Here is a 144,179-nt window from a genome sequence, read left to right on the forward strand (position 1 = left end):
ATTTTTCTTATATAGTCAACTTGTTCACCCAAAACTTTTCCCTTTGCTTTTTGAGTTCATGAAGATGATACTGTACCTGCATGCTCAACAGTTGTATTTCTTGGGATCTTCAGCCCTACTTGAAAGTCAGCGTTGGCCCAAGGTCTTGTTCTGAATTACTTGGAGAGTCTAAAGATCTGTGATGTACCTTTGGAGTTTTGGAACTCCCTCTGAAGTTCTAGATACTCTCCCTGTCTAGCTGTACTTCATTCTTACATTGCTGAAGATCCCCCCAAAATGAAAGGGAAGTGGTGCTGGGAAGCTTCCCTGACTTTCTATGATCCATGATGTAATCTAATATCTCTCTTCCATAACTAGTCTTGCCCATTCCACTTTCTCCCACTTGGCATCTTTACGGTCTTCTCTCCCTTCACATCCATTTCTACTTAGTGTCATTCCTGTAAACCACAAATACATTAGAGTAGCCTTAATTGCCTGTCTCCCACTTTGTCAAATCAATCTTTTGTACACATTTTTTTGTTTTCTTTCCTTAATTCTACATTTCTCTCCAGTTGTATTTTCCAGAAATAAAATGCAAAATGGATTTTAGCAAGGCACCAACAGCTGTTCTCTGATAATGTTTTTTCTTTTTCCTCAAAGACGTGTAAAATGCATAGAGTTGAAACATGTGCTGCCATTATAAGAAACCATTAGCCAAAAGAATTTTTGAAATATGTTTCCAAACTGTCTCTCTGAGGGACTGTACGAACTGAGGTGCATTGGGAAGGAGGCAGACAGAGCCAATGGGCTTTTAAAAAGAGTAAAAACATCAGAATTTATTAACTATTTTATATACACGTATTAAAATTCTGGATTATGTTTATTCACATACATGCACATATTCGTATGTATAAATATATAGAAAATAAGTATGTATATACTATACAGTATGTATCTTTCACTTTTGGGAGGACTTTGCTTCAGGAGCCCTTATCCTAAATTCTAATTCAACCCTGTCAGTCATCCAGACTGCAAAATACCTCCAAAGGTTTGCAGAAGACAGAAATTCTTCAGCCTAACTATAGGAAGTCTAGTTCTCCACTGTACTACTATGTAAAATTAATCACAAAACACTGCTTTTGCCATAGTGACATTGCCAGTATTGAAAAAGGGACTTTTAAAAGGAAGGATGAAAGCAAAGGGCTCTCTACATCCATCTGTAGTTTAGGAGGTTCACAGAAGTGTGAAGTGGCCAATTCGTCTCCATGAAATGTTCCCAGCTGAATGAGAAAACGGCATGGAGATGAATTTAGTCTCAAGCAGCAGCTTTTAAATGTTTGAACTGCTTCAGTCACCTGAGCTGGTTCTATTATTGCTGCCACAGAAACATCAATGCTTCTGTTCCTGTGATGTGTACCTTGCATATGCCCCCTTTGCTCTGCCCTGGTCTGAATGCAGGATCCTTGATGGGTGAAGTTTCAGGCTTTTCTCCTCTACCTGGGAGACAGTATATGGAGAAAACAGGAGGGCTCAGACCTCTTTCAGAGGGGAAAGATGCCCCAAAGCCAGTTGGAATTCGATATTATGGGGGAGTGGGGACACTAGGGAAATTAGATGCTTTCAAAGAAGGAGGAATTCCCAAATTCATGGTTCATGCAAGAGTTGAAACCAACAAGGATCATGCCTACAGTGACAGATTCATATTAATGCCCCTAAAATGCTTAATTTAGAGCTCATTATCACACTTCCCTCTTTTTCCTTTTCCTATCCCTGCTCCTTCCTCCAACCTGAGGCTGCAAATCCTTTTGTTTCTCCCAAATCCTTTCTTCTTTTATACTCCTGCTCACCTGGCACACTTCCATAGCAATATGCGGAGTTTCTGCAGACCTACCTGCAATACTCCTAATATATCTCACCACAGACACATAAACTACCCAGAAGCAGTCACCCTAATAAGTCACTCTTCTAGCATTTATGCTAGAGTTAGACATTGAAATTATCACCCGTGACCATACAGCAGTAATAAATGTCCAGACCAGGTCCCCTTATGCCAGAAATGTCAATTGAAACTGAGTGGTTCTTAGCCAGAAATTCTACTTTTGGGAACTTCATTCTGTTCATTATATTGAATATCTGAGACAAACCTACCAAAAAACCAGCTTTTCTTTTAAACAATATTTCCAAGGTTCCCTCCAGAATTGAATGCTTGTTTCTGCACTCTGACTTGGTTAAAAGTTGAGTATGTAAAACAATCAGAGCATTGTTTTAAGCTCCAAGGTAATTTAGAAAAAATCTTACAATTTGCTAAAATAAAAAGAAATGCTATATTCATAGAGGTGAGAGGTGTCTTAGGAACTTCTTGCTCACGTGACTATGAATCTGAACCACAAGTCATTCTTTACCACCATAAAGGAACACAAAACTTCAAAAGTGTATGAGCAGTCTTTTCTATCGTAAAGATCAGAGAACAGACAACCTTAAAAAATAGCTTTTCAGCCTCAGTCCCAGCAGGGTTAGTCTACCTCGATATCATCTCTTGTTTGGAGGTATCCAAGACTGGGAACAAAGGCAAAGTTAACAAGAGAGGGCAAGCACATCCACTTTGGGACACTGAATTTCAAAAGAAATGTTGAACAGCTGAAGGGAGTCAAGAGAAAAACAAGCACAATTTCAGAAAACATTTGCTAGGAGAAAAGACGGAACAGCTTGCAGTTATTTTGTTGGGAGAGTAACAGCAGAAAGAAGTGATACAATCTTCAGCTAACAGAGAGAGTGCTGAAAAAATGAAAGAAATTTTTTATTCATGGTGTCAGAGATCATAATAAGGTAATATTTTTGAAACCTTGTGTCCTGGTTTTGGCTGGGATAGAGTTAATTTTCTTCATAGTAGCTGGTGTAGTACAATGTTTTGGATTGAGGATGATAATAATGTTGATAACACACTGATGTTTTAGTTGTTGCTGAGCAGTGCTTACACTAAGTCAAGGAATTTTCAGCTTCTCATGCTGCCCTGCCAGTGAGGAGGCTGGAGGGGCACTAGAAGTTGGGAGGGGACACAGCCGGGACAGCTGACCCCAACTGGCCAAAGGGATATTCCAGACCATGTAACGTCATGCTCAGCATATAAACTAGGGGGAAATCTGGTCAGGGGGCCGCTGCTCGGGAACAGGCTGGGCATCGGTCGATTGGTGGTGAGCAATTGGTTTTCATTTGCATCACTTGTTTTTCTTGGGGTTTATTTCTCTCTCTTTTTGTTATTTTCCTTTTCATTACAATTTATTATTATTTTATTTTATTTTATTTTATTTCAGTTATTAAACTGTTCTTATCTCAACCCCTGAGTTTTCTTACTTGACCATTCTGATTCTCTCCCCATCCTGCTGGTGGTGGGGGGGAGTGAGCGAGCAGCTGTGTGGTGCTTAGTTGCTGGCTGGGGTTTTGCTGGAAAAGCAAACTTCAGTCAAGTGAAAGGCTGCATAAAAGCAGAAAGGATAATCAAAATATGTGCAGTTCATCCATTTCCAAATTTAAAGCCACAAAGTAGGAGTAGGAATAGAGTCATGACTCTGAGATGTTGTGAGAGAGGAAAATTTGGGAACCGCTGTTGCATGCACCGCTGTTTGTGTCCTGAAAAAGTGAAAAAGCATGTACTACATGCAGTTGCGGGAAATGCAAAGGAATGATAGCTGCAGCATAATCTTGGCAGATCCAGAGAATTTCCATGTAACCCTCTTGCAAAAGAAAGCTGCCAGTCACTCAGAAATTTTCATGTGCTCCATGGGGCCAACATCCCTTTGCACTCCGCTTGAATTGTGTTGCCAGCCACACTGTCAAGCAGCAATATTAGAATGGCAAAATGTAAAAAACCATTGTGCTGTTCCTGAGATCCTATTTTTTCCTCTCGTGCTTTGAATCATATTCCTGTACATCAGTGCAAGATACTGCTGAGTTTTTCATTTGATACTGACAGTCAATACCTGAATATCCTCAACAAGAGAGAGGAGAAAGAATTAATTGTGGACTCTTTTCAGCATTCAAACAGAATATGAGAACATACTTCATGAAGATTAACCTCTAGAGAGAAAGCTGAAGGTAGGAGTAGACTTAACTTGAAAACAGAGCTAATGGGGAACAGCTACTATAGACAATACACTGTAGTGATGCTGGTCACCTTGTGATTGGATGGAGGATTCAGTCACCTTGTCTGTACTTGGGCCAACCATAAGTTTGACATTGGCTTTGAAATACAGAGCTAAAGTAGTCCCAGTGTATTCACTGAAAGAGAACTTGCCAAACACAAGGGGAAAAATGGCAACTGCAATCAACAAAGAAAGCTCAGACGTAAATTCAAGGCAATAAAGCAGTAACTAAACTGAGAATTGGCATTAACCTGAAATGGAACTCTGAGAATATAAACATCCTCTATCCAAGATCAAAAACTATCCTGGAGTAGATGGATCTGTCTCTCAGTACAGTAGAATTTTTATCCTGGATTTGAGAACTTTTCCTCTTATAGCATATGTTCCTGTGAAAACTTTTACTCCCCTTTTGAAAAAGTTTTATTTGAAAGCATCTAGTTGGGAGTTCTGACTGCAAGCTCCAGGTTACACTTTATACCTACAGAGACCAGGCTCAAAACTTTATAAAATGAACCTTGAGCTGTCTATTTGACTAATGTGGAAGTGTTGGAAGAACTCTGAGCAGCAGTAAAAGGCCAGAGGACAAAATAAGGATGGAACATCAGGGAAACAAATTTCTGACCAAGAAGCATGAAGTTGAGACAGCTGGTTTGAAAAGCAGCATTTTGGTAATCACAGATGTGTTTACACTGGGTGTTAGTACACTTAGGTCCAGAGAGGTACTAGAGTCTAAAAAAAGGCACTGGAGTTAAGAGATCATTTCACCTGACTTTGGCATCTGAAGTTAGGTGCTTAGTCTAAGCCATCTGTTTAGTCCCTAGAGAAATACTTTTAGGACGTATATCACGCTGTTGGTCAGAGACCCTAGAAAGGAACACTTTGCCCTCTGTAACAGAATCCTTTTCTCTGCCTACTGTGCTGGGAAGCCCAATAATGACTAATTTACATTGAACACCTCCCTTTTGGACAGCTAAAATTAAATGAGAGGAATCACACATAAGCAACTTCATCATCACCAGGAAAAAATTCTGTGCATAATGAGGGATCAACACTTAGAACCCCAAAGTCCCAAGCTCAGGTCCTCACTGTTTCGTTTGGCAGGCTAGATGGTCACCCAGTTTTAATCCCAGAAACTTTAAAAAAAACCAAGAAGAAAATAAAAAAAAAAAGTCTGTTAGAGTCTAAATTAAATTACTTAGCTACTTAAGTAACTAGCAGACTTGAAAAGTCTAACAGCGATAGCAAAGAGGTAGCAGAAGAGGTGACTGAAAGGTCTAATAAGAGATCCTGGCTACAAAGTCTCTCCTCTGTCACAGAAAAAGTCTTTTACCATAAGAGGAAAGACAGAAGGGTTTTCACTGGAGAAGAATAATTCAAAACTATGGAATGGCTCTTCAAGGAGCAGTGTTAGTAGTTAGTCAGGATGTAGTTTCACGATACTCTTGTTTAAGTGACAATAACTACTTAAAAAGAATTATTTCATATCTCAAACCCCTACAAGAAAAAATGATTTTTTCTCCCTGATAATTTCAAAGATCCAGTTAATATAAACTACCCAACAATCATTGCAGTTGGTACATCTGTGCACAATAGTGAATAGCTAAGGGACCAATGGCTGAGGGACATTGGAAAAGTGACTGCCAAAATGAGTATCCACAGAGTTATACCCTTGGGTAATCTGGGATTTCAACCAAACGTGAGTTTAATAAGGTAATTTTTATATTTAGACACCTAAAATGTAGCTGAAGTATTAACTCTTTTGTAGATGTACTTTTATAGCCTAAGTAGGCAATAAACACCCATGGATTCTGGATCTCATTTAGTATCTGTATTGAACAAGAAAATTTTATGTATCTAATTTTCAGAAGAGACCTGTAACTTTGGATGATGGCACAGACACTCAGTGTCAAAAGAAATTTTCCTCCATGTAGTTTTCTGAGTGTCACACACAAGATATCTGGGGTTTGAGAACTCGCAGTCCTATACCATAGATACAAATAAAAATAAAATTATTGAAGTCATCTTCTCTGAAAGGGAGGAAACAAAACTCCACAGAGCTCCTAAATTATAAAAGACCCCCTCCCTGCATGCACACCCTGATGCAAGCACACCTTTAATATACGTACCTGTTATAATATACAGACATTTAGAAAAATCTTAGTTAGTCCAAAACAGCAGGTGCTAAATCAGTCAGCTTTGCAAGCAGGCTGTGCAGGGAAAGTAGGAATAAATCGTTTACAAGTGACACAGACTATCACCTTTTGCAACACTGGCATTACCATTTAAATGGTCCTTGACAAGGATCTTACTTTGCTCCATTTTACATTCATGCTTAGCAAACACATGCTGAACATTCATTAAGCAAACCTGTTATAACAAATGAAAAAGAGACTTCAGGAATGTTATCACACTCTATGTTCTGAGTGTGATAAATAATTAAAAACCTGTTGGCACACTGGTGTGTGTTTTTATGTTTTATGTATGTATAAGACTTGATATCTGCAGCAGGCAGGGAAACTATCTTTTCCTACAAGAGCCTATCACTCTTGGATTTGGAAACCAAATAGAACTCCACTGATTTCAATAGAACAATGTTAATTTACACCACTGGAATAAATGTTCCCAACTATTTAATTCCAAAGGAAAGGATGTGATGACTGACTTGTAATTGAAATGAATATTTTTACATATGATTGAGAAATAGACACCTATTTAATTTTTGTTTTAAATGTATATGCCTTTTCACAAATGCAGGTGAAAAAAAGTGCAGTAAGCTTCAAACCAGAAAACTTGATCACATTTTGCATTAGGTAAGATTAAAGTGACATTTGCATTACTTTATATGGTTCGTAGAAGTAGCATGAAAAGGAAATGAAACATCCAGAAAAAACTTTTGCACTCAAATACCAGTTTTCCCAGTCCTCGGTTAGAAAGAGAATGCAAGTACACAAACCCAAACATACACAATAGGAAAATTATTAGAAGAACTACCCTAAAAATCTTTGAGAATTTCCTTATTTAAGTATGAGTTACATCTGTAATTATACAGTATTCTAAGTTGAAAAAGATTATTGTTTTTTTCCATTGGGAAATGTCAGTGAAGAGCTATTCTTATTTTTTCCTCCGATTCAGACAATTAGCTGAAATTGTCTTGAATTCACAAATTGTTTCAGTTGATCTGAATGTACAGGTTGATAAGACAAGTTTCAACTGATAAATGAGACACAGCTTTACTTAGAAATTAAATCTCATTTAAAGCCCATAGAAGCTTCAGCTCCTAAATCGTTTGTGTTCTTCTGAAACTTGTATCCTGTCAAGCTAATAATGTATTCTCATTTTTGATTATGTACAGAAGATAGGATTTCTTTGTATTATTAACCACTTACTCTCAGACATTGTGTGGTGTATAGGACTTTGCGCTTGCTTTCTCTGGCCTTCAGTTGAAGAAGAAATGCCACTTGCCAAATTATAGGCAGTGTAATTATTAGAAGCCTGAGGGCAAGTTGTTCACAGTAGAACAAACCAAGGAACAGTTGGTTTGGTTGGATTTGTTGTTCACTTGGCTGCTTTGTTCTATCCTTTTATTCAGTAGAGGGTTGTATAGCCTTTTCTCTGTCTGTATAGACTTACTTTTTGCTTTTAAACTATTTAATGACAGTCAAAAATGTCTTTTCTGTCTAGAAGTTATATGAAGATAAGGTCTCTTAAAAAGCATCATATATAAAATGCATACGTATTATTCAAGTGTGTGCCTAGTGTACAGCTACATGTATCTTTAAACAAGGTACTACTTTGCTTGCTTTTCTACTCGAATAGTCAGGGGATTTGAGTTTCAGGGAGTCTTAAAGCTTACCTGGAGGAGCTTAAATTTAAACTGAACTGAACAAAATTTACATCTCTGTATCAGGGAAAGGCAGCCATTCTGCTTTCAAGTGCTATGTCTTAACTCCACTGTGGTGCACTAGCCTTCGCAAACAGCCAGAAGCCCACCCAGCTGCTCCCTCCCTCCCTCTCCTCAGTGGGATGCAGGGAAAAATAGAATAAAAAAGCTCATGGGTTGAGATGTAGGCAGGGAGACTACTTACCACTTACTGTCATGGCAAAGCAAACTCTACTTGGGGAAAATTTACTTTATTGCCAATTAAAATAGATTTGGGTAGGGAGAAACCTCAACTTATTCTCAAATAGGCCACCCTTGCAGCCCCCCACCTCCCAAACCTGAACGTGGACACCTGATACAGACACTTAAACAGAAACAGGCAAAAAAATCTGAGAAGGCACAGACTGTTGTATTATTCAAAGTCACCAGAAGGCACCATTACAGTTAATCTGACAGTCTGTTGAACTGTATGAATAGGCGGTTAGATCTGGAATAAATGTCTGTTTGTTGTGTAATTGCATATTGTCAAATCACGGCAATATGAAAGGATCTGGAAACATAAAAGCAGGTGAAGAAAAATGGACAAGTGACCAAACCTATGGGCTTTGCTGGAGTTCAGGTACTTAGGAAAACTGGAAAATATGAACTCTCCACAACCCTGAAGGTATTCAAGCAGCTTTTCAAATTACCTTTCAAGGATGCTCAAATTAAACAGGGAGAAAGAAAAACACCCTCTGTGTCAGATTAAAGGGTATTTAAATGTATAACCCTCAGGATGACAATCTCTGTTAAGAGTGGGAAGAAGAGGGATGAGGGCTTCACCCAGGTCTGGTTAACATTACCTGAAAATGCTAAACATTTTTAAAGCCCCCTGATACCAAGTAAGGGCAGTGCCCCTGACTGAGACTTGAGTGACAGATGAGATTCTTGCTAATTTTTCCAGCAAAATCTCTTTAATGCCTGTTTTTCCAAATTAATGTTTCTGTACCCATGGATCTACTGGTGAAAATCCTCATGTTTATGCTTCAGTGATGTAAATAAAAAATTGTTACCACACCAGCCTGGTTTTAGCCTGTGCCAGTTAGTGCTTTTCCAGCCAGTGCTCAAGCACAGTTTGCAAAATAGAAAGGGACAGGGACTTTTGCCAGTAGTTACCATGGATGAGGCTTTTCTTTTTGGGGATAAGGCATTTGGAAAAGAGAGTTTAGCCATATGAATGCAATCTGGGCAGCTTCATAAAGTCCTTGGTTCATTTCATTTCCCAGTATTGACACAGTTAATGGGCAAGGACAGGAGAACAAGTGCCAAGGCTAGCAGAAAGGGTTGTGGGGAAAAATCTTACTCATTTCTCACCTCAACCTTATGCTTAAACACTAACTGACACAACTAAGGAACCTTATTTTTTTATATATCAGATACTGTAATTCACCATTTACAGCAGCCTGAAGTGAGCAATTAGGGGGAAGCTTACCATGCCGATTGTAACCACTTTACAACGTTAGAATACTGTGTGAAATTTGGTTAGTGATCTAATCCGTATTGTAACAACTTCAGAGTTTTTAAAAATGATAGGTAATTGTTCTGGTTTTGACCTGTGCTGAAATAATTCCTGCCCTCAAAAACTGTGGTTGTCAGATGACTAGTGATTTTAGGCAGACAAAGATAATTCTAACCTTTAACTATAGTGGAGACTGAGAACTTCTTTCTACTAAATTCACCAAAATCAAAATGCTTGTTTGAGTTGTTATAGAAAGGGGATTAGAGTGTGGATAATACTCCAGATCCCAAGATTTTAACCTCTCCCAGAAAGAGTGTCTAAAAAAATTGACAAACTACTGTTTGCCCAGATCTGATTCACACTTCAAATTGTTATACAGCTCATTATTACTGCTGACTATTACTATTACATCCAATGTGTGTATTTCCTATCCTTTGGGGGAAGTAAAAATAAAAATAAGGAGTTTGATTGTATACAAGGAGTGTGTAAGTACTTTCTGAGGATATGAGTTTCTATTCAAGACAGACAGGAGAAGGGTTATGTAGTAGCTCTCAGCCTTCAATGTTTAGCTGAAGCCAGGTCAAGTTTGACTCCTGGAAGTCTGTATCATTTGTTTGTGGCATACTACAATTTGCCTCTGTCAGAGGACTCCTATTTTGGGGAACTGTAATCTGAGCACACCAGCAAATCAACACGACTGGAGTATTAAAACACAAAAATAAGTATAAATAAATGAGAGAGTGGACTGTGAAGACACAAACACTGTGTCAGAGGGGAAGGAGCATCTGTCACAACCCGGGCTGGACAGACCAGGGAGGAGTGTGGTGAGTTCGGAATGCCCTCGGACTAAATTAAGGTGAAACGACACCAAATGACCAGTTGAACATTTTATTTATGGCAGAAGCAAACTGAAGTTGGATGGTGTAACAGTAGGTGGTGGGGTGTCTTACAACAGGAATTGGCATGGAACTACCTCAGTAACCCGTGTAACCCGCGGTAACCACATATACTTCTGTTCAGGGAAGAAAATAAGGAGATCCTTCCCGTTGTGCCAGGGGTTTCAGAGCGGACCCCCTCGCTTTCTAGGCTCCTTCTCAGAGAGGAGCCCGGGGGCGGCTGGATCCACTCCTAGTCCCAGACTTGGTCAGCGGGTTTGTGTCTAAAGGGATGAGGTGTGGGGGTTATGGGAAAGGAAAGAGAGGAAGAGGAAGAGAAAAGAGGAAGCTTCCACCAGCCCTGGGTCCGGCGCTGGTCCCGCCAGCCGAGGGGTCCAGTTCTGGAGGGGAGCACGCGTGGGGCTTCCGTTCGTGCCCTTTTCTCACCTCCTCGCCCCTCCTTCGGGCGGGCACTCGACCTCCTGAGGCTAACGAGGCGTCACGAGGGGTTTGTGCCTTCGGAACCTTCGGGAAAGGGGTCGCCTGGGGAGTCGCTTCTCCCTCCCCGCAGCCGTGAGCCCTGTTCGAGCTCTGGCCGTCCGGGCTGAGCAGCCCCGCTCCGCCGACCCGAAGAGGGAACCGGCCGCCGTGGCCTCTCGCTGGTGTCCTGGGCTGGTCGGGGCTGAGCGGTCCTTCTTGTGCAGGTTTGTCCTCATGTAGAAGTTGCCCCGCCACAATGTTGGAGATATGTTAACTCTTTCAGTCCCTCCTGACGCGTGGTGTTGCTGTGCAGCCTCGCAAGCAAGGTCCGTTCTTTCCCTCAGGCCAGGCCCTGTCTCTGTCCATCACGATGGGTGTTTTGAGGTATTCACTCTGTCCGGTCTCTCACAGCATCGTAGCATGTTGGGGAGAATAAATACAAGGAAGTGAGAAGCAAGGCTGGACCCTGGGAATGGCATTTGGGTATGGATGACAGGTTGAGTGAAAACAGAATTTGACAGGGCTTTCTGGACCACATTCTTTTCTCTGCTCAGTATGCTTGGATCTAGAGTGAGTAGCACTGCTCTTGCCAGGACAGCCGTCTTCTCTCTGCACCAATCAGCCATCCTTTCTCTTACATAAATTACCATGACTTAGGGTGACAGAAAGCAGGTTCATGAGAAGTCCAAGAGGTGAAAATGGAGACAGCAGCAACATGAACAGACAACATGCAGCAAGGAGAAGGATACAATCAGAATGACCTGGGTAAAACAAAGCCCTACAGTCCAGCCGAGCAGGCGTGAAAGAAGTACAGGGTTGTTGCAGATGGTCTATGCCAAAAACCAAACTTTGTAACAGAGAACCCACTGAACCAGCTAAAGCAAGTGGTATATAAGTGCAACAATCTGGCTGTCAAACACAGTGGAAAACACAACTTTGTTAATGGATTCGAACATAGCAAGGGATTAATGACATGAAAACAGAAGGATGGTGACGCAGGAAGCTCTCTTTGCAGCAAACAGTGAAGGAGAGTGGAGAAAGAGTCTTACTTATTTTCTTTCATATGCTGAAACAGTGACCTTGCATAGCCTCATGCATGGTCTGTGAACAGCTACGCATTCCAGGCATTTGAAAATACAATCATAATCCCCAGTCTACTATAACAAAAGGTGGTTAATATACACCTTACTGGGGTAAATCAGGGTATGAATTTGTGATGCGGTTGTTGTTATAGTAACCGCTTATTTACGCAGTGTTTCCATTTAACAAACATGAGATAAATTATCCTTTCAAGAGGAGACAATTACAAGAGCTTTTAGTGATGAACTGTGCATTTATAGATTCTGAGTTTAGATGCCATCTAATGTGTTGAAGTTTTACATCTGTATTTCCTCATCATAATTTGAACAAGTTCCCTGACTAAAATTATACAGAAATGGGAGAAACACTTGCAAGTCTTATGGCGTGCCCTTCCTAAGTCTGATGGCATCAGGATGTCTATTATTACTTCCTGATTACTGCTACAAATAGTTTCTCTCCCTGTGAAGAAGTAACACAGACCAATTATGAAAGGAAAAAATAGTGACCTCAAGTTGTTCACAAAAATGTCACTTCCCAGTTAAGCATTTGCAAGACTTGGCAAAAATATTCAGAAATCAGAATATTCCACTGGACAACCAAAACTTTGTGATTATTATGTTATTTACCATTGAATGAATATACACACAAACATAAACATGAAGATTCCATCTGAAATTGATGGCAAGAAAAGGTACAGAAAGAAAAGTATTAAAGTGATATTTAGAAAACATGGAGCTCACTATCAAGAAAATTATAACCCTCATTACAGAACCATTCTGATTCAATGAAGGTGGAAAATAGAACTCAAAACCATGAAATAAAAATAGAAATCCCAAGAAATGACAAAATAACTATTAGTTTGTTCAACATCATCACTGAAGAGAATGAGATCACATGAGGCTGATTATCACCTTCATAGTCTATCTGGAACAAAAACATTGAAACTCTGCATACTAAAATAAATTGCATGCAGGAATATTTAACTAGGTGACTGAAATAAATAATTAAGAAATAAATAGCCACTTTTAAGAAAACTTTAAATTCTAGGAAAACCTGGAGTTCTGAAAGAGTGCTACTGTGGTACTGATATTCATAAAGGATGAGCTGAATAGTCCTAGTAATTATAGGCCAGTTACCCAGCCATCAAGCTCAGACAATATAATGGAAAAGTCAATATGATTTTCCATTAATAGAGAATCAGAAAGAGTGCACTGTAATTCATACCAGCCAATGTGGTTTTATGGAAAATAGGTTTTGTCAAATAGTTTAGATTTCATTATTTGATAAGATTACAAATTTGGTTGATAAAGGCAGTTGTGTATATGTAATACATGTAGACTTTGGTGTGGCATTTGACTTGTACCAGATGAAGAGGTGATTTTAAAAAAAATTACAAATAACTATAGGTCACATGTTAAATGGGTTGTGAATTTGCTAATCAAAAACTTCTAAGTGTTTGTTAATGGAAAATCATCACTGTATGCGCCAACATTCAATACACTCATTTCATGTTCCTTGCTTGAAAATGGAATTGTTGCAGAAAAAAACTCGTAATAAAGGTGGAATGGCACATAAGGAGGGGAGACCTTATCGCTCTCTACAACTACCTGAAAGGAGGTTGTAGTGAGGTGGGGGTTGGTCTCTTCTCCCAAGTAACAAGCGATAGCATGAGAGGAAACGGCCTCAAGTTACGCCAGGGCAGGGTTACATTGGATATTAGGAAATATTTCTTCACTGAAAGGGTTGTCAAGCATTGGAACAGGCTGCCCAGTGAAGTGCTTGGGTCACCATCCCTGGAGGTATTTAAAAGATGTGTAGATGTGACGCTTAGGGGCACAGTTTGGTGGTGGACGTGACAGTGTTAGGTTAATGATTGGACTCGCTGATCTGAAAGGTCTTTTCCAACCTAAACAATTCTATGATTTTATGATAAGGGCCAGGCTAGCTAGCAGAGTGATCAGAGTTGGTTAATTAGTGAGGTGCATTTGAGTTAGATACCACTAGGAACAGTGAAAACCAAAATTCTGTCTCTTGCTTCACCTGCTAGCTTGTGGCAAAAATTGTTAACAATAACAAAGTAGAGTAATAAGCAGATAACTGGTAATTATACAACCGCATGTGGCAGTATTGAAACAGGTAATGGCATATTGCATGGAGTTCTTGTGCTTACACCTTACAGAGGAAGTTATAAACTGGTGATGAAATAAAAAAGGAACAAACCACTTTGAGATCTACGAAATGTAGCTTACAATGGAAAGCGTAAGAGTTTAGATGAACTACTTTATCAAAATAAGATTGATAAAGTTGACATCTACAATTTGTAAGCCTGTCAAGAGACCATAGTGCATAACAGGAGACTCTTTTGCTTAGTCACAGCCACAGCAAGAAACAGGGACTAGATGACAAAAGTGGGGAATTTCACTTTAAAAATTGTGGCTAATTTCCATCTTGAAGGGTAACGATGATCAAGGATCATCAGTGATCAATGATGAAGGGTAATGTGATTGACACAGAATGAATAGGTCAGAGATATACAGAAAGTCAAATGAAATGATCCATAGTTAAACATTGAAGGATTTGGCTTGGTTTGAACTACAATTTGTCATAGCATTTCATTATTTGAACATCACAGAAATAGCATGCTATAAAAAGCTCAAAATACATCTTAAAACCAGCATGCCTCTTGCAACTGCATTTTATTTGTAATACTGACTCTTTTCTGAATCATATGGCAAGAAATTGTACTTCCTGTTGTACTTTGCATATGGCTGTTTGTCTCTGGCTAAATCATATCCATTAGTTCCTTTGCAAGATTTATCAAATATGACATAAAAGGAAAAATGTAGAATCAAAGGTTAATTTAATGTTACAGAGATTTTTAATTGTGATTTAGTATTAATGATGGCAGTTTATGAACCATGTTTAATTAAATGAATGTGGGAGATAAAAATCACCCTTGTATTTAGCTTTACTTAAGAATATAGCCTCTAAAGCTCAGAAGACATTATGAATAAATGTTATTTTGGTCTCTAATAAGGGCTGTATTTAACTAACATTGAAGGTAGATTCTATAGGGCCTATCAGCAGATTAAACCTGATCTTCAGATAGCATAAAAGTGGTGTAGCTTCACTGAAATATTTTTTATTGAAGGAACTACAGTCAATGATGTCAGCTTCAGATCTGGTCCATTTGTTTCTGTGTGGGGTCTGGAGAGCAGGTAACCTTTATTGACCTGTGCCACACGTTGCACACAAAGATGATGCTCAGGCCATTGGAACAACAAGGTCCCTTAGTTCCTTGAGAGGAAATGCTAAAAACACGTTTGGAATATTACATCTCCTGCTGCTCCAGTAACATTGGAGTGGTTGCTTCCAAAGAGTTGCATTTGGAAGCTGGTCTGACAGGGACAGTGATTTAAATACTGCATTTTAGCACTGTACGATATATCTTTGTAAAATTGCACCATTCCAAGATCACAATACAGAAAACCGCTGCAATAAAAATGGTATACAACATATACACTAAAGCAATAATTAACCAAAATAAAAAAGGTTGAGCTGAAAAGAAAGATTAAGGCTATGCTTTCTTCATCTTTTACCTACCTGGTTAACCAGGAAGGAATTACCATTGTGAGATGTATTCTGTGAATATGCATCACCATCTTGTATTTCTTCTTTTTTGATTTTATGTCACTGCTACCATACACAGTTTCTTAATTCTGCAATCAATTTGGTGGCATTAAACTATACATATACGTAAGAAAGGTATATGTCTGTTACCACAGTCCTGTACTGCTGTTTGTCTGCTCCCAACAACTCTAATGTCACAGTGTCTCTGTTTCTGAACAATTCTTTTTCAACTATAGGTCCACTGTAAGGAATATGAACACTTATCTTGTATAGAAATATGTCTGCTTAATGATATCGGCTACCTGGGCTGCTCTGTTCCCCAGACTCCCATTTGTTCCTGAGCTCCAGACAGTCTGTATCATCTTGTATCTCTGTTTGCAGCTGGGTACATATGTATTTCCATATGGCTATTTTAAAGGCTCTTCTCTGTCACCTTCCCTCCAGATCTCATTTTAAGCATGATAGAGAATTTAAATAGAATACAAAGTATCCAGAATACTTCAAAATGAATCATTGGAAACAGACATTGTAGTGGAAATTAGAAGGTAACTTATATAGTGAGATTATTGCTGGTTTACTTCAAAATAAGTAACTTAGAACATTTATTCCACAGAGCTTGTCCAAATTTTTAATTTCTTATTTTAAATTTTTCATTACATATATCTGAAAAAGAAATTAAATTATCCATTTTATATATACATATATATTCATACAAAGAGTAACATTTGTAGGATTCTACAATCTAGTGTGCTCCTGGTAGTTTAATTAAAAATTGTTACAACTTAGAGGTCGCACAATTCTACTGACACCATCATCATATACCTTCTGTTTCAGACGGTTGGATAAAGAGGAGTTGTTGCTCTTGCAAGTAACAATTCTTAATTTAGTAAGAATTTAGTTAATTTGCTGGCAGGCCTTAAACAATTCCTTTGAAGGCTCTGCTTCTGCTTGCCTTGTGACAAAATTGATGTGACTGATACTTCCCTGCACAACAGAGGTGTTGTGATCTTACATTTATGCTTTGAGGCCCTATAGGAAAAGAATCAGGTATAATTTAAGCATCTAAGGGAAAAAAACCACCAACAAAGAAACAAAAGGAATACTGCAGCACACAGATTAAAGCACAGAAATGATATGTGATCTAATCACAATAGAGTCTTTACATATTGTTTTATTTATTTAAATTCAGTTACTGAATATTGATTTTTTTATTTTTAAGCAACTGAGATTTCCCTCTCCATCTCTACTGCCTGCTATGTTATCTCCATAGAGGGACTAATAAAGAAGAAGTTTTTGTTGGTGTCATATTTGCCGGTGTAAACATGTAATCTGGGAGACAATATAATACCTTCTGGAAATAAAGCTTGTATATATGCTAAAGAATGCAGGTGATTTGCAGTCTCTCATAATTGATTTCCAGCCTGCTTACATTGCAGTACACGTGGCACCCTGGGAAGTTTCTCCTCCAACAAGACAGACCCAAGAGCTCCATCTACAAGAGAACATCCATCTGTCCTGTCAGACTGAGGATGTCACAGCTCGACAGTGCCCAAAGGACAACTGTAGTCAGAACTCAAGGAGAGTAACCACCCTATAATCGCATAGATTTTTATACCAGTCTTGCCAACTTTGGTGGGGGTCTTCCCAGTGAATGGCCTGCATGTTGTAGAGCTGAGGGGTGGATGCTTGTTGGCTCAACACCAGAAATGCTAATGCTTACTGACACACCAGCCCTGAGGAGTCTGTGCACTCTGCTAGCTCCAGGGCTGGATTTAGCCATATTTCACGCCTGAGGAGACCATACAACAGACTGTTCTATTTTCCCCTTCAACAATAATGGTCCTCTCTTTCATTTTCATATATATATACATAGTGGAAAGTGTTCAGCTCCTCAAATCTGGTATCTTTTTGATAGAACAGAGAAATGAGAGGAAATTGTTGAAGTTATGGATGAAAATTTCACCACGATGTATGAACACAGAGAAAAAGGAGCTCCTTGAACCTCAACTCCAGCTCCTAGCTCAGTCACTAGCCTAGTTGTCATTAGCCTACATGGATGTTTCCTGAAATACATTTTCTTATGAAACATCAAGAGCATCAGCAGAGAGATTCTTAGGACTGGCATTAAAAAAGGAGGTTTCTAACCTCGACATCTATGGTCATTTGTTGACACAGTTCTGTTTCTTCTAGATGGATTCATCCTTACACAGAAAACCTCATTGGGACAAACTGAAACAGCAATCTGAATAAATGGGAAAGGTGGTGTAACTTGTACCATCTTTTAGGTTGTCAGCCTAACGTTAACCAACGTATGCAAATTCTGACTCAGACACTCACCAATACCATGAGATATTGAAAATAAAATTTGTTATGAGTCACATCGCTGTTACCTTTTCCAGTGTTGCTTGTGCTCTGCATAAGAGTTTGTAAAGACTTAAAGCCCTTAAATAGCACTTCCAGGTTTAGCCTAGGATGTTATTTATATTCCTAGACAAAGATGCTAATTTAAGACGGTGAGTGAAGAATTAACTGAAAATAGATTATGAGATTTCTGATGATGTACTTTCTGTTTTCTGTTCTTACTTATTTTACGTTTTTCTACCATGAGTGCTTTATAATACTTCTCCCTTTATGTAGCTAAATGTCTGCTCATTTTTATTATCTCCTCTGAAATGATCTTTGCACTTTTTCTGAGGTGTGACTATAATTGAAGATAATTGTTCCAGGGAGGGAGTCAGAACTATTACATTGATTTAGACAGTAGCCTTGGTGGATTGGAACAAACACAAATCAGTAGAGGGTTGATGAAAGAATCTGGGCAAAGTTCAGCAAATATATGCAATTTCCCATATTTTTTTAGCTTTGGCCACTTTTAAAAAGAGACTAGAAACTGAGTGCACATGACTATTCTTTTCATAGCTGCAAAATCCAAAGTAATTCAGTCCGCTGTGGTCACTGTAAAGCAGCAGTGGGGAGGTTGCCCCAGCGCTGAAGTGCTCCCTCCAGAGACAAGAGTAAGAAGCAGAGACACATCCCTCTGGGAAGACAGTATCGCTTTTGCCTCTTCCTTCACTCCAGCTCTTCTCTGGATTAAACTAAAAGCTTCTCCTTTCCAGTACTGTCAATCTGACACCTTTCATGAGTGTTAAGTTCACTTCTCTGTAATAAAAATATCACAGTAGTTACAAACTCTAATAAAATAGAAACGTTTTCTGAAGTTGAGCTGTACTTTAAAATCAGCTGGAGGGCTTCAAGCACTATATCTCTACTCTAGATGCTGTGTTTATTAGTTAGCTAATAAACGTGGTCAGTTTGTAATACACCTTTTGACAGAACTGGGGCATTTTTCAGAAGTTATTTACGTGCTACCAAGCTTGGTGGTCTCCTGTGAAAAGAAGTTTCTTTATATTCTGTTGGAAATAAGGGGGGTGGTGGTAGAAGATTGTTAATAATCCCTGGTCCTCTGAAAAGCCCTGGGTGCTTTGTGCAGACGACTTTGGCAGATCACAAATCTTAAGAGGTAGGCATAAATCAGATTGTTAAAAGAACTCATATCACGACAGACAAATATTGCAGCCTGCAACTCATACTTCCACAAATCCATAAAAAGAGCTCCTTTATACAGGAAATTTCCACTAATGTAATCAAGGGTCTGATTATAAACCAATATGGCTATATTGATCCAAGTTTTTCCATTCATTTTGGCAGAACCAGTTTTTTATTTGTTTTTCTGTTCCAGTTAGAAACAGATTAACAATATAAATAACTTCTAAATCAAATGACAGGACTAAACGGAGGTTGATGCCAATTTAACAGTATTAACATAAAAACTAACTTAAGGAATATGATTTAATGCATGTATTTTTGTATTGTCTAGCTCTACTGAGGTTATGTCATTCTCCTTTATTTATTAAATGAACTTGTTAAAAAAAGAAACAAAAATTTCATCGCTTTAATGTTTCCATGTACATCACTGACAAACTGATTAAGATTAAATAAAAAAGTAGTAGAATATTTAATATACAATGATACTTTTATTTCAATAACTACTTCACTGAAACATTTTTATTTAGTTTGCAAATACAAAAGCATTTCTTTTCATATTTCCTAATGAATGAATTAGTTACTCTATTTAACTCTTACCTTTGCCCAAAAGTTATTTGGCAGTTCAATTTCCAAAGTGTATTGCAAAGAGCTGACTGAGTTAAGAACCAAACTTGCATTCCTAGATATTTATTTTGCAGTTTAGCCGTACATCCAGGCTCTCTAAACAGAGAGAAATGCTTCTGCTAGATCAAACCTGGTACTCATCTAAATAGCTAAATTCTCTGAAGGTGACCCAAGTGAGCTGGTTGCAATTTAAATGTAATTCTCTACTGCACCACTTTTTGCTTGATAGTATTTTGAACTCTCGGGTTCATTTCTAGTCAAAATAAGAGGCAAGGAACTTCACAGAGAGATGATAAACATAACCTTAAAAATACTGACATATCAGTTTTGAACTACATTTAAAGATCAGCTTCTTTGAAAAGCTCTTGGTTTTGCTTAATGAAATGGAGTCAACACTCCGGTCCAGGGTGCATTACTAACCTTTGTTAAATTTTATATCATGATTCATTTCTCGCTAAAGAAGTCCTAATGGCATGAACAGACCTGGTAGACATTAATTTTCTCTATACTTTTTGGAATTTAACATGGTATTTTGCCCACTGATGTACCATCAGTTTACACAATGACTGTATATAACTTTCAAATTTTTTCACATCATTCCTTATGTAGCCTAACATTTCATGTATTTTTTTCTTTAAAAATAAGAAAAATAAGTTTATGTTGAAACAGGTGATTTAATGAAGTATGCACTGTGCGAATGAGACTTTTTGTGGGTGATATCTTTTTTTCAATTCTCTTCCTTAACAGTTATAGCTGTTGCAGAAACCAGTATGAAAATTGTTCTTTCCATCCCGTATTATCTTGTCCAATTGTGTGTGTCTGCATCAGTGACTATATCAGCAATATTATCATTGCCTTTGAATTTTGTCCTTATTAACTTCATAGGAACATGATTTTGTGGAGAAGAGTAATTGAAAGACTCCTTTCCCGTAAATGTTTAGTCATTAGTGTATTTCAGTGATTTAACCACTAAGAGGGAGTATCAGGATGTCTGATTTTCTTAAGATTAAAATTTCTGATAACAATGACATAAGAGTCTTTGGTACGCATGTAAGAAAATGAACATCATATTAGTATTTCGTGACTTGATAATTATTGGTGGTTAAGTTGTAATTTTGGGTCATCTTGTATCCATAACCAAAAAGGGTGACCACAAGCTAGCGATGCATATTGTTCAGTTATTAATTTTATCACTTCAGATATACTGAGGAGTTTCACTGGATCATGCCTTGCTATCTTCAGTGTGTCTGTCTAAGCAGACATGAGAAGTGTCTTCAACAGTTGCTGCATGTGCACCTGAAGAGTAGTAACAGTTAATGACTCCAGAGTTTTGTAATTGATACAAAAGTAGTTTTAATGCCTGATTTGCATTAAATATCAGTAGATTGACAGAAGCATCTCATACAGAGCACATTGGGACTGTGAGAATTTGATCTGGCAACAACATTTCTTTTCATTCAAGGTGATTTAATGTACGCTAATTCCCAACTCCCTGCATGTTCAACAAAGATGATTCAGCAGATATCTTTGACTATATCTATGCTAGCAAATAAAACTAATCAGTACCTTTTTTGTGTTCTGAAACCAAGGTGCATGCCTGTCTTTCATCCCTATATCTAGCTAGGATCTCTTACCTGCTTTCTTCAGCACAGAGTGAGCTGGTCCAGACTGTCTCAAGTGACTCCAGTAATAAAGGAGCAAATCACTCTACACAGAGGAAGCTGGTCTAGGTATCTTTCAATTATAATGTTCCATCTGTAAGCAGGCAGAATTTGAGAATTTTTAGCCTGCTCATCTTAAGAGGACAGACCCACCAGATCCACTTACTTTGGTCATGTCATTAAAGGTATTGCTTTATCTATGGGTAACAGGTGTCTTTTTCCAGAGGTCCACCCTACAGACAGAGATAGACTGCTGAAGGTTTATTGCTAGTGACTGAAGGAGAGAGACAACACAGGTGTTCTCATGCTGAACACCATTTGATTAGAAAGTGAGGACAATCCATAGATATTTGGGACGCAAATGGTATGTACATTGAAAAACTTAGTGGTAATAGGAGATTTAAAAAACTTAGACCTATTGGGAAAGATTACAGCTGGACATGAGGTAGGATAGGAAAGAAAAAGAACAGGAAAATAATAATAACAACTAAAAAAAAAGACAGACTTTAATAAACTTTGTAGATAGGATTATGGAGAGGCTGAGAAGATGGGCACAAGGTGTTAAAGTAAGGTGATAATTCTGTAAAGAATAGTAAAGATGTACATAGAAATTATTGTGGAATTGAGGACTAATTCAGAAAAATTAAGCTACATTTGGCTCATTGGTAATCTTAAACATAAGAATAAACAAAATATGTAGGAAATGGAAACTAGGTCAAGACAAACATGGAAGTATTTCATGACCATGTGGAGATAAACACAAACAAAGCACAAACAAGCAAAGATCATGAAAGCAAAAGAAATCTGTTTATTATTACTGAGCTAAAAAGAATATATGAAGGAGAAGTCTTCTGTCAGAAAGGGAAAGAAATTATTGACAGATATAGACAGCCTGGATGCATAATGCCATTTTTGAAAAAAGATTCACTGAAAAAGGCTTCACTGAAAAAATCTTTCAGTCATTTGATTAAATGATAGGAAGCTGTAACATTTCATAAGAACATCAATGGAATAATATCCGAGGGACAGAAAAAGTTAGACTACTCAATCAAATCAAATGTATCTAAGCCAGTATGTAAGAAATCTTTCTGTCATTGGGTTTGAGAATGTCTGCAAATATAAATACATACATCTATTTATTTATTTAAGAAAATATTTTTTCTTATATGTATAAGAAAAAATGGGTAAACTGGGCATTGTGGGTCAGTCACTGTAATTTCAGTTCTAAGAAAATGATGGACCACATAACCAGTGACATATAAAAATGTAAAGGAATAAGATGATCAGCATCCATCATGAATTTGTCAAAAACAAGCGAGTCAAAGCAATGTACATTACTTCGGAAAATTTCTTTGAGGCTGCCTCTGGGTCCAGAAAGCTTAAATGCTTGATGGATCTGAGAGAGTTTGCATAATAAAAGTAATGACCACACTAAGCTAAAAAGTCAGTATGTCAGAAGGGAATATCAGAATTCAGCTATCAAACTGAGGCAAAACCCACCATGCTGTTCAGCAAAGATTGGTGGGAAGAAGACACTACATGCAGTAGACACATGGATCACGACTGACTAAGACAGCAGTTCTATAGAAAATGCTCTGGAGTCTAGAGTATCTGTAGTGGAGAGAAGTAGTAGCAGGCTTAAATTACAACAAGGATGAGTCTGCTTCAATACTAAGTGCAACTTTTTAAATTAGAGAGATTATGAAGTATTGAAATGGATTGCACAAGATGGCTAGGTTCCTCCAACATCAGAGGTCTTTGAGAACAAATTGGACAAACATCCATCAGAAATGACATAGAAATAGTTGATCTTGCCTTAGGGAAGGGGAATGCATTGAAGAGACCTATGATACCAATAAATTCTGTCCTTCAAGCATTGATACTTGCATGTGTATCTGATCGTGTTGATTTCCACTCCTGATGAACACAAAAAGAGATGTGTTGAAATATTGCTGTTGCAGTTAGTCTAACCTGCCAAAAGACATAAGCTCTTATAAGACTTCATTCTTTCAAGATCAAGGACTGGAAAATGCAGATTTAGACCCAGGTTCTAGAGAAAACTTAATTTTTTTCTCTTTCTGTCATATGGCACGTGCATCAAACTTTTACATTCCTAAAAAATTATATATACTAGCCACAGTTAAACAGTCTACTATAAACTGTTTACACAATAGGACATCATAGAGAAATAATGTGGGGCTGGTAAGATGGTAATAGTGCTTTTGCCTATATGAAATAGGTGTGGATTAGAGCTCTTTTTCAAAAACTTGGATGCCAAATCCATTTTTCTGTCAGTAGATCACATGAATGAATGGTAGCTGCTATTCCACTCAATGTGAGAGAAGGTTCCATAACAATCTGCAACATAATGTTGAATTACAATTTGAGCTTACATGCCTTTAATGGGTGTGTTGATGTGATGATAATAATAATAACAGTAATAATAAGAATAACACTTTGCAATTCTGTAATTGCACTCTGATAATACCAACATGATTTACAAACACTAATTATGTGAGCTTTGAAAAGCTCTTGTAACAAACATAATAGGCCCAGATACAGCAATTACAATCATACTTCTCTTTCAGCGAGAATTTCCTTAAGACTTGTACATAATCTATAACAAAGAAAATACAGGAATACGAGCGTTTTGGCAAAAACTGGTGTGCTGAAGATATAGATATTATTTTTATTCTTATTAAGCCTCTTCTTTTTCTTACATGTCATTGTGTCACCACACAATGAACACTTTAAATTTTTCTTTCTTCATTTGCAAAACAAAAGTTAGTTTGCAAATTGCAAACTTTGCAACTCATTCATAATCAATGTAAGTAGCTTATTAAATATTAATTTGTTGAAAAAAGCTCAGTATCTTTACTTTCCTCTTCACTTTGTTCATTGTTTTATGTAACCTGTATGCTATTGTTTCTCTCCTTGACGGTTTGATTTCTATAGCATATTAATATGTTTAAAGTAGTCATTATGCAAATAGTAAAGCTGAAATTTACTTCGTATAGGTATTTTATTTCAAAGCATGTTTTACTCTTCACACAATTGCTCAAACATAAAAAATGAATAAAAAATAATTCTCAAAAGTGTAGTTGAATATGCATAGGCACTACGAACTAACTTTCTGTTTTAAATCTGAAACATTGACCTACAAGCTCCTCCAGGGCCACACTGCCTCATGACATTCCATCATCCATTTAATTTCCTTCAGTACAGTGTTATTCTTCTACAGAAACATTTTCTCCCTCCCTGCTGCCCTTTGTCTCTACTTTGCCGTTTTGGAGTTAGACCTTTAGATTTGGCAGAGATAAGACACATTGCTTGAAAGTGAACATTTTACAGCTCAATGCTGCTTTTGTATATTTTTAATATTAGTTTTTATGCTCAAGGAAATTGTATGCCATCCAAGACAGGGTGTCTGCATTAATATCAGAGCAGAGCTCTTTGTGATATCTTGGACCAATGAGTAAACTTTGTGGTAAGACAACATGTGTCATGGCCCTTCAGCTTCTGCCTTTTGTGGGAAAGCAGAATCTGCTTGGCCACAGTCATGGACCAAATTCTACATTCCTCTAGTATCATCAATGATAACTGAAGCAAACAGTGGTATTATTGGAAATTTTGCAAGACACTAAGTTCAGTTGATATAGTCCATCCTACTTTATCCTTTTCTATGCCTTTACACCACTGCAGCATAAATTTCTGCAGAATTTGATTCAATTAATTAAAATGAAGAATATCTTAAAATTACATTTCCTTCATCAAAAAAAATTAATATCTTAAAGGTTTTTCCTCTCAACTTTATTTTTAGTAAGGAGAAGTTAGCAGACATATTTTACTTTACTTCTACTTCATTTAACTTTTTTGTATTAGATAATTATAAAAAAATCTTCCTGTAACTATAAAATTGCTCAGTATTTCTAGAACTTACATATAGCTTAAAATAAACATACAGACTACACACACACACACACAGAGAAAACACCGTTCGTTCTTTGCTGATTTAAAAATTATCTATGTTTTATTTCTGATCTGTTGAAATCAATCCCATGGGTAAACAGTAACACAAAACTTCTAATACCAACAGCTGTATTAGATAATTTCTTACTTGTTGTATGTATGTCTTTATATAGTGTGCATTAGAGTAGAAATAATGCTAATAAATATTGATTTGAAACAAAGTAGAACTGAGACATATCCCACATAACATTTTGTAAAACAAGCAGTTTAAACTCAATGTAAGAAACAAACTCCAGTGAAACAAAAAACCAAGAATGTTTTTCTGTATTGTGATAAAACCTATATACTTTGCTAGTAGACAATGTATTTGACTATCTTAATAGGACTTTGAAAAGAAACAGTTCACTACATTTAGTCAATACTTAAATCCTGGTTCACCAGAATTCACAAAAACCCTTCCAGTATTAAAATGGACAATGCATAGACATTTAAAATTAGGTATTGAATGGTAATTATCAGTATAATTTGAAGTGACTGGAGGTCTTGGACTCACTGTATATCTGCTGTGAATAGATATAAAAGCATGGGGTATTTCAAGTGATTCTGATTTTTACAAGAATACCAATTCCCGCTATGTGTTGTTTGCCGAGTCCATTTAAACAAAAGCAGATTGGAGCAGACTGAAAACTCTTTGAACTGGTTGAGAATGGAAGAATAGGCTCTGAGTTGAGGATTACTGAAGTTTTGTTGCCAATTATGGAAAAGACTTGCTACAGAAACGAACATTATAGCAAAGGAAAAAAAGGCATAGCATGATGGCTGTATAACAGGGTGTCAGGAAAACTGCAAATGACAGAATGTTTATTTGAAGATGATGAAAATAAAATGCAGCCAGGGAGCAATCATCAAGAATTTTACAACATGCTTGTGAGTTACTCAAGGGTTTGCTTTCAAAATAATTTAGCAAAGCACCTGCTAGAAGGAGTTCATTAGAAAAAAATGCAGTCTAAAACTATAAAAATAGTAAAGACTGCATCTGTAAAGAGTCATCGGTGTCCATGGAAAGTGCAGGTGCTGTGGCTAGAAAATATGAAGGGAGAACTTGCAGTGGGTCAATTATTTATCATACATAGGATATTAGGAAAAAAAATATTTTTCTTTCAGAAAATGGAACTTCCTGATCTTGGCAGCTGAAGGAGAGGCTAAATCACAACATTTTTGTGTCCATCTCCCAATTTATTCTCTCAGACCCCTGTCATAGATGGACCAGTAAAGCAGGAGAACATCCTTGCTGCTAGCACACTTTGCTCCACCCATGAGCACCTGTGGTTTTGGAGGTGACAGCAGAAATGAGTCCAGACCTCTCTCTCCATGCCTGAAGGGCAGGACTACTTCATAGTTTGCTAGAAAGAGAGTACATAAAGATGGTTTTGTTCTCAAACTGTCACATTAGGCCACTGCTGCTGCTGCTATCTGAGTGCTCACCAGCAGCTGCAGTCAAAAAGCGAGCACTGGAGGACACGCAACCATTTCTAGACAAATTATGTGGCTGAATGAACCTTAGAAAAAAAGAAAAAGAAACAGATGAGTGGGTGCGTGGAATGAAAACAGAAATGAAAGGCTTCTACAGGCTGCTTTCGTGGAGAGGGTCCTTGCACACACACCTGCCTCCTTGGGTTTTGTGTCTTACCGCTTGGAACTAAAAAAACAGAATCACAGGGAAAGGATTAGCTCAGCTATTAGTGACTGTACTAGTCATACTACTAGAGGACATTCATGTTGGCTTTACAAAATGGTCCAGTATCAAACATTCTTAAAATACATCTTATTATGTGTATTACAACCACTACTACAAGAGCTGGTATTTCTGCTACTCTTACTGGTTTTTAAGAAGACACAAGTTTCTTTTATTTCTTAACGTGTAGATACAAAACTATCTACAATTCACTTCTGCTGTAACAAGTCACATGTTTGCAAATAACCACAGGGCCGTATAATCCTGTAAGCTCTTTAGACTGACGAGTATTCCTTTTTATATTTACAGTGTGCTCAGCAGCCTGTAACAGGATGCCTTCTAAGTGTTTTCACCATGCAGAATTAATAATAAAGAATAACAATTGGTACCCATCTTTTGGTCCTGAAACCAGTATCCTCTAAAGCTGATGAACAGATTACCTTTGATTTACAGAGGCAGAGTGGGGATCATGATGCAGGGAGCATAACTGAGTAATTGTGAATAGAAGTATTTTACAATGGACAGATAATGTAAGCCTGGTCATAAACCACAGGCCTCTGTGGTAAACCTCTCTGGCAAATTCTCCTGTTGCTCTGTCTGATATTTTCTCACTGTCCTGAGTTCATTTTAACTTTTTCTAAAAGACTACTCCTACTCCTCTGGAGCAGTCTATTTTGTCTGCTTTCAGTCATTGAGCTCCAGTGAAAGTCTTACTCAGCAAGAAACAGAATATGAAATAAGTCTGTAAGGGTAAGGGCAGAGTAATGAATCTTCTCACAAATTGTTTATATCCTTTCATTTTTGTTGGGCAAAAGCAATAGTTTCTTGTATTATCTAGACTTCCTCCTCAGAAAGTCTGAAACCCTACAGTTCTGCAGTATTTTATTCCAATTTCTATCTACTAACAGAGCCTGGTGAGTTAAGCGTACATTTTAAGCAGAAGAAAATCCCTTCTGCTTTCCAAGATGCTGTCAATTAAAGTTTTTCCTCCATCCTTTTAAGTGTTGTGCTGTCCCTTCTTTATTTGCCAGAGGAAGAGAGCGAAGAAGAAATCTACATGCATTTCCTGCAGCATAATCCACAGCACTGCTGGCAGGACATCGAGCTAAATCCTGCACCCTGTGAGTGTGCAATTATCATGCCCTCAGAAAAAGCACTTCACTTTTTAGAGGGACACAGCAAGTTAGGATGATGTATAATATCTGCCTCATTGGCTGGTTTAAATTCTCTACTAAATTGCAGACCCAAAATGCTTCTTTTTTTCTAAAAAAAAAAAAAAGGCGATCTTTCCAAACAGCACTACTGTTCTATACCTAAATCTATCACAATGTTTATTTTAGAGACCTCAAATTTGTAGAATCGATTGGATGGCTTATTTTGTGATCATCTCTCCCTCTTGTGGCTGATTTCAGCAAGGAAAAGGACTGTTATTTACAATTTAATTGAAATCAGGTAACCCTGAGTATTATCTGTTTCTAACATCAGAATGTTGCTAGGTATATTTAAATTATAGAGTGTTATGAATTGTTAAGGACATAATTTGATGCCCCCCACTTAACAGTGCACATTTACACTTACATAGCACAGAAATATTATTGTCTCATTAGACCTTATCCACCTTAACTCTCACCTGTTAAATGACTGTGTAGGTTATGCTGCTAAATGGATAAGTGTAAATTAAACATTTTTTTAAGAAAGCTTTTAAACGTGGGAATTTTTTTTTTATTTGCATAGATGTTGTCAAATTAACACTAGTTTCTTTCCAGGGAAAAAAAAAAGGTATACTAAATATCATTGCATAGTAAATCTTATTATAACAGAAAGCTGTGTAGAACGACATACTGCCTCATTGCTTAAAGGAGCTGCAAGGGTTATGCATTTCTCCCAACGAGCAAAACGTATTTTCAAAAAGCTATTTCTTCAGGTTCTTCCCCTCACATATTTGTCATCCTTCTGTACAGACTGAGTTATACGGTTTTCCTGTCAGTCTAATTTGTTGTTGAGCCTTTCACATGGCATTCAGAAAAATAAAACATGCAAGGAAACAAACAGCTGCTCTTGAAAAAAAAACCCCAACCAACAAAAAAACCAAAATTTGATAGTATAACCATAAAACTGAGTGAGGAGGGGACTAAATTTATGTGTGGGTGGGTTTGGAGGTAGGGTGGGGGATCTACATGTGTGAAAAGAGCCAGATCTTCACCAATAATTTTCCTTTGGTCTATGTGTAGGCTAACAACCAGTTGTTTAAAGAGGTTTGCAGAGAGGTGGTGGCAAAGCACATAATCTTCTGATGACTTGGACTGGATCTTCTTTCTGGACTCTGACTGACAGTGGATTCCAGTTGTTCCAATGTGAGTGGACACCGCTCAGCACACTGGGAGCCAAACAGCTCCAGCAGCAACGACCTCTGCATCCCTTCTTCATGCACCATAGCTTATAGACAGTAGGGCATCTGGCTACCAGACCACGAAGAGATTTCTAAATGTTTTTTAAATTGTCCAGGGTGTCTAAGACATTCACATAGAACTGAGATGTCTAACAGAACCTACTTATCTCCTTCTGGAGGAATCGCAGAAATTTGCTGGGTTACTTTGTTCTCAAAGCACACTGGAAGTCTATGCAGGGACTGCTAAATCAAACTCCAGTGATGGGATTAACCTTGGAATTACAACACATTTATGTGTGCATTAACAATATCTCCACTAACTCAGTGGGACCTAAGACTGACTCTCAAGAAGATGACTACCTTTACCTCCTAATCTAGCTCTGAATCCTACCCTGACATATCTTAAACATGTCAGCTTAATGATCAGTTTAAGTTTGCAAAAGCTATGGACATGAATTGCATTCTAACAGCTATGAAAAGGGCAGGCTACCACTCCTCCTGAAAAGAAAGCTCAAAGGGCAAACAAGTGTCTTCTGCAAGTCTGATCTAAAAAAAAAAAATATATCTTTTTTTCAGGAAAGTCTTTAAAGAAATCAGGATTTCCCATGAAATCATTCTACTTTCAATGATGAATACTGGAACACAAACATTCCTGATAATGCCATTAGCATCCTTTTAGCAATTTTCAACTTTTTCACTTGAGATTTGCTGCCTGAAATGGCTTGTTCATCTGCTTAGGTCATCTGTTCCTCACCATGGCAACTGGGAAATTACTGTACGTCAGTGGTCTGAAGTATAAATGCATTTATTGTCCTTGCTGTGTTCGCTAGGGTGAGGAAATGAGGGTTGTCTTGCATCATGGAAACAGCAAGGTCTGTAGCCAACCTTCTTTCTGTGTGAATAGAAGTTTCCCAATCATACTTCATCATTCAAAATAGCATTTGTGTCCCTTTCCTCATAGTGTCCCTCTTGCTGCTAGTTTCCTCATTTCTAAAAGGCATTAGTCTGGGCCAGAAGGAAAGCTTTTCCTTGAGCTACTAGCCTGCTTTGTTGAGAGATTAAAAGACTAAAATCTTGACCTTCTTGGTTTTGATCCATCTTAACGTAGTGGAGGGAATTTTGGTCTCAGGGTCAGTGATTTTATTCCTACAAGGAATAAAATAAGCCCTCTTAGAGATTGCAGCATATGTGTTTGCTTGACCAAATCAAACCATGGTGGTATATAGTAAGCGTTTGCAGTTGTTTAGGTAAGAAGATGTAAGCTAACTGAAATAAATTGCTCACTTGGAATTGCTCAAATGGCCTGACACCCACATTTATCTGCTGTGATGCTATAGCTCAGAGACTGGAGGAGATTTAAAGGCTGCAGAGAATTGAGTTAATTTTATGGACCTTGTTTTGATTTAAAGAGCCAATACAAATATTATTGTACCTTCTTTATGCTTACTATAAGCTCTTTTTAAAATGTATGAAAGCAAAGCTCCATTCTGCCATAACGAGACATAACACACTCTGGCTATATAAAAATGATACATTGAAATACTTTCTTCAGAAAATAGCTTCTGAAAGATGTAGACTTTAGGACCATTGCTATCATGTACTTCTCATAAAAGTTCCAATTAACCATTAAATTACTTTTTTTTTTTTATTTGAAGCAAACAGACCTTTCAAACTTTCTTTTTACTTTGAGATTTTCTAGCTACTGGGATAAGCCTATTTTATTAGAGCTTATTTTACAATGAGCTCTTTATCAGATCTCCAGCTAGCTTGTAAACCCTAGGGGTTCAAAGACAAGTGGACAAATCTCTTCAAGGTTTGCTTGAAACGTGTTAAAAGCTTACTATTATTTTCCTGTTAGACTCAGGTCAGAACTAATTTTGAGAAGACCTTTTAAACCTCTGATACAGTAACACCCCAGGTAAGAAGTGAAGTGGAAGTGGAGGAAATATGATAATTTGAGCTGAGGGAGACAAGCTAGAAATACAATTCTTTGAGCAAGGGAAGAAAAAAAAAAGCTGCACAAAACATTTTTTTGGTAACATTTTCAGTAATATTTTCTGTTTCTTCAACAATATCTTTTAGTACTTGGAGCATATTTTTTAAAATCTTACTAACACTTATTTCAGTCTGCAGGCAGAACAGAAGGTCACAAGAATCTTTTGATTGCTTTTCGTCTAATACATTTGGCAGGTTGATGCTGCAGATCATCACTACACAACTCTTTCTTGCTTTGGGTATAGTATTGACATGACAATTCCTGATTCCTTGTCCTACTGAGTCTCAGGTAACATGGTCCACAGGTCCCTGTCTTGCCTCCCAAATAACACAATAAGAATCAGTTCTCAACTTACAGCACTAGCCTTGAGCTCAGCAGCAGGGCCAGTGGCATCTGGGTAGTGCAAAATTGGTATAAATCAGGGCATTTCGGGTTGAAGCGTGTCCTTAGAATGCTGCTGCCATCCGAAGACACAAGCTGGTATTGCTGTACTGCTGTGTATGCAGGAATTTGCTGCCAGTAGTTTTTGGAAAGAAATAGGAAGGCAGATATGTCACTGTTCCTCAAGTTCCACTTTTCCTGCTAAGGTTCTAAAATGAGAAACATTTCTTTTTTTTTTAATTTTAAAAAACCCACCCCACTTTCATGAGAAATAACTGGTTTCAAAATTATGAAATATAGCATTCCCTCTATTATCTCACGAAAACATCTATTTTCTATGATGTGAACATCAGGCTGTATTACAGAGCAGAGTCTTTGTTCCTTTCCCTTCCCGTGTCTTCCTGCAAAGGATCTCTCCAATTTTTCATGTCAAACACCTCAGCAAATTCTTCTTTGTTTGGAGTACTTAAATGGCACTTAGGTATTTTTCTAAATCTGCTCTAGATCAGCAGATTAGGTAGGGCCCAATTAACACTTCTTACCTTTCCTGGCATGATCATTCACACTGAAGAGAGAAATTCCTAGGCTTCACTGAGGAAAAATCAAGAGACAAAGTTATACTGCTGTGATTATAGCAATGTTTACTTTAGCATAGACTTGTAGGGGCAGGATGAGTCATTATCCAAACTGAGGAAATATCCTATAAACATGGATGTCTTGTTTAATCTACTTTACATATTAATTTTCTAAATATCTCTGGTCAATGCATTAGAATACAATACTTCTGAGCGCTTAAAATCCCTTTTTTCATACTTCTGGCACTTATTAGTATATAACCATAGTTACATTATTGTTACACTTCATTGTACATTTCACAGTTAACCAAAACTAGGTCTTACAAACAGTCTAGTGCTACAATTTATAAAAAATGGCATGCCTTTATTTTTCTTTTTAACCTCAACACCTTGATTACCGCAAAGAAAGTTCCTAGACCTAAATTTGCCCCACTGTTAAGTAAAACCCATCCAACCATTTTAGTGAGGTCTACAAAGCTGTTTAGAAGTAGTTTATCTTTCTGTAAGAAGGGTCGCATTAATTTCTTTGCCTTTGTTAAGTTCTTTAGAGCAGTCTCTCTCACATTAACATCTAGCCAGTTGTTCTGTCATATTAAGAAATTCCTTCATTATCCCACATAGTGGCTACTGAGTGCTTCAACCTATTTGTGATTTTCATCTACATGTTTGTTCTTCTGTGAAATTATGCAGGCTATTACTGTTTGGACATAATTAATCCTACTTCTACTCTTTGGTGGGGAGTTCCACAGGTTAATTGTGCTATTATACAATTATGCTTCAATACTTGTGAAATACTGCTTGTTTCAGCTGTAATTTAGCGTATGTTATCACCCCTCTTTCTATATTAACCTTCTTGTCACCACCTCCACTTTTCCATGGCTTAAAATTCACTCTTGTGTATGATCTGACAATATTTGAATGTGGGAGCTTTGCCAGCACTGAACAGACAACTCCAGTGTGCTCCGCTGCTTTTTGATCCTCACTCATCACCACCAGAACTGGTACTAAAAGACGAACACAGAGACTTCCCTTGTTTCTTGACCCTCAGTCTCATAACCATACTACTTCATTTTATTGTATTAACCTTAATGATGTCACTAGCTTACATTATTTTTACTATTGTTGCAGGATTTGTAATTTAATATAACCTAGATGACATTTATTTTGGTTATCAGACTAGGAATAAAAACTTTCTCTGCACAGAGTTTATATTAGGTACCAGTGTTGGGAACCAAATGGGGCTATATGTTCACCTAGTCTGAGACATAGTTTGAGGCCACTTTCTTTTGGAGCAGAAAGCAAGGGAATTGCTTTGCTTGGAGAATTGCTGGACACCTGACAGTTATAAAGCTTCTTCTGGTTAATTTACCCATAAATCTAAAAGTATCGTAAAGCTTAAATCCATAAAGGAAGATGGACAATGTTGGTGAAATACCTGGGAAGTCTGTATGGAGAGAGCTGATGAAAGTGATGCTGGATGCTGGCATGTTCTGAATAATAATGAAATTGAGAGTGTTACAAAGTCAAACCTCGTACTTCTGAATCACCTGAGCATCCTGACTAACTTAAGGACACTGCCCTGGCCAAAATCCTCCTATGAATGGATGCCATAGTTTTCAGTTCTGGACACTTCACTCAGACTTTGGTCCTCCTGCTTTGCAGGGAATTAAATTACTTCACTCTACTCTATACAAGTCCTGTAGCAAAACCAGGAGGAAACAGTTCCATTTTCAAATAAGTCAATGAATGAGAAAAACATTAATGGCTGCAGCTTCCATGCCTTCTAGGGATTTAGTCACACAGCTGCCATCAGCTTCAGGATTGAAATGTCTTGTACTCTCTTTGAAAAAATGCCTCAAAGATTTTTACTGCAAAGGCAAAACACAAAGGCAGCAAAGAAATTCAGAGTGAAAGTGGAAAATCCCTTCCTCGTGCGTATTGCTGGAGTCTTCAAAACGCAGCTAATCTTATACATCATAACATGTAATAACCAGATAGGACAGGTGATTTTAAAAGGAGGAAGAAGACAACAGATGAACTTGTCATTTGCAGCGTGCTGCTGCTTAGAGATGTATACTCTGACATTAAACCAAAAACTCCTCAGATGAGGAGTGCCACAGCCCCGTTGATATCAGCAGTGCCCCAGCGATGAAGCTTGCTGGGAATGCGCTCCATGACTGAGCAAGTGCTAGGGCAGCATAGGGAGCACAAATTAGAGGCATCAGACCAGATGCACAGCTGAAGGAGAAAACTGTACTTAAATGAGATTGGCTGAACAGTTGTATCTTAAAGATGGGAGCTGAATTTGCCTCCCCACAAGTCCTTTTTCTTCATCTTGTCAAAATTTGTATTCTCCCTAGGTGGCTCTATGTGAAGCCTAACTAAGCAGCCAGCTCCACGGTAAGTGCTTACCAGACAGAAAGTATCGCTGGCACGGACGAGAGCTGGCAGGATGAGAGGAAAAGTGCTGGGGACACCCAGGTCCTTCTCTGCCACTGCTTCCAGCACGCTGTCTTTGGCAAGTCCTATAGAGTGTCATCCACCTCGCTATTTTATCTATCCAAAATATATATTTATATCAACCTAAAATGGTCACTAAGATACATCAAGGGAGAGAGAAAATTGGTGATTTACCTTGCCTATTTTTGGTGTTTATGTCTAGGTGAGACAGTACTGCAAACTATTTCATACTTTAGATATGCCATGTGTAAGCAGTTCTGTACATGTATGTAGTCAGTGAGAAAACTATAATATGTGTATATGTTTAATCTGATTTCAGGTATGGTTTTAGGCATGTAAAACTTTAAAATTAGAGTTTGGAAAAATAATCTATGTTGGGGGAAGGAGGCCATGTATGTCCTTTTATTATTTCCTTTTTTTAGGTTCAAGTCATTTTGAATCTAGCTGTCTTCAACACAAGCATTGATGAGAAAGCTTGGAAAATGCTCTTATGTTCATAGCTTTCTTGCATCTTATGACATTTTGTGATTTTTCTTTTAAAAAAAAAACAGAATCAAGATTCAGCATACTATTGTTTTTAATGGTATTTACAAATACAGATTTTATAACCCTTCTGAGTGCATAGCAAAGCCAGGAAACAGTCAAGAGCAGAACATAGAGGTATGGAAATTGAAAGGTAAGTAAAGGCAACTTAGGTTGTTACACCTATGGTTTTCTCATGGTTTTAAGGAACCTGACTGATTTTTGATATTTCATGTTGGAGATGATGTAAATAAAGCTCAAGATTCCTGGTTTCCAGGGTAAAGGATGGTAACTTCACATCAGTGGAATACAAAGTCCAAATTTTCTACTGGGACAAAGTAAAAAATGTTTGTAGACATGAGAAATTTTTGACATATTGATCAAATCCTACCCCAAGCAAGAAAGACTCTGCTCTAATTAGTTTTACTTTACATTCCTCATTTCATTTGTCTCCCCCTGTGAGCCCAGTGTGATGATCAAAAAATCAAAGTCAGATGTTAATTCTGTTAAATTTCTACTATGACAAATGACAAGAGATTGTCAGGAGGACAGAGTCTTTGTTGATGATTGCACTCACACAAAAGGGTAGTTCAAAAACTGGAAGGCTAAGAGCACACCAGTCAAAAAGGAAAAAAGTGTTTTCCTCATCATGGTAGAAAATAAAACCAGAACTGTTTATAGGAGAATACAGGAGATATTTCTATCACTCCATGTCTTTAGTTTAAGACTTCATAGACCTTTTGGAAAGATAAATCTTTAGATCGGATACACATCGTTGACCTTGGGGTAACCCTGTGTGTGGGAAGTGGAACTGGGTGGGAACAAGAGGGGGTCCCACTCAACTTTACCAGCGGATGAGCTCAGGACTATCTGCACAGTGCCTCCACTAAATGTCATCATGTAAACATGACCATGTACTCTAGATGCACACATGTGTGGGTCCATGAGTAGAGATGTAAAAAGCATTCTTCCTGCTTACAGGAATACATGAGGATGTGGTTTGACATACAGGCTTTATTACCTAGCCCTTGGTTAAGCACTGTTTGAATGACTGTTTTCAGTAATTCATGCAACTTTTATATGGGGTGGTGCTAAGGGAGCTGAGATTTTCTTTTTTTAATAGTGCATTAGACTCCGATATATGTGGCACATGACACATCAGAGAATACGAACATATAACAAATTCCTTTAGTATATGTGACCAGTGGAAGTACCACAATATATATTGAATATGGCACTATTAATATATTATTCATACAGAACATTTAAAAGCAGGGTTTAGAAATATGATTGCATTTAGTACCTTTTTTGGTGTGAGTCTGAGGTGCTTTGTATTCAGTAGACAGCAGCTCAGGTTTCCTTTTTATATTTCTTTGCTCTTTTAACTATTCCAAGACTGAATGAAAATCAGTGATCCCCAGCAATATGTGAATCCTTTAGCACTTAGAAATGAAGTTGAATAAATACCCTTTTTTTCATAAAGGGGGATACCATAACAATATTTACAAATGGAAAACACCAGAGGGTAGTATTTATTTATTTTCCAAGATATTTGGAAACAGTAGAGAACTCTGGGTGCTGAATCCAAAAGGATATAAACGAACACTTAAATTCCTCTCTGTCAAATGTAGTCTATTCCAGCATACTTCTATTGGTGAGTATGTGAGAAAGCTGAGGTTCAGATCGTATGAGCTATCAGGACAAGACTGAAAAGTGTAATATTGTTGAGGAAATGAAAGATAAGCACTAAACTGGCAAGCTTTGCTTCTCTAGCAGCTCTGAATTATTAACACCACAAAACAGAAGCAATGAAATCTTAAGAGTCACTTTGTAGGGCTGAAATGAATAATTTAGGAAAGCTACTGTCTGCTGTCTCCTTGTTATTAAATAGGCAATTGGAAATGACTGAAAATGACTGAGAGCAACAAAGCAAAGGCTGTTGAAATAGCACAACTTTGGGCTTCTTTGCTTGAGCTGGAGTGTGCTGTTATATTTAACTACAGGAGAAAACAATTTCTCTAGCACTTAATATGAGTGCTTGGTTGGATACTTATATATCCGTACTGTAAGAATTGTCCTCTGTTAAACAACAGACCTAAAAGTTTGTTATACAAGCTGATATGCTGGTGATGTTTACTGTAGTAATAACACAAGCCATAAGCCAAGGTTTTTGATTATAGGGGTCTGGAGTTCAACTGCTAAATTTAGTGTTTAATTTTTTCCCCTAGTTTTCAGATTTACCTGTTAGATAATAAAGGAATCTAATACATTTGCATTACTGTCCTTTGATACTCTGTATGATTTCAGTTTCAAGTACACATGGCTGTGAAAAATTGCTGTCAGCCAGATTTCTTCACCAGGTATGCACACAGTGTGGGATACAGTGCTTTTTTTGCTACAGCCATTTCTGTCAGGAAACAAGGACTAATTCTGTGAGATGAGTTGATCTGATAGCCTTTGGTTACAATTGTGTAATTAAGCTTTACCAAAAAAGGTCTTATATAATAGTTCTTAATTTCTTATGTAATATTTATGTTCTTATGTAACATTTACAACAGCTAGTAACCCCAGCATGGATGAAGTCCCTTCTCAGTAGGAAGCTGTGAGACGTATGCAAATGCAACATACGGCCTGGAAATTTTAGTTAAAGACCCTGATTCATTCCCACCTACTCTGATGCTAGACCATGTCACTCAGGCCGGGGATCTTCTCATAAACAAACTCTCTATAGTTGGCCGAAGGAGGTAACTACCTTCAAAGGTGATAGCAATGCCAAATCCCCAAATGACAAGACAGTGACCTTAACTTAACCTCAGTTAAATTCCTAAAACTAGGCAAGTGAATCCAGGCCAAAACCATACAATGAGCAGGAGATATCATTAACTGAAGAGTAAAGGACTGAAGTCTTGTTAGGCAAAGCAAGAGCTGTCATTAAATAGTGCTACACTTGCTCGACCTCAAAGAAAACAAGCCTGGACATTAAGGCTGGGTCATGGTTGTAACCCAGACACCTTCATATGAATGAGTAGAAGGAACAGTAGACAACTGAAAGAGTCTAACACCCAGCAATGTTCTGAAAAATGTGGATATCCTCCAATGGAGCACAAGCATTAATATTAAAAGAAGAAAAGCAGCATCTGAGCTGTTCACGACTCTAGCATCTGGTACCCAACTGAAATCCGTTGCCAAGGTTTGCCGCATATTGTGTTTCCCTGCTGCATCTAGTGAAAAAAGGATACACCTAAACTGCAGGACTCTTTTTGAAGGCATGCATAGGAATAAAGTGCAGTTATGAGCCCAAAGCAAATGAAAGGCCAGCCAAAGTCAAAGTTCCTTGAAACCGGCTAATTCTGCACGCTAGAAAAGTGATGTTTCTTCCTGTCTACAACTCTTTTTGTCAGCACGAGCACTAGCAATTTCCATTCTTCTCACCTTATTGTGTGCACAGCAAACATTACAGGGATAATGCTTACTTGCCCCTCAGGGGGGTTGTGAAGATTAATTAGTTAATGTTCTCAATGCGCATCAAAGATGAAAAGCTCAGTGTAGGTACTAAGTGCTTGTGTATTCATAGACACCAAAAATATGCATTCTCTACAGGAAAAATGAAAGGTAAAACCGTTTTCTAGCTGTGTCCAATTTCCAGAGGTGAAACTCTTATTCTATAGAAAGGCTACAAAATTATATTTTAATAGTTGAGCTATTTTAGAGAAAATATTGTATAAGACATCCAAACGTCTATTTTTGCTTTTGAATCTGTATGAAGAAACCATTGAAAAGCTGCTGATTCCATTAGGAGAAAAGAAGGAAAAAATGAGTTATGTTGGTTAGTGAGATTATAATGGAAATTAGGGGATGAAAATGTTCTACTTGGAGTTTATAATGCAAAGAGTATTTAAGAAATTTATAACTTAAATTTTCCCCCAGAACCCTGCCACTTATCTCATTTCCTACTGTTCATTTTGTGTAGTAGGTCTTGATCTAAACCTTGGTAAAGGCACTGGATCTTTCTATTGGTTGCAGTTGTTTATGGTTAAAACTCTATTTTGCCTGAAACAAAAAGAGGACACATGGATACGTTTCTCAGACCGAAAAGAAATAACAGAAAATTAAAAATAAATGTTAAACTATATTACAGTGAGAAATTATGAATATACAATCAAATTTAATTTGTACTGTAATGCCATAAACTGTGTTTTTGACAACCTTAAAACAAATGGTCTAGGAATGCCTCTTCCAATATTTACTGTTTCAGAATTTATTCTGGAGTGGGTATATTTGGGTTATTATCAGGAAAGAGTCACCAGATTGCTTATACATGCACATAACTAAATATAAATACTGCTGTATGCATATATATATGGCTCATACATACATATGTACATACATATAAACCTAAGATTCACATATATGGAGAAATACACACAGACATATATATATGTGTATAGATGTATATGAGTCAGTTTTATATATGTGTACATTTGTATGTATGTATGAGCTATCAAAACTTAAGTCCATTGTGCTTAAAAATGTGAAGGGAAATAGAAGATGTACCTCGGTGTCTTTGGGAAGCAAGCTTCCTAAGAGAGGAGAAACTTGAGGAAAAAATTCTAAGCTTAAATCCCACTCCCTAAGTCAAAGTGTATAAAGCAAAAGATAATCTTTGTGTTAGGTGCAGGGGACATAGTCTCAAATCCTTATTCTGCCTCATAACGTAAAGCCAATTCTGATACCAAGCTTTCCAAAAGGCTTTGTTGTCTTCAAAACTGCTTGGAGGAAGAGCTCTTCCAGCCTCATGGGAGTGGGGAGTCCAGGTAAGTCACTGGTCTCAAAGTTGTTACTCTGTATAACAATATAAAAATCTCCTAGTGAATATAAGAATAATTATTCAAAGGTACTGGGTTTTGATGACAGACTGCATGGTTGTGGTCAAAAACAACTGGAAGAATTAGGACTTTGGGGGTTAAAATATGATCTTCTACTGTACTACTTTTTACTAGATTTTTAAATCAAAATTAGGCTTATTCTGCATCAAATATTGTCAAAATAGTAGTAAACTAAATTCTGTATTCCATTATAGGAGATATCAAACTATCCTGATTTCTGTTTTCCTTGGAGATCTGAAGAAAGTTTTTGCAGAATATAATTTGGGCATAGGGTAGAAAGAGAGGTAAGTATAATTTTTTTTACTTGTAAATGAAGCCAGAATATGTTAAGGTGCAAAGGACAACAGGGAATCATGTAATGTCATATATTCTTTTTTTTCTAACACAGATCTACTAAAATTTGTAAAAGAGTAGTATCAGAGACTAGTGAAACTCATACTGCAGAGTTCTCAAAGGACTTGCAAATTTGTGAATTTTACCTGTCTCTAATATGTGATTCAGTTAGGGGGATTGCATTTTTTTAGAAGATCTTCCAGCTAGAGAAGCAATCGTGCTATGTAAATCACTAAGGGTTTGTGAAATGGCAGTGCCCTGAGGGATTTTCTTCCCAACAATTAATGCTCTTTCCCTCATTTTTCTTTCCTGTAAAGAATCAGAACAAAACTGAAAGTGCCCCATTTTATGGGTGATTTCAGGATACTTTGATTTTGTTATTACTGCTCTATTTGTTGAATATTTTTCCAAGTCAAAACCAAGCAAGTCTAAATCAATAACTTTTTTTTCCCTACCAAATCTGCAATTATTTTGTGCCTATAGGACAGCTTCTGCATGTGGAGATTGGTCATCCTTAGGCAAGAACTACTTCTTTGATAAGATTGTAGTACTGAGATGAAGAGATTCTATCTGCCCAAAACACTAACAGAAGATTTCCACTAACATTTTCTATCTTCAGGAAACCAAGAATGGTAAGTGCTGTACTGAAATACTGACATGTACCTGGACCCAAGAGTATCCCAAATCTGTACCCAAAACCAGAGACAAATGAACAGAGAACTGAATACAGAGAAGTCAAAACCTTCTTGAACAGCTTACATATGTGGTTGAATTATGAGGACTGAACTTCTAGCCTCAAAACACAGCAAAAGGGAAATATGAGCGGTGGGAACATTAACTGACTAAAATGGGAGTGTGTAAAAAAATAAAATGAAATGCAGAAGCAGACTTTGTGGGTTTTACACTGTAACACAGGGAAGCTTACTTTGTGCTTTCAGAGTGCCCAGTGCCCACCCTCTATGTCACCAAAACTAAGATGCCTTCAGAGGGTCATAAGCAAAAAACAAACCCATCCTGCAGAGACGAAAGCCAAGAGATTATGTTCATATATCTCTTTACATTCTCCATGTTTTTCCTAGGAATCATACATATAGGTTGAGACAGAGCAAAGGTGAATTAGTGGCCTGCGCCTAAGAAGTAAATCAAGTATCAGCAGAAACTCATACAGCAAGCTGCTAGATGTACCTGAGCAGATGCCCACCCCTTTAAGCACAGATATCTAATCTGAGTATCCTCTGAAGAGCTGCTCATTTTTTCCCCCATTATGTGCTATGTAGATACAGCATCAGTGAAAGTTGAAGTAACTTTGATACCCCTTGGGATGTATTTCTATATACTATTCCAATAATTGTTTGATCACTCATTTCCTATCCTTTCCTCTCACAATCTTCAACATGAAATACACCAAATAGTATGATTTGCTGAAAGATAAACTAAGGAATTGTAAGTGAACTACACTTTTTACGCCTGCTTGCACATCATTCATTTGGTGACACAGCCCTTCAAAAAAAAAAAAAAAGCTTAATTATATTTTGTGTAATAGCACAGATAACATAATCCAAATAGTCTGAAAGTTACAGGTATGTTTGTAGCCATTATTTTTCTGAAAATAGCTAGGGCACTAGCACCAAACCTGGCATTTAAATATAATTAAATCAAGTGTTTAAGCTTATTTAAGGTAATGGAGCAGCATGAATCAGACTGTAAGTATATAAGTAGGAGTGTAAAAGCCTTCTTATCTTTGGTTACCATGCCAATGACATCTAGCTATCAGATGACGTCATTTGCTTTGTTTTATAAGCAGGAATGAGTCCCCCATCTGCAATCGGTGCTGTGAGAATTCAATCAGCAGACAGCATTGTGTCTTTTAAGAAAGCACTGCTGGCTGAAATAATGGTGCCTGGTGGTACATCGCAGCTCTCCATAAAAAGTGCTATAGAAAGCTTGCTAACTTGGACAAGTTTCAAAATCAGCAAGCCACCTCCTGAAGATAAAGTTGCTCAGAAAAACAAGGACATTTTCAACATTGTCATGACTCCCGATCGCATCCCTAAATTTTTCATCCCTTCTCTGGACATAGAGCATATTTCCTTCCAACGGGAGCCAGGGGAAGACACCGCAGAGAATTCTCCTGAGAGAGGAGTCTCTGACGAAGTTGTTCAAAAGCGCAGAACAACTAGAAGCAAATCTGAATCTTACATCAGGAAAGATGCATTGTGCAAAGGAGAGAGTCTGGACAGAAGAGGAACCCTGTGCTTTACAGACCGAATGATTTTCCCTGGAGACCTAGAGAGAGCTGCACATCATTCTGACCCAGCAACGAGAGCTGCCCTCTCTTTGCCCCACCTCTCCAAAATCACTACCCCCTACGGGTTTCTTACACTGGGCGAGAGTCCCAATACCAGGAGAAAAGAGTCTCTTTTTTTTCAGCATGACTCTGAAGAGCTTAAAATCCTCTTGTCCCAAAGGAAGAAGACCACGTCTCTTGTAAGGAGCTCATCCAGCCCTTTCAGTGAACTTCAACAGACCATCGAGTGCATAAAACCTTCAGCCGCTCCTTTTAAGACCAGGCGGGCCGTTTCTTGGGAGGCAGTCTGCAACAGCCAGCTTTCTCCTCTGCACTGCAGATCAGATTCTGAAACATACCCTGTGAAATGCGAGAAGAAAAGGTTTCAGATGACAATGAAGAGACACCTGGCCAGCATCAAGCGGATGCGATCTGGCAGTGGGACGAACTGGTTATGCTAATGGCATGCGGGGCAGTCCCAGCTCTTAAGTCGTGTGAAAATTTAAAAGAGACAGTCTTCCACAGCGCTGTGCAAACATGGGTGTGTAGCACACATTCAGCGTTGCGAGCTCCCGATAAAGGCCAGACAAACAACCAAAAAGAACTTGCTTATGCTTGGCAGGTTGAATGCATCTCCTGTTTCCTAAAGTCATACGCAGCGGCTTTGAATCTTTTAAAATGCACGCAAAGACAGGACTAATTGAAATAGGCCATTATGTTGGGTTTTCTGGTCATGCTTGTATAATCCGTGAGGAGGAAGGAAATTACTACATCAAAAGCAAACTACAAAGACAGAAAATGTCTGCTTTTAGAGTAGCAATGTTGGTTTCAGGCTGATAACAAACTTGAAAAGAAGAAACATGCTAGCTAGTCAGGTAAAAGCTGTTTTTCTTTTTTTCTAATATTAGAGTGTAAGTGAAAACCAATTAAGAGTTAATTTGTCCCAGGCTGTTTACAGCAGGTAGTTGCAAACAGTCGTTCATAACTTCTGGCAGGAACGTGCTGGCTGAGAGGGAAGCCAGGTGTCTGCCTTGCTGATGACAGTGAACAGTGAGCTGCTCTCTATTTTTAATGGATATGCTTATTTTATGCACTCTTGTAGTTAACCATTCATCGCGGCTGGAATTAGGGGGAAACAGATGTGATTTGTTTACTTTGTTACCAGTGTCAAAGTATAACACATTTCTATTTATAACCTCTCATTGTTCCAGTTATAACTAAACCCAATAAAATCTGTTTTTCTTTAATAGCCTTTCTTGTCATTGCTGTTACCTTTATTTTGTCACAGATTTGTCCTTACCTTAAAATTGGAAAGGGAGATAAAACAGACAACCATGAATATTCGATGTCCACAGAACATGTGTTTCTGATCCTGTTTGTTAACCTTAATTGTTTCGCGAGGCACGGATATTCCAGTGCATTAAACACATCAGTGGAAAAGCCATCAGTGACAGCTAGAAAGGTCCAATGACATCTAAACACTGAGCTGAAAAGTTTTGTTGTGTGAAAGAACCACCATTTTCAAGCTGCTAGTCTCCAGCTAAGCAAAATTTACTTGCCCCTGAATTTCAAAGAAAGATAACTTAAAGTGCCTGTGAGACTTTTCTAGGGTAAAGATCTGTCCTAAGTTGTATAAGAAACAGGAGTTAGCAGGAGATGAAATCTAGTAAAATCCATTAGTTTAGTTTATTGGGGTGAAGATACCTAGAATATCGGTAAAGTCAGCAGGGCCTGCAATAAAAAAAAACATCTACTTTAGCTGACAGGAGAGTACTGTAATATTTGGAATAAAAAATATCTATTACACTATTTTGTATTTAATTCAGTTGTGTTGCATAATCTGTAGTTGATAATTAAAATAGTATCAAGTGACCTTGGCACATGGGACAAGAATTGTTGTCTAAAGGGATGAGATTGTCCCTGTTTTACAGACAAGGAACAAATTCTGTGCAGCAAATATGGCTCAAGTAGCCCATGAAACTCATGTTCCAAATAATCAGAAATGAGCTGGTTGTGCTTCCCTGGCTGTGCAGCAGCACAGAGACCGCGGTGTGTGAAATGAAATATGTATGTGAAATCGAGTAAATTCACAGATGGCCAACTCCTGTGACTGCAGCGCAGGTATCGAACCCTGGGATAGTCATCCAGACTCCCTTTATAATCTAAAGTATGATTCATCTCATCTCCTACAGAAGACATCTAAAACTCATAAGGTGTTTACACGATAGGCTTTGTCCAGAAGAATCCCAGTTAAGCATTGCCACATCCTTGCAGGAGGCCAAGGGCAATGCTTGGGATTAGACCCTGAGTTCTCAGCTTGGGTTTTGTACAAAAGACCATTACTCTGCTCCCAAAATAGAAACAAATAAGATTTTGTTGTTGTTGTTGTAAGACTATTTTAAAAATTAAGAAAAACATGTAATTTGCAGAATACGCTGGTCTGGGGAGAATGCAAAAGGGTTATTGAACATATGTTTGCCATTTTACCTTGTCATTCAGCAGATTTGTATTAAGGTTGACCGCAACTGCAAATCTTATCAGTTAAATGGTTTTGAAAAAGATCTGGAGTACAAATGAAGTTGCACTCTGCACACCATAATCCACACTAAGTAACCCATGCAGGCCTATACAAATTCCTGCTTACATTAGCAAATACATCAGCTACACTTGTGATATTTTCCATGGAGAAAATGTTTACCATGGAATGTTAGAAGTTAGAAGCCATTTCTTTTCTATTTCAAGCAGCTATGCCATACTTAGCTCATCCTGGATACGATCAAAGTCTTAAGGCCCTATCCAGAGTTAAGGTATGTCTTTTGGTTACACAGCTGGCTACAAGCACAGTATGTTTGGTGTATTGTGGCTCTGTCTAGGATTCTCTCATCCTACAACTCCCTTTTGTTTGTTTTCTACCATGCATCCTACAGAGATGCAGAGTAGAAACAAGGTGGGGTGTACAACTTTGTTGCTTCCAAGGTCTCAGTGACTCAGAGGTAAATTGATGTTTGGGGACACGATACCAAGGTGCTCTGCTATTGCTTACTGCTGTGCTCCACCTGTACAACGCTGGAGAAACAAAACATTTCAGCAACTTGGGAGACAATTTCCTTTGCATTTCTAATATTCATTCAAATTACTCCTCCTTTGCTGCTGGTCTACTAAGGAATTCTTCAGAAATCCCCTTTATCTGGGCTTTTTGACACATTACGATGAATTTGAGAGGATATTGTTTATTCCCAGTTTGATAGCTATCACAGTTTTGGAGTTCTTCCCAGACAGGGGGCTGGAGAAGAGGAGGAGATGGGTGAGGATTATATGGAACCGAGTGTAGAAAGACAGCAGATAAAATGATTATCACTCATCATTGTAAGAGACTGGAAAAAGTGAACAGCTATGGGGAAGGAGCTTCCAGAGATACTGTGTTGTCTTAGGGAGTTCAGCTTATATCTTGTGAAAAAGGATCTGGCATATGTTCCTTTCTCTTTATGGTGATGACCACTGAACTATTACTCTTTAACTCACCCCTTTGTCCTCCTTTCCAAGAGGCCAACAGACTTGTCGTCAGACATAGAGCTTGTTATTTGTTTTCACTCTTGACGTTGAAAGTACTCTCTGTAAGGGAGAAGTCATAAGCACTATTTCATATTTGGGTGTCATCCCAAATTTTCACAGTCATTGAAACAACAGCATTTGAGACTTTATTCATTCCTGTTTCTCCATGATATTAGCTTCCCTGTATGAGTGACTGAAATGCTGGAGGCAAAAACCCAGAACTAATCACCCAGAAAATATGTCTATTTTAAAAACAGCCTTGGAATGAGCTTACAAGAAAAGAAAAAGGCATACACTGAGATACCATGCAGCAAGAAGAAATTAGATTCAATGACCCATGAGATTCCTTTCAGTTTAAATGCTCGCAATGCATTGGCAAGTTCTCTAGTGTACTCAGGCAAAGCAGGGCATGCCAGGAAATCAGCGTATGTACCTCAATGTCTTTTCCTAATTCATTATCTATAAATATCTATTAATGTCACTAAGACTTGTTTAACTCTGAATTGTGTGCAAAACGTACTTTGTTACAGCAATGCTAGTGACCATTACCACTTCAACAAGTGCTTCATAAGAGTATTCAAAAGCTGATTTTGACACTAGGGGAGTCCCTAAAGCAGGGTCATCTCTGGTATTTGTGTGTGGGCAGGGATTTTAGTTTGATTAGTCTTTCAAGAAGAGAATTAACACCGTTTTTTAAAGATTTGGGTTTTTTGGGGTTAGGTCTCTTTTTTTTTTTTTTTTTTAACTTCCAGCTTGAACTAGTTGAAAGAACTGATTGGAAAATGTGGGTCTTGACATTTCAGTACTGTGTTGCTGTGTTGAAAGTACCTTGTGTAAATTTTTTTGTCCGAAAGCAGGAATTTCATGAAAGTCTGAGCAAATTTTGACTTAAGTTTGTTATTTGTTCCTATGATCAGGTATATTAGGTCTCTTTATTGTTTCTTTTCAATCTTCGTTTTGAATTTGATGTGAATTTTAAAATTTCTGACTATATTTCTTTGTGATACTACATTATAGATCAATGTGTTTTCCTAAACTGCTGCATAATATTGGTGTCTTCTGTTTAAAGTGCAATCACATTTCATCACAGTTATCTGTATTTTGCTAGTGATTGTAATGGTTTCTTTATTCTGCATATAAGTTGAAAATCCATTTGTAAATTGCTTTAGGATACTTCCAGATGCAAGTTCTATAAATATAGGTCATAATAATTATGGTGCAATTCCTATTTTATTTTAGCACTTTTTTTTTATTGGACAACTGAGAGACAGCACAGTGATTCCTCAAAGAGATTATACCATCCAGGCCTCTTTTTTCCATGACAATTTTTCTCCTGCTTTCTCTCCATGTGTACTGCTACTGATACAATCTTACACAATGGGTAACGTAATGACCTCTATTCATTTATTGTAAGTTATACAGTGTTGTGAAGTCCATGAAATATTTAACACTGATAAACAGGATGATCATTACTTTAATGTATAATGAGAAAGTAAATTAAGTAACTGACATTTAAATAAAATATAAATACTTTATGCAGTTTCTATTTACCACATCATGGCAGTAATCCATTTAAAGTCAATGAACAACATAATTGAATGGCTCATGCAATGCAAAGATCTTTCTTGACTTTTTTTCTCCGACTATTCACACGGAAACTCGCTTGCAACATTTTTTAGGCTGCCTGTAAACATGGAAGTATTATTATATCCCTTATGCAATATTTCCATTTTACAAAATATCAGAAGCATGGAAACTTATAACATGATACTAAATGGTAGTGCGGTTTATGGGTGATAGGAAAATGGAGTGATGAAGCAGAGGCTGAGACAACCTTTTCACTGATGTTCTGTGGCAATTCCAAACTTGTGCAGTAACCGGTATTGGAGCAGATGAAGGAAGGTTTAAGGAAAAAGATGTCACCGCCTTAGAGAAAGGATGCCACGTTCTCCATAGACAACCAATGCTCACTCACCACACTGTCTAACAGGAGTGACATTGAATGCATTGAGGGAGGATAAAGAAAAAAAAAAAAAAGCAGTTAAATAAATTAAATACAAGTTTTCATAGTAACAAGCCCTTCTTTTACCTAAAAGTCAAACAAAGAGAAATTTTAACTAACATGAATATTCATCACGGTCTGTGAAAAGATTTCACAAATGTCTCAATGCAGACAAAACATTTGCATTCCATGTAGGTTTATTACTATCTATTGATCTGAAGAAGATGTGTTGCATTTAATTCTAAATACCCTTTTCATTTTCTTTTGAAAAAAGAGTATTCTGAGGAAGTTCAAATGTCCCATTTAGTACTTTCAAGAACATGCAAGGTTTAAAGTTCAGGATTAAAGAAGTAAATAGTAAAAAAGCAGAAAGGAAATGAAAAATGTCAAATAAGTTATTAAAGTTTAGCTTAATCAACTGCAATATTCTCTGGATTTTCAACTCTTATACAATGGAAAATTTAAAATCAGTAATTTTTTCATCATGGACTTTTTTGGGGAGGAGAACTCTGTAACTCTGAAGATTTTATGGGAAGGGAAAATAACTCTATTTATATAACACAAATAAATATAATCTAAAGGCCTACAGCAGGAACAAGAATTTCCTGCCTGCAGACTCTCAAGTCCCTGACCAATGACTGCATAATTTGAGAAAGTGGGTTATTATCATCTCCCTTTGTTTTGGGTTTGTGTGGCGGGGTTTTGGTAGCAGGAGAGGGGCTGCAGGGCCGGCTCCTGTGAGAAGCTGCCAGAAGCTTCCCCGGCTCCAAGTCGGACCCGCCGCTGGCCCAGGCCGAGCCCGTCAGCGATGGTGGTCGTGCCTCTGGGAGAACGGATTTAAGAAGGGGAACCTGCGGTGAGTAGGGGATCGGAATGTGAGAGGAACCCCTCTGCAGACCCCGAGGTCAGGGAGGAAGGAGGGGAGGAGGAGCGGGGGAGCAGGGGGATGGATGCCCCCAAGATGGCCGCCGCTCCCTGGGAGAGCCCGCGCTGGAGCAGGCTGGGACTGGAGGGCTGCGGCCTGCGGGAAGGCCCCACGCCAGGGAAGCTCATGGAGGACTGTCTCCCGTGGGAGGGACCCCACGGCGGAGCAGGGGCCGAGTGAGGAGTCCTCCCCCTGAGGAGGAAGGAGCGGCAGAGACAAGGGGTGAGGAACCGACCCCAACCCCCATTCCCCGTCCCCCTGCGCCGCCGGGGGGAGGAGGGAGAGAGAACCGGGAGTGGGGCTGAGCCGGGAAGGAGGGAGGGCTGGGGGGAAGGTGTTCTAAGGTGTAGTTTTACTCCCCATTATACTTGTTTTGGTTTGATTTCTAGTAAATTAAATTGATTTTGGTTTTTTTCCCAAGTTGAGCCTGTCATTTGCCTGTGACCATACGTGGTGAGTGATCCCTCCCTGTCCTTGTCTCGACCCACCAGCTTTTCATTGTATTTTCTCCTCCCCATCTCACCAGGGCAGGAGGAGTGAGCGAGCAGCCTCAGGGTGCTTTGTTGCTGGCTGGGCTTAAACCACGACACCCTTTTATGAATCAGAGGCACCAAGGGAATAGGTTACGATCTTCTGATAAGAGCTTAATATGTTAATATATTAGTCCTGAAAGTTGTACAGGCATTAAAGGGGAGAGCATTCTTATCTGGTGCTGGATGTGTACAGACCTAACTGAACAGGTCTGCACTAATATATTAAACAATATCTGGGAATATTCATCCATATTATTAAAAAAAAATCTTAGTGCAGTCCTGGGCAGAGTTTTGGCTTATGTTTACTGACATCATCCTGAAGAATTTCCTGGTATGTTTGTGACTTAGCACAGGCCAAGGAACCCAGCGGATGCAGCAAAACTTGCATGCAGCCACTCTGTTTCCAAGCCTGAAGTGGTTTACAAGCGTGGTTTCAGGTCAATCCGCTGGCTCTATGCCTGGGGACACCTCTGGGCAGACTGAATTTACTTGCAAAGACATTGCTCCCAAGTCCTGATGGAGCTGTGTAAGTAGATGTCTGGTGAATGCCTATGTATTCATATGATCTCCACATGATTCAGCTGGGAGGAGAAGCATTACAAAAGGGCATTTTTGAGAGATGCAAGTTGTGCCCATCACTTCAGCATTTCAGAGCAGTTTTAACGCTACTGCTTTTCCTCTTATTTCAGTACTTGAAGTTGTGTCAATTAAAGCACATGCACAAAACTTCTGTGCTCTTTTTTCTAGGCATTTATTTCAAAACTGACAGTAACCTGACCAGGGCTGTCTAAACAGTATGGATTCATATGATGAACAACGTCACTGTAACTAAGGATAACTGCCATACAGAGATGTTGTAGAAATCAGTATATAATGGCAGAAGAGTTATTGACTGTATACGGCATCACAAAACTAATGCTTAAATCAGCGGTAGCAGACTGATTTTGAATTTTCTTGTTGGATGCATGTATTATCTGCACCCTAGCTGTGTGTTGGGGAAATTCTGGGTGCAAACTAGCCTCTTTTCCCCATTCACTACTAGACACAAAGGAAATGAAGGCACAGTACACCCAAGTAGGTGGTGACCAGTGTAGATAGAGTGACCAGGAGCTTTCTCTGTGCTGCAGGCAAACATACATATAGTCATTTGGTCACACAGGGAACCTTAAAAATAGTTTGCATCTTCAGCACTTAGTATCAAGTGGTGAGGCCAGAAAAAGGGCAACAAAAACATCAGGAGATGTTCCTGTTTCTGTCAGATCAAGACAGAATGTTTCATGCATGAGTCTGGACTTCTTTATTATTTATAGCCACCAGCCAAAAGAATAAGCAATTTTGAATGCAAAGTGCTTGACAACTACTACTAGTAAGTTTTTATCATGCTTTTTGTTTTTTTCCTCTCCTCTCCTCTTCTCTCCTCTCCTCTCCTCTCTTTTCTTCTCCTCTCCTCTCCTCTCTTCTCTTTTCTTCTCTCTTCTCTCCTTATACCTTTTCTTCTCTCTTATTCTCTCTTCTCTCCTTATACCTTGTCTTTTCTTTTCTTTGGGAGTGCTCATACCTGGGAGTGTGAAATGCAGTCACAGCATTCCAGGTTCTTCCTTCATCATACCAGGAATGAATGTGGAGTATGCCAGGAATTCACCTGTGAATACTTGGTGACAAGTGCTCAGAATTTCTGTGGCAAGAAATCAATAAAAAAGTATTTTGCTAAGACATTGTTTGGCTTTCTTTATCTTTCAGTTTTAACTAAACATTTGGACTCATAGGCTCCTGCTAAACTCCAATATGGGAACTATTTGAACTATTTCTACTTTATTGTGAAGAGATGACCCAAACTCTCATAAGAATAGGAGAAAGGCATACTGTAAATGGCTGCTATGTTTTACCATGTTCGTGGTGAAACACATGGTCCTGAGCGTAACTATTTTACCTCCACTTTGTTGTTGCGTGCCAAAGGTTCTGACTGAAGGAAAGAATTTAAACTATTGGTGCAGAAATGTACCATGAACATAGAGGCTTAGCTGATAAATCACAAAACGGATCATAGTTGCATTTTATAATCAAGATAGATAGAGCATGCAACTGAGGGGAACTTTTATCTTTATCTAAGGTCTAATTTTCCATCTGCATTTTCTCTTTCTCTCACCACTAGATACAGAGAAAGCATAAGGAAACCGCATGCACAGCTCAGCTGTGTGCCTCAAGTTATGTGAAATGACTGTGACCACCAGTTTGGAGTCTGAAAATATTCTGGATCATACATTAAACATTAATAAGCTGACAAAGTGAGTATTTTAAGTTGTTGCAATGATTACTACAGACAGCGTGGCTAAGCATTGCTGGGGGTAAGCCAAAGATCTTATTCCTTTCTGGCTTATTCTTGGCAGTATACTTTTTTTTTCCTTATTTCTCATGTAGTAAAAAGTAGGCCCATTAGAACAGAACAAAGTCAAATTCTTAGACTTGTGCAGTCAGTTACAAGCAGAATCCAATTTTTCTGTTTGGTTGCATGTATATCAATATGACATTCATACCTGCAGAAGTCTGCGTGGTGCGTATCACTATGCTAAGCAGAGACCTGCTTGCTGAACAGGATGTTCAAACAGGTCACTGCTTCAGTGTCCCTAGATATTGGACACGTTGCTGCAATGCAGGCTTCCATTTCAGCTATACAACTGACAGAATACCACGGGAACACTTAAATGTGTGGATATCTGTGATAACAAAATTTAAGCTAATGTAAGCCACCAGCCGTTTTCACTGAGAGATACTGAGTAACCAGGAGCTGAAAATCTAACCTAGCATGACAATAAGGGAAAAAAAATCGGTCCCTCTGAACGGCTTTCAGTGCTAGTCACCACAAATACAGCTGGAAAGACAAGACTTACTTTATCTTGCTTAAAATATTTGCAATGTAGGTATGTCTACATGTGAGCCTGGTCACCTTGGATTTTACTTATAAATGAAGAAGAGAAATGGGAACTTTCTGGGCATCTCATCTGATCTACCTTGAATGTCTTCTTTAAAATGAGGTTAATACTGTACTAGAAATATCTATATTAATAAACATTAATAAAACAGGGAATCTAGAGGAACATCTTCATTTCAGCAGTAGAAATCCACAGTACATACAGGCACCACTTGCATGCCAATGCTTGTGTTAATTTAAAGGAATCAGAGAAAGCTATAATAGACAACCACTTCCATCCACATGATGAAGAACTTAATGGCGAAAACTACATGTTTTCTAGTCTTCAATTTCAGATGTTTGCCCATGTAACATGGCATGAAATCATCGAAGATCTCCCAGCGTTTCTTTCATACAGTGGACTTTTCTGCTTCAAATACATGCTGTGCAGACTTAAATTAGTACGTGATTCAACAACATTGGCAACAATAGAGGACTTGCATGAATAAAATGAAGTTGCATGTTGGTCACTTGTTACTCTAATTTATATATGTGAGTTCCAAACCAGAACCTGAAAATAGGAAATCTCTTACCTTCACCAGACATCCAAATAGATGCTGATGTAGAAGTAATTGCGTGGAGTACAAGTCTCTGTAGTAACAGAATAACTTAAAACTGCTTGTTACAACATCTAATTAAGAAAAACAATCTGAATCCACACATGGTTGCCTGAAAACTACTTGACCCAACAATTAAAAAACCCCCTTACTTTAACACTACAGACAAATTTTAGCCTACAAAATAAACCTTTCCTACAGGAGGGATATGTCATGCCAGATACACTTTGACTTCTTACCCTAGAGGAACTGCAGGTGAAGTGTATAGGTTCCTCTCATGATACATATCACAAAATTGCCCAGTAGTAAGAAGTATAAGATCTGAGAAGATAGCCAGGACTAGATACTTGGTTGAAGTTACTCAACAAGGCTTTTCTACTGAACAGGCTAATGACAGGACAGAGGCGACTCATTCATTGCCACAGTAACCTTTACCTGGTACAAAACAAGAGAAGTTGGATTGACATCACAAGGGTTGTTTGCTTATGCATCACTTGCCTGTCATTTTGCTCTCCCTCTGATGGATTATTCCATTAAGGGGGCCAGAAATAGCATTGACGTCACAAGTCACATCTGCTACTGTAATCATTTGCCTATCTGCTATTTTCAGGTGAGAAGGAAACCCAAAAAAGTGTTCATGTTACACAAAGCATCACCAGTTATTTCCTTCGACTTCAAGCTCTTCTTCAAAAAGACAGTGAAATAGCATACACGCAAACCATCAATAGCTTCTGTCAACTCAATGAAGAAATCAAATTCTTCAGTTGAACTGTAGGAGGAAGTTCACAGACTGCTAACCTGAAAGGAAAGGCTTGCAAAGCTTTTAGCACAGTCCTCTTACAAACTCAGAGCTCACACCACACCACGGCATTGTCATCACCTGCACTAGTGCAGAACGGGACGGAGCAGGCACACAGGCTAAATGTAGATGGATGACAAGGGCTAAAATTTGAAACAGAACAATCGTCCAGACGGTAACAAAACAGCAAAAGCAACAATATGGATTAGGCACAATTGAAAAGGCAGTATTTTTATTTTTAGAGCGGTTCACTTGAAAGAGTACGAAAGCCTGTAATTCAATGAAAAGAAAAAATGTTCACTGCTTTTTAAGTCTCTTGAAGGGGAAGAAGTTATATGTGCAAGGTATATAACCATTATAGTACAGTCAGGTTGAAAAGCTTCTTACCTTGTAGAGGTTTACCTGGACAACTTGGACTTCTTCAGGTCCAAGATGTTTTGCACAAATTCAAACCTGATCACTGAGCTACTAGATACTGGGATTACCTACATGAACTCTGCTGTTTCCACGGTTGTCCTCAGTGGCCACTTGTCCGTTATTTGTTACTTGTTATCTGGTTAGGAATAGATCAATCAAAATACTGAATTTACTATCACACTCATGCTTTTATGTCAGAGAAAGGACAATATTCCCCTCCACCTGTTGCAGAACTGGAGTGTAGCAGTAGAGGGCACAGCTCAAGCATGTTGTGACAGAGGAAGGCAAAAGCTCTCCTACACAATCTGTGTTTACTTATTCATTTCTCTACTGTTCTCTTCGGTTCTCTTCTCTTTAACATACTGTAGCCACCATTACTATGCTTCTTTAAGGATAAGCTTCTTAAAACTGTATTCAGTATTCCTGCCTGCAACTAGGTAGTGCTGGGTGTACCATTCACACATTCCTCCACCCTGTACTACCTCCAATATACCCTAGTTAATACTCTAGCTATAGGTGTAGTCATATCTAAAGAATGGGAATCTCTGAAGTTCTTAAAATATGGCCATTTTGAATATATTCAACACAAGTTATATTCACCACACCTTGTGTAAATTTTTTTGTAGCCACGAAGAGACACAAAGAAGAAAAAGAGCACTTGATAAGCCTTAGTGATGCAGGCGTGAAATTGTTAGAAGTTTGCAAAACGTACAGGGAAGCATACATTCAAGCCCTACTTTTATTTCATAAATTCTTCAGATCTTCTTTGCATGCTATTGGGTTTCATTCTCTGCAATCGCATGCACTCCGACGACATCCCTAGGCAATATTTGCTTCACAAGAGACAGCCATTTCAATGCTCTTTATGCTGACCTCACTGTGGCCTTATGCATCGCAATTAGGCCATAATTACAAATTGTCATTTTTTGTATTTAAAACCTTCTTTTCTGTGTCCTTTTGTGTAGGATGATACCCAGAATTAGTTTTATTGTTTTTTTTTTCTTTTTGTAAGAAAGACAATATTTTCAAGTCAGTTAATACTTCCTCATTAAGTGGGAATCTTTGTGGTCTTTACCTATTGACACATTGCAGGAAATTATTTGTCACAGTTTTACCTTGCTATATTGAGTTGAGTAAGTGTCCTGACTTCTGAAAAGTTAGTAGAACACTAATGAAAACTAATGTTCTAATTTGTCTCGAAAGTCACAATCATCCAATTATAGAGCTGGCAAGAACATGCAGGAGGTTTAAGTAGTTACACAAACATCTGGAATGAATAGTTTGGGTCTTGGGAGTGGAGTATTTGGAACAAACTTCCAAAGACCATTTCCAAGCCCAGTATTTTACAGTCTAATTCTATAAAAATTAATCATTTAGTGTTTAAAAAAAATAAAAATCACCGCCTCCTTCAATATTCTTGGTAGATGCTCAGATAGCCAAAAGGAGCAGCCATTCTTTATGTTTGGTCCTATGTTTGGTGTCACTACAAATTTCTTTATTTTATTGCTTGAATGTCACTGGCCACTAAATGCTTAACCCAGTTACCCCTGTATAGAGTCCTGTCTTATGTTTAATTAGCTCCTCTCATGTAGAAGGACAGATGGTCTAAAACCATAACAACCTACATGGAGAAATTACAACTCTATTGTTGTCTACTACTCATGTACAGGCCACCTCTAAACGTCAGCATAATCCAAAGCTCGCTGCTTATTGTCTGATCTTGACCTACTTTCCTGACTATTCTTATTTCCAGCAAATATTTGGTCTTTCATATGATTAGATGATGAACATGCAGATGATAAAAAGCTCATCTGGAGCAAACGAACGGAAGAGCATGCACTATACTCTTGTTTGTATTTGATATATCATGCAAGCTGAAATATAAAAATAAATACAAAGAATGCATAGCTGATGATGTTTTGATACAGAGGACTCCATTAGCGTGCTATCTCTTAAGCACATTAAATTTTCCAATGCCAAATAAATCAGAGCATTGTAGTTTAAGAGTCTTGTTTTGTTAATTGAAGAAAGATTCATTATGCAGTTGTACTCACAAGAGTACAATAAAGTTGCAGTCCACCTAGGGTCTTTCTGAGTAAGTTCCTACCCCTGCTTGAAGCACTGTTACGCATGCCACGACACAGAGCATTCCTGTGTATAAAGTAGTTCTTCGTTTATTAATTTGGTTTATTATCTATTTTCCAATGTTGGCATTAAAACAAATTAGTAACGATGGTGAAATTCACAAAACTAATGTTATATCCAGCTGGAATACAATGCCTTACAGGGGATACCTTGGCAGAAGAGCTGTTTGTTTGAATTGCTTAAGCATTAGAGGGGTTTCTTATCATAGAATCATAGAATATCCCAAGTTGGAAAGGATCCACAAGGATCATCAAGTCCAACTGCCTGCTCCTCGCAGAACTACCTAAAACTAAACCGTATAACTAAGAGGGTCATCCAGATGCTCCTTGTACTTTGGCGGGCTTGGTGCGGTGACCACTTCCCTGGAGAGCCTGTTCTAGTGACCGACCACCCTCTCAGTGAAGAACCTTTTCCCAATGTCCAATCTGAACTTCCCCTGACACAGCTTCATTCCATTTCCTCGTGTCCTGTTGCTGGTCACCAGAGAGAGGAGATCAGCATCTCCCACTCCGCTGGTCCCCATGAGGAAGGTGTAGACTGCGATGAGGTGACCCCTCAGCCTTCTTTTCTCCAAGCTGAATAAACCAAGTGACCTGAACTGCTCCTTGTAAGTCTTGCCCTCAAGGCCTTTCACCATCTTGGTCACCCTCCTCTCGACACGCTCTAATAGTTTGACGTCCTTGTATTGAGGCACCCAAAACTGCACACAGGACTCGAGGTGGGGCCACACCAGTGCAGTGTAGAGTGGGACAATCACCGTCCTCGACCAGCTAGCCATGATGTGCTTGATGCACCCCAGTACACGGTTGGCCCTTTTGGCTGCCAGGGCACACTGTTGACTAGTATTCAACTTGCCATCAACCCAAACCCCCAGATCTCTTTCTGTGGGGCTGCTTTTATTTCACTCACAATCCTATCCACTATGGAGTATGCCTTGGCCATAAAAAAGCTCTTTATGAGAATATATGGAATTCTTATGTTTCTCATTTTCTACTAATATTGGTAGAATTAGCAAAACTGAAAATAATCTTTTGAGATAGAAGACAACTCCCCCTTTTTCTTTTTAAAATGTTATTCCATGTCTTAAAAGTCAAACACTTGAATAAAAACATGAACAGTTATGTGAAAATGAAGGAAAAGGTTGGAATACTGTTATTTTGATAATTTAAGCATGTAGATCTATGGATCATTTAAATTCACTTTGGATTGAATTTTCTCTCTACAGTTTTGTTTTATTAAGATTCATCTGGACATTACTTGAGAATTGTGTGCAGGTGCAAGTGATCTGTTGTACAATTTTGGGAATGGCAGTCTCTAATTGAGTTTCTAAACAGAATCTTTAACTAGAGTCAACTTAGTTGCTGTGTACCCAAGTCCAAATAGGGACTGACCTTAACATTTGTGAATCCATTTCTCAATTACAGACCATAAAATTTAACGCGTTAACCATGTAATTGCGCATTAATTAAATATACTATGAGAAAACAATGGCATTTCTTGAGCTTATACTGAACACTGAATATTGTAACTTCCAGAGTCATATCTATTTCTTTCACAGGTACTCTGAGTGATGATAAAAATACAATTTCCTAGTTCTTAATTCTATTTAAATAAATGGTGAACTCATATCTTATTACACTCCCTGAAACACTTCACATGAAGCTAAAAGAGCAATTAGTGTTTCCCATATTGGTAACTTCAGGCATGTAATGATAAGGTCATTCCAGCAACTTAAAGATATGGTCTATAAATAAAGCATACATTTAATAGGGGCAAAGTAGGCAGAGACACAGCAGCTCTCTTGCTTTCTAACATTAAAAGGATATTTAGCATTTTAGCAATAAGATAAGATTAGACAGAAATAACTGAAATGCACCAAAAACTGACCTTTCTCCTTTATACAGGGAATTCTGTTCATGGAGGGGGTTTGTGCCACTGCAAATAGGGATTGCTGAAGCAATTGGCACAGTAAAGTGCCTGTAGTTAAGCAAAAAGCAATTCTTTGTGAAGAAGAAAACCTATATAACACATAAAGATTTCTTTGTTTTAAATATTTTTTTTCTCGCTGTTTGTTACCTCTTTCTTTAGGTGGAAAAAAAGGTTCTGAGTTTCTATAAATATGTATTTAAGAGGAAAATCATCTATAGTCTTTAAAATAGGTTTCAAAACATCAATCTGCGTCAATAACTTAGAAATGTTATATGTAACAAGAAAACTTTATTTTTTTTCTCCATGTAGAAAATCTGAAAACTTGACATTTCTTCCCAGGTTTCTTCTTGTTGAGAAACTCATGGGAAAACAAACAAACAAACAAACAAACAAACAAAGTATTTTCCCATAAAATCCTCATTTTCAATAATTAAAAAGGTCCCAAAACATATGGAAAACACTCAGTCTGATCCCATTCAATGCTTCATTTATTGGCCATGGAAAATTTACTTTTCTCTTGCTCATAGTTCTACCCAACACTGTACTCTTTAATCACCTCCACATACTATTTATTTTTCATTATACAACACATCTTTATTGATGCTAACTAATATTTTGGTAGGAAATTAATTTAAATAGTAGCAAGTAAGCTTTATTGGTTTATGGCCTCATGAAATACTGAGGTTACAGCTATTCTGAGATTAGTAATTAAGTCCAAAACTGAGATATCTAAAAATTAACCTGTTAAATATATGGAGCCACATGCATTTCTCAGACACCTCTATTGGTTAGAATATCCAATGGAGATTAATTTTCTCCACTGATTCAGCTTCAAATCCAGAGTAAAGAATACTACTGGCCTGTATGATTCACTTGGTTTCATTGGTAACATCCAAGTAACATCTACTATGTATCTCTGTGTGGGAATTTATTTACAACTGGTCCTACTGAAGTCAGGGAAAAGATGTTTATACACCAAAAGTCTTAAAAAGACAATGTGTTAGGGTGAGTGATTTTTTATCAATTGATCAAGCAGCGAAGTGCAGAGAAAATGTAGATATAACCTTCAAATTTCTTTTCTGCCTAACAAACGGTGAATCCTATGGCAGAAGGTGATAGTCATGCGTACGTCTCAAAGGACACTAATGGGGCACATTCATGTTCAGGAGACACGGAATACACTTCAGGGGACAGTTTTTCTACCCTTCAGGATTCACCAACATGCCAACATGGAGCCCTTAAGGTTAAAAAAATTATCGTATCACAATGTATCTATTTAAAGAAAAAAGAAAAAAAAGCTTCAATCATAATTAAAAAAATGTTCTCAATTTTTTAAAAAATAGCAAATATTTATTTTCCTAATTTGTGACAGAAGCAATTTACGTATGGATTGTCACATGGGTGTATATATGTTCAAAAAAATTCCTTTCACTGAAGAGCTTGTTTTCACTATTTTTCCTGGGAAGGGTGGCTGGAGCATGGAAGGAAATGGATGAATATAGCACCTTACATCCTTTCTTTTCCCATATTTTCTGGAGACAAAGTCACAAACTATCCAAATGAAATTTAAATATAACTTTTTTCCTTCCACAAAGACTTCTTGGCTTTTAACTGCAGTGGTGTTGAGTGTGTGTGAGAGAGATCGTGAGGGAGAAAAATAGGCAAGAAACCTGTTTTATCATACACTCTCTGGACCCTTTTATGCAGTACATTGATTATTAAAGCAGGTCAAGAAATGTATTATTTATTCACCTGTTTTCATGTATGCTTTTCCAATGCTGCTTTTATTTTATTCAATTTACTTTAGTTCTCCTTTATTTTTTAAACAAAGACAATCACATTAATGAGTTAGTCATCACTTAAGACTAAGTTGCGATGTAATCTTTTTCCTTTCTGCTCCCATTTTCACTCTTCTGTAATGTAAGAAATAGAAGAAAATGGCACATAATTTTAATTTCATTACCCTGTAAGTTCTGTGTGGGTGGAACTTACTGAGTTGGCAGGGGAAAAAAAAAAATCACAGTTGTTCTCAGCAAGAGAATAGCTATATTAAAATATCTAGAAATAAAGGAAAATTTCTTTTCTTTTTGAGAGTATTTTATAAGTGTTATAGATGGTAAAGGAAAATAAGAGACAGAAGAAAGGCACATCAAAGCCAAATAGATGAATAATTTCTTTTTTTCCCAAACGGATGATATTTCTGTCCATATGATCCCCTAGTATTGCTGGTTAGCTATATTTTATTTTTGCAGATGCATATTCTTTCAGATTAACAGGGCATTCACAAGTACAGTGTTACTTCTCACACAATATTACCATTAGGAATTCTTTGCTCACTGATATTCCTCCTTGGTGAGCAAATTTTGGTACCATTAATGTAACAGATACCTCGGACTCCTTTGCTGGTGTTTCAAAGACAGCCAAGCACTGTTTAATCGTTTTCTGCTGAATATCAATCTTCGTCTTCACTTAGCTGGCATAGAAAGAAAAAACACTGTCAGTGCCAATTCCATGATCACTTGTATTCAGTGCCCCTTTATATTTCAGAGTTTTGCAGTAAGGTATCTCAGAATGCATGGAGTAATATTTTTGTCAGAATTCACAAAAGCAGCTGTAGATATTCTACATCCTGACTAGTTAGAGTGAGTCTGAAATAATTTCAGTGACAACCCATACCATGCATAGAAATGCGGGAAAAATCATGTAGCTTCTGGGAACCTTCTGAGACTAATGTGAGTGAATCAATAGTCTCAGGAACTAACCAATTTATGTGGCCAGCTGTGAATGTTTGCCTACATTTCTCTGAGGTTTCCAGAGTACCTTTGTATGCTCATTTAAATTAAATCTGTCCTACGTTCACATCCTTTTTTTTAATGAATTGCAAAGTGACAGACTCAAGTTTCAGTTGACTGCTTTCATAGATTCCCTGTGTCGCTTTGGAGAAACCTAATTTCTCTACTTGTAAAATGAGGATGTAATTTGCTATTCCCCTTCTTTACCTGGTCTGGCTGTGTTGGAACGAGGGGTTGACTTAGGGCTTTGAAAACACTTCATACATTAGGGACCCTGTGTCACTCTAAGTACGGCTACAATAGAAACAACATGGAGCCTTTCTTGATTCTTAAGTTTGACTTGATTTCAGGGGGGTAGGTGTTATATTTCTGTTGCATTTCTGAACTGCTTTATAAAAATCTGCCTTATATTTGCCCATAATTTTCTATTTCATCCAGTTGGATAGATTCTGCTCTGTTCCAAGGACCATAAACATAACACAACACAACTCCCTGGAGATCCCTTTGTGTGTATTTTTAACGCTTTAGTCTCTATGGATATAAACCAACTTGCTGGTGCTATCATACTGTCTTTTGATTGAAGCAGAGACTAATTAAGTTAGTTATATAATTATTATTCTAAAGACTCTCCTTGTATGCCTCATCTGTCTTTATGTTGCTGAAAAAGACATTTTCTTGTCTACATTTTTGCTGCCTGAGCAAATATAAATGTGCTCCTTAGGTCAACTAACACTGAATACAATTTTTCTAAGTTAATGAGTGTAGAAAAAAAAGAAAAAAAAAAAATCCTGCCAGAACCTACCTACATATAAACGTATCTCCTAGCCCACTCAGTAAGCCATGTGGATTTCTCAGGGTCTCTTTCATTAACCTGAATAAAACCATTAAAATCTATATAGAGATACCACATTTGTATTCCCTCTTACTGCAAACTGTCCTGGGACAGAAGCACATTAATACCTGTTTGGAGGAAAAGGCTGGATTCTGCTGGGTTTACTGATGTTCCATATGAGACAGACGTGTCTCCACCATGTTTATATATCGCTAAGCCATCTAGTCTAAGCGAATCATTTGAAGAACCTCTTTAGACTTTCAACCAAGAGAGAAAAGATGAACAATGATGTTTAGGTGTGCAGCTTGTTTAAGGAAACTTCATCAAATAAACCAGTGGAGAAAGACAGATTTCAGGAAAATGAATCCACTTTACTCCATGAATTAAATACTACCATTTCTGGAGCTAAGCATTGGGTCTTTCCTAGCTGTGAATATGGACTCTTTGACATACAGTTCAATAGAACAAATGCCTATAGTTTGCTCTGCTAACTCATATATCTCAAAAGACTTCAATAGTTCTACAGTTCTTTCAGAGTGCAGGAACCTTCTGGGGATTTCTTTGGGAATCATTTTCAGAGAACTTGTGGTGGTTTGCTGCTGCTGGTGAGGGTTGCATTCTGAAGGCTTCTGTAGGCTTTTGTTTCTGCCAGTTTTAACAATCAATTTCTGTTGGCTGTTTCCTAATTAGGAAGTGCCTACCCCTTTTGTCTTCAACTGACTGAAGACCAGGAAGCGTCAAGCAGCTATTCAACCGTGCTTGGATAGCAGCTCCATAACTGGAGGACAAGAGGGCGCTCACAGAAATACACCAGTGGTTGCAACAAGAGGACAAGGGGGCCCAGGATCTCCCCTTAAGCCCGTGTAATGAGGATGGTGATGCACCACCACGCAGTAACCAGCACCATGTGGAACAACTACAGTGGCACACCAGAGGTCTCTTCCAAGAGAGAGTTCCTGAGGGAGAATGCTGTCATACAGGCTGTCATGCATGCTGTGCTGAGTTGCCAGGTAAAAAAACTATATCAGAAGTGGTAAGCGGACTGTATGCCATCAGGAAGGGTCAAAAGGAGATCAACAAGGTCTTTGGAGAGACCATAGAGAGCCAGGAGTCCAAGCCAATATTTAATACAAAGGAGGTTAAACATTGGAACAAAGTCCCAGAGAGGTTGTGGGATCTCCACCCTTGAAAACATTAAAAATTTAATTGGCCAAGGCCCTGAGCAACCCATTTTATTCACACCTGCTTTGCATATGTGGTTGGACTAAATGATCTATCTTTGTCCTTTCAAATCTGTTCAATTTCTAGCATTTTCATTGTGGAATTAAAGGGGAAGACATCCATAGACAAAACTAATGTGCAGCAGGATAGATATGACTTAGTCGCCATCACGGAAACATGGTGGGACGACTCGCATGACTGGAGTGCTGCAATGGATGGCTACAAGCTCTTCAGAAGGGATAGGCAAGGTAGAAGAGGTGGTGGGGTGGCTCTCTATGTTAGGGAATGTTTTGACTGTACAGAGCTACACGATTCTGATGACAAGGTGGAGTGCTTATGGGTGAGGATGAGAGGGAAAGCCAATAAGACAGATATTGTGCTGGGAGTCTGTCATAGACCCCCTGACCAGGTTGAAGAGACGGATGAATCGTTCTACAAGCGGCTGGCAGTAGTCTCAGAATCGTGTGCCCTTGTCCTTGTGGGGGACTTTAACTTTCCAGACATCTGCTGGAAATACAACACAGCAGTGAGTAAACAATCTAGGAGGCTCCTGGAGTGTGTGGAAGATAACTTCTTGACACAGCTGGTGGGTGAGCCAACCAGGGGAGGAGCCTTGCTAGATCTGTTGTTTATGAACAGGGAAGGATTGGTGGGAGGTGTGATGGTCGGAGGCCGTCTTGGGCTTAGCGACCATGAAATGATAGAATTTTCAATTCTTGGTGAGGCAAAGAAGGTGGTCAGCAAAACCACCACTATGGACTTCCAGAGGGCTAACTTTGGCCTCTTCAAGGCACTGGTTGAGAGAGTCCCTTGGGAGACAGTCCTGAAGGGCAAAGGGGTCCAGGAGGGATGGACATTCTTTAAGAAGGAAATCTTAATGGCTCAGGACCAGGCTATTCCCATGTGCCGCAAGTCGAACCGCCAAGGAAAATGACCGGCCTGGTGGAATGGGGAGCTTTTGCTAGGACTTAAGAAAAAAAGAAGAGTTTATCATCTCTGGAGGAAAGGGCGGGCAACTTGGGAGGAGTACAGGGATCTTGTTAGACCATACAGACAGAAAATTAGAAAGGCAAAAGCTCAGCTAGAACTAAATCTGGCCACTATCATAAGGGACAACAAAAAATGGTTTTACAAATATGTTAACAGTAGAAAGAATCCCAAGGAGAATATCTTTCCTTTAATGGATACAGAAGGGAACGTAGCAACCAGTGATAAGGAAAAGGCCGAGGTACTTAATGCCTTCTTTGCCTCAGTCTTTAATAGTGAGTCCAGTCATCCTCAGGGTACTCCACCCCATGAGCTGGAAGGTAAGGATGAAGAGCATAACATACCCCCCTTAATCTAGGAGGAATTAATTAGGGACCTACTGCGCCATCTGGACACTCACAAATCTATAGGACCAGACGGGATCCATCCAAGAGTACTGAGGGAACTGGCAGAGGTCCTTGCCAAGCCACTCTCTATCATCTATCAGCGTTCCTGGTCAGGAACCTCCCTCAGGGGAGGTCCCAGAGGACTGGAGGCTTGCCAATGTGACTCCCATTTATAAGAAAGGTCGGAGGGAGGATCCGGGGAACTACAGGCCTGTCAGCCTGACCTCGGTACCGGGGAAGATTATGGAATGGTTTGTCTTGAGAGCACTCAGATGGCAACTCCAGGATAAGGGGGATCAGGCCCAGTCAGCATGGGTTTACGAAAGGCAGGTCCTGCTTGACCAACCTGATCTCCTTCTATGACCAGGTGACCCACCTAGTGGATGAGGGAAAGGCTGTCGATGTTATTTTCCTAGACTTCAGCAAGGCCTTTGACACTGTCTCTCATGGCATACTCCTTGAGAAACTGGCATCTCGTGGCCTGGATAAGTGCACTCTTCACTAGGTGAAAAACTGGCTGGATGGCCGAGCCCAGAGGGTAGTGGTGAATGGGGTGAAATCCAGTTGGCGGCAGGTCACAAGTGGTGCTCCCCAGGGCTTGGTGTTGGGCCCTGTTCTGTTTAATATCTTTATTGATGATTTGGATGAGGGGATTGAGTCCACCCTCAGCAAGTTTGCAGATGACACCAAGTTGGGAGGCAGGGCCGATCTGCTTGAGGGTAGAAAGGCTCTACAAAGAGATCTGGACAGGCTGGATCCATGGGCTGAGGCCAATCGTATGCAGTTCAACAAGGCCAAGTGCTGGGTCCTGCACTTGGGTCATGGCAAACCCATGCAGCGCTACAGGCTTGGGGAAGAGTGGCTGGAAAGCTGCCCAGCAGAGAAAGACCTGGGGGTGCTGGTTGACAGCCAGCTGAATATGAGCCAGCAGTGTGCCCAGGTGGCCAAGAAGGCCAATCGCATCCTGGCTTGTATCAGAAACAGTGTGGCCAGCAGGAGCAGGGAGGTTGTTGTTCCCCTGTACTCGGCACTGGTGAGGTCGCACCTTGAGTACTGTGTTCAGTTTTGGGCCCCTCACTACAGGAAAGACATTGAGTTGCTGGACCATGTTCAGAGGAGGGCAACCAAGTTGGTGAGAGGCCTGGAGCACAAGTCTTAGGAGGAGCGGCTGAGGGATCTGGGGCTGTTCAGCCTAGAAAAGAGGAGGCTGAGGGGAGACCTTATCACTCTCTACAACTACCTGAAAGGGGGTTGTAGTGAGGTGGGTGTTGGTCTCTTCTGTCAGGTGGCTGGGGATAAGACAAGAGGAAATGGCCTCAAGTTGAGGCAAGGGAGATTTAGGTTACATATTAGGAAAAATTTTTTTACTGAGAGGGTTGCCAAACATTGGAATGGGCTGCCCAGGGAAGTGGTTGAGTCACCATCCCTGGAGATATTAAAAAAGTGAGTGGACAGGGTACTTCAGAACATGGTTTAGGGGGCATGGTTAATGGTTGGACTCGATGATCTTGAAGGTCTTTTGCAACTGAAATGATTCTATGATTCTATGATTCTATGATTCTAATAGTCTAGGACTGATACCAATCAGGCTGTGCTGGTTTTGGCTGCGGTAGAGTTAATTTTCTTCACAGTAGCTGGTATGGGGCTATGTTTTAGATTTGTGCTGGAAACAGTGTTGATAACACCAGGATGTTTCAGTTACTGCTGAGCAGGGCTTACACAGTGTCAAGGCCTTTTCTGCTCCTCACCCCACCCCACCAGCAAGGAGGCTGGGAGGGACAAGGAGTTGGGAGGGGACACAGCCGGGACAGCTGACCCTAACTGACCCGAGGGATATTCCAGACCATATGACGTCATGCTCAGTAATAAAACTAGGGGGAAGGTTGGCAGGGGGGCCACTGCTCGGGGACTGGCTGGGCATCGGTCGGTTGGTGGTGAGCGATTGTTTTCATTTGCATCACTTGTCTTTCTTGGGTTCTATTTCCCTTTCTTTGCTATTTTACTTTTCATTAAAATTTATTATTATTGTTGTTGTTGTTATTATTATTATTATTAACATTATTAACATTGTTAACATTATTAATATTATTAATATTATTATTATTTTATTTCAATTATTAAACTGTTCTTAAACTAGCCCATGAGTTTTCTCACTTTTACCGTTCCAATTCTCTTCCCCCATCCTGCTGAGGGGAGGCAACAGAGTGAGCAAGGGCCTGTGTGTGGTGTTAAGTTGCTGGCTGGGGTTTAACCATGATACAGGCTCAGTCTGTTGCTTTTTTTCTTTTTTTCCCTCAATTAAAAAAAATTGACAAATTTTTTCAATTTGTCCTTGTTTTCTCACACCAAGATATTTGAGCAACCAAATTTCTCCTGCATGTGTGCTTGCGGATAGCAAACTAATCTCATTCCTGAGAACCCTTGGAAGACTAGATCTGATCTTTTATAGATATGCATTCATGCTTGAAGGCTTTTCAAGAGATTGAACACAAACTGGCATGATGAGAAACCAGAGGAACCCACTATTCTCCTGTCAGACTCCCAATAAAGCAAAAATGAAATCCCTAACAGTTGCTCCCTGTGCAGTATATCAGCCCATCACCTAGATTCAGTTACAGTTGGTATGAATTGTACTGGGAGCGGAGGTATTAAAGCTTGAAGTGATCAAACAGAATGGTGATGAGAGCTCTAGAGGTCCTTAGGGAAAGCATGTAAAGAGCTGTAAATCACCCCATACGATGCATGAAAAATATTTAATTAGGGATGGGCACTATTCAATGTAAGAGGGAGGGCAGAATTCCTACAGTCATAGCTTAATGAGTTCTACAATGATTCTCCTGAACACTGCAAGAGAGATCCAACACAATTGCACAAGTTTGTGGCTGGGTAAACACAACTGAGCTTGGCTACATCTATTCACAGTCAGATATTCTCTTTCATGTTTCTTCATCATGCTTCTTTGGGGAGTACCTGGATCACACAGAGAAAAACATTTTAAAATTTTTAGTAGATATCTTGTCATTGTTGTTCTTTTACATCATTCTAAGTTATTCATTAGGAAATTAAAAATCCTAGTTGTTTCTTATAAACCCTTCCCCTCTTCACTTGGTTCTATCCAACTGCAACAAGAAGTTGTGACTGTTAACATTCACAATTAAACAACATAGCAGAGATGAGTTTAATGAATTAGGGACCAAAACAGTATTTGGTTTTAGAATAGATAGCAAGAGAATTTGACAACTCCCAAAATTAAGAAAAGGCTGTTGACAAATTATTAACATGTGATGCATTGTGAAAACTCACACTGCAGCTCTCGTAATTACAAGAGTATGTTGTTCTCTGTAAGTTATTCACTTAAGTCAAAGAAAAGAAATTCACTCTGACTCATGAATTTGGCTGCAATAAAGTGTCCATGTGGGAAAAGCCATAGAAAATAAAATATTACTTAAAAAAATCAAAATGTTTGAGGAGGTAACAGTCACTCTGTATACCCACCATGTATCTTGGATAAGCACATTTTGAACTGGGGTAAGGAAAAAAACACACTTGAACTTGTGTGAAAGCTAAGAAAAAAATTTCATATACCTTAATTAGAAAATATTGCATAGAATCGCTACTTTATCAAATGTATCCAGCCTTTTTACAACTGAGTGCATGTGGAATTCTTTAGAACAGATTTAATCTCTCTATAGACCCTGATGTTTTTACAGGGCATAAATGGGCTACTATTTCAAGTGCAAATGTCAGTATTTGAAAAGTAACTTTGATGGTTTCGGTTTAAATCACATTAACTACTTAGATTTTGGGTTCTCAATGTGCATCACATTTTTTGATTAAAAAAAGTCAAGCCATCAAAATAAAAATGATAAAGGATCAGAAATTACTGTGCTTCATTTTAGGTAATATTTCCAAAGCAATAATAAAACACTTTACCAATCAACCAGTTAATGACCAATGTGAGTTGTTATAAGGCATTGGGTGAAGCTGACAGAGCTTAATTTATCTGGCTGGCCATTAACTCATCAATAAAAGGGTTACTAGTCAAGAGTGTAAAAATTGTTCATATAAATCTCAGTTATGTTACTATTAAAATACTAAATTAGTTTTCTAAAATAATTTACTTTATCATTATCACAGTGTAATACCAGTAATTTATCACCAACACTTTATTTCAGTCACTATTGGCCCAATAAACAAAAAAATGACCTGATTGCAACCCTAAATGGGGAAGATAATTTTATAATTAGGGATTTGTCTTAACCATACACTCTACATAGCTATTAGCACAAAGAAGTTCAGAACACAGATTTTCATCTATTAGGATGCAGAAGTCAGAAGCAGCATACTTCTTACTCTGTACAGCATATAGTCTTCCCAGTAGACATATTTTTGTAACACATGGGTATCTCAAAAGTCAGTCTTAGAGGTCCATCTAAGGATACTAAAGTCATGCTACCAATCCTTTTTAGGGAATATGCTACCTATATTTAGCTTTAACAGCTATTTTCACTTGGTAAGCATGGTTTTTGAGATGATCACCAAAAGTTTTGCAACTTGGCACAAGATTTATTTTTTAACAGAACTGTGACATGAATGGCATGCAGAAGTAGCCACATCTGTGGCTGTGCAGCCATTATGTTTCTTTGGTAGTTTTGGCCTTGATCTGAAACTCAAAATTAGGTGTTTGGATAAATATTACCCTGGTTCAAACAAGAACTTACTCAGGGAACAGGGTTATTCAGTCAAAGTCAAAGGAAGTCAGATCACATCAGTGCAAGAGTCATTATCTGTGTTAGTCGTGGAACTGTGGAAAAATGGAAATACTGTTCATCTGAAAATGACTTCAGGTTACACCTTTGCAAAGTGATGATAAATAAGTATTATCATAAATCAATTGCCAGCAAAGATCTTTTTTCTTCTTTCTCCATGTCTTATTGCAGAAGACATATACCTCTTCACTTAATTTTTCTTTCATTGAAATAGGAGTCTGAAATAAATGGAACGAGTTTTCTATAATATTTATGTAATGAATATGAATGAAAGCATGGGGGAGGGGAAAGTCTTCAGGCAATTTTAAATGTATCCCAAAATGTGGCTAGTACATCCATTCCAAATGGATTTAATAAGCACTCAAACACCGTGAAGACTTTAATTAAGAAACAAGTATTAAAAAAAAAAATCAGCTAATTTCCTAATTAAATCAACATGCACTTGTAAATGGGTTGCCAGTAATTTCGTTGCTGGTGTCATTGTGTCTTTTAGGTGTAATGCATAATTTTTAATAGGCAATTACTTGATTCTTCATAACCCAGACATGGTCTTGAATGGTTAATTCAGTAATGCTGTAAAAGTGGTACATATTGTCCTTTGATGAAAAATGAAGACAAAAATAGTACATTAGATCACAATGTTTCAGAAGAAGATCTGAACAGTTACAAGTTAGTGTAAATCCGCAAAAATATCAGTGGACTTAGTGACACTTATTTCACTCTTGCGCTGCTAGAACAGAGCTGAATATATTTTAGATCCTGTTTGATCCTCTATAATGTATTACCTGAACATTTCTATGCATATTCTCAAAAGAATACCTCAGGAAGATAATTACACTAATTTATTTTGCAGAAAAAGGAAAACTAAAAAATATCTGATTAACCAATCAACTGGCTAAAGCAGTACAATAGAAAAAGAAATGGCACTGAAGTCTCTCAGACATCTGCGTCATAAAACACCCTGTTTTTTTTACTGGGGAATCACTCTGCCCTTTAATACACTTAAAAGGAAACTTGTCCAAATAATCAACTTATCTAGTCCCTGGTCAATGTATAATGTGATACAACTCAGTTGACTGATAGGCAAGTTCTCTGTAAATGAGGTATGCTGATAGGGAGAACTTCACTCCAGACTGGAAATAAAACACAAGGCTTAGCACTACAGGTTTGTTCAGGTTCGAACACGCAAGTTGTTGATGAGGAATGGCTTGTCCTGATTTTTGAGGAACGGCTTGTCCTTTATGCTTTCTCACGTGGGATCCCTTACTTTTGGTAGGATCACAATTTGTCATTATTTTCCTTTTACTCCCCTCAACTATATAGAAGTTTTATCACATCCAGAGGTATTTGAAAACTGCTAGAATAAATAAATCCAGGCAGAAACATACAGAAAAATCTTGATTAGCTCTAAATAAACTGTCTGAGTATCACTACAGAGTAGAATTATTCAGTGTTTCTCCATCAGACTTACACCAGAAGACAACTACTATGAAAAGCTTTGGTCCCAAAAAGTTTTAAGAGTTTCAGGAAACTTAAGAGCTCTGACTTTATTTCTTTTTCTCCTTCTTTCCCTTCATTCTCCTTGTTTAACAAGGGTGTCTTCTTTATCCTTCTGCAGGCTATTCATGTAGAAGTCTTCTCCTCAGCTCTCATCACCTAAAAGAGGCTTCATTGAACATCCTGCCTCATTGACTTTCTTTTTTCTCCTCATCTCATTTTGAAACCTATTGACTGTTTCTTAATTTTTCTCTCCATAAGTTATTGCCTTTATGACTGAATGCCTTAATTTATTCCCCATATAATGTCTACACACTACTGCTTCCTGTGATTTATGGCATATGTGGTCTTCCGTTGTTTAACTCCATAAAGCTACTTTGGACTAAAATTTTATGAAAGAAGGTATACTCCCACATAACTAAAGAAGTCAGCATGCACTCCTCAGCATCTTGAAAATATACACACATCTTTGCAGGCATAGTCAGAAATGGAATCTTTAAAACATATTTGTTGACATTTATGACAGTGTTGCAGTGCTACTGAAACTTCTGCTTATACTGAAAACCAGCAAATCCCGCCCCCTTGCAATGTTATTAAACTTGTCCAAACTACTACAAAGCAAATAAGAACTAGGAAACTTAATTTTAATTCTTTGATCTGGAATTTTGGGGTTCCAGAACATCCCTGAACCTGTCAATCTTGCACTGTAACAAGTGTATAGGAAATACAAACAACTGAAATTTTTAGAAAAAAAGTTTATTAGGGAGAAGGAATTGTAAATTCAAAGTAATGTCTTTGGTCTACATCTTTATATCCTGCAGAGTGCAAAGCATTCTCTTTCCTCACTTTGACACTGAGGGAAAGTAAGGTTGTTCATTAACCTACAGAACAGGGGCCCAGAAGCCCCCATCACTATTTTTTTTATTATTGTTCATTCCTCCTTCTCCCCTGCACCCAGTCCTACAATTTATGCAACTAAAAATAACAACAGCACAGTGGTGATTTATTCTCTGCTTCTTCTAATGTACACCTGCTTGTAGTTCTTCAGCTGCCATTTGCTCAGCAAAAATATAATTGCGATGCTCTAATTTACATGTCAAAAAGGTTCACTACTCCATTTGGAAGGATGGGAGCTGAGGGAAAGAAAATGTGATGCTTGCATATTAGAGATGCATAACTTTCTGAAAAGCTAAAAACACATGAAGACAGAAACTGCATAAATTAAGAGAGCATTGTATAATACTTATGTCTCTGTACAGGTCTTCTAGGCAACATCTACATACGTATTTAGGAGTCCCAAAAATCCAATCAATCATCTAATGTTTATGAAAACATCTCTAAAGGTTAGGTAGCTAATTATCAAAAAATCAATGGAGCTTTGCTACTGGCTCCAGTCACACCATCCACACACTCCAAACTGCATTTTTATATAGCTCAGTAAATCGGAATTGCAGCCTTTTGCGTAAGGGTTCTGAAATAACTTGAAGTTTGTATTGCCTGTGTGTGATTACTTGCTTACATGTGCAGCCTAGAAATTCCCTCAGATTACTTTTGGCAAGTGCAATCATATTTGCTAGGGAATGGAAATTCCAAAGAGACGTTATTCACGTTTTACAGAATGCACTTTGGTAAGAGCTGCAACACAGGTTTGACCCTTTTGCACATGAGAGAATCCTTGGAAAAGTAGTATTCTCACTCTGAAACAAGAAAAGATCCTTGTTAGATCTTCAAGAGTTCACTTGCAATATCCAGGTAAACTGGTGTCAATACCACGTCGGTTTTACATGTCTTTTATCTCCTCACTCATTATCATATCCTAGAACTCTATTGTCCTATAGATGTATGACTGAGCTGCAGACTCAGACTGAGGTAGTACACAGCAAATGCATCTATATTTACAGTTTAACATACAACATCGATTCTTTCCAGGTGCATAACCATCTTTGTGATCACACTTGTGCTGTAGAGCACAATTATGCACACTGCTGCTATGTCCAACATTTTGGGCCCTATTGTATCGAACCTGTCAATTCTTCATGGCGGTGTCATGCAGCATGGAGTAGATCACAGCAATGCTGAAGTTTTCCAGCACTGACTGGGAGCACATGTACAAGATTCTGGAAATATGTACGGGTCCTTCCTTCCCAACAGATTTCTCAAAATTTAACAAAGGCCATGGATGTAACTATGCTTATGCTACTGCATTTGGGGTTTCTTTTGTTTTCTTGGTATTCTTTTAACTATTACAGATCATAGCGTGTATCTTTTGTAAAGGCTTTCTCTGGAAATTTAGTAATTCTTTTAACAGTCTGAATACCACAAAAACTTTTATTTAATTTTCAGTTTATTTTATTTGTCTGTGCACCGTCAAGAGGGAGACAGAATTCAGGATAGATGTCTTAGATGCACCACCTGAACAATCTCAGACACAGCCTTGTCCACTAACTTGTAGGGGAAGAGGACTTAGAGCAACTCTCTGGCAGTATGCCAACATTGCCAGGCAGATCGTTATAGCAGGTTATAAAAGGTATGGGGACCAGTGCTGCATCAGGTTTAAGAAGATAAAAGCTGTGCTCCTGAAGACAGAGAATGGAAACGGGTCTTCAGCAGCACACAGGTATTAGGTCCCTGTGACAGATCTGGAGGAGATTTTTGACTTGGAAGACAAAATGGAGATATTCTTTTCAACTTTCCTGCCAAGGTTTTCACAGAAGAACCTGAAAAATACTTTGGCCCCTGGCAGCCCTTTGACTTCTCTGGATCATCAGACAGTGGAGTAGCTTAAGAAGGACTATTTTCAGTACAGACATGTTCTGTGGCTGGTCACTGTCGTATCACAGGAACCCTTTCCCCAATCTGGTGCAACAGACCTTCAGTACGGCAAGAATTTTGACCAACTCATGCTTATTGGCATGATCGTAGTGTGATTTGTCAGATGGTTTTATTCTTTTTTTAATGGAGCAGGAAATAAACAGCAACTTGTTTTTGGAATATAGCATGGCAGCACTAATCAAGGCATTAGATTTGAAACCATGGTTTACAGAAGCTATCTTCTGCCTAGCAACTGATGAGTTTATAGACCTCTACGATCAGAGCTGTTCTCTCCTTTCTGCGTAGGACCAGCAAAATCACTGTATCCAATGTTTTCTGCTTGCACTGTCCACTGCAAGCACCTATGCAGAATGCCAGTCCTTCACTCCCTATAGCTTTTTTGGCTCAGCTATACAAAGAGCTCAGTTTAAAATATCACAGATGCACAGTTTTTTCCCTACTTGTCTCTACTTGTCTCCACTGTCATTAGCAGTGTTTTTAACAAGGAAGATTTTATTCTGTTAATTAAAAAAAGAACAGTGGTTTGAGAACAGGTAAGGGTTGGAGGAGGACATAATGGTAATCTTTGCCTCTCCCTGGCATGCAGGTGGGAATGGAGAGAGTGTTGTTGACGGGGGAACAAAGGGGATAACCTTCTTGAATATGGAGTTGAAAGCTGCCAGTCCAGCTGACTGGGTTGTAAGTAAATTTATGTGTAAGTATCCAAATAGTTTATAATAATCAAGATGGTAACCATATGAGCTGTACAATCCCTATAGCAAACTTTTCCAGACTGCTCCCCCATTTTGTGTTCCTGCACACGTCACAGAGCAGGTTCCCAGCTAACAAAATAGTGTTGCCCTAAACCAGCATTCACAAACCACTAGAAGCACTTGGACCTCTTGCTGCTTCCTAATACACTTGCCAGTCAGGGGAGCAGGAAAACAAAGCAGGGAATTCTGCTTACAATGATATCATGCCCACAACCCAAAGGTCCCCCATTTTTTTGCAATACAGTGCTTTCTCTACTGCCTTCTGCCCATGGAAGAAGTTTTTCTCCCCCTCCATAAAGGCCAGTTTCCAGAAGACCTCCTCTGTTCTCTGTAGTGTTGGTCCATAGCCTTCTAAACAACACTCTTGGGAGCTCTCCATCTAATTTTCTGTATTAATCTCCAGTTCTGTTGGAAGGACCACACTATTAGAAACTGAACTTTGCTCATTCCTCACTACAGTCACTCACAGTGGATATATCCAAGCACTCCCAACTGCACTGGAAAAACCACTGTCCTTATGGACATGTTTGTCTGAAAGCATCTAGCAAGATAATTTACTTCTCTTTAACTTTATGACTTGTTATTAGTATTGTCTTCATCAATAACCAATTGTTTCTGATACTAATCTATACTCAAGGAGTAGTAAAAGTAGCTGAAAGGACCTTAGAGGATTATCTGGCAAATTGTTAACTGATCTCCTGCATCAAAGAGAGTGTTACCATGTAGCTGACTGCTTTTTGTTCCCAGTGAGAAGGGGGAAGTCACCTTATCAGCATTTTCACAAATGGTCTTAGAGCATGTGTTAATGATGCTGCATAAAGGAGTTGAGGCAAAGCTGGGTTTAGACCTTTATTACCATGTGCAGTGTGAGGAGAGTCATTCAAAATGTAGTCAGAAAACCTTTTCTCTCATAAAGGATCAGAACACCTTTTAATGACAAACTGATCCTCAGTCCTATGATGTGCTAAAATGTGTTGGCTGGTTACTGCAGGTGGTTTGCTAGTTTTTTTAATCTAAATGGCATGACTGGGGACAGTGTGGACATCCATGTATTCATTCCTTATCTTGTAATGACTATCACAATTATCTCTTCAGCAAAATCTGGTTTTCCATGCTATAATTGTAGGCACAAACAGCCTCTGGCATGGCAGATGTTCACTGATCTCTACCAGGTAATCACTTTTGTATTTCAGTGTGTCTGTTGGGCCAGATGTCTAGACACAGTGCCATCAAGAGATGATGAAGTCTTGAAAGAAAGCATATAAAGATCTTCTTGATGTCTATGCCTCAGTTAGAAGCAGTAATGGAATTATCATTATGGCTGTAGATCGTTTATGTTGTGGGTCAGGAATCAAGGAGATTTAGCTGAAGAGCGGGGAAACAGGGAAACAATTGAAAAACATTATTGGAAAATAATGTGTCTCTCATCATAGCAAGGGTTCAGTTTTCCAGGAAAGAGAGGAACAATTCAGGAACAAAATTACAACAACACACTTTTGGGAGCAGCTTTTTTATAGTAATAGAGAAATACCTCATGCATAGACAACCTGTTAATCATTGTGAGGGTTGCAAACTGTGCCGAGCCTTCCAGAGGAGCAGATCGAGAGCACCAGTGATGGTGACAAATAGTTGTAGCCAATGAGGGAACCTGAACAAACCAAAGAGGAATCAGATACGCTTTACCCAGTCCTGTAACTGATGATGTCCAGGGTCACTTGGGGAGAGATATCAGGGATTGAAAAAAGACTCCAGGGTTATGTGGGGGAGAGGGTCCAGGAAAGACTCCAGGAGATTCAAGAAGAGAGAACTGAAGGAAGAGAGACCCCAGGACCCTGCACCCAGATGATGCGTTGCACAGCTGGATCCACTTTGCTGACCCACCAGAATTCTGGACAGCATCACCTGTCCTGTAGATGAGGAAGTTGTATAATTTGTAAAAATTGCACATATCTCTAGCTAAAACATTTTGTTATCCATTAAATCTCTGCACTGCCGATTTGGTCTTAACCATGAGAAAAGGTCAACTCACCCACTGCTCAGTGAAACTTTCTGAGAAAAGCATGCAAAGGGACACATTACATTACAGGTGTGGAGGAAATGCATGGTTCTGCCCACCTACCAAATGGACAATAGGTCCAAGGACTGTCCAGTGTCACTGCATGTCCCTTTCCTCAATGTGCTGCCCTTCTGGCTAACAGACTTGCTGGGAATCCACAACCCAGTGGCCCAGAGCCATAATTTCACAATTTTTTCTTTTGCTTAAATGATCAGCGTTCACTATGCAACAAATTTCAGTACATCAGTGCACAAAATTGGTTGTGCTTACTACGTAATCCTATGTAGTCAGGAGTTATACCCTGTGTAGCCAAAGTACATTCGATTTATAAAGGTGTTCAGATTCCTGATACCCACTTATTGTTGTAGAAAATTAGGCACTGTTAAGAAACTGGCCTATAATATTTCACTCTCAACCTGAGTCATTAGTGAATGCCTATGCCTCTGTAGCAATTAACTGCAAAACTTTGAGCAATTTATTAAAAACCAATGGGTTCTGTGAACGGTCTTTGTAATTATTACAGCATCTGGAAAAAACAAGGAAACCGAAATCAATGCATGTTTTCCCTAGGTAGTGATGGAATATAACACTACCTCACCCTATTAATCTCCTGTCATTTTTAATGAGACCTGCTGATATCCAATAAAAACATAAGGAAAAGTAGAAATATGAGTACAAGTGCAAATAAGGAAAAGATACATTAATACTGTAAATAACTACATACTGTGAACTTTGAGCCCACAACAGGAAAATAAAACAAAACCTTTACAAATATATCATTACTACTAGCTGGAAGGTGATAAGGAATCCTAACTTCTAGTTGAATACAAGAGAAACACAGACCAAAAATAACTAGAATCCAGAATATTTAATCAGTATTTTTGTATGGCTCAGAGTTTTAAGTTCTGTTAAGTTTTGTGTTCTAGATAATACTTACAACTTTTTATTAGAATTAGGAGATGAAATGCATAAATTTGGGACCATGGATCATAACTCAAAATTACCATATCTTGGAATGGTGCTGTGTTCATGGAATTAAGACAGGTATCCCCTAAGCTTTTCTTCCTGTGCCATGATTTTTCCGTATCTCTTTGTAATGGTTTAAGAGGCATGGGAATAGCCACATATCAAAGGTATTTTTCTTAGCCTTTGGATTTTATTCTTAACAAGGTGGGAGGGTTTAACACACATATCCTATGTTCCTGACTAATTTTCTTATTCCTTAGACTATCAAGCAGAAAGTGTTGTAATCTGCTACAATGTCACCCCTCGCCCCTTCCTGTCCGCTCCCTGCAGTTTAGCATGTAACTGCTTTCTCTATTCTAAAACATAATGGGCTGAAGCAATTTAGGTGGCATATATATATTTTTTTTTTCCATAGCTGTAACTGCATTGACTGCCATGGGAAGACTCCAGACAAACAAATGAGAATAAGAAGGAAGTTCCTTTGTTAAGTCAGGCATGACTCTGAAATCCCTCAAGCTATTAGAGTGCATCTCTTTTTATTCATATAGAACAAAATGGATGGAGGTGATTACAAAATTGATATTAAATGTCACAGATTTAAAACTATTTAGATACAGTAAAACAGAAGCTGAGAGTTCCAGTAATTAAAGTCATTGTAGTTTCTTGGTTTTGACACAAAATGATTTCATCATCACGTTTAGTTTTTTGCAACATGGCTTTAAACTTAAGTTTTAACTCCTTGTTCTTGAATAGCTTCCTTTTAAGTGTATGTCAGGCTGTACACTCCTTTTATAGAAATGAAAGGCAAAGGAAAAAACACTGGCATATATGGGGAGTAAACATGAATTCTGCTAGATCAAAGGTAATACAAAACAAATAGGTAAAGATATGAAGCTTTAGGCCAAAATAATCTTCCCTTAAGTGGCTAGTAGGAAAAGCATTGTTAACAAGTTTATGAACATGACAATTCTAGAGCGACCATTTCCCTGGCATGCCCTCAGCATCTTACAGTCACTGGTACAGAAATTTCCCACAGCATCACACAATCCTGCAGGCTGGAAGGACCTCCAGAGGTCATCTGGTCCAACCTGCTGCCCAGAGAGGGTCCAGTTACAGTGGACTGCTCAGACTTTGCTCAGTCAAGTTTTGAACATCTTCAAGGACAGGGATCCCACAGCCTCTCTGAGTCCCTGTTGGGATATTTAACTACCCTCATGGTAAACTTTTTTTGGTTTATAGCTAATTGAAATTGCCTTTTTCTTTCTGAGAAGAGTCTGGCTCCTTATTCTCTGCACTGTCCCATTACAGAGCCAGTTAGACATGCTTAACTGCCTAGAAGACTAGACATTTTTTTGGATAAAATGTAGTTAATCAGATGAGGGCACAACCTAGATATATGCTTCTCAGGAGGGTGGAGCTTGAATTTTGAATTAATCCTAATTTAAGCATTAAATCAGGAAGTCTTAATCTACTGTTAAATCTCTTAGACTTTTAAAAGTCTTAATCTGTGTTACTTTTAAATTAAATATAATTCAGGCTATATCTTCAGTAGGTTGAAGACAGGCAAAATCTAACTATTTTTAGAAGACATATGTAGGTCAGTTGAAAGATGGAAAAAAATCATCCTATGCTTAAGTAAAGCTATTTGGCCAGATATCTAAACCATACTGTAACTAATTCAGCAAGTCATTAACTGCTTCACAACTGTTGGAACTGCAGAACTCACAACTCAGATTGAAAGGTCTGACACTGTAAACATTTTGAGTTATGGGCTGATAAATTTAAAGAGTAATGGCTATGGTTATCCAACAGACCTTCCACGAATGAGTGATCTGTATTTACATTAGAACTAAGATGATTTACAAATGCCAAACTGCCACATTTTAATTTAATGATATACATATGTCAGGAGATTTTTATTGAATACATCACATCTATAAGTCTTTGCACTATATTTCATATGAAATAAGAAATGGGTAACAAATTAAATCCGAGTCACAAAAGAATCAATGGCCAATATCATGAAAATAAGGCTGTGTTTCAGTCATTATGGTTGTCAAAATCCTTCTTTGTATTCTGGAAGGAGGCTGGCTTCTAGAAAGATGAGGGAAGTTTTGAAGCATTCATCACAATGTTCAATTATTTCAGTTCTCTACTTTCATGGCTCAAAATGTTAAGAAATTATGAAAACATTTTCAGTTAAACTTTTAGATCTTAAAATGTGTTGAAACATGTTTTCGTCAAGGGGCCTTCAGCCGTTTTTCTAATATATCTTTTGTTGTTTTCCCCATATAGAACCTTCAAATCCAACCCATGGAAATTGGTTAGCTGATTTAAGGAAAGAGATGTGTTTAGAAAGTATGTTGGGTGAGGAGAAAAAACTTTTTTTTTTTTTCCTCAACAATAAAATATTAACTTTTCAATAATGTATGAAGCATTAATCTACCTACAACAGATGGGGCATAACATGGCTAATGGACCAAAACTGACAGCTAACAGACTACTGTTTCTCAACTTATATTAATATGCAAATACATCTCAGAGAGAGATTTTCACTTCTAAAATTTAATCTACCAAGAAAGAAGTGAACAGGTTACAGAAAAAAAACCCAGCAGTGTAGAAGGGTTCAGATTTTTTAAACATAATGGCATCTGCAATAGTAATTCTGAAGTGTACAGGGAAAAGACCCACCATTAGTTGAATCTGGTCTCACATTATTTCGAAGCTCTTAATTAACCATTTTTTAAAATCTTTCAAATGTGTGCAGTGGTTTAAAGGTAAAGTTGTTAATTAGTAGAGTAAGAGAAGTCTAGAAATATCTGGAATGAATTTAATGAATGACAACTCATCGACTGTTTTCTATTAGAAAGAAGGGGGTCACAGCGGTCAAGAAATGTTCTTGACACTTATTGCAAAGGCCGAGGTTAGAAATACAAAAAAAGTCTGAGACAACCTTGTAACTCATCGGAGTTACATCTTCATATGTAGTAACCCTTCTTCTAAAGAGCCTGGTATTAAGACATCTATTAACAGTTTTTAGAACAGAAGAGGTTAAGGCCTTTAAATAATTTTCTAATAAGCTAAGGTTTTGTCTTTCCTTTGTAAGGTACCTTTACTCAGCCTGTAAGCCTCTCCTTGTGCATCACTAGTATAAATTGTTTACATTCCTAAAGGCTGTTGTATGTAAAGAAAATATCCATTTCATTTTGAATACAGAAAGGTCACATGAAAATTCAAAACATATGGAGTCCTAAGGGACAAGAATGACAACACTCCTATTTCCTTCCATGAGGTCACAATTTCAACTTAAAGGACAGTAGAAGATCTTCCTTCACTTTCTCTTCAAGTTTGACGTATTTTGATAGAAAACCTCTAATTAATACTATAGTAAAATGATAAGTAATTAATTGTATTAAAGTGGTATGAGCATTAATTTTGAGTGATGTGCAAGCATTACTCTGCTACTGCTATCAGCTCAGTGATTTTATGATTCCTGTCAGCAATGGATGATAAAACAAAGAAGATAAAGAGAACCAGGCATATTTCTCCTTTGTTAACACAGAGAAAGGGCTAGTTTAAAGAGACAGGTAATTTAGTGGGTTTGAAAGACATACTGAACCTAATTATGATATTCTAATCAATCCTTATTCTTTTAAAATTTCTTTATAATCTCAGTACCTTAATTTCTTTTGGGTACCTCCCAGCAATTCTTTGAGAGATTAATAAGTATAAAAAAATCCAAACCAAACCCCAACAAACCAACAAAAAGCCACCACATAGTTATATTGATTCATGAGCATTAAATCCACTATCATAGAAAATCTGTTATCACAGAGAACAGCTAGAAGATAGCAACCAAGAGTTCATCAGTTATAGAATCCCACTCCTCCTTAAGTAGTTCCCAGTATCACCTACCAGAAGTAGTGCTCAGTAGGAGACCCAGCCCCCTAAAGACATAGAATGAGAAATACTGAAGCATAAATACTGATCAACATTTCTTGCAAAGAAAAAGAAACGACAAGAACAATTAGTGACTTGAATTTTTATCCGTCAGACACCAGCATCAAATGAAATGCAGCTGCCAACACCTACAGGTGTTTTGCAGCAGCTGTAGAAACCACTCCTTGCATTCCTGGTTACTTTGTAAAATAAAGCCTGGTAAGAGAACCAGAGTCATCAGAGTAAAGGCTGTGGGAATTTCAAGGCTTGAGCTAAAGGGATGCTACTCTGAAGTCATAATTAAGACTTTTGGTAAAAGAAGTAGCAAGACTACTGACCAAACTTTTTCAAATAACATTGATGCAGTTTAATTTAATGATCTAGTTACTTTATTCGATGAAAATAGAGTGTAGTTTAGTAGCTGTAATACCTTTAGGTAATACCCCAGGTCTTTCAAATGTTATTTGCTGTGTTCCAAGTTCTAGCATCTGAATAAGGCTATTAAAATAAATTGAAATTATATAGGAGCTTTATTAAGACATCTTATGGTGGGTTGACCTTGGCTGGCTTCCAGGTGCCCACCAAGATGCTCTATCACTCCCATCCTCAACTGGACAGGGGAGAGAAAATATGACGAAAGGCTCATGGGTTGAGATAAGGATAGGGAGAGACCACTCAGCAACTACCATTATGAGCAATTCTCTGATAACTAATTCTCTGATTCTCTGATAACTAATGCAGAGTGTCAATCTTTAATCTTTTCTTTACTAGACCTTGCAATTTTCATTGAAAAGGTAGAAATGTCATTTGTTTAGAAACCTCTGCTTATTAAGTTGGGTTGATTTGAAAATACTCAATTCAAAAGCTGTTGGAAAGAGTAGTTACACCTATGTAACTGCAGTGCAATAAAATGCTTTCTTCCTCAGGACACTAGGCTAAAGAAGATAATAATCTTCCCCCAAAATTTTGTAGTGCGAGGTTGAAAGGATGTACGACCAAGTAATACAATGAAAAGAACAGAAAAGGCAAAGGCAGAAACTACGTGAAGAAACTCTATTTGATACATAAATGTATCACAGCCCCATAGTTGTATATTTGTAATCAGAAAATGTTGGGTTTGAGGTGCTTAAACAAATGTCCACACTTCCCAAAGTGTCTCTGAGAGAAGCACACATTTTAGTCTTTTTCAGTTGGTCACATAACAAAATAACGCTGAACAACTGTAGCATAAGGTCCCCAGAACTGAAGTTCCATGCTGATAAGTACAATACTTTGTAAAATAGAGGTATCAAAAATAGGATTTCTGATTGCATCTTTAATCTTCTGAAAATGCAATATTTAATGTAAATACAATATAAGGAAGATGATTTACCCTTCTTCATTATTGTAATAATAATAAAAAGGGAATACAATAATTCAATGAATATCTATTTGTTCAGGTTAGCAAAAAAGTTGATAATTATTTGAACATGGTAATAAAATGGAAAATGAAAGTGTTTGGTAATGGATTATTACATTTTATGGCCATACATTTATTTCACATAATTCAAACTGTTCCATCCTACTGTGTGTAAGAAAAAAACCCTAATATGTAGGTACTAATTTTAAGACAGAGTCAGGTGCAGATATTCAGTTTAACAAAAAAACAAGTATGAATTGGCTTGTGTTTAGTAGGTCTCCAGTTAGGACAGACTCAGTGGACATGTTAATGCAAATAATGCTTGGGATGAGCCTTGGCTGAAAGCAAAAAGGGTTATTTTACACAGCCTCAGATTCAAACTGATCCTGAATTTCAGTCTCTTTTACTATGGAAAATCATTAAAACCAGAGAGCACTGAATCTGCGTTAGTGTAAGCACATGCTACACCAGTAAAACTCATCAGATTGTACCTTCATAAGGAGATTGCTTTTGTCCAGTTTCCCAGAGCAATGTCTGAAGCATTGTCTCAAGGCTAGTTGACTGATGCCAGAAGAAATTGTTTTTTTGCTACAGCTTTGAGTCACACTAGCTCATTTACAACTTTCCTGAGATTCTGCCCAGGAGCAACATCTCTGAGCCCATTCCCATCACACACGGGGATGGGAATTTCTCTTTTCATTGTGCATAAAGCTGGGGAGCTCCTGTAGCAACTGGGGACTTGTGGCAATAATGGTACTAAAAGCCAGGCTGAATGCAACCCCCTGCTGCAGGGACATACAGTGTCTACAGCCTCTAACATCTCCAGAATGAGTCAGAGCAAGAAAATCGAAAACCAGTGTATTGACTTTCTGTAACTTCAGAGGATGACATTACCACCATCTCCCAATACAAGCTCTGTCACTGAAACTCTATACCGGGGTTGGGGCTGAAAGACTCAACTAACTTCTGCCGTCAGCTTTCAGCAAGTCTGCTTGTGGAAGCAATGCAAATGGTAGCAAATGGTTGTTTAAATGGGTTAAGGACTCAGGACTCAACTCAGGTTTAGCCAGTAACCTTGATCTATTTGGCTGCTTCTAGGCATTTAGGACTCCCCCCCCCCCCCAAAAAAAAAAAAAAAGGGAGGGCTGGAAGGATCCAGAATTGCACTGTCACTCTAACTCTAAAGGTATTTGTCACATGTATTCATTAACTTGCATGTTTTCAAGTAGCAGGTGAAATCATTTGGCACTCCTCTGAGAAGTACAGATTTGCAGTATTTCATTTCAGTACCCTGCTCATTCTGCTTGGGTTGGGTTATCTCAGTTTGGATAAATGTTTATAGTTGTCCTTCAGTGGGAAAAGGCTACTTGAACCAGGCAGCATGACCTGTGTTTTTGTTATAGCGGCATGGTTGTTGTACATTGCTAATGTTTGTCCTGTTCCTGTAGGTGTTTTATTGTGGCCACTGGCAGGCAGGATAGTTGAGGAAATGGGGCTTTGGTCTGGTCCTGTGCTAGAGTTCTTAGGAGCCAACTTTGTGTTGTGAGAATATTAATACCATAAGACACTGAATAAAATAAGGAATTGGACTCAAGAGGTAGGACCCTGGTTGCATGGTACCATCACAGCTGAGAATCTAGAGGTCAATTTATTTAATAACTTAATCCCAGAAGCCGTATTCTTGGCTTTGACTTATTTTTTATTTCTCTTCGATGAGACTTATTTGCCTAGAATAAAAATACATACATTACAAAACTGATTCAATTATTTCATCCAGTCATAGAATATTTGGAGTTGGAAGGGACCCATAAGGACCATTAAGTCCAACTCCCTATTATTATATTATCCCTAGCTCCATTATTATTATAACAGCCCCTTATAGAGAATCTACGCATTTTTTGGTATTCTCATCCCACCTATTGGACGAAGAAGTTACCTGACTTTAACTTTTCCTACAGTCTTTTCCTCTTCTTTTCTTTTCCACAAGTGCAAAAGAACAGCTGCTGCCTGATACAATTATTTTAATTGTTTGCATGCTATAAAACTGTTAAAAGCAATTTTAATTTTAACAGTAAATAGGTTTTATTGCCAAGTTATGCTTTTGCTTATAGCTATAAGATGGCAACGGGTGGTTAAAAGTATATTTGATTCTGTACTATTATTTCTCCTGTATCCACTGTATAATCAATGAAGTGATACTATTTTGCCCTCAGGAAAAAAAAAAAAAAGAAATGCTAATGGAAGCAATTAAAAGATATGAATAATACTGACACCTCTTTATTATCTTTCAGGTACATTCGGAGTTACCCAACACATTAAGTGGTAATGATGCAGTTACAGTTATTTTCCAGTTGACATGATTAGTTCTGTGGCCCAGCCACATTTATCTTGTGCTTTGAAGCCCTTCACACTAAGTTATTGGATTTGGGAAATAAAGTAAATAGATATATGAAATGACCTCACCCCTAATTTTGAAAGACATGGGTAAGAATGGCATTTCCATGGTCTACAGCACTAGCCTGAGTTATATGAGTTATTCTCGATTCTCTGCTGTGGTCCTTAGACTGAGGAGTTTCAGACTGGAATGGTGTAAAGAATAGACATCCAGGGCTACAGACACAGAAGTGTTACACCACATTGAGGTGTCTGACTTCTGTGTTAGACACTTAGCTCCACGTTTACATCCTCAAAATGCCCCTGTGCTTACAATTCCATTCAATGTACATTGAAGGAAGCCACTCCTGAGTTTTGCCTGAGTCTTGTGATGCTGACATCTTCATTTGAGCTTGTGTTTTCCAGCTTCTAGGGTATTTCTGTTGTCTGGAGAGGGGCTATGTAGTAAGCCCTTTCTAGAAATGTAAACGTTGTCAGGAATCTATTAATATCTGGACAGGAGCCCTGAAAAATCAAATGCATATCTGTGGTGTGCAAGAAAAATCCCAAATTGCTTGAGCACAATTTTGAGACCAACATTCAATGAAACACAGAGGAGTTACGAAGTGTTGCAAGTCACGATAATAATAATAAACTGGGAGTCTGAACAGGATTTAAAAATGTGCATGAAACAACAGAATAGACTTGACTGAAGAAGGCCTTGACATTCCTCCTCTTAAAAGCTTATAACTCTTAAATATTAAGTCAGGAAAGCTTTTGTGTGGAGCCTAGACTATTGATTTACTAGAACTGGGGGCTTTGGCAGGGACCAAAATGCAGCCATTTTTTCAAGTGTTCAGGATAAAAAAGTTTGTGCGGCTAAATAAAAATTCAAAAGTTCAAATATGGCTTTAGGTTTTATATCTAAATGTATGTTGTTATTTGTAACAGTAGTGAAATGAGAGACTCTGCTTGAAGAACACCAAAGGACTGCCTATTACTTAAGAAAAAAAAAATGCTGGCATTATTACTTAAGAAAACAAATTGCTAACCTTTAAGATTCCTTTTATGATAATATATACTGTCTTCACTATTTTCCGTGCACATTAACTACTTGTCCTAGTGAGAAACGGTGCCTTCTCTCCAAAACTTGACTAGATTCTATATGCTGGAAGTCCTTAAGGTCCCCCACCTATTAAAGGCAGGAATTGGGTAATAGCACTGCTTCATCTAGTTTAAGTGTTGTGCTGCGTATTGTATTGCTATTCATTGTGAATATGACCCTTTTTATATACTAGCTAGCTACGTGTATTTCTAAGCATTCTGCAGCTATCATCATGTAATTTATTTTATTCACCTCATTATTATTATTTGTTGAACCTGCATAAAAGGTGCGCTCAAATATTTACTTTGTTAGCCTGATTGGCCTATATGCCCAACTGTTTAATCTTTGATCATGCTGAAACACTGAGCATTCTGCTATGCCTTCCATGTGATCGGTCAGTCAATCAATAAGGAGTCATAGGGTTTTTCTTCTTTTTTTAATGCTTGAATAGTACATTGCATGGCAACTATTGCCCAGCACTTTGAGTTGGACAAAGGAATAATACATTCCTTATTAAAAAAAAAAAGTGCAAAAGAAAACTTCCTCCAAATGGTATCATCAAGATACTTGATTTAAGAAAACATTGATGATGTTGGTTTAATAAAGCAACACAGAGGAAGTGGCTTGTTCAGTCCATAAAATGAAAATTTTTGATCAGGATGACCAGTTAAATCTGCTCAGATGAACAATTCAAAATTTGTCATATAGCTGATCAGATAAATCCACATGTCAGCACCTTGGAAAACAGGATATTCACCAACGATGCAGGAGACTTGAAAATTAAACAGGGAGTGTCTAAGAACAGAAGGGATCAACAAATGAAATTAATGTCATTGTTTAATTAAGAGGGATGAACATCATAGACAAATAGGTAGCTTAAGCTTAAAAACTACCTCTTGGGTGCAGTATCCAGAGCTATAACCTCACAAGATGTTTGGGGACGAACCTGAGCTTCACCTTCAGATAAAACATATATTCCCTTTTGAACATTTTTTCAGGAAAAAGCCTTTTTTGATTTCAATAAGTGACTTATCTAAAGAAACATGCTCAGGAGGTGCAAAGGCAACTGGGATGATTTTGGAGAAAACAAGACAAATACGGTACAATATCATCCATACTGCTTACTGAAAACAGAGCTTGTCTCAGTCCCTGAATCGTGTTTGGGATTGTCCAGAAGCTTGCTAATTGGAACAGGCAAAAATTATGCTAGGTAATGTGTTAATTGTTAACGGATATGCACGGCTGAGGCTAGTGCTCAAGCCATGACTTCACCTCTTCTACCTTCTTCTCTGACATAGTTGAGAGCTCTAAATGTTCTCTGGAGCAAACACTAAAAAAAGACTTAAACAAAAACCTGAGGTACTTCAAGTTCTGAGGTTGTAGCTGAACAGGATTTTAACGATCATTATTATGAATTCCTATGTTCTTTTGTAGATGCTCTTATTGATACAGATAGCACTTGGAATGAGTCAGAATTGATCCATTCTTAGATAGCTTAGGTAAGTTTCTAACTTAGAAATTTGAAGCAGACCAAAGGAGAACTACAGCTAAAAGTCACCTCTAATATCTGAGTTATGTGAATAAGACAGATTTATTTTTTATTCCTTTTTTTTTACCTCAGTAGTTTCTCAATAGGAAAAATAAGGATCAGATATGAAGATGTGTGACCACTCAGGCTCCTTCAAGCTGTATTCAGGCTCCTACCACTCATCTGAATGTTTTGTTCTATCTTTCCATTCAACAACCAACCTGAACCTTCTCAACTGTCAGTGAAGCTGTCCAGTCAAACAGCTTAGGCAAGGTTTATGCAATGTGTCTTTGTTATATCTGACAAATAAAAATGAGATTTGTCGTAATTGAAAAGGATGGCTAGGATTTTTAAAAAATAAGACAGTAAATGTCAATAAACTACATTTTTTCCTTTTTAGATGTTGTGTTTTGTTGACATTTAAGCACTATGGTTTACCATGAGAGGATTCACTTGACTAAACATAGACCTCTGTGTTGTATAGGTCTGTTTCCGCTGGTCACCTTAGTTAATTATACATAAAGGTGAGAAATAAGGAGCTCTAGAAGTCAATCAGTGCTTCACCCGAAATCTCAGCCCTTATTTCCTTTACCTCTTCTCTTTCCATTTTCCTGTTTCTCTATTCCTCTTAGCTCAAAGTCAGTGTTACACTTCACGTGGCTGACTGAAAAGAGAGCTCATTTCCCAGGGGAAGAAGCCAGGAAGGGGGGAGAAGGAAAAAGACATGCAGGGGGATGGGAAAGGGAGAGGCAGATTTTTCTAGCAGCTTCTTATATTTTCCTCCCTTTGCTTGGATTGAATATCTGCTCTCTCCAAATTGTCTTCTACCAAAGGGCCATGCTCCATTTTAAGAACAATTGTTTTACCTCATATTAATTTTAGAGAGCTCTAAAACTGTGTGCAGTTTCCCTGTGTCATCATACTGTCTCCTTTGTTTATACCTTATTTTCGTTCCTGTTTGTTTCTTACACGTGAGAAACTGTACCAGAGTATGTCACGGAGGTACACATAGGCTTACAAAATCTACAGAAATTCCAGACGCCGGAGGAACCTCATGACCCAAAGGCTGAACAAAGCCAACCACTACGTCTCCATTTCTCCCTACCAAAGCTGTTGTGCCCTACCTTCAGCAGAGGTTTCCTTAATACACAGCCAGTTGTCTGGAGAACTGGCACAATTGGTTTCCAACTCTTCTGGTATAGGTTTAGGAAACTCCTTATTTAGCTTAACAGTAGGTGTCATAAGTTGTTGTCTCCTTTTTCAAGCCTAAAGACAACCTGGGCTCCTGTAACAGGACTGAAGACTCAAGAGAACCAAGATTTTTTCATCTTGACTTCATTTCTACATGTGACTTCACGCATATGAGGAATGACTTTAAGAACAGGGAAAACATCCTTGGGTTTATGGCGGGACATGGGCTTGCAGAGCATGGTGAGAGGGTGTTGTCAGAGCTATGCAAGCATGGAAAACCTCTCCCTAGCTTTCAAAAGGAAAAGAGCTGGACAGATCTCTAACTCTCCATTCTTATTTCTAGTTCCTTTCAGCATAGCTATATTCTTTTCATTAAATAACTGCATAAATATGGCACACTTATAGGATACTGTAGGATCTGTTGAGTACAGCTGAGTGTAATTTGCCCCATCAGATGAAGCAAATATTATTGAACTCTCATTCAGTCTAAATGCTTTTCTTTCCATGTCCTTTGAATGGTCTCAGGAAGTAGCATCTGGCAGTAGCTCCAAGTAGACCAGCCAAGGTTCCCATACATGGGCCAAGTCTTTCAGTTTCTCAAGTTTGCACTATTTGTGTCAAGCAAATGGACAAATCTGAAATTAAAACCATTCAAAAATGGTTGATATTTGTATGCCTACCCCTTCCACCCTTTTAATGATTTTTTTTTCCATTTAATTCCATGACTTTTCTCTTCCTTTTATGATATCATAGTATATTGCCTAGATGTTTTAGCTTGTTTTTACATAGTATTATAAACTAAAATGAAATGCAAAGTTATCTGTTGGTAGAAAAAAAATAACTCAAATAAATTGTGACAATAGATAGAAAAAGTAAATAAATATTCATGAGCATTTTAAAATTTGAATTTACAAGAAATAAATATAGTACATCGCTTTGGGGAAAATATGCAAATACTAAGGAAACAATTATTAATGCTCTGGTTATATATTCCCATTTTTGTGATTCTTTGTTTAAGAAGTTGCACTGGGTTTGTGTTGTTCATGCATAATAAAATCCCACATTTTAGAACAGCTGGGTTTTATTTTTCAAGAAAAAAAACCCACCTCATATTAGCAATGATGGAGAAAGGTGGATGCAGTCCATACGTATCTGCTTAAAATTAAGAAATCACACTGAGAAATAAACTTAATGGTTATTTCTGACCCATCTGTTTCCCATAATTGCATAAAAATATATGCATTTTACTTCTGAAAGTATCCCCCTGGCAGTACTTCATCTGTCTCAAATGACCAGTCACAGCCTGCAGCACCCTGCAGCACAGTTTGATGGGGCACACGTGCAATCCTTCTAACAGAGGGAAAATGAGGCTGTCCATGCCAGCGGGTTGAAGGAGAAAAAGCTCTCAAAGTTGCAGGTGTGATAGGGGAGAAGAAACGAGGCCGAGAGTGTCATCAGTCCAGGGGACACTGGCAGGAGTCAGGGCAAAAAACCAGTAAGGAAAGTCATGATGCCACGGGAGCAGCAACGGAGCTCTTTGTGCCACATGCAGGAGCAGAGTGAAGTCTAGACTGAGTTAAGAGAGGTTTTGCTCCTGATATCTAGACAGGCAGTTTCATTTATAAAGTATAGGCAGATGCACAGAGGATTTCTTTATTTTGTCCTATACATCTTTTTGTATGGGTTTTGGTGACGTACTGCTGAATTTAAATAGATAACAGCAGATCAGCAGGTTATCTAGTCTAGACAAGATGTGAACTACAAATATAAAAGTGTGTGTTTGTCTCAGAAAGAGAGAAAAAATTCCCTTCCCATAAAGTTAGCCAAGTTCTTAGAGCAAGAAATGAGAGGAGAAAGAAATGATGATGTTTCTCATAAATATGTAATTGTCTTGAATAATTATCTTCAGCAGGGAGGATTGTAAGAGACGAGTTTATGGCACTGCTCCATGCTTATACCTATACATGCTCTTTTAAAGAAATATTGCAAGTCTATTTATACTCTACTTGACTGTAGCATCTGATAAATACACTCAAATGTGTTAGTGGATATGTACAATCAAAGGCAAAGTTGTTAGAAGAACATAGATTTCCAAATGCTGTTCTACAGCTTGCTTTCTGGCTAGTGATCAGCTCGTTAGCTGTCAGCTTCATTGCTTAAGCAGCTTTTCATCTGGTCAAGGGTGGACATCTTGGTGCCTTCCACAGACTCTTATTTCTGAAAAAAATAGGTACGTGTCTGAATGCTTTCAAAAGCAGACTTGAAGATGTGCGTTTTTAAGGGTAGTTAATATTGTAAGATGTTCATAACTTTTAGAGTGATTTTCCTTTTTAAAACATGACAGGTTTTTTTTAAGATGTTTTTCAAGGTTTTTGAGAACCTGTAAAGTTCAGTGCTACACAATGAATACAGTTTTACTTTGGGCAAGAAATTCTGGATTTACAGCAAAGCAAGGAGAAAAACTTGCTTAGTTTGTTGAAAACAGTTAGGCAAAATACTTTGAGCAGAGATCACTCTGAGTATATATATGTCACAGCTTTGATGTTGAGGACTACCTGCACACTTTTGCCAAACTTCCTTTGAGATTTAAGGGCAGAATGACGCTAAATACTCTGCAGCTTTTCTCTCCAGAAGTCTTTGCAATATGATTTAGCTGAAGAATTCACATCTACAGACTATCTCCAAAAAATCATAGTTACTGCAGAGTCAATATGTTTTTCTTCTTTATTTTGATTCCCTTCACAATGTTTAGCCAGTACTTCAATAATGGCATGAGATGGAAATTCATCTGCATATGGACTTCAGAGCCATCTGTCCAAAACAAGGCATTTGATACCAGCAGATAACAGTCATTAAACGTGAAGTGAAATCCCTGTAGACGTTACACACATTTCAGAAAGGAGGGATTTGATAGAGCATATTTCCAAAGCAGTCTCTTTTTCATACAGTGAATTCTAATATGAGTTGTCATGTTATAGCCAGCAATCTAGGTGATTTGTGAATGCATTTTATTGTGGAAAGGCAACAGAGAAATGCTTTTTTTAAGTTTAAGGTATGCAGCTTAGCTTTCCATTGTAATGAATGAGGTCTTGGAAAAACATTGCTAAGTTGATGTGATGATTGATGGCCAAGTCAGATACTACCTTCAGAATTAAATTGGAGTGAAGTTTCATCATTCCTCTATCCTCATGAAAAATCATACTTGAAAGTTTGCCATGAGAGCTTGCATTTCATTTATTAGAATATAAATATTATAATGCTGAAGTGATTGCTACTAGAAATGCAGTTTTCATTGACAAAAGAAGATCAACACCATTTTTTTGACTAAAGTCTGTCAGAAAATGAGACCACCAAGTTGAAGTGGAGATGTTTCTGTAATGGTAGAAAATTTCATGTAATAACGCCTAGAATCTGTTTTCACCACGAGAAATGACTGGTGAGAAGATATTTGTGAAAATGCATGCCAAGTAAACTAGTAAGTATGCAAACGTTTTTAAAAATCTCACTCTGTTGTGCTGAAACCTGTCATAAAGTTCAAAGACATCTTAAAATATCACATCTTTGTGTCTCAGGCTGGGAAACAGAGGAAGCAGCAGTACATGGTCAGTTTGTCGTGAAGCCAGCTGGATCTCCTGTTTGTCACCAGCTGGTAGATCCGCACATGTGCAGCAAATTCAGAGTGAAGGCTGATTATGAAGGTACAGGTGTTGCACAGACACTCATGGAAAGGGTGTTCGCTTTTAAAAAAATAATAATAATAATTATTGGGAACTTGGCATAGAGCAATGCTGACTCGGGGTATCCAATGTTTCCAACAGGATGGTCAATCCCTGTCCAGACAGTGACAGGAGTTTCTATTACAAGAATCCTTGCAACAGCATCTTCAGCTGGATGAATCGTGACACCACATAGTTTCTTCAAACCTCACATTTGTCCAATTAGACAGTAATGCTCTGGGGGTAACAATCTTCTCCATCTCTCAATTATGCTATTTACAAGCACTTGAATTCTGGATTTTGTGGCTTGAGAAGCAGCAGTGAGGAAGGTCATACCTGCAACCTGTTGAAACCTTTGTAAGAGAGTACCTGAAGCAGCAGCTTCCCTTACTGATGTTCATAGGCTGTGTGCAACTAATGCTGGTAAAGGGGAGTTGAAGCCAAATGTATCAGAGATGAAGCTAACTAGATAAGCTACAAGAGGATCTTGTCTCTTATCTAAGCTACAAGAGGAGAAACAGCTACTGTTATTCATAGAATAACACGCAGATTTTGAAGTAAACTTCAGGATTTTCAGATCAGCTCTGAATAAGCTGTTCCTGTGCTAGAAATCTCACTCAGGGCAAGTTTTAAGCTCTCTGACCTCTCCAGTTACCTCTTGGAGGATTCAAGAGGTCAGAATGGTTAGAAGAGATGAAGATCATCCTGTTGTTATGAAATACGTCCACATAAGCATATTTTTATAAACTGTTTCAAACTTTGCTAATAAACAACAAGGACCTACTTCGAGGATTCTCACATTTAGAACTAACTTCTGGTGAATGTGAGCCAAACAATGCTGAATGTTTTCATCTGCTCAAAATGTAAATTTGAAGTAGACACTACACAAGCATGGAAGTATTCTGGGTGCTTTGGTTGCTTTAGAAAAATGATATAGAAGTGAATTTATATTTTTAAATGTATTTGAAGGTTTGTATGTGCTGTTATTTATAGAAGTCATTGCAATAAAATTATCATCTTCTAGACAACTTCCTTTACCCTAATTAGAAGTGGTAGTATCTGACATTTCAGAACATTTCCTGTTGCCAGAGGGACTCTTGGTTTTGCTTGGTTTGAATTTGTTTTGTTACCTAACAAAATTAAATAAGATAGATATGTCAGTTGTATAACTCAAGTTTGTTTATGTATTTTTCTCTTCCATTTAAACTCTGGTATTTGTCTTGGCTGCCTTAATCTATTTTACAAGAATATAATTAGCAAGATGAGCTAGCCAACTAATCTGCGTAAACCATTCTATTTACTTAAAAGTGTTGAATTAAAAATTCTTTATAATCATCTGGGAGAGAACAAGGGAGTCTTTCAAGCGCTACTTGAGACTTGTTTTAATTTAGGTGGGATTTGAACCAGTCCATAACTTTCAGTAGGGAATTAACTAACATCACTGGCTCCCGTTTACATCACTGTCTCTGCTAGCTGAATCACATAAAATGCAAAAAGAGATTTAGGGAAGGAACCTGAACTCAGGCTTTCATCTCCTACCATAAGAGTCTTAACACGAAGTTCTCTCTTGTCTCTCCAGTTCTTAGTTCCTTCTGTGCACTGGCAGTTTCCAAAGTAAGGCTTATGAAAAAGAGTTTCCAGATTAACTTTTTCCTGAGATTAGCAAATCGTCCAGGGGGAGGAGAGAGGAAGTTGAAATCGTACCCATAAAAATAATATTGGGACAATACTTTTTTAGGTTTTATTAAATATGTGCCTTGGCCTATGCTGTATCAAATATTTGCAAAACACAAGTGACATAAACAGTTGAGTACCTTAACTCATTTGTTGACTCATTGGTTGTGTAACCTTGGATCTGACTGGTGTGAAATGAACCATGAAAAAAAATGTTCTGAGAAGCCACCCCGGGAGCTTCCCCACCTTCACTCAGGAGCTGCATTTAAGCTCAAGCTCCTGCCCTGGGCCCTTGCTTGAGCTATGTTGCAGTCACGTCTATGCCTGGCCATGTACCTTTCTGACCTGGACCCTGATGTCTTGACCTCCGACCTGCCTGGGGGGTATTCTGAATGCTTTGCCTCACCAAAAACATAAAGATAGAAGTATTGGGAAAATACTATTTTCTTTTCCTTCACCATTAAAGAGCAAACCTTCTCAATCGTATAACAGCAATAACATGAGTGCCTGTTTTAACTTTGGAAACTTCTTTGTTTATGAAATAAGCTGTTTTCCTCTATTGTTGCGTAAAGAAAATCATATCAGACTCAGTTCATCCCCACTTGTCCCTGGTTGCTGGAGGAGCGTACTGAAGCTGCAGAGGTGGGAGCTGGTCCAGTATGACCTGGGTACTGCTGAGACATCAGACATATTCTGCAGACCACCCAGGGACCTTTTGCAGAGGATTTCAGGTTCCTCTCTGGGAATAAAGGAGCTATAAGTGTCTGTCTTCAGACAAAGTGTCAAAAATTTACCCTATTCTTTAATGGGGTCTCTAGAGTTCCTAGTGTATCACATAAGAAAGTCGGTTAGAGGGTAACCTGATAAGCTATCTTGCATATCCCTTGTAATATGGATGCATGAAAATAAAAGTGGATGTATGACAACTAATTACAGGATTCCCTTGCTGAACAGCTTATCTCTTTTTGTTCAGTATCCCCATGCTTCACTCAAATTTTGTACCCTTTTACTCTCCAAGTTTAAAAAAAAAAAGCAACACAAAAAACCCCCTCACAACCTGTTACTTTGACAGTTGTGAAGTTTGAAAAAGAACTGATTTATCACCTACTGACTTCTCATTTCTGAGACTGTGTGTGAAATCATTCACCGCATCTAAACAAACTCAGCTCTTGGTTGAACAAGGGAACGTGTCATCTGTGTAACTGCAACTCAGCAGGAAGATTTGGTATGTGCTGTGAAGTGCACCATTATCCAAAATAAACAGCTGGCTCCATTAGGAGTTAAGAAAGGGGACTGATAACAAGCCTGCTCGAGCTAGGATAATAAACACCTATTGACTTTGCAGGTAATAATTCAGAAAAGCTAAATGGATTCTTGCTATTCACTCAAGACTTGTTTAATGGTAACAACTGAAGATTAGTTTCTATTCCAAATTACTGCTAATTGAATCTTGTTCTCTCTGTTTGTTTCTAGCTTTATCTGACTCTTCAGGCTTATCTGCAGCTCTGTAATGTTTTGTGTTCATTCCAGCACAGCCTCAAGAAAATTCATTGTGTTTCCCAAATCCTTTTCCATTACCAATATGTACTCCATTCCTTATTCACTGATACTTTAAAGAAGCTGACTCAAGGTGGAAGTATCAGCGTTCCTGATACAGAAACTTGAGGGAGATGGACTGGCTCTAATTTGAAGCCAAATGCCTGATGCAAGGACATGCAATTCCTGCAGTTAGTCCTGATGCAAACACAGACTGAAATCTAGTCTTTCAGCTCTCAGACGTGCAGAACCAGTGCAAAAGTTGCAGTCTCCTGTCTCAAATAATGGACAGAGGAACCGTACTGCTCCACCAGTCTCAAATGACATGGCAAATACAAACCAGCCAGTTCTTGCTAACAAGGGGGAGAAAAAAAGCCCCTTTGGTCTTCTTGAAAATCTATGGCTGTTGCAAACTGGCATAGAACTAAAGTTTAAGTCAATTAATGTCTTATGTGACACCTAGTCCTGTCCATAACCAAACAAATCACATCAACAAAAAGTGATGATAATCTCTTCTCATACCTAAAAAGTAGTATTTCAAATGTCCCGAATAACACTTTACGTTCTTCATTGTAGACCTCACCTGGGCACCCTTTTCAACTTAACATTTTGACTGTTTTGCAGGCTGCTCTGTTACATTAGTAATTGCTGGGATGGAACGTGATGCAGTGATTTTCTTCCACTTAATGGAAACTTATCAAGTCTTACTAAAAAACAATACAGAGAGATGACGTAATTCAGTGCCCTAGAATTCATGTCATACTCACTGAAAGTTTTAGCACTGTAGATGTGCAGGCTTTCATTATAGATTTAGGTCATGTTACTCACGCCTCCTGCTCATCTCCCCAGCTCATCTTTGTGCAGAATATGCTTAAGTGCATTACAGTATTACTCCATATAGAATTTGATTTCAGTGATGGAGTCTGCTCCTTGGCCTGCAGTTGCATCATTCTGTGGTATCAGAATGATGGAGAGAAAATGACACATTAAACTACTTAAAATAACAACTGTTAACCCATTCCTTGAGTCTAGACTTTTTTGCTTGTCTATCTTTGGGTGTCTTTCACACTTGGAATGCCAGTTTATTAGTGAGCCATGGGGGTGGGGGCAGAGGAGTCAGGGTTCAGAAAATAGTCTAGTAATTTAGGTGTAAGACTGTTGTTTCAACTTGACCATTCTACTGACTGTGCAATGCCACAGAATGAACTGCCTTCTTGTCCCCCATCCAAATAAAGGAACGAGGCAAATAAATAGGGAAAGATTCTAGTTTGTTCCCAGTCACCGACCAGTGCACAAATTTCACTGGCAATGGGACAAAGGAATGCTTTACCTGCACCAAGTCTTTCAGCCAATTGATTGTAATGAGGTAATCTGGCATTTGCTAACTCTGTTTGGTTTTCTTGCTTCTATGAATGGTTAGTCCAATTGTATGTGGAAAGATTTCTGCAGGATGGGAGAACATCCCATGCTTAATTAAAATGTGGTAATAGGGATAACATGTTAGATGACTAAAAAATACAGCTTGTCAAGGGCTTGGTAACTGTTGATAATTTTAGATGGGTTAAAGTGACCATGTGATAAACTGGACAGAGCAAACAACATCTATCAGCTTTTAATTGGTACCCTGCCATTGGTTTATTAATTTCCAGTAGTGTATACTGCTCTAATTCAGCTGGAGAAGTAAAATATCTGGGTAAAATAACAGAATTGCATTTACTGTATGATACACTGATCCTACAGATATAGACTGCATTTTTTCTCTGCTATGTCTATGATACATAAATTCTCTTATACAGCTTTTCAAAGGAAGAATCTTGAGGGGGCAGGGGGGAAGCAAAACCCTGTAATATGACATTCTAAGAAATTTCTTCTATCTTCTATTAGAAAATACCCAGTGCTGACTTAACATCTGGGTAAGTTCATACAGCTAGAGCCATCTAAAATTAGGTGTTTTTCCTAAACTGCTTGTCCAGGTTCCCACTGTTAGAGACAAGAAAGAGGTACGAAAAATCATTCATTAGAGTGTCTTGCTTTTCTCCACTCACTACCACAGAAGCCAAAATAATGCTTTTAAAATAAATGGTTAACTTTTCAATCACCAAAGGAGAGATGATTCCTACTAATCTAAATTCCTTTATGTGAAGAAAATCCGATCTCTGCTGTTCTAGGGTGGATTTTCCCTGGGACGGAAAATGACAAAATCTCAGAGTTGAAAGTAGACATGTTAAGTATATCTCAATTATGCAGAGCAAGAGTTGTCACTGCTACCAAATTCTGTAGCAATGGATAGAAGTCAGAACACTTTCCTAAGTAGGAAGTTATTGAAATATTGTGTTCCTATTAAAAGTCCAAGGGATTTTTAAGTTACATTTCCCTGTATTGGAAAAAAAAGAAGGCAGGACTTCAGGATCTGTTCCATCAGAGCTTGTGACCTACTTCTGTGTTGACAGAACTGCCAGTTTAAACTGTCTAGCTGAAAATATCCCAGCCAATCCCACTGGGAGGAAAAAGCAGAATAATTTCAAGTTAAGATTAAAGCATAAGATTTAACAGTTGGATTGGCTCTTGAAACAAAACATGAAGATGGAGTGATTGCTTGTCTTCACATTAAGTGGTCCCCAGCCAAAAACCAATTACTGATTTCTATGCTCAGGTCCAGAATGAAATCCTGTGGCTTGTGGTATGTCAGAGGTCATATTATACTTAATTTTGGAAATTAAATATATGCATTTGTATAAAATTCAGATTAATTCATTAAGCTTTCAGTCATTCTGTTTTGGTTTTTTAGCTTCTTTGAAAAGTCTTTTTCACTTAGGATGAAAATCATGATCTTTACTTATATATGTAAAACTTTCTATTTAGATACGTAAAGCTTTCTGTACTAAAAAATTATTTATACAAGGAAGAAATCAATGTAATTATGTTAAAGAGAATGTTTTTAGCCTAGCTTAGTGACTAGCACTAATATGTAATCCTTAGTATATTTGTTTTCTTTCTCAGAGTCTCAAAGAAAAAATTTCTTAACAAAACCAGGATAAAACCAACCCCAAGGACTAAGTTTCTTATTAATTATAAAAAACAGTGTGAAGTAAATAAGACTCAAATGTCTCATTTTCATTTGGGTTTTTCCATCTGGTTTGCATATTTCTGGCAAACTGTTGCTGACTGCATCTGCTCCACTGGATCCTCTCCCTTGCTCCATGGTGACTAAAAAGACAGCCAGAACTCAGAGAAATGAAAATGGGTACCAATACTGGGTGCAAGACTATGTACTGCTCACCCATGGGAAGTACCAAAGTAAGAATTATACATGATTTTTTTAGCTCTGCCACTAATTCAACCTTCAGCAAGTTTCAGTCATCTGAATTTTAAACAAAAGAAATTTCTAAAAGCTTCTGTGAAGTCTAAGTGATTAATGACCTTAATCTCTTTGAGATTCTCAGATAAACTGTGCTAAGAAAGCTAAGCAAACCAAAAGTAGTAGCAATACTGACTGTGTATCTCATTAATGTCACAGCAGCATTAATTGAAAAGGTATTTATTATAATTGCCTTTGCCTGGAATACTGTTTCATTTTTACAAACCACAGCCTTTGCTTTGGACAGGTGCTTTTGAATGGCTACTGTGCAACCTCAGATATGTAATTAATATAAGTTGTAATTAATACAAGTTGCCTTGACCTTTTCCTCTAAGCAAGCTGTGTATTAACAGGCAAAGCTAGCTGGTTTCAGCAGACAAGACTACAGCTGGCACATGGATGTCTGTTCCCCAAGGACATATGTAAATCCAGCAATGCAAGAAAATCCCTGCTTTTTTTCTTTTCCTTTCCACTGCTGTGATTCAGAGGTGAATACATTGACCTTTTTCTCCTGCATAAACTTTCAATAGCAAGTCACTGAGACAAGCCAGACACCCACTCACTCATCCTGTAAATGTTATTAAGAAGACAAGAGTGTAGCTTACTTGAAAACACAGTGGCCAAAAGTTCAAACAAGATGTTTGTGGGGTGCCTACGTCTTTATTTAGGCATACATGTATCTGATTTTTAGAACATGCTGAGCACTCATCCTCTGTCCTGTGAATATTCAGTACCTTTAAAACTTTTGTTACTGCAAGCTACAGTTTGTAACCATGACTTATAATACTTTGCTGACAGGTTTGTGTCCCTCTCAGAGATTTAAACTCCAGTGGATTGTCCGCAGCAGAGGGACTTGATGTACCAAGAATTTTTTCGGGTATTAGCAAACACACTGGGTGACATCACAAAAATCACCTAATATCTCTTATTTTATCATCACTGAAGAATGACTTTGTGTTTCATCCTGTAAAATTATGTATTAACTTCAATCATGAGAGATGTTAGAATTCTAGACAAGATTCATCATTAGAATTATTATGCTTAGCATCTCATACTTGTAGGCTATAAGGTAGGCAATGGACAGAAGTTGCAAGAAAAGGAAATTCTGGTTAGGTATTAAGGAAAAAATTCCTCACAATGAAGGTGGTCAAGCATTGGAACAGGCTACCGAGATATTCAAACATTGACTAGCTATATCCTGAGCAACTTGATTTAGCATTGAAGCTGGATCTAACATTAAAGTTAACTCTGATTTGAGTGAGAGCTTGGACCAGATGACTTCAAACATAGGTAGGCTGGAAATTTTAAAAGTTTATAAACATCAAAACACTAAGGTTTTCAAGCAGGTTTCATATTAAATGGTTGAACCAGAATAATAATAATAAAAGAGTTAATAAATTTCTGAACCAGAATATGTTGTATAGTTCTTTCCATATCACGGTACTGGAATGAATGATTTAGGGTCAGTGACCCAGGACTTCAATCTTACCCTTTCTGTTTCCACGGGATTCATCCCATCCTTTTACCAAATATGTGAAAGAGACAAATTCAGGTGCTCTGTAAAATAAGCATTATGAAGTCTCACTGACTCTCACCTTTGACTCTGACTTTTCTATTGTCGTCATCTGTATCACAGATAAGAATCAAGAAGTTAAGACACTTATCTGTCTCTCCTATAGAGACACATTATAAAGCTGATTCTGAAACAGAAATAAGTGTAAAACTGATATATATTCAGATTTCTGTTTTTTATTATGTAGTCCTGGTATTTGTTTTATAGTGCTTAATTGAAGGCAAAAAGAAAATACAGTCATAAAATATCTGATTTCTTCAGTTCTTCACTTAATAGTTTGTTCTGTGACATCTAATGAAAATATGATTGCCATCACAACTACAAATTCGTACCAAAATGTACACCTTTCTATATGAACTTAATGCTGCTTTCTTCAATTTTCTTTAATTAATCAGAGTTGGACCTTGAAATGATATGCTTACAGAAAAACTATTTCATACATGAAGCTATTTTAAATTATTGGGGGGAGGGAGAAAAAAGCTGATTGCAAAACTAAGTGTGGGACAGGTTACTCTTCATTTGAAATGTAAATTGCTTATCTTTTCTTTCTCATCACATCTCTAATGTGCAGGTACAGCTCTCAGAGCACTGATGCTTCTAGAGCTACTTGAGGTGAGAACAGTAATTAAATACTGTGAACCTTGGGTTAAGCAGTTCACATCAGGGTTCGGGGAAGAAAGCTGCAAAAAAAAGATACCTAAAGGCAGTGATTTCATGTGGCACATCTTCTGCTGTATAATATTGATGTTTTTTCAATTTTCTTATTGTGACAGATTACATGAAATGGCCAATGGCTCTTTCAATCATGTATGTTTTCCTACCCATGCAAACATACAGCACCCCGTTTTTTTTTAATTGAGTTGTGTTCAGATGCTTAAAGGAGAGGATTAGCTTTTAACAGCTCTCAACCCTCCTTTCTCTTCCTCATACCTGTAACCTTACTCCCATATAGGCTTTATTCTGCTTCCAAATGCTGACTTCCAATAAGATATGTTACAGTAACTAGTACAGGCAAGAGACAGCATACTTTCTTTATTTCTTCTTATAATAGAGAAGTTAGACCTAGTGAGATAAAAAAAAATAGTGATCAAAAACATTCATATAAATTGGTATTGCTTATATATGGGGGAACTCAGAGAATATGTAGCCTTATGAACGTAAGTATAACACCTTGAGGAAAATCTTCAGATAATCACACCTCATAAGTCCACATAAAATCAGAGGCAGAAAGACAGGTATAGAAGATGTAGAAAAAAAAAGTACATATGATATTAAATAACAGGATCTTACTCTAAATTGAGTGTAAGTGCAGCAGACCCAGGGACTTTAGATCTTAGAATAAATTTTCCCTAGTAATGTGATTCAGCAAAATAAAGGTTTAATTACAAAGCAAAGCAAAGAAAAAACCAAACCAAACAAAACAAAGCAAAACAAAACCTGTGGTCAAATTTCATTAGCTCTCTCTGAAGTTATACTCATAAAGTATATTAAATACCACTTTTTTCTTTTTAGTAGACTGATATGATTGCAATTGTGGTCAGGACCTTATTTAGAAGACTACTGAAGCATGGATGCGTTTTTCTTGGGCGGTTATGTAGATTTGGTGATAGCACAGTGATGGGCAATAACTGTGATTAAACAATAATATCACAATTTTCAGTATATACGAGCTACGTACCCAAATTATTAGGCCCAATGCCATTGCTTCATTTAGGCTGATGCCACATTTCTTCTCAAAAATGTCTAATGCTTTACCACACATCAGTCCCTTCTACTAATGAACCCCATATACAGGGAACCCATTTTCACCCATTAACTGTGGCCTGTCCAACCCAGTCCAAGCCCATGTGGTAGACTGCCATGAGCAAAACAGAACCCTTCAGTTCCTTCAGTCCCTGTCCTTGCTTTTCTGTCCTATAGATACCAAGGTATTGATGGATACCATCAAAGCTTGTCAGCTAAAGAGCTTTGTGACACAATCTTGTCTGTCCTGGGAGAGGGAAAGGTGTGGTACTTTGGATGTCTTTTACCCCTCGGTCCACTGGGGAAGCTGAAGAATTTGATTTCTGTGACCTTTATAATAAAATGTTGAAATTTGCATGCATTTCAGTAGTTGTAATGGAAAGAACAGCTGTTTTGCACTTGTGGCAAAGTTATGCATATAGCTAGTTAGGGTGAGGTCGTCTGAAAAAATCAGGTTCGACATCAGGAATTTGTTTTCATCCTTTCTCAAGTAGGGTTCATAATTTATTACTCACCCATTCTTCTTGGTCCTCTCACCAAGAGGGGGACAGTTTGTTACAAGCCATAGTCTCTCAAATAATTTCTGGCCTCTGCGACAGCCTCCAATTTGAGTCTTTTTGTTCAGGTATCTTTAACTGGGCTCAGAGACACTCTGCAAGCAGGCTATACATAGCTTATAAGTATAAACCACTTGTTTAGTAGCTAACATAAGCAAAAAATAGGATTTAACAAGCTATTAGGCTAAGCATTAGTGTGCTCACTTGTCCTGGTTTCAGCTGGGTAGAGTTAATTGTCTTCCTAATAGCTGGTATAGTGCTGTGTTTTGGATTTGGTATGAGAACAATGTTGATAACACACTGATGTTTTCAGTTGTTGCTAAGTAATGTTTAGTCTAAAGTCAAGGATTTTCCAGCTTCTCATGCCCAACCAACAAGAAGGCTGGAGGGGCACAAGAAGTTGGGAGGGGACACAGCCAGGGCAGCTGACACAAACTGGCCAAAGGGGTATTCCATACCGTGTGACATCATGTCTAGTATCTAAACTGGGGGGAGTGGGGCAGGGGGATCGCCGCTCGGGGACTAACTGGGCATCGGTCAGTGGGTGGTGAGCAATTGCACTGTGCATCACTTGTATATTCCAATTCTTTTATCATTACTATTGTCATTTTATTAGTGTTATCATTATCATTATTAGTTTCTTCTTTTCTGTTCTATTAAACCGTTCTTATCTCAACCCACGAATTTTACTTCTTTGTCCCGATTCTGTCCCCCATCCCACTGGGTGGGGGGGAACTGTGTGAGCGGCTGCGTGGTGCTTAGTTGCTGGCTGGGGTTCAACCACAACATCACTGTTCTGATAAGGCACCCAAAGAGTCCTTGCTGGCCAGGCAGGCATCACCCAGGAGGGAAAAATCCTTCTCCACCTCTGCCTGGAACAGGTCCTCAGTGTTACTGAACTGTCCCCAGTTTCTCAACAGCCCACGTGAACTAGGACGCCCAAACCAGGCACAGCATTCCTGGTGTGGTGTCACCAGTACTGAGCAAGAAGGGATCGTAACGCCCCTTCATCTGATGATGGCTGTGTTTTTCCTAGTGAAACCCAATGTGTGGTTTGCCTCATTCGCAACAAAAAAATACTTCTGGCTCGTATGTGTGTTGGCACCCAGTGTTACTTCAGGTCCTTTTCAGCAGAGCTGCCAGTTTGTTCCTGGTCTGTATCAATGCATAGGCTCTGTCCTGAAGATCTTTGCACTTTTCCTTGCTGAACTTCAAGGGTTCCTTGATAATCTAATCTTTAATTTTAACAAGGTCTCACTGAAATGAGGATCTACAGTTCATTTACCATCTTCTTCTCCACTAACTTCGAATCGTTCAGAAGTCTGCTGAGGAATCACACTTTCTCAACATCTAGGCAGTTGATGAAGATATTGAACAGTATTGGCCCAAGTATTGATGTCTGTCATGCTCCACTTTTACCAGCTGCCAAACAGACATCAAGTCATTGATCACTACCTGGGTGAGACCCGCAGTCTGGACAATTGTCAGCTCATCTAAGAGTCTGGCCAATCTGTACTTCTTCAGCTTATCAATGAGGCTGTGGTGGGAGAGTTTTTGGTAAAGTTTTAGAAAAGTAAAGATATATCTCAGCCCCTCTGCTTTCCTTTCATCCATGAAGTGGATGATAGCTATTCTTTTGTCATTGAAAGCAATGAGATAGGTCAAGTATAATTTACCCTTGTTAAATCAGCCTATTTCCATTCTCCTCCTTCTCCTTGGAGGACTTGCTCCATGAGTTTCTCGGACACCAAAATGAGGTTGTTGTGCTTGTAGTTCCTCAAATCATCTCTCTTTCCCCCTTTGAAGGTGGGTTCAAGACTTGCCTTTCTCCAGTCTTCAGGGACTTCCTTTGATCACCATCATCTTTGAAAGATTAAGTAGATTGGCCTCAGAGAGACATCAGCCAGATTTCTCAGTGTTCTCAGATAGATCCTCTCTGTCCATACACCAGTCTGCAGTTCCTTAGATCCTTTCCTTACCTTTTATAAGGACAGACGTACCATTAACCTTCTCCCTGCCATCAGGAACTGCCCCTAATAAGAATAATTTTTGAAGACAGGAGATAACAATCTTGAAATTACATCAGTGCACTGAGTTGATTCCTATCAGGCCAGGTCTGAGTATATCCCACTTCTGTAAGCACTAGCCCACTTACACAGTTCTTCCCGTCCCCCTTGAACTGCCGTGTTAGTTTTAGTTAATTTTGGCATTGGTCATCTTGATTTCATCCTCTTGTGCCTGAGCAATGCTTTTATACTCCTCCTTTATGTTCTTGTTTCCACCTCTATTTCACTATTAGTTTGTTAAGAAACTCTTTGCTTAGCCAAGCAGGTTTCTGTGAATATTCTCAGTCTTCAAGAAGAGCAGGATGTTTTTTTCCTTGCCTACAAAGTCTCTTTTAACAAGCCAAAGCCTGTTCTCCTGAATTCCAGTGTCCTCACTCCTCTAGCTTTCCTCTGGATGCTGAACTCTGTCATCCTACAGTCCCTGCAGCCCAGACTGCCACCTGTGACCACATTCTCCACACTTCTTCCCTGTTTGTTAGCAGCAGGACAAAGTTTTGGACCAACTTAAGTCTAAAATCTCTGCTTTTTACCAAGGCTATAAACCACCTAGCTCATTCCTATACACCTCCAACTGCCTTTTTCTTTACTAGCAAAGCCAAATACATAACAATTTTGCCATAAAGAGAAAAAAAGTGAGGGAAAAGAGGGAAAGATAATCTTTCCAGTCATTCTGCCTGTTTATTTTTTTCCTGTTAGTAGTGGAATGTCTTGATACATCTATTTTCTTCTGAGTGCTCATTAATTAACAGATCTAATAGCACTCCTACTGATTGATCTTCTCCATAAATTCATAAATCAGTCCTAATTTTCCTGGTTGCTCTCACAGTAAAAAAATGAAGGGCTTCTGCCTCTGCATTATCCTTTAATAGGATAGTGTCCAAATGAACAGTCTTCTGAAGATTTACATCAGAAAATGTAGCAGAGTGTGCTAGTAGTGGCCCACTGAAAAAACATGTGTTGTATGCTCTCATGTGCCTGCAGACCCTCAGAGGATGACTTCAGAGCTCCATCACTGGCCTCCAGACTGGAAAAATTTGAGAGCTGAGGTTTGTACAAGGGCCCTATGACATTTATGATGTTACCATCTCAATGTGATATATTTATCAAGCCATTACTGTTGTTTCTGTTATTCTCCATCCCATTCCAATTGCTGTGTTTGACTACATATTTCCAACATTTATTCCCATGTCTTCAGTGCTGTTCTTTCTTGGTTTGACAAAATGTAGAAAATCTGCCTAGCCACTGAGATTATAGAATAAATCAAAATACTTGTCTCTGAATATTATTTACTAGGCAACTGTTACACTGCTACAGTGAAGGGTCATTTTTGCTATTTTGCACTGTGTTGGCCCAGTGAAATTAAAATGTGATTAGAGATAAAGGGAAACAGATTACAAGACACTAAGAGAAAAAGTTAAAATTGGTATGTTACAAACAAATGGCTGTAAAACTTTGCACAGTGGTTCATGAACACTCTGTACTAGGCAAAAGAGTCAGTTTGAGGGAAAAGCAGATTCACATTCACTCTGTGGAACAACTTTCCTTTCTGAAGACCTGTTGTTTTGGTTTGGGGTTTTTTTTGTGTGTGTGTGGGGGGTTGTGTGTGTGTGAAATAGGCCAGTATTTTTATATAACAAAGTTTTCCATGCTAAACTTTCACACATGACAGTTACAACAGCTTAATACAGCTGAAGGACAATATAAGATGGTGCTTGGTAATGCCAGCATCGCCCTTTAATGCCCTGTCCATACTGTAGTGAAAAATCTTCCATTGGAAACAAAGAGTGAGCTGTGTGATGCTGATGTACTCTTACATGGGCTTCTGCTCACTCCACTTATTCAAAAGGCTTTCTTTTTAAAGGGTGGCACCTATTATCCAAGAAGATTTTTTTTAAGAGGCTCACAGATATTTAGATGACCCATCCTGACTCCTTGTGTATTTAGCCCAAGGAATTTGTGTTCCTGATCCCTGAAGCATGGCTGTGTCATCTGGCTGAGCTGCAGTTTATCTTTTAGATTTGCTTTAAAGACACAAAACATCCACCACATACCTACATCAGCTGTTAAAATGATTAACAGGTTTCAGACGTGGGGAACTCTAAAGGGAGTAATCACTGCACCTTTTCCCTGCTTTGCTTGAGAAAGAGATGAAGGTAGAGCATTACATGGAAAGAAGATTAAAATGAAGTTGGAACTTCCTACAGCTTTTGCTAAGAAAAACTGGAAAGAAGTGAGACTAATATTAGGGAGGAAAAGATTTTATGATATTCAGAAAACAGAATGAGGGTGAAAAGTGCTTGAGGAAGCAGTGATAACATCGTCTTGGTACAACCACAAGCCTACGACAATTATAAGAAAGGAGTTTTGCCACCATCTATCGGTGAATAGGAGGAAGAGAAAAAGCCAGAAAACGTGTTCCCTGCCTTCTCACACAAACCCAATATTTTCATTATTTCCTTAATTCATGCATGCTTTGAATGCAGGTTAATGAACGATTGATGTCCCCTTTGCATGACAAAGAATCACATTTTGTCTTTACTATGGCCACAGTGACGATTCACCCTAATCAATACACCTGTTTTAGTATAAATAACTAAAAAGGGAAGGTAAAGGAAAAGGGCAAAGGACTTCGATCCCATTAGGGACTGTTTCATAGGCAATGCCTGAGTTGTAAATGAGACTGCCTTCCCACCCTGAGCCAGGAGGTAGAGTTGAGCTGTCACCTATGCCTCTTCTGCGCTGCCGGTCGGCTTAATCTGCTCAGGCCAAGCTACACCAGTTCCTTACTTGAACCAATGTCTTTAGAGCCATATAAGGTGTCTGCACAACACTACAGGTAGTATAGCTATGTTCAGATACCCAAAATTTTTATCTGTACGTCCCTACAAAAAGAGGTACTTAACAGGATCGCATCAGTACAATCACACCTGAAAATTATAGGTCCTGATCTAAGTCAGGTTGAAAAAGAAATCAATAGTAATAAAATCCTCTAATGCTCTGTAAATCTCAAGAGAATTAAATGAATTTAGAGGACTGGATCTGTTCTTTCTAAAACAGGCACCATATTATTAGTATTTATTCCCTGTTAGATGAAAACATGCTTTCAGGGCAGAAAAAAAATACAATGTTACTTGTATATTGTAAGAGGAGTTAACCTATGTGACAGATATATTGCTGCTTTCTCCTCCAGACATTAGTTCAGCAACCAAAATCCGTATAAGATGTGCCTGGATAGCCTCTTGGATCAGCAATAGTTGCAGGGACAGATTCTCCTTTCTAAGCCCCAGTGGTTTTTACTATCTGCTTCATTTCACAAGCCTGAATTAAGTATCTAAGCTGCTCTAAACAATATTGAGTCCCAAAACATAGAAAAGAAAGCTGCATAATTTTGCAGGCTGCTGCAAGTGGTAGAAAAGCTTTCTACCTTTCTCTTAGACTCTGTTCCCAAACTCTGTCCCTTAGACTGATGGAGGCTAAGAAACAAATTCAATAAAACGTAGTCCCTCCAGTGCTTAACTCTGACACCTGGTCCCCTGAGCGTGCATATACATTAGTGGCTCAGTATGCAACACAAACACTTTTTTGACATAAATCTTTAACATCTGCACTTGATGCTTGTTAGGCGATACTTTACACTATCCTACTACCTATAAAAATAGGTTTTCTTTTCAGAGAAACCAAACTGAACCTCGTGCAACAGGGGCCACAGTAATGTGTGGCATGGGAAAACAGGCACAGGGTACTGAAAGGTGGAGCAAGCCTCGAGAGGAAAAGGATCATCCATCCTACAAATGGAATACAAGAGATATAAAACTCTGGGCTATTGTATAATACACTCATGACAGGGCTTGGGAGGTGTCAATGCAGCAGCTGCGAGGTATCAGTCTTATGTCACCTGTGAATGGTTTTAATTTTCGTTATTTGTCTAAGATGCTTTCCTAGTCTAGCTTTACACTTCTCACTTCTGATGAATCTCTACTCTTTCCGTCTTAATTTATTGAGTATTCACATCTATTTCCATTTTTAACTTTTTTTTTTTTTTTTTTTTAAATTTACTATGTCTGCTAATATACACAGGCAACCAAAGGAGGCATCTTTCAGTAGCAACCTGGTAACCCGTGGAGACAAAATAATTGAGTTGTAGAAGGGCAGAGAAGTTTGACAAAAGGCAAACAACCTAGTCAGGACATAAGAAAATCACCAGGCAACTGCAGGTCACTGGGTACCAGGTGTCAGTTAAGACTGTAAATTTATTCTTAATTGTTAACAATAAATGCTATGGAGGCATGGGGAAAATGGTGAGCACAGCAATGCTGCATCATCTGTAAGTGTCTTTGCGAGATGGTGGGAAGAGAAGCGGAGGCAACTTTGTCCCCTTCTGATCATGAAGTAAAAGAACGATGTCCTGGTGTTTCCAGAAAGTGGAGCAGAAGGTATATAAAAAGGTCTGTGTGAAGACAGTGGACATGTATGTTTTCAATCTGGTAAATTAGCACCCTTCTACACTATCAAAATGCTGACTTCTATCCAAATTTCAGCTACAAATTGAGCAAAACTCTGCTCTTTTCCAGCCCGCTCTCCCCATAGGTTAAAGCAAGCAGCTGGAAAGCAGGAAACACAGACTCAGATTCTCAGGGGTGCGAGGCAGATTTGGCTGTTAGTCTTACAAACGCTGCGTGAGAACTTTGACCATGAGGTTAATTGTCAGCAAAGGGGGAAAAAGGGAGATCCCACCTCCTCCAGTGCATGGTGTGGGTATACTCTGGGTATGTTGATGGCACCAGGCTCCAGTAACTGCAGAAGTCAGGAATTCACTGTTTAGTGGCTCCTGATGCAACTTGGGTATGAGCCAGGGTTTATTTGCTCAGTGCTGCCAGCGAGAAGTAAATGGCCTTGTGAATACTCAGCAGTGGGAATTTAAACTGCTCGCTGCAGTTGCTGTGTGTACCTATGGGACCTTAATGTTAAACCCCTAAGGAGGCATATAGGTTCCTGACATCTCCTTATGTACCTAGGTCTAAACCAGTAGCACTTTAATGGCCTGCTGCTAGCTTTTCAGGTGCCATTAGATGCATCGTAAAGCCAAAGATCCAAACCCACTCAAATCAAAAAGCCACACTGAGATTTTGTTGCTGGCAATGCCTCACAAAGTGCAAAATTAAATGAGAGGGAGCTTCATGGGCCAGGCATATATTAGAAGAGCAACAACCTGAGAAGAAGGGAGGCCTTCATATGCTACTGTAAATAGGAGCTGTGACAAATAAAATAATGTGTGCTGATGTGCTCTGCTGGGATGCACACGGAAACAGAATAGCTGTCTTAGAGGAGAGGGATTGTAAGGAAACTGCTGTCCAGAAACAAAAGTGATGTATCTCTGTTGGACAGCAAGAGACTCACTTACCTATTCTCTTCCCCTTTGAATCTTTATTAAAATAATTGCAGATAGGAGTCTAAGTGTGGCTCATGATGTTTTTATAGAGGTCAATTATATACCGGACTACCTTGGGACTGGAAAGGGGGGATTTGCAGAAAGGAGTTAAATATTTAAACAGCACTTCAACCCAGTGCCTAAAACATTCTGTTTCTTTTAGAGCCTTAGTAGGGTTGACTTCTGGAAAGCCAAACAACCAATTTGCTGCATGGTTTTCTATTTCTGAAAGTCTGTGCAAAACCAGTATATAAACACTACAAAACCTAACTCCAAATGCATCTAAAAATGACTTCATACATCTTTTGTGACAGTGTTAGCTCTTATTAGAAGATGTGTTCCACAATGTCAAAAAAGCCTCCATGTACAACTTCATTAACCAGTTTTTTGTCAGAATTTCCACATGTCAATATTGCCATTAAGTGAATTAATGAAGACCAGAGATAATGGAATATTTATGTAAATTATCTTAACTAGATATCTCCAGTCTTTTCAGAGCTTATAAGTCTTTATTATGGTAATGCTCTTGACATGTATCTCCTGAAAGCTACATTAATTATTTCAGTTACGTTAATTCTAAATTCTTCATGTCTGGGTTTGGTTTTTTTGGTCGTTGTTGGTTGGGGTTTTTTTATCTTTTGAAATGCATAAAAGTATCCCTATTTCTTAAAACCGCTGAAGTCTACCTAAACTCTTAAGCTGACAAGCACAGATGGCTACAGTATTAAAAGCATTGTCACAGGGTATAAATTTTTAATAACCTTTGCTAACTTTAGCTGTGTTTATTTGTGCATTTTCCTCTCTTCCCTGATCTATAAATTAAAAAAAAAAAAAACAACCCCATTACTCACATTTCCCTAACCCCCAATATAAAAAAGCAATTCCTGCATTTTTTATTGTCTTTGCGAGCTTGTGATGTTTTTATGGGACTGGGCTGGAAGAAACTGCATGTTTTAACTTTTTTTAATTATTATTCAAGTCAGTAAGGTGTAATGAAAACAACACTTCTGGAAAAGTCATTTACTGCCACTGGGACTCTTTATATTCTTCTAACTCCATGCCTGGGAGCAAAAAGAGATCTTGAACTCTAAGGTTCAAGATATTTAGCAAACTTTTTGTGTTTGCTTGCAGATGGAGCCTTGAGTGCACAGTGCAATGCTACTGCACAGCAGATGTTGTGATCCCTGTGCTGATAGGTATGTGAGACATCACCAGTGTCTGCTCTGGCCAGAACTAAATGCTGTTTTCTACATGCCTTTATTGATCCATGAAACAACCTCTTGTAATGCTGTGCGGAAAAGTGCAATTAAAAGCTCTGTTTGCCTTCACCTTCTCCATCTTATTTAAAAATTCCATTTAATCACCAGTATGTATTCAGCAGATAGTCCCAAATAAAATTATTTTATTCCAGATTAGCTGAAATACAGAGAAGGCTTCGTGCCTGAGGTTTTGTCCTCCACTCATGCAAGGTGTGTCCTTTCTGAACCTCTCCATAATAACACACACAGACAGACTACGTCACGGGAAATCTAACTAACTGCTGAGAATGTGGATGAAAACCGAATGCAGATGGCCATTCAGGACTTCTTGTTTGCAGATTATAAAAGACATGTATTTTTAAGCAGAAGAAAGGCCCATTAATCAAGTGAGAATCCATAAAGCAAACAACCACCCACATCTATCACTACTCAGAGATTTCAAACTGATAAAGTTGCTAACCAGAATTCAGGAAAAGCTATAAAATAATCCTTAGGCTCTTTATTTGACGGGTAAAAGAAAAAGCAGATGAAGTACAACTTCAGTCTTTTTTGCCTGCAGAACAGGTCTGTAAAAACATGGCGTAGGTCTTTAAAAATGTAGCTGCTTCAATCTGAAGAAAATCTAGGGAAGACATAAATGTTTAAATATGAGTGAATTGCTAATCTTTGGTTTTCTGACTGCAGTTTTGTGTCCGTTTTTTAATTTTTTTTTTTAATTTTCCAAATATCTGGATTAAAACAAAAGAGAATATGAAACTGATTGTAATGTCTAAGAAAAGATCAGAGAATAGAGCTGAAAAGATGGTTTACTCCCTTTGCAGCAGCTGATTAAGTGCATAAAATAAATACATTTTCCTTCTTTATTTTTTTCCTTTGAGTTGGCATTTGCCACTATGCAACTGCATTGTCAGCCAGATTAATTTTCAGTCAGAAAGTGAGTTCAGTGAGTTAATTTTCAGTTAAAGCAAGGAACTGGTGCGGCTAACCACATGCACAGTCATGACCTCCACATGAACACGTGAAGAGGCAGAGTGAAAAGAGAGGAAAGACCTTTTCTGCAGGAATCTACAATTAGTTTCACTTAAACTGATGGAAAGCTGGACTGTTATGTGTTACAACCATAGTAGAGAAGTTGATGGGCTGGACGGGATACACACACACAAAAACACAGACACACGCATTCTGCATGCGCCTGTGGGTTGCCATTTGGAGTGGTCTTAATGTAGATACTGCAGAAAAAGGGAACAGGTTTTTGCTATGTTTTGGGTAAGATTAAATTTGCTTTGAGAATATTAATTGAACCATAAATAAAGCTCTGAGCTTAAACAGAGTGTCATGAAATTATATACTAGATCAGGATTTTACTTACAGGAATTCCTATTTCTTCCAAATCATCTACAAGTACTCATGTAATCAGAAAATGAGATGTTTTTCCTGGTAGCCAGATAAATTGTTACTGAAAAAGTACTGAGTTGATGGAACAACAGTATAGCATATATGTGAGAGGGATCAGCAACTTTCTGTTGTAAAAATATTTGTGGACATCCACAGTCTCCTCAATGTACCATAAACAACTCTATGTACAATTTAAGGATGAGAGTCGTTTGGTTACATGTAGATGCACAAGGATATTTAAGATGTTCCAGGTATCTTGCCTGGCATACAGATAGGATTCAAGTCTCTTCCAGGTGAATTGTCATATCTGCCAGCTCCTTGCAAGTGTCTGAATCACTTCTCACATTTCTGATGAAATAATTGTCTTCCTACATTTTAATTCCACACCGTTATGTTCATACTGACAGCATTTCAGAACATCAAAAGTTTTGCAAAAAGTCTACAAATTTAGAGAGTAAATTATGAAGACAACAGAAAACTAACACAATGTTTAAATGTTTAAAATAATAGGATATACAATAAATAACAACTGCTTAAAACCAATACCAAATTATATATTAAAATACACTACAACAGTGATATGGAGAATAGGGGGAAAATGTTGAAGAATCCAAAGTCTTTTTCTGTTGAATTACAAACAAGCTTCATCAGTAAAGAAGTTACCATCTATGCTCATTATCTGTCTGTCTTTACTTTTAACTCACAGTTCCTCATGGGAAATGTGGAATAATATGGGTTATCCCGCAGGAAAACCTTCAAGCATTGGATGCTATGGGTGTGAAATGGATAGGGCTGACAGTTATGATCCATCAACTTCCTCACAGTAACACTGATTCTGTCTAAAAGTCCTAAAAGTGATAGAGCTTAAACCTTCTCATAGGTTTGGGAGAGGTATTTCACAATATGGTATAGAGATAACTTTTCAGCTGATGTCTGTTGAATGACATTAAAATGCAATTCATTTGATCTGCCTGCAGATTTTTTTAAAAACCAGCAGCACCACCACTGAATTCACTGAAATTAGTTTAATGATCATATTTCACGCTCTTAAGCACAATTTTTTTTCTCAAACCTTTGGCAATTATGTGATACTGATTCTCATTCTTCTCCAATTTGTATGATCCATTTTAATGCAAAAACTGACAAGGATATCTTACAAAGCTGGTCTCCATAACACAGACTTAGCATTCTTTAGAAAAACTAACCTGGCATGTGAACATGGTGATAGGCAGTGGAAAATCACCAGAATGCATCAAAGAAAGAGTCTGTGAACATGGGACTAAATCCTGTAAATATTATTTAGAAGATCCTGCATCTCTTTCTTCCACAATGGTTAAGAGAAATCTTCCACGTTTGTGATGGAGTGTCAGGTCTGAGAAATGCACGAATACATTTAAGTCCTTACATTCAGGAATTTCAAGCTCTGGGTTTTATGTACTAGCTTCATCTGTGTGAAAAACATCACTGAGTTTTGCTAATGCATGCCACTTTATACATAGTTTCCAGTCCACTGGCACAAGAGATCCCAGGAGGTATGGAAGAGTTTCTGTGAAAATACACATTAATGGACAGTCCACCTCCGAAGACTTTACAGTTGAGACAGAGTGGTAGAGGTGCTGGTAGCTGAGGAAAAGGACAGTGATCCATGTAAGATCTATTCTTGATGTTAAGTCTCTCACTGGTTTTTCTTATCTGCTGGTATTTGTGAACTCTGGTAAGGGTAGATGGGTTGCTTTTGTATTGTTCGGTTTTACCAGCCACTGGGGACTTTTCTCATGAATATTAGATTAAGCTTTTTGAGTTCCTTGGCATCATCTCTGAAATTCCTCTTCTTTCAGGTGTTGCAGCATCTAGTATGCCCACTGATGCCGTTGTCACGTATCTCTGGGCAGACACCACTGTTCTGAGAGGCTGTTACTGTAGACTAGTGCCAGGGCTGGGGATGGGATCCTAGGATGAGACTGAGCTACAGATTAAAATACCTAAGTTTAGATCAGTAGGGTACAGGAAGCTATTCAGCAGGACAAATCCAGGTATCTGCTCTAAGGAGAGCTAGATGGTTCTCTAGAATCTCTTGACTGCATTATCTATGTGTTAGATTGGATTGCCTATCAACAGCGTATAGTATGTGCAGATACTTATAGAGCATTCCACCTTTAGATGGCTGTACATGAGGCTGGGGGACTCCTGGAGGCTCTTAGTAGATGTTTTTATCCCAAGCAGATCTTTTTGTTACACTAAAGCATCTCAAATCAGACAGGAAAGTTATGTTTAGGTACACTGTGCTCATGCTTGCAAGCAGGAAATACTCAAATCTTACTGTCTTTTTTTTCCCCACCCTATGGATAACACCTTTCAAAAACTTTCCTGTGCACCTAACTTCATGCACTTGCTAAGCTTCTATGTTAGTCTGTCTGTATCAGCAAGTCTGAGATTTTCAGTGGAAGAAATTATTCCAACAACTTCCAGCTTTTATAAGATCCAGGGGCTACTTGCATTAGGCAATCTAAGTTTGATATTGTTACCTAGCTCATTGAAGCGAGAATATATCCATTACAATCACATTTTCTGTTCATTTAAGAGAGTAATGTGGGGAGTAGAGAAACCATTCAGTTATTACCAGCAATTGCAATGTGCTTAGTTTTCACTGCTCAGTTTACTATGGTCAATGTCTGGAAAACAAGCAATCATCTTCAGCTGTTAGTAGAGGGTTTTTTGTTGTTGTTTTGGGGATAATTTTGTCATACAGGTAAAAAAGATATTTTCTTGTTGGGGGAAGGAAAAAACCTGATGAGGTCTTATTATGATGAACATATGAAAATGAGACTATGTCTGTTCTTGAAATTGGCCATTTCTTATATCAGGGCAAATACAGTTTCAAAGGTAGCAAATCTGTCAGTGAAAACATGTCAGGAATAGTCCCCATCAGTGTGATCTTGACTTAGTCCTAGCATAACCTTGTCCTTTTAATAAGTGATGTTTTGTATTAGTTTATAGCACCAGGCACCAGACACGTCCCAGGTGATTTTTGTATTTAAAAAAACCTGTTGTAAAAGGCAGCCTGCAACATAAAGGTCTCGTATACATCCCTAATCTTGAATTATCCCTGCAGGCAGTTTCTACCCACACATGACCTTCTGCTGACATCTGCATAGATACAGCAGCCTGTCCAGATAAATTAATCAGCAAGATCATGAATGGGAGATGGAATGTCAAAAGCATAAATGGTAAGCGGGAGCCATGATCTACGCTCCCATTTCCTTCTTTTGTAAAACTTCCTTATTGGAAAGACCAGATCCTGTTTAGCTGAAGTCTGGTTTATGATGGAAATGCAGAAGGAATGACTGGGGGAGTGGTAAAACCTCCGGGACAGCAGCCTGCAGTCAGCTCTAGCAGGGAACGCATGCTATAGGAAAGAAGACTTCTCCTGGCAGCAGTACGAGTCACAACCTGCATACCAAAATTGCTATGGTTGCAGCCTCTCTGAAAATAGTTCTCTCACCAAAGAAACAATGGAATGTAGACGTAATGGAGTCATCTGGTGTTGCTACCCATTGGCAGGTGCATACAACGTGGCGAAAACTAATCATTTACACAAGACTTTTAGTAAAGCAGGCAGTGTGATTATGAGCCAAAAAGGCTGTACATAGAAACAAAGACATCATGCCAGATTAAGATAATAGGGAAAATGGAATTCCAAAAGTAAACAAAGCACGTGTATAGAGAAGCAAGAAAAGCAATAATGTAATTTATATTTAAAGCTTACCTAAATTTCCATTTAGGAGAAACAGAAAAGAATGAAATCTTTATTGGCCCTCACAGGGAAATCTTAGATTAGAGCAGATAGACTTCATTGTTAGAGGTAATGCACTGGACTGTTGAGAAAGGTGTCTGGGTCCTATTAACAAGGTGAGATGAGAATTTCAAAACATACCATGAACACTGGCCTGCACTTGTAATTGGAAAACATTGAAAACTCCAAAATGAAAGACAAAATAACCTATGAAAGGGTCTTTCCCTATGTTTGGTTTATAGGAGATGTCAGTAAGGAAATTAATCAAACCCAGGAAAAAATGGATCCAAATCCTAAGGGAAGCTGGGTTGTCCTGGGAAAGGAAGAAAGAGAAGATAAACTTTTTATGCAGGACTAGTGGAGACATCTAAACTATAGGAGCAAGGTAAGTGGGTTAACAGGAACCCCATTGAAATCACATTTTAGCCTACAAGTAACACCACAGGCAGTAAGAAAAATATGCAGTGACTAAGAACAATGTGGGGTTATGGGAAAGAACCCAGCTCAAGGATCCCTGACCATCCACCAGCCTGGAGGGGACACCCAGAGGATGATGCTCATCTGAAGACCCTGTCATTGCTCTTCCAAATTGAAAAGAAAAGATTTTCCCTTTTCTCTCACTCACTTGCTCTTTCCTTGATTTTTGTTCCTCTCATCCCCAAGATAATTTTGAAGACAAGGTGTGCCATCAGCTGTGGACCCACAAACCTGTCCCAACTTTCTTTGTGCAACACGACACATTTATTACAGTATACCTGGCAAAACATATGGAAATAATTTGATGAACAGCAGGCAGAAGCAAAGGATAAAAAGCTTCAGCACTGTGGCAACAGTGTAGCAATGATCAATGCAACATTGTATAGAATAGAAATTTTATTTTTAAATTAAATCCATTTTGGTCTCAATTCCTTGTAGCCGCATACCTGAAGCAGCAAGATGATTCAGGTCATCTGGTGTGAATTCTTGCGATGGCATTGAAAACAAGGGACACAGCATATTTTTTCACATCTCCTAGCTTCTTTGGTTGGCATCCACCTGCCTATTTTGGATGTGCATTTTATATCCTTAAGAAGCTGACAGAGTGTGACATTTTATCTCTCCACCCTGTCACACTTCTGCAGGTCGTTAGGTTTATCCCACTGTGTTTTGTCTCTTTATCTAGGTGTCTTATGGCTCTGTTCTTTATCTTCCCACCATCACTTCTTAAAGGCTTGAGTTTTATTTTAGACTGTCTCATGTTTCAGTCTGGGTGCAGGTAGTCCCTTGTTATTAAGCTGTCCCTTTCATCGCAACATGCTTGCCAGTGAATGAACAGTGTAAAAAAGGATTTGAGAACTTCAGCCTTAGCAGAAGTCTCTCAGTAAAGGATGCAAAAGAAAATGCAGTGAAGGAAGCAAAGGTACGAGCTTACCATGTCCAGCTGAGCAGGTGTGGCTCAGAAAATAAAAAATTTCACATAAAGAAATGGTAAAATTCTCATCAACAAGGGCATGGGTCTCCCAAGACAGCTGTTAACCAGACAGGCTAGTAGAGTAAGTGCAACTGCAGAATAACTGCAGAGAAAGGCCACACCCAGACATACAGAGACAACACAAAGTGATAAAGACATGGAAAGTTCTTCTGTCATCAGCTGACTTGGCAAAGAAAGGCAGGTCATGAGCAGTAAAAAGTATTAATGAGACATTGACCAATTTACCTCTTAAGAAAATGCATAATTCTCAAAACATTTGCTTTACCTCAAAATAGTTTTTCTAATTCGGAAGTTTTCATACATTATTTCATGTCTTCTTCCTATACACCACAACATTCCTTTTATTTTCTCCCCTTCTTCTACGGACAATCAATAACTCATTCTCACTTTTGGATCTTATTTTTCTTGCAGATTTTCTCCTTGACGTTCCCTTGAATCTATCTGGTCCTTCAAGACCTTTCCCCACCACTTCCCTCTCTGGGCCTCAAAGCATTTTCTTCTCCAAAGAAAAATTGGATGAGTAGAAACTCATTGATTACAATAAAGAACAATTAAGAATTTAAACTCATGCTTTATACAGAATTCTGACCATATACAGTATTTAAAGTACTAAGTACATTAAAGCTAAGTATTGTTTTAAGGTCAAAAGGCAGCCACATTTTTTCCATATTAACCATCTTCATTAATCTGCATGGTGCTTGCCTTTGATGTCTTAATATTAATAGGCTGTTATTCTCATCCAGGTTAAAACAGGGAGTGTAGACTATATACCTTCATAATTGCCATTAATCCTGATGAGGCTGATTCTTGAATGTCTCCAAATATAAAGAAGAGCATATATCCTCCAGTCTATACTAATAAGTCATATGAATGACCATTTGCAAGAATTAATGAACTGCACAGCTTCTTTCTTCAAAGCACTGTCAAGTTAAAACTATAGACAATGATCAGAAAAAAAATCTTGTTAAATTTCCGTGACTTCTTTAAGGTTAAGCTTGGTGGCTTGATGGAGTGTCCTGCAGAAGCTGGGTAAGGGATATAATCCGTAAGTTATTTACCTTTCTTTTTTAGAATCATAGCAACTCTGGTTACCTTTGTGCATTTTAAAACAGTCAGGTTTATTATCTAGTTCTATTTTCTGTGTTGATGTATTTCACTTTCTGCATACTTGGCCTACTTTTTAGAGTTCAAGTCTCTAATGATGTAGAGAGTTACATCTGCCATTAAGGCTATGAAAATATTACACTCAGACTTTGGGAAAAAAAGAAAAGAATAAAAGAAAAACCCTAGGTCTTTAAGTATCCTGTTGGAGGCCTAAAGTAAGAGAAGATCATAATTTTCAGTTATTTCTCACAAAGACAAAAACGTTATTATTTTTTGCTAGAAATAGGTAAGTGGAACAAAGAAAGATTTTACTGTCAGCTGTTGTCCTTGGTTCTAGCCAGTGACCTTGTTCCAATTGGATGTGAATACAAGAAAATTTGCAAGCCTTTCTCCTTTGCTACCACTAAATGATGATGGGTAATTATAAGAAGCATCTGGGAATTATCTAGTATTAAAAAAATAGATTAACACACATGATCAGAATCTTAATACATTCATTCCTATCTATTTTTCTTTATGTGCCTTGGAATATTAAGAAGGAAATTAGTAAGTGAATGGGGAGGTATTTTATGTTGGTTTCGTCATTTGCTGTTTTTATTAACAACACCTCCCCTTTATCCTATATTGTTTCTATTTAGGAAAGGAAAACTAAATTGAACAAATTGGTTAGGAAGGATACCAAAATGGCCAAACAATAGAAAGGGGCATATTTTTATACCATAGGTGGGAATGGAAAAAAAAGGAACAGTATTAAGAAGTAACAACTGAAGCACAAGATAATATGTACAAGAATTCTTCTTTGGTTTTGAATCCAGAGTGCATTGCTGGGTTAAATTAGGTGTGGGTAAAATCAGAGAGAGAAAGCGAAAATGAAGAGGTAAATGGAAGGGCTGGATGATATCTGAGCAGGTAGGAAAGGACAGACCTGAAACCAGTAATGGTTGCACAAAGGACTCTAACTCTTGTAGAGTAAAAGGAGAGAGAGGTTCAGGAGGTCAGCTGGAGGAAGTCCGTACCGAGCATGGGAAACATCTTTCTGAGAAGGTCAGGGAGTGCTGAATGATCATAATGTGCTTGTCTACCTGAACGGGGAACAGGTCTTCTGATAGACTGCAAAGTGGCATTGCATTCCTGGTCTGATCTCTGCAGGAAAAAAAAAAAGGAGGGGGAGGTATCTCCCTCTGATATGCTTTCTTGCAAATAATGACACAGGGAAGACTTCTTGGATTAAGACAAACATCATTATTACCCAAGTTTCTCTCCAGCAAAGAAGGCTAATGAGGATGTATAAGCCATGTATTAAAATCTCAGGGCTGGTGAGCTGGCTGAGCATTGTTTCTTGGAGTTGTTATTTTCTCAAAGGGAACCCCCAAAAATCAATATAGTGGGGAGCAAGGGGCAATATTTATGCTTATTGCAATTTACTTTTAATAAATAAATAAAATCCATACCTATAATCAAATCTAAAGTCCAGATTTTCCAAGAAGCAGGAAGTAGAATATCTACTATGTTGCTTTTCACCAGTTGTTAAGTGTCTAAGGCAGACAAAACATTTCTTCGTAAAAATATAAATACAATAAATGCACTTTAGAAAGACAGCAATGCTTACCTTGTTTCCAACAGGGGTGTTTCTCTCTGTGTGGACACAAGAAAACTTCATACCAGAAGCTTAAAAGTAGAAGTGATTTCATATGTTATTCCTGAACAAAACAAACCAAAACACCCCCCCCCCGAGCTCATATTCCAAAGAAATTAAAAAAAATCACAGCAACAAAACAAAACCAAAACCACCTAACACTCCCCCCCCAACAAGCAAACAAACAAACAAAAATCCCCCCCGAAAAAACCTTTGGAAAAAAGTTAATTAACAAGTCTTTATAAAAAGTGTACCAAGCTTGCTTGGACTTTTTTTTTTTTTAACCACATTTTAGTCTTCATGACTGAATAAGCAACGATGTAATTTAAAGTGTTCAGGGAAGATAGAATTGGATGATTACTGTGATTATGAAGGAAATATATGCTGGGGGAATTTCTGAGTCCACCCTGAATTGCTTCATCACTGTATTCAGGGTTTTCTTGCTCTATTTTGTGCATGTCTTTGGTTCATAAGATACACAGTTTTGTTAACTCTTATGCACTTTGAATTCTGCTGCTCGATGACAGTGAGAAAACCTATTAACAGACTTCTTGCTAACAGAAGTGAGCTGTATTTGTAGGGATAATCAATGAGCATATTCCCTGTGAGAAAAGCTTCTCATTTAACTTTCAAATAGGTGGCATGTAATTTGACAGGTTCATTTGGCATGAATTTGGAAAGCATTTCTCATGTTGTCCAAGATTTACGTGATGTTCCCAGAATACATTTTCAGGAAAGCTTTTTTTTATGCTAAATCTCCAAGCCTTTGTAACATCGTGTTGAATTATTTCTTTACCATTAAGAGTACATCAGTGATGTAAATTGCCTTAAATTTGAACAGCATTTAAGACCATGTTGGAGCACTTAATGCACTACAGCTATTCTACTGAAGTGCTAGATCAATACGGTTGATTAGGTAGATCACAGTAATGGAAAATTTGGACTACAAAAAGACCCCACAAAATCTACCCTTTTTTTGAGGCAGCTTCTATGTGCTGGGCACAATCTACCCCTTGAAATTTCCTGAATTAATAGAAGACTGAATAGCCTAAAAAATCCTAAATGAAACCCAGGCAAGTTTACTTTATGTAAGCATAAAGGGCTTCCCAATAGCCTCGATCAGGCATGTGGAAGAGAAATAAATTAAGATCCATAAATTTCCCTGTTTGCCAAACATGTAGCATGCTTCCACATTAACAAGAAAAGTATATGATCTTCTCCCTAAAGAAATGTAATAGCTCTACAAGCTAAATATATTCAAACCCAGCATAAGGTACCAATCAGATTTTAATCTCTGTTGCACTGACAAAGTCAGCGTCTGCTAAATTGAGATGTATACCAAGGACTGCATGAAGAGTCAAGGATGCAATGCCTGAAAGCAACAATAGCTGAAAGGTCAACGATGTTGATTTTTCTGGATTCCAGCAACCTTGAGTACACAGAAGCTCTTGATAAATCCCAAATGCAACTACACCTTTCTGGCTACTTCTTTAGTTTTTGATTTTTCGTAAATATTATTGACCAGTGGATCAATAATGATTCAACAGATTACTTATACCTTCAGAAGTTTTGTAGAATTAAACATTTATTTTATTTCAGTTATCAGACCTACAACTAAAAACGAGAAGACAAAACACGTTTTCATAGTTATAACCTATATAAGGATGTATTTTACCTTTCTCTATGAATTTGAATTATAGTCAAAATATTGTCTGGTTCTTTCTGCTTTAATAGAATTCATTTCAGAGAATTGAGAATTCTTTTCAGAGAATTAAGAATAAAAAGTTATTTCTGGTATCGCTTTCTTGGTGTTGTTGAGACTCATGTTTGTAATGCTGAAATAATGGACTGTCTATTTTGGGGCTGCTTAGGATCCCCACTGGCATATTGCACAATATAGTATAATGTAATTTTCTGAGATTGCAGCAGAAGAGAGTTTGGTTTCTGAAGGATCCCGCATAACCCATATTTGACTCTGATTGTATTGTTTCCAGGACTCAGACTAGGTAATTATAAATCTCTATACCTGTATACCTCACTGAAGTGCACTGTGTAAGTTACCTATTCAATGGGGCTCTGTTTTCAGAAGATAACACCCATTTGAAAATCTAAGGTGTTTGTCATTTCTGAACTCTGGATCCTCTTTTCTGAGATCTTTGCAGTCTTCATCTGAGGTGCTTGAACTACCGATGTTGCACACCTTTGAGAGAGAAGCTGTGTGAATGAGTTCAACCCATGGTGCATGACACCTAAAGAGATTGCTGGTCTGCTTTTTTGTTCCAGAAACAATGAAACTCTGCAACTGAGAACCTCTACAAGGAATGTACCACGAGGCTGTGATACATTCAAAAGTAGTGCAGATTGAAAGGAGGGCATCAAAAGGATGAAACTGTTGCTCCTGGAGACCTGATGTCCATACTACACACATTTCAGGGGATTTTCATTTTGGAATAAACATAGTCCAGTCCAAGGGACTGAATGCCCATGTGCAGCTGAAATGAGTTAGGTAAGTACATTTTTTTCATACATTAAATTACTTCCCATCAAAACCCAAACTAAAGCAGTTCCAAATAAATCAAGCACCTAATTCATCTATATTCTGCCTTCCAGCTATTCTTTCAAGTCCTTGTACTAACCACCAAGCAGCGACATAACCATTTTTTTCCTTTTCTACTAGCTTACCTTCCAGGCTCTTTCAGAATGAGATCTGTCTTCTCCTCCCACACATCTGATGAGTCACTCTGCAGCGTATAGTCCGTAAGGATGGAGTCCCTTAGTACAGGGGTTCTCTGGCTGTCTTTATCCATGTAGTTTTTAAAGTGAACCTGATCCAGAAGGCATATGCGCTGGCCATGTCTTAGTTGCATGTCAGAAGAAGACCACGAACGTACTAAGAATTCTTTCACGGTCTTGTTACCATGAAAAGAAAATGCATGCACATAACCATGGTCTCTTATCTGGAAAAATCCATATGCCAGCCCTGAGGAATCTGATGTCACGCACCCGTCTCACAGTCTAGACACACCTAAGGAGTGAAACCTCACTGTTACAAGAATCTTATCTTTAAAGTTGTCAAAATCAAAACTCTGAGGCAACTGAAAACCAGAATGGCATCGTGTAGCTTGAGACTATGGCAAGTTTCAGTGCACACATCTCTGTTTCAGAGTACAATAAAATAACCTGAAAATGGGTTTATTATATTGCAGGAGGGAGCCATCTTTCCAGTGTTTCCACCTGCAATAGGAATAATAGGCAATTAATATTTTATAAAACCTTGTGTGCATGTAAAGCAGCAATTACTGTATCTGTAATAACTGGTCTATGAATATGTATGACTTAGAACTTTCAGAATAGCTGTATACGTGAAAGACTCGATCAAGATATATTAGGATAGGAGTGAAATGTGATACAAGGCCTTCAAAAACTGAATTTCATGGCATTTCAGGTAGGAAATATTCATTCAACTGTATACCTAAAGTAGGATAATAGAATTTTCATGATCATGTCATCTGGAAAAGAAAACACTTGGGAATTTACTATGAGACTTAATATTCAGTAAGTTGGAGTTTTTTAACATAAATTAATCAGAACATTTGGACAATAACTGAAAAACACTGTAGTCATCATCCTACTCTATTTTTTTTCATGTTATGCTCACAGATGGTAATTAATTCTGTCCGGTAATTCTTAGATCCAGTGGCATTCACTAAAATTACAGCATCATTAAAGAGAAGAAATATAAAAAAACCCCTCCTTTCTCAAGATCCACACAAGGGAGTAACTAAGTCCTGTTAGGTAGGGAACAGACAATGGAAGCTCCCATTCCAAAGCATTACGGCTGTGGTCACGAGTAATTCTTTCCTTGGCGGTAGTGGGTCCATTCCCATGAAAACTTTAACCATAGGTCAATTCTTATTTTGTGCTAAGCACAAACAGTGCACATCCCAGCACACAACAAACCTCAGAGTGAAGAATATGCTGGAGCTCTATCCTGCACCTGCCTGTGAGATCTCTTACCAGCTAAAAATCATTAACGCTGCCAACATGCATGCTTCCACCAAACTGCTCTCACTGTCTCTACCTATACCATATCATTTAATCCACCATTGACTTGTACTGTTTTTTAGCTAGCAGTTACAGCATTCAAGTATATCACAAATTTCCCCGAGTGTGGATGTGACCATCTATTCTGCAGTCTACTGGAATGCCCTGCAAGCTGGTCTCTGTGTTGCAGTAGAGGAGGGGAAAGGAGCTATGGAAGCACCGTCTGCCAGGATTAAAGGATGCTGAGATGGTTGTTGGCCGATTTCCTGAGCTTAAGTCCTGAATATCTTGGTATTATCTAGTGGAACTGCCTGGAAGAAAACCTAACAAAAATACAAGAGAGCTTCCCAAGTAGTCTAGACCGGTACTGAATTTAAATTATGGGATTGCAGTATAAGATGGTCAGGAGGTATAGGCTTGAGGACGATTTCAGGTTTGGACCTAATTATTGTTGTGCACACAGCCTAAGCAGCAGTTTAGAGCACAGCAAAGGTGCTAACTTAATGGGGTTTCTTTGGCCACAAACTGAGGTTTGGAAACTGGTTAGAGGTTTTGTGTCTTTACCTCAATTTCATAAGCACTTAAAGGTCTGCAGTTGTTCCCAGCAGTTTTGCAGAAGGTTGTTCCCAGAGCCATCTGGGATCCTTGGGATTTTAATTTTCCTTTTGTGTTGACGATAGGCTGAATTTGCCTATGCCTATACTAAACTGAATTTGCCTTTCATTTTACCAGGAAAGTCAGGAGCACTGTGCTTTCCCTGATCTCATCCCCAAATTAAGGTGGACCATACCTGAGAGGTGTCCCTGGACTTGGGAAATGAGAATAACTGCCGGCTCCCATTGTACAGACATATCCACAACCAGAAATAGAGAGATATGGCCTTGAGCCTGGCTGCTATTCACTGAAGATGTGACTATTGTCTTTTCTCTGTGTGTTTGTGTGACTCAAAGTGAAGGCATCAAAAGCCCCATGCTTTTCTGACCCCTCTCAACTCCTGGATGTTTATTCTTGTCAACTTTTCAACAGTTAGGGTTTATTTCTTTGCATTTCTGTGCATCAAGGACTTGTCAGCTCCTTTAGGGCTATCAGGAGGCAGTCAGGGTAGTGTCCATAGCAGGACTAACCTAACCTAAATGCAGCCTAGGTTCCAACAACATTTAACCCACCACGCTGCGACATGGCAGGTATGTTTGATCCCCACAGCACGGCTGAATACAAGAGGCTGCAGCACCACTTTAACCAGCAAAGCTCTCAGGAAGAAAATAATACCACATTGAATTTACCATGTTGAGGTGAAATATGACTTTATTTTACAAAAAGCTTTACTGGGGCTTTATCTGAAACCACCAAATAAAAGAAAACACTGGTATTGGGTTAAGGATTAGAATCATATGATTGCTAATGAAAAATACATACTGAGCTAACAAGCATGTGCAAATTAGGTTCTTTTTTTCCCTCCTTCTTAACACAGGCTATAATATTCTATTTCACTAAGTGATCCTATCAGAATATTAAATTTTTCCATTAGCAGGATTAGATTAGGTCTTAATATTAAACCATGTACGTCAGTCCTATTAAACAAGATACGTTCCCCAGCCCTGCTACCATCCTGGTATTATTCCACCTAAATACCTTTTTCTTACATTGAGCAGGGATTTGAGCAGGACACAGCTCTGAATATTAGGAGCTGTCCTGGGTAACTGTTCGTAATGAAGAGAAACAACTGGGAGGCAAATCCCCGCAGTCAAATAGGCTTAAACAAAAATAACATTTTTATTTTTTATGGAGCAAATTACATGAAATGCCAAGCATATGGATTTAATGAATATGACTTTCTAAACCCATAAACAAGATTGGGTTTATACTTTATTTTTTTTTACAGCACAGCAGAAACAAATTAAATTTGCTCTGAGATGCACTTCTCATAACTATCATCTGTGTTGTAAACATCTTATCCGTAATCAGAAATTCAATGTTACAGACAACAAAGCCTACTGAGGTGTTAAGCTGAAAGGTAGGTGGAAAGCAGGGTGAGCTTTTTCTGTGGAAAACATATGGTTTTTCCCCAATTGAAAAGCCTTAAATGAGATTCAGTTAGTGGATGACTGGTAAATTATGCTTAATGTTCAATTAGGAAATTGTCTTATTAGAGCCATGATGACTCTGCAGCCCAGGGGTGGATACTCTATTTTCCAGATATCTCAGACACCAGATTTTCATTCTTTATATTACTTGATAATATTTAGGCATACATTATTATGAATGGCCTAGCAAGAATCCTTTGCTTACACAGCCCTCAATAAAATACCTATTAATGTATTAAAAGCATACCGGGGCAATGCACTAAAACATTTGAAGGAAGGCTTTAATGATGTGCTGAACCAAACTGGAAACACAGCATATTAATGCTAGCACCTGCTAACCTAACAAAACAAGTGCAAGTTCCCGGTTGTCTATTATCGAGGTACATGGCTAAAAGTAGTGGAGTGGGATGATTTCCTACCTTCCGCAAGCAAAGAGGATGGTTTTGTCCAAGTCATGTTTCCTTCACAGCATCGCTCTGTAATTTCCATTTCTGAGGGAGTTCAGGCCCCTGACACATGGGAGACAATTGAGCAGGGTGGTGGTACGGGGCTGGTGTTGGTTTAACAGAGCCTAAAGCATGAAATAAGAACAGGAGCCAAAAATTGAAGTCAGATACCTTAATGCCCAACATAAGAACTCCAAAGCATATTATAGCCCTTATCAGCCAAATAGCGACTACAGGTCCCTTTGTTATTGCCATATCTGATTTTATTGCCATAGCTGCTTCACGTAAGCACCATGAGGCATCTCGGAAGGAGAAAGCTCATGCCTACAGCATCAGCCAGTGTGGAAAGTAGCAATGAAGTGCTTGTTCTCCAGGCACAGTGCTGATGTCAACAGGGAATTGCATATTCCTAGCCACAAAAAGCTCACGTAATGATAACAACAGGAAAAGACATTTTGTTTGTGAAGGTATCAGTAAATGTAATAGACTTTGTGGTCTGGAGTAAAGCTTATGTAAATTGTCATTCTGCTTTTGATGAAGACCTAGAGGTACCCAGGCCCTTTCAGGTGGGAGATAGCAAGAAAAATGTTACTGTTTTGTCTGTGTCACTGCATCCAGGCATAAAGTTAAAGAAATGTATCTTCCTACTTGGGGCACTAGCCTGACATTTTAAGATAGTTACTGTATGTTGAAGTTGAACTTGGAGTGTGTGTGTGCCCTTGTGTGTCTGCACGAGCACACACACTCTCTGTCTTGGGGAGGGAAGCAAACATTTTGAAGCGGCAACAGGACATTTATCACCTCTCTTCTCCCTCCTAACAATAACTAGATGTTGGTTTGGAACTCGGATAGTCCAGGGACATTATTGTCACTGTGACACACAGCAGTTGTGTCTCCACCTCAGTCAGAGCAGAGGAATATACTGATTCATAGTAGCCTGACAAGGAACATGAGTCTGTTCCCTCTGGCACCGGCAAAGTGCTAAGTCATTTTAATAGAATTACTACTGGTTTAAAGGAGTACAGGGTAATGAAACCAGGCCCTTTGCAAATTCCCTCTGTCCTAAGCATTTTAAAATGAAACTCCTGGCTACAATACATTTCAAGAGAGATGCTGTTAATTTACAGGCAGCAGAGGTGCCACATGTTACAATTTTATTATGAATTTCACTGTACTGAAATCCTGTCCTCTTGAAATCAACAGTATAATTTCCGTTGACTTCAGTGAAGTCAGTATTTCAATCCTGGTACCCTTTTTAAAGTCTGAGCTTGGGAGCACTTGAGGAATCCTGCTTTTTAAATAATGATAATTGTGATATTCTGATTGCAGAGAGAATTTTGTATACCTTTGGAGAAAAAGATGAAAAAATCTTGTACATATTTTTGAATCTCATAATTTAAAATCTTTATAGCCAAGACTCATAGTTTTTCAATGTTTTGACTGGTGATATTAAACAATATAACTGCAGAGTACTGGAATAGATCAGCTCCTGAAAACATATTAATGTACTAAGCAATCAGCCCAAAACTGTTTGAAATAAACACGTCTACTTGCTTAAATAAAGTCAGTTCATTTTCCTTCCTCTAGGTATGACTTACACCCTTCCCCAAGCACTTTTATCTTTTAGCATAATTAAAACCCACTAAACAGTACTTCAGTTCATCAACCCCAACATCACTAATGGATCCTTTTTGCTCTCAGTGATCTGATGATTATGGATAATATTTCTCTAAAGAAAAGTCATTCATATCAGAAGCACATCCCAGAGTAAATTTAATTTGTAACTTATGTGCTGTAAATATAAACACTGCACTGAAAAGGTTTGTCTTGTTTATGCTTTTATGTAGACATATTCATTAAACCTATATTTTCTACGGTTTATGGCATTCACTCAAAATTGAAATGTCACACAGTCAGTTTAGTCTATATGACTATAGAGACTTGCTTGCTGATTTTGCTTTTCATTATTACCCATTACCCTGATGTCTCTACTCCATCATGTTTGCAAAAAGTATATCACACTTACCGGTTACAACTTCTCACATTCTGTGCCTTTAAATGGAAGAAGGTATCTTGCTCCTACAGGAAAGACATTTTATGGTGCTTCTGGGAGGCAGCCAGGAACAACTGGGATGCGTGCAATAGATTATCAAACAAGATGCAGCTTCTTTCTTTTGCTGTTCAGCTGTTGTTAAAGGTGTGTCTGACTAGCAAGAGGCAATTCTCTTTCTGTATAGGAAAAAGTAGAGATGCATATGGGCGGGTGGCTCTATGTAAGTTTGAGGCTGAGCTTTGCCTTTGAACTATAGCCCAGTAGTGGCATGCAATGATGAACAATTCTCCTCAGCCTGGATAGGGTAGGGTGAGGCTTAAAGCACCAGGGAGCTGCAGAGCCAAGTGCTTTGTCATGCCCTCTATGGCAGAGAGAATTCTGTGCAGCTCTGTGGCCTTTGTTATTTGGGAAATGAGCTGAGACACATGGGTTCCCTTTAGGAAGAGTAGAGTTAGCTAGAAAGCTTTTCTTGAGTTTCCTTTTTACGGTATTGTTTTAAAAAAGAACTCACAACTTTTTTCGGCACTAGCAGTGTGCTTTCTGCTGACAACACTGCATTGGCAATGTCATGTTTTCACTCAGATACATTGATTTCAGGGATGGCCAAGTGTCAAAGGGAGACCTGCTCCTGGGTGAACAACTGTTATCTTTGACATGATGCCTTGAGGAAAGGCCAGGCTGAAAAATCAAGAAAGAGGAAAAGAGCAAGAATGAAGTCCAATAGGCACCCACCTGAGATGTGGGGATCCAAAATTCAGTGCATAAACATGAACAGGGAAAATCACAGCCTGGGATCCAAAGCTGGGGCAGTTTCATCCAAACAGCACTGAATAGCCAGAGAAAATCAGCTTTCTGGTTTTTCTTCCAACAATCTGAAACAACAACAACAACAACAACAACAACAACAACAACTACTACTACTACTACTACTACTACTACTACTACTACTACTAAATCATCTTGGTAGTTGATACTTCGAAATTCAATACACAATACAGTGTTGAATGAAAGCATTTACACCTCTTCATGAACTGGTAGAGCCAATGGACATCAGAATTGGGAATAGCTGGTTTTGTCCCTTCCACTAAAACTTCAGCTTTTTGTTTCTATAAACTCATTGTTCTAGCAGTCTCATTTCACTTTAATGTGATTTTGCAAAATTTTCAGGTCTCTAACAAGACCGCTGTCTGATTTTCATTTGCAGAGGCTTAACCCAATGCCTTTGCTCTCAGCATTTTGAATACTGCTCAGTAATTAGGAAGAGAAATAAAAGCGTAAATCAGAAGCAACTATCAGCAGTGTTAATCATATGCCTCCTGCTTTTTTATTGCAGGAGAGGTGCTATGGCTGATGTTAGAAAACATGTGAAGCAAGAAGATGTGAATGGGATGGCTGGCTTTAGGGCATGACCCACAGCATCTCCTACAGAAATAAAGAAGCTCTTAAAGTAACTCACGGCTGTTTAAGTCACCCTGAGCTGTGTGTTTGATACAGTGTCTAGGAAGTAATCCAGGCATCACATTTTGTAAAACCTTTGCCTAGTTTTCAATTCAAATTCCACATTTATTATTTATAGTTCGGTGCTTGGATTCATATTCAGACAGAGGCAATGTTTGTACAGTCTGGATGAATTAAGACTCCTGTTGAAGTTCATGGAAAATCTCCCACAGATGTTGGTAGGAAGCGAGGTTTCACCTTTCATATGAATGGAAGATTTAAAAAGGAATTGTTTCCATGTATCTTTATAACAATAAGTAATCATGTAACACATGCATAGGGTTTGCTAATATATCCAGAGATGCCTTAGTGGGCTTTTGCTATAAAACTTGATATACTGTGGTTTTGGTATAGATTTTAATTGTGTGAAATTTAATTCCTGAGTAATATGAAACTTGCTGACTTTAATGAGAGAACAATTGTTACACCAAAATTAAATAAATTCATGTTAAAAATATTTTCATTCATCATATATTGCTAAAAGTCCTCAAAGTGCTGAGTTTTAGAAAGATAGCCAAGACAGTTTAAATTGTCTTGCCTGATAGAGACATACAGATATTCCTTTTTCTTTATGTAAGGTGATCCAGTTTTGGACACTTCGATACAAGACAGACATTGATAAACTGCAGTGAGCCTGGCAAGGGCCAACAAAATATTTGGGGCCAGAGGATGAGCCCTGGGAGGAGAAGCTGAGGGAATAGAACTAATTCAACCAGGAGCAGCGATGGCTTTGGGGGGACCTGACAGCATCCTTCCCATACCTGCAAGGAGGTTTCTGAGTAGATAGAGCCTCTTGAATTAAATTCATGTCAGGAGGACAAAAGATAACAGTTGTAAACTGAAATGGTGGTGGTTACAATTTGACGTAAAGGAATATTTCTCATCATGAGGACAGTCAGGCATTAGAATAGGTTGCCCAGGGAGGCTGTGAAATCTTTCACCCAAGAGGAGACTGAATTGGAGAAAGCCCACAGCAACCTGGTTTGAATTCAGAGGGATCATGCCTTGAGCAGAAGGTTGAAATAAAAACCTGCTAAGGTTCCTTTCAGCATGAATTATTCTATGATATTAACCTGAAAAATAACAGACTACTAGAAGTAACAAATTCTATTCTACTTCTGTTTATGATTCTTCCTCAAAATTTTCAGCTACATTCATTTCTAGAATCTCTGACTGATGAGGAAAGAGGACAAGACTAGTGATTTAATTTATGCTAGGGTGGATCCAGCATTGATAGTCAGTTGGTGTGATGAAACCCTGGAGAGTTGCCATACTATAGGACCAGGACTTTATCGATACTCTAACTTATCCTACCAACAGATGCAAATGGAGATACAAGTTTCCTGAATCCCTGATCATGAAATCCACATTTGCTAAGATATTTGCAACACTGAATAGCATAATGTAATCTTCTAACATAAAAACAATCTTTTTAGTTTTATGTTAAGCAGATGTGATGTAGAATTTATTGAGGGATTGTTATATGCATTATTCTCCATTTCTCTGCTTGCTATTATTTTCTACAGGGAAAATTTTTTCTTTTCTGAAATGCAGAGGTATTGGGATGTTATTGTTATTGCTATTGAAGAGCAAGTTCACCATTTGTAAAAATCCAACATAAATCAATTAACTTGTGGCTTCATAACACTCTCCTTTTGCCAAGTCCGGAATCATTAAGTTGATTCAGAACTTATTCTACCAGCTCCAGAAGAAATATTCTGACTTCAGTGCTAAGTGTTGATTAATTAGGATATTCTCATTGAGTTAATAAAGTCAGAATTTTGCTGTGCTACCAAGAACATCTGTTACTATGTATAAAACTGAAATTTCTTCTCCATTCTCTCCTACTTTACAGAAGCTAGTAAAAATGAAAGAAAAAAGTTAATTAAATTTAGATGGAATGTGTCAAGCATTGTCAAGATCTCAATGACTACTTTAATCAAAAGTAAAACCCATGTTGGCTGGGATGGGTAGTAATTAAAAGTCTTTCAAAAAAAAAAAAGAGTTTTGATAAGGAAAACTGTACTGCATTACCAAACCTTCATCAATTTTTCAAGCACAAAATGTCAAAGCTGCTGAATATACTTAATTGACATTATCACTAACTTAAACTAGAACACCAGAGAAAATAAGTGGAAATTTAATCATAATTTTCTCTGCTTTTTGATGCTTTGATAGATGGATAAAGCAGCTTTAGGTAAGGTCACTTATAATTTCTCCTGTCAGAGAATTTTACATTTCACTGTATAGAAGAATAGTCATTAAGACACAGGATTCTTATCCTTTTTTTTTTCTGGGCCACTAATTATGATATCTATCTCCTTTCTAGCACTTGTAACACATCTCAATTTGTTATGTCTTTTTATTATTAGCACCCAGTTAACAGGTAAGAACTCTGAGGTGATGTGACTTGTCCAAGGTCTCACATGTCATTGCCTAACCATGTAAAGACTTTGAAGTTGCTAAGTCATAGCTCTGTGCTCTGGTTTCTCTACAAAGCTGCTGCTACTGCTGTTTAATATTATCTTGTCCAATGTTAATATCATACTATTTCACCAGGATTTGTCTTTAGTAACAAAATATCTGCATCCAAATAACATCCCCTATAAAGAAGGTGTATCATCTTCACAGACAGATAAGTAGTAGTTAAGTGAGTGAATTCCAAAATTAATTCTAATCCTCGGTGAAGTTGATTATTGCTGTGTATAACAAAGAAAACTAAAACAATACTTTGAAACAACTTGCAATTCTGTAAGGATCATCATTAGGTGTTTACTCTTTAGAGGGAAGCATAGGGTGACTAAATGTGGATGTCCTTAAAAGAGTGATTTTTAGAAGGAAAGCTCTGGATGGAGACAGTGTAAACAATACAAGAAAGTTAATAACCAGGAACTCAGTTGTACAAGTTCCTTGAAGTTTTCAGTTGTATTTTGCGTTGCTGATTTATCACCAGACTTTTGAGATGTCTTGACTTTTGTAAAGGCTAGGTCATTTAGGCTGTAATCCTAGACATATAAAATATAATGTTCCCACTGGAATTGGCGGTTGGTTTTATTACTAGTAAGACAAAGAAAGCAAGCCACCTCCATCTAGCAATAATACAGATTTACAAAAATGCAAGCAGTTATAGAAAGATATAATAGTGAGATGCATCATTTAACTTATACTTAACAGCAGTGGCTCTGTTGTTGAGTTAGTCACTGAACAGTCACTTAGCTAACTTACGAGTCTGGACCATTCACCATCAGTTTGGTGTTCCAAGGAGCTCCAGAGACCCATTTAACAGCTTCTTCCTTTCCCTTCCTGTTTGCCTCCTGAAATATCTCCCACTGTCCCCAGTGACTGGACACCAGAGCAAAAGATCATCTACCATACGAGATGCAATCCCTTCCTTTCCTTTGCTAAATGTTTGTTGAGTCACATACCCAATGTATGTCTTCTTAGGCACATTTTCTACATCTTCAGTAGCTAATATCATGTGATAGATTTTACCAATCATGTAATTTAAAACATATTTTTATACAAGCATTTTATTAGAATTATAACAGTCAGTATGCTGAGAGGTCCATGAAAGGGTATGTCTACATATGCGTGTGGTGCAGCACAGTGAAGGAGGGACTGAAGCAATTTAGTGGGAGTCTCTTCGTGTAAAGACTAGATGTTCAATGTACTTGTTCTTGCACTTAGATCATAGCATCAGAATTGTTTGGGTTGGAAAAGACACCTTTCAGATCATCGAGTCCAACCATAAACCTAACACTGCCAAGTCCACCACTAAACCATGTCCCTAAGCACCACATCTACATGTCTTTTAAATACCTCCAGGGATGGTGACTCCACCACTTCCCTGGGCAGCCTGTTCCAATGCTTGACAACCCTTTCAGTGAAGACATTTTTCCTAATATTCAATCTAAACCTCCCCTGGCGCAACATGAGATGAATGTCAGCGCTAACCTAGCTGAATAGGTCACTCTGGAGGGGACTTTCTTGGCATTTTGTTTGTCCACATTCCTCTTGATGTTCTAAGATCGACTAATCCCTTTCTTATTTACCACTGTAAAAAGACTGTGTTGTGGAGAAGACTTCCAGGAGCCTGGCACTGCACCACAAGTCAGATTTCTTACCTTTTGCTAGTAAGATCAAAATTTAGCATCAGAGCAGTGAGCTTGCATGATTGTCTGAGGGTGTTCTGAGTTTTTTTCTGTGGCAACAGGCATCCAGAAGTCTGTGGTTATGCTATCACAGCCACAGGAATATCTTTTGGTAAAAGATATCAAGAATCCTCTAGAAAATAAAGGCAACAAGACTGAACACTGTGGCATAATGACCATAGGCAGCTTGTTGGAGCACCTGGACTTCGATGCAGCATGGCGAGATGCTGGCAGGAGGCTGTGAGCATTGAGCTGGTTGAAATAGCAGAAGACTGTCAAGGTTTGGTGAACAGCAAATTTAAGACACTGTGATGTCACCTGGGCAATGACAACTGTCTCAAAGAGCAAAGCTCTGTGAACTCGCACCAATGAGGAAGGTGGTTGTTGAGCTCCGGCTCTTGGGAACCCCTGATTCATGCAAAGTGTTAGCAAACATCTTCAATGCTGCGAAGATTGTAGTGGAGATATGCCACTGTCCTGGGGGTTGTCTGGGTGTGGAGCATGGATGAAATTCCTTATGGATTTGCATTCTGTGGATTTCAACCAGTGCTGTAAACAGCATACAAATATTAAGTGCCTGCAGTGGACACAGGAGGAAGGATAGGCAAGATCCCGAACGGAAGAGATGGGGGGAAAAAAAGCAAACAGGAGGAAATGGCTGCTGAATTTTAAAGTTCAGTTCAATATTAACTTGTATAGCTCAACACCAGGAGGAAAAACAAAAGTATTCAGCAAACTCAAGCAGAAATGTAGATCAAATCTTGAGTCAGATTGATGATACCTCAGTGACTGTATTTCAAAGGGATTTAGATGGTTATACTTTACATTACAAGGAAAGTGTGATAACCATGCAAGTAAATGTTAATTTCCATGGAAATTACAACAATAAAGCAATGTGAGGTACTATCTTTCATGCAGCAAAGGTCCCAGGGTACTTTACTATTCAAAACAATTTAGAACAGTGTCAGACAACATTTTCTGTATTTGATTTAAAATCAGCAATGAAAACCAGCTTTTGCATTTCTAAAAATGATAAACAGTCTGCATTCAGAGAGAAAACTTTTGCTATACAGCCTCTGACTCCTCCAGTCACCTGAACTCTACTTTTAGTCTACCTCGCTGCTTGCAAATACTGCTGGATGGACCTTCCATCTGTCACTGAACATCAACCCTCCCTCAGGCAAGAGCTTTACAACACTGAACAACTACTAAATGGTACTTAAAGTTCACTCTTCCTTTGTGTCTCACTCTACTGGTGGAGAAGCAAATATCTTCCAAAACAACACTTGAACTGCAAATGGCATCAGAATATTGCCTTGGGGATATCAGTCCTCGCTCTGCAACAGTCCAGAACTCCAGCTCTCAGGAATGATCCTTACTTGCTCATTTTTTGGCATTATTCTCAGATTAAGTACCTCTGTTATTAAAAGGTCTGCACTGGAATAAAATTTTACAGGCTTGGCCTCAGTAGAGCAGGCTCTAGCAATTATATTTTAATTTCTAATCCACTTAGAAAGCTGAATGTCTTTTCTGCCTTTTATTTGGGTGTGTTCATATTGGCTTTTTTCTTTCATGCTGAAATTTTCATGATTCCAGAGAGGTGACTTTAAAAGGCTGAGGAACATCTAGGTGTTCTTTTGCTTAGGTTTTTTCATTATATTGATACCATGTTTTATTAGCTGCAGATTTCTCTAAACCCTTTTGCACACTAAGTTAGTCCTAAATGTAAATCCTCCTTAAATGCTCTGGAATTAATTCTTATTAAGTTTTAGCCAAATTTAGGATAGGAAAAAAAAGTAGCCTGATGGAATGTTCTCACAAGAGATTACTTAATCTTAATTGTCATTTACTTGCATATCAGTGTTTGAAGGGCTTTACCTATTTTCTAGCTAGTTTGCTATGAGGAATCATTTGCCATGCAAAGGCAGTTACTGTGTTTGGGAAATTAATTGGAATTTGAGAATTATAATACGGATTATATGGCTAATTCTTGCAAAGTTTGTACTAGTAAAAAAGATAGTTTTACTTCTGTAGATGACTTAAAACAGTATGGTTCAATTGTTGGCCCAAAGGCAAGGTGTGAGTCCTTTTAATTTAGCCATCTATCCTGTCCCTAGAGGACATCATGTTGGTCCTTGACAGCTGACAATCTTTTCCCACACCTGCAAACTACCCTGTGAAATACTGCTATTTTCTCATGAAGGCAATGTTGGGAGTCAGAACTCTTCCTCCACTGCTTGTGCAACGCAGCACACATCAGCAAACTGAAATTGCCACCCTTGTTTAGATTTCATCCTTTAGGGTGTCATAAGGAGCCCAAAGCAGGGATCTGTTCTGTGCATTCGCTTAAGCTGCCTCACCCTTGCACTTGTTGGGAACTTTCACCTGAAAAATTTGGTTTATTTGTGTATTGGGTTTGTGTGGCAAGGTTTTGGTAGCAGGGGGGCTACAGGGGTGGGTGCTGTGAGAAGCTGCTGGAAGCTTCCCCTGTGTCCGACAGAGCCAATGCCAGCCGGCTCCAAGATGGACCTGCTGCTGGCCAAGGCTGAGCCCATCAGTGATGGTGGTAGTGCCTCTGGGATAATATATTTAAGAAGGGAAAATGTTGCTGTGGAACAGAAACTGCAATCAGAGAGAGGAGTGAGAACATGGGAGAGAAACAACCCTGCAGACCCCCAGGTCAGTGCAGAAGGAGGAGGAGGAGATGCTCCAGGCGCTGGAGCAGAGATTCCCCTGCGGCCCGTGGGGAAGACCATGGTGAGGCAGGCTGTCCCCCTGCAGCCCAGGGAGGTCCACGGGGGAGCAGATCTCCACCTGCAGCCCGTGGAGGACCCCACGCCGGAGCAGGGGGATGCCCAAAGGAGGCTGGGACCCCGTGGGAAGCCCACGCTGGAGCAGGCTCCTGGCAGGACCTGTGGCCTGGTGGAGAGAGGAGCCCACGCTGGAGCAGGTTTTCTGGCAGGACTTGTGACCCCGTGGGGGACCCACACTGGAGCAGTCTGTGCCTGAAGGACTGCAGCCCGGGGAAGGCACCCACGCTGGAGCAGTTTGTGAAGAACTGCAGCCTGTGGGAAGGAGCCACATTGGAGAAGTTCATGGAGGACTGTCTCCCATGGGAGGGACCCCACGGCGGAGCAGGGGCCGAGTGAGGAGTCCTCCCCCTGAGGAGGAAGGAGCGGCAGAGACAAGGTGTGGCGAGCTGAACCCAACCCCCATTCCCCATCCCCTTGCACTGCCAGGGGGGAGAAGGGAGAGAAAATTGGGAGTGGAGTTGAGCTGGGAAGGAGGGAGGGGTGGAGGGAAAGTGTTTTAAGACTTGGTTTTATTTCTCATTACTCTACTCTGGTTTGATTGGCAATAAATTAAGTTAATTTTCCCTCAGTCAAGTCTGGTTTGCCCATGACAGTAATTGGTGAGTGATCTCTCCCTGTCCTTATCTCAACTCACGAGCTTTTCGTTATATTTTCTCTCCCCTGTCCAGCTGAGGAGGGGGAGTGATAGAGCGGCTTTGGTGGGCACCTGGTGTCCAGCCAGGGTCAACCCACTACAATTTGAAAGGAAAGAGAGGGTAAGGAGATACTTTTAACAGGAATTGAGATTTCCACAAAATCAGCATTTTGTTCTAAATGAATGCTGGTTTTTGTTGAAATGCTCTGATTTGCTAGCATGACAATAAAATAAAAAGCATTTCAGTTTAGATCAGACTGTGTTGCTGAAGAGGTCAGTTGCACAAACATTATTTTTGGCAGCAAAGCCAGTTTAAGAAATTTTCTTCCCTTGACCCCAGCTGCTTGTTCTAGTCCCTATGCCACAGTATGCTGCCCTCTCACATGTGCCAGTGCCATCTGGTTTTGTTGCTGAAGCAAATTTTTCTGTAATTACATCCCCGGCTGCCACAGTGTAGTCTGTAAGCCCCATTGCCTCTTTTTAGCCTGTGAGATGTGCAGGAGCAGATGGTGGAGGCTCGCGGAAAGAACATGAGAATGGCCTTACTGAGTTGGGCCAGAAAATCAGCTTCCACCTCTGGTTCTGAAAGCAGCCTAAGGCAATATATTAGGGAAAAAGTATGCCCAGGACAAATATACAGTGATAATTTTGCTGAATACTTTTCCTTGTGTGGCTTGGGAATTTCCAGAGATGGAGGTAGTGTTAGCAGCCCTCACTGAGTTTCTCCACCATTAATCTGTCCAGCATCCAGGCAGACTTTTAGCACCCACAGCACCTTGTAGGAAGGTGCAGCACACCTAAATACGAATTGTGTGAATTACCACCTCCTTTTTTTTCATCTTGGACTGCCTGCCTATGAAGTTCATCTGATGCCCTCAGTTCTTCTACTGGAAGAGCAGTCAAGAGTGAATCTTATTGTCCCTCCCTAGGTCACTCATTTTCTCCTTCTTGCCTACAATGTCATATTTCTTCCCTCACTAATTTCTTCTCTGAATTACCTACTTAATTCAGCTACTGATCTACTGAGAATTCTACCTGCTCGAGATGCAGGAACATCACAGCGTACACTGTGGCATACACTGACTGAAGGATTTTCCAAATTTTGTTTGCCATTTCTTTTCTTCTTCTTTCCTTTTTCTTAACACGCTTTTTTGACTACTGCTGAACATTTGACTGGTACTTTCATGGACTAGCTATTATTAACTCCAAATCTCATCCCTGAGCTGTAACAAGCAGTGCAGAGTGCATTTCTTTTAACATAAATTTAGGTTATTGGGATTTAGTTTCCCACATGTGTATCACTTTACATTTGTTTGAAACGAACTTTTTCTTCCCTTATTCTGCCACTGATTCTTATAAGCTCTTGTAATTCTCCAGTCAGCCTTCATCTTTCCTACAAGTAAAGATTATAGTACCATTACCAAAATGCATTATTATGCTATTTATTGACTTTTCTAGGTTATTTATAAATGTGTTGAGAGACATGGGTCCTAGCACAGATCTCTGCAGAAATCCAAAGACGACACTCCAGAGCTGTGAAAATTATTTATTCCTGCTTTCCACTTCTTATCTTTCAACTGCCTTTTAATCTGTGTGAGGACGGTACTAACTAATTCATAGTAACCTGATTTCCTTTAACACTTTTATTGTGAGGAATTTTGACAAAAACTTCTTCCAAACCCCACCAGACTATATCAACTAACCCAATCCCCCTTACCTGTGAGGTATTCAATTATTGCGTTCATGAGGTACAATGGTGCTTCAAGCTCTGCAAAAACTACCTGTCAAACCAAGTCATAAAAAAAAATTAAATACTTCATCATTTTTGTAACTATTCAACTATTTAGGCATTTTCTCGGAAAGTTTTTGACCATCAGTTTTTCATCTGTCTGGGATGGAGAAAACTTGCTTGCCCTCAAATAAAAAATCAGAGACTTCAGGGAAGCAGTTATAGAAAAAACAAAGTACTTTAATAAACTGATAATTTAGAATCATTTTACTAAAACTTGTAACCTAGAGAAAGCTTTCTTTTTTTAAATAGCAATTTGAATATTTCATGAAATATGTGAGTGTAATTTTATAAAATTAACAAAAAGAAAAGTATTAATATGTAAATACAGATTTAAAGAAGCTAAGAAACTCTGACAGAATACTACCATATTTTATCCTATGACAAATTTTGCCCCAATTTTTCCATTTATAGTTGTGAGGAATGAAATATCTTTTTGTGCAAAGAAGGCAAAACATTGGAGGGACATGAGTGAAATGACAGAGGAACACTGCTTCGAGGCAAAGGTCTTCTATTACCTGATCACTTAAATAACTCTGCATTATAAAAAATGTGTCAAGTGATTGTATTTAATTTGTTAACTTTGGTTAATTTGTATGGCCCCAACAGAGTTAAGCCAGTCTGGTTTTGATCTGTGACCATCTGTAGGTGTGGAAATGAAAAGTATTCCCGGTATAGATTCTACTCTATGGCTGTTGCACTTACAGGCTCTCTAGCACTTTTCTGTCTGCATTTCATGCTAGTTCCTTCTGAGAGCAGACCTTTATTTTGTCTCTGTCCAGTGCAATGTGATAGAAATCCTGGCCAGGACTTGGGCTTGTAGGTGTTGCCATAAGCCTACACAAAGTCGGGACATCAAACTTTCTAGGGATAGAAATCCCAGATGTATTTCCTCCTTCCCTAGAGCCAACACTTCAGGTTTCTGTGTGCAGACTGCAGGGATGCAGGTGTGGAACTTGGTGTGTAAGGCTGTGGCTGAGTGCACAAAAAGGTGGTTAAATACGGATGGTTACTTACCTTGAGGGTAATGACAGCCATTCAGGGCAAGAACAATCTCATCCAATATTAAACAGCTACAAAGTAGATGTCTCAATCTGAGTTAGTCACCCAAGACTCCTTTCTAGTCTGTGTAGAGAAATAAGAGATCCTGGGAGTGACTCATTTGACCTATTTTTATCTTTTACTTTAGAATGGAATGAATCACATCTACTCTCCGTTGGCTACGTTGAGTAGGTCTACATTTACTAAAACTGGGAGTGTGGAGTGACTAAGTCAGATGTAGATGTCTCTGTTGAGTCTGGTGACCCTCAAGCATGTTGTTTTTTTTTTTTTTTAAAAAGCATGAACTATGCCTTTGCATGAAACTTAAGCACTAAGTTATGTTCAATTTAGGCAGACAGAAAGAGATGTCCAATTGGTCTTCAGTTCCTCTTCCAGATGAGTTACTGCCATGGCTAATAGTCTGTTTGCTTCTGGGCACATTTCCCAAGGCTCCCTTGAGAACCTGATGTTCATATGTCGTAAGGGAGGAGAAAGGATTTAAGGAAAAGTGAAGAGGCCACTCCTGTCACACAGGTGTTGTCTAACACCTTTTGACCATCTGTTTTGGTCAATCTGTAGTAATTAATATATGCTAAAGACCTTTTTAAGGGGTAAGATTTAAGGGTATGAACTGACAGACTTCCTACATTATAAATGCTATAGGTTTCTTTCAACATTTAAAAAAATTTTTATAATATGAAAGGTTTTAATGGCATTTTTTTGTCCATGAAAAAAGTAAATGACTGTAATGGAAAATTTATAGGATAGGAAAAACACATTAAACATGAAAGAAGAGCTGTTATTTTGGATTTTTCAGTGTGGAGATTGATCTTGAAATTGGTGTTTCTCTTACCAACTTGCCAGTAAAACTTTTGTTGTTGCAGAGCTGAAGGATGTCTGCATTTACTACAAACCCCAGCAGCGATCCTTATAACTTCAGATGAATGTGGTGTTCTTGCTAAACTAACTGGTCTTTCAGTACTTCTGACACCTCTGGTTTAGTTCAAATCAGGAGTCACAGGCGTGAGTCTTAGGACAGCAGATCGCAGGGCAGCAAATTGACCACTGAGCAATTTTCTGCACTATCTATAAAGGAGCTGTGGAAAATCAGACTTGCTGCTGAAGATACTCCAGGCTTTTAATCTGCCTTTACATCCCTATTCTTTTGCAATTTTTTTGGCCTCCTTTCCTTCAGCAGGAAGAGTTTTGTCTAGACTCTTGAACTAGACAAGTAAAATTCAATTTGCTTATGTTTCTAAGAGGCCTTGAGTTCACTCTGTTGGCATTAGATACTTAATTCTTATGCTGCCATTTCAAGCTATTATGGGTGAAAGTTCCAACACTTTACACAGCTGAAAAATTATTTCATTCCTGGCTGGAAAGAGCAAGTCGATAAGCAGGCTTGGTTTTTTGATCTGAATAGGAGGAAAGAAAAAAAGGAAAAATATCTTTGCTTTTCAAACAAAGATCAGAGTCAAATAATCCAGAAACTTCATCATGAGGTGATAGAGAAGTCCAAGGGATGGGGGAAAGAAAAAGAGAATTAAATTTCACCAATTTAACAGGTAAAATCTGTGTAATAGCTCAGGGCATAATACCACTGGAACCAACTCAGAAATGTTTAAAAAGAGCAGATTGCAGGAAGAAATGCAACACAGTACAGTACTGGATCAAAATCATCGCGTTTCTCTGGCAGGCACTGGCTGTTTTTCAAAAAGAACTTTGTTGACACCCCACTTTTGTGCTTTTATTCTCATGAATTGTTGTTGAAATGGTCTGTATAGAATGATACAATATTCCAGCTCTTTACATTTGCCTACCAGCTTCATTTCAGAGCGTCTGAATTACCATTTCAAGCACTGTCTATAAAACTCCCGAGGAATTTACAGATAAAAGTGAGCAAAAGATCATCTGCCAAGTATAATAGAACTGAAGTGATGT

The sequence above is a fragment of the Harpia harpyja genome, chromosome Z (genome assembly GCF_026419915.1).
Source record: "Harpia harpyja isolate bHarHar1 chromosome Z, bHarHar1 primary haplotype, whole genome shotgun sequence".
Lineage (NCBI taxonomy): Eukaryota > Metazoa > Chordata > Aves > Accipitriformes > Accipitridae > Harpia > Harpia harpyja.